Genomic DNA, 137656 nt, shown 5'->3' on the forward strand with positions numbered 1-137656 from the left:
GCTTTCTCTGCAAAGTGGTTTGGTTGACTGCTGGCTACTCTACAAATGCTGTAATTCATAAAAAGTGATTTCAGTACTGGGCCCACTTATGTGGGAAAGGTAGGATAGTTTATGTCAAAACAAGTTTACATATTGTCTTTTCTAAGGTTATGATGAGTGACTAAGGTTGAATGTAGCAGGCTGTTAAACATAGCACCTTATAAAACTATTCAACAGCTGCTTGAGTATGTGCTTTAATGTGCAAGAAGTTCAAAAGACCTTATTTCAAATGTTTACAGAAGCAGAATATTAAGTAGGGTCTTCTTAATTTTAAGTTTTTTCTTAATTGAACTTGCTCTTGGAAATCCACAGGTCAAAGTGTCACTGTATTTTTATTATCACAGATTTTTAAGAAACTGTTCTGATAGTGCGAGTGGAAATGAGAAAGGATCCCCATGCAAAATGGATGATCTTCATAATGAGAATGGTTGCCCATTCTGAAATCACATGCAGAAAGCTACTTAAAAACATAAACAGTATTTGCATCCAGTATTTGCATCTTCAGCTTAATCTTTCTGTATTATAGCAGTAATGAGAACATGTCTTCAGAAGGCTGGACCCTCTGTCTCAGGAAAAGCAGAAAAGCCTATACCTCAGAGAGAGCTTTTTATGAAGTCTCAGAAGCTTGATATGGATCTGTAATAAATGGAAAAAATCAGTATCAGGTTCTGCTGTGGTGGAGAAGAGAAGTGGCAGGGCTCAGCAAGTGTATTTGAGGGGGTTGTTCACTTGAACTGGTTGAAAGCAGGGAAAGAGGAATGGGGAGTGAGTTTAGGGGGTTTCAGTGGGAAGGGGATCTGTGGAAAGGAGCAGGATTATAGAAAAAGGAAGAAGAAGGATGAGGGAAGTTCTGGGGCTTTGGGGAGTCTCTCTGCACACTCACTAGCCCTCATGCCTTCAGGTGACAGGATCCAGGACACATCCTTCTGCCTTTCCTACCTCCCAGTAGCCTCTCCCCCCCCCCCCCCCCCAGTCCACTCCCATCTTAAAACCTAGAGGCCACTTCTTCCTTCCTTTTCCTCCCCTGAATCACAGTCAGCTCCCACCCTCCCTAGACGAAGCATTCACCTGACTCGGCACGGATGGAGCAGGGAAGGGACAGCCAAAAATAAGTAGACAGGTTGTTGCCAGATTTCACACTAGCAGACCACACTTCACACACTCCAGCTTCAACCCCAGCTAGGTCTTGCAAAACAGGTAACAAGGTCACATACTGTTTACTTGGGCTGTGCCTGCAAGTTAAACTTGCCTATTGCCACTGGCATTGGTGAGAAAAACTTCCACAGATTTCAGCTGATTTCCATGAGTAAAAATTGAATGGTTTGTTAGACCCAATGGTTTCCCTTGGGTCTTTGGAGGAAGGTTGAGGGAGCCTTTATTGCCATCGCTACTTTTTGCAGAGCTATTTGGGTGCTGGTGGTATTTGCAGAGCAGTTTTAAGATGCCTCCATCAGCTGCTAGAACATATAACAGTATATATACATTGTTTATGTTCTTCTTTATTGCTCCCCACAGAATAAAATTTCTGAGACATTTTTCCTTCCCTACCAAACAAGGTAAAATAATAGTTAGGGTAAAACACGTATAATCCTTTGGGGAGAAATATGGTATAGCAAGAGTTAAGGACATTATTGACTGAACCAGCTGTACGGCATTACGCTATTTAAACAATTTAATTCTGCTTATGTGCACTGTGTAAAATTAGGTGTAGAAAACAGCTAGAGGCAAAGCCTGTTGTAAGTCCCTAGTATGTTAGCTATGACATTTAGACTTTTTAAGGGTGTGAAACATACATAACAATTTGTTCATACAAAAGCATGGACAAAGGCTTATTGCCATTTAACAAAGAAACAACTGCTTTGCCCTGGAGAACAGAAGATGGTCACTGGCAGGGAAGGATTCAGTCTCGAATGAACAGAGTGGGCTGTGCTGTCATTGGCTTGTTTTTACTGGGAAAATGTACTAATAGAGATGTTAATTGACAATTACATTAAATGTGAACTTGCCCTTACTACGGCCAAGGGCAGATCCATGTTAACTGCTTTTGTCTGAGATAATTACAATTAGTCACTGTATTTAAAAACAGAGTGTATTACTACATTAAAAAGTTCCTTTAGTATTTTCTAACCAAAGGGATTCAAAGGCACAATGGACGTGCCAAATAGCTGATTTTAAATATCAGCAAGGAACTCTAAAAAAGCTGTTCTGTTTGCAGGCACAAGCAAGTTGTCTTGAATTAGGACATCTCTTAGCATTCCTTACCACTCCCTCTCACTTTTCAGGCTGTATTAACCTGCTTAATACAGGTACTCTGGATGGGGAAACGTGTGACCAGATTTCTGTCAGGATAAGGCTCCCCTCTTGACAGACTTTCTGCAGTAGGTCTGCACCATTAAATATGCATTAAGACTTGCAGAGACTCAGGAATGAGACCAATTCCATACACTTTATAGTAAAATGTACTTGCAAACTAAGAATAGGCAAAATGCTCATTTCTTTTATAGTCCTCTTATTTTATACAAACTATAAATGACTAGCTACTATTCCACATTATTATTTACAGGAAACTGCAAGTATATAGTTAAGAGAGAAAATCATGGGATTTAAACCAGATACTACTTAAATTGTTGTACTTAATTATACACACTCAGCTGTCCTGTTTTTCAATTAAAGACTGAAATGAAGAACGCCTTTTGCTAACACTTGTTCTCAATGCTATTTTACTGTATCAAGACTCACCCTTAAATATAAATATGTAAAGTTTTCATGAAGATAACTAAAATAATAAATCTAGATTTTTAATAAAATTTTGTTATCTTTGCCATGTCTAGTATCATATAATACAAATTTCTTTAGGTTATGGTGGGAATGTGAAAATCTCTGTCTAGGGAGTTAATGCTACAAAAAGCACCCCCGTTGCCTGCTGAAGTGCACTGTATAAGTTTTGACTTCAATGTGTGTGAAAATTGTTTATTCCTAGTCAGCTTTTCTTATTCCCTTGCATGTCATCCAGAAAAACATCAGGACAACCCGAAAAGTTACAAGAAGGAAGGAAGGAACCTGGTTTATATGCAGACTCTTTGGAGAGATTATGATCTGAAAAGGGAGTAAATTTTTTACCATTTGACACCTATTGACTTTAACTTTGAATTAAGTCCTGCACTCCTGTAACTTCTTATTGACTAATGAGCTGGAGTTAGGGATTTTCTAGTACCTACAGTCTGCTTTATGAATAGGAGCCTGAGTAAACCAAGAGAGAATCTATGCTTCAAACCCCAGTTTTCAGGAACTCATAAATGAATGAGCTTTTAAAGATCTTTTTATTTCCAGATTCGATTTTAAAAAAACAACAACAAACAAAACAAAAAAACTCACAAACAACAACAACAACAACAAAACCCCCCAAAACAACCCAAAACACCACACCAGCAAGGGAATTCTTACAGTCATCAAGGATGTTTTGGGAGATAAACAAGGCTTCTAAACATCTCCCACTTTCAGTACAATGGAAACAACTAGAGTAGAACAGGAAAAGCTTTGTGTCTCCTGTGACAGAAAACCAGCCAACAAAGCACAGACTTAAAAAAAAGACAAAAAATGGGACATAACAAAAAAGTGATGTAAGGTCTGGTTGGTGAAGTACTTGCTAACATGGGGGTTTGGTTAGGTTTGCTTATCTGAAATCCAACTTATATGGGTTTTTGTCAGAAACTACAACCAAAGTTCCTTTTTTATTACTTGAGCAGTAATCCTCACATTCATAGTAATATCTGGGCACACTTCATACAAATAACTTTGAATTTTCTTTCAGTCTGTACTCAGAGATTCTCATGTCTGGGATTTACTTTTAAAATCTTGTCCATCTTACTAGCATTTACCGTGGAAGTGTGAGTTATAGTATCTATAGAGTGAGCACAACGTATATAATACACACTGTAAGAGATTTTGTTACTTCTGACACTATTGTATCTCAGCCACACAGGGAAGCAGAGGACTACACCTAACATCTGACATTCTAAAGCAGTTTAAAGAAAGTTTAACTCTATCAATAAATTCACTGCTGTGCTTTTGTGCTTCCAATTATACACAAATATTCTCAACATTTTTCACATATGCAGTTTAGCACATTAGCACATATAACCACTTATCTCACTTATTACCACTGCAACATTTTTTTCATATTAATGTCCAACAAGTCTCTGAAGCTTATCTTTTTTGCTTTTTCTACAGTACAGGTATTATAAAAATAAATATTTAATCCTTTTGTCCTTTTGCTCCTTTTCACTCTTTATGCAGGGAAAATTCAGTGTTGTCCTGGTTTCAGCTGGGATAGAATTAACTGTCTTCCTAGTAGCTGGTACAGTGCTGTGTTTTGAGTTCAGTATGAGAAGAATGTTGATAACACACTGATGTTTTCAGTTGTTGCTCAGTAGTGTTTAGACTATAGTCAAGGATTTTTTCAGCTTCTCATGCCCAGCCAGGGCACCTGACCCAAACTGGCCAACAGTGTATTCCATACCATGTGACGTCCCATCTAGTTTAGGAACTGGGAAGGGGGGGGGCAGTGATTTGGCCGCTAGGGGACTGGCTGGGTGTCGGTCGGCGGGTGGTGAGCAATTGCCCTGCGCATCATTTGTACATTTCAATCCTTTCATTACTACTGCTGTCATTTTATTAGTGCTGTCATTATCATTATTAGTTTCTTCTTTTCTGTTCTATTAAACCGTTCTTATCTCAACCCAGGAGTTTTACTTCTTTTCCTGATTTTCTCCCCCATCCCACTGGGTTGGGGGGGGGGTGAGTGAGCGGCTGCGTGGTGCTTAGTTGCTGGCTGGGGTTAAACCACAACAAGTGTCAATATGAACTTTGCCCAAGACAGGTCTGAAACATGAGCCTACAATTGTTAATTTTAAATTGAACTCAAGCAACTTCATTCTGTGAAAGCTCTTTGTAGGCAAAATCCATTAATAGTACTATAGTGTGATAAGCCTAGAACAGGCACTCTTTCCTGTGTTCTTTGCAAACTAATATTCTACTGGTGAATAAAACAAAAGCAAGATCATCAGCCATCCAAACAGGACAGCAATACAATTACCTTTACTTTACCAAGAGCAGCAAAAGGTAAATCTGCTGAAAACATCTTTGTTTCTATTGCATATGCATCCATTTGACAAACTTTGATTACTACATGCTTTCTTATTTTCCGTATACTTACCCTCCACTTGCTGTACCCAGTATTTTCAGTTGCATTATAATGACGCCCCAGCCTGTAGCATTGGATGCAGTCATCCACTGCTAAGCTATCACATCCTGTGAAGCAAGTGACATACTTGGTGCCATAATAGAGGAGGGGGGAGGCCTTATCCCTCCCAGTAAATCCACCTCTGATACCTGAGCCAGCAAGCTGTTCTTTGGTTTCATCAGGAATACTAAAGGTGTATTCATATTAAACTCAATTTCAACTTTTTCACTAGTGATACACCTTACAATTCTTACATTCCTTGTTTGCTCTGTCTTTTTCCTCTGAAGGCCTCATATGTTATCTTGTCTCTGTATAAGACTTTTTGCATACATGCATTAGAAGATAATCTAAAGCTCGATAATCTAAATAGGGCTAAGATCCTGATATCTCTTTCCCCACTCTTTGAAAGTGGAACAGAAAGACTGTTTGCCAGAAGTCACAGAGAAAAGCCTGCAGGAGAGCCAAGAAACAAGATTGGATTTTTTACCTCCCAAGTCAGTACTCTAACCACAAGCCCAGCCATCCTTTCTTGCTGATGTCTTGGCAGCTGGAATATAAACCTATCTTGTGAGTAATAAAACCAGTTAGTGATGATTGTCTGAACAGCACAAACCCAGTAACGCTATAGATGTGCTAGGGAGCGGACTTACACAGCCAAGAAGCTCAGCTGCATTACAGTCAAAGGTATAGGAATAAATGTGACAGAGGACATGCACACTTGGAAATGCATTTCCACTCAGGCAATTTACTGTGTGGGTGGGAACTTCCCAGTAGCACTTTCCCTCTTTTCCCACTGTTCCTACGTGGGTTTGGGATGAGGGTGTAAAGACAGCATGTGAATTCAGCCACTTCAGTGCATTTCTTTCATCTATCTTACAAGCAATTACACCTCCAAAGGTGGGAGAAAGCAAGACCAGGGTGTGAATATTCTGAGTCCATCTTGAAGAATTAGGAATTTGTCCTTTGAGCATCCTCCACATAGTCGTGAGGATGGCAAAACTCACAAGTAGCTGGCCCATGAAGAAACGAAGGGAATCACAATTTAAAAGACGTTGACAGATCTCTCGGCCAAACTGAATCTCAGATCAGGAAAATAGGTCACAATAGTCAGGTTTTTTAAAACCTCATTAAGGGTTAGGTATTCTATGCAGTAACTGTATAGATTTCAGCTATGGAAGCAAGTCCAAAGCATGCTTTACAGGGTCCTTTGACTCTCACTAACATGTTTTTCTTTTTTCCCTTGAAGGAGAGGCCAGCAGCCAAAGTATAAAGTTCTTGTCTTTAACCCATTTGAAGAATGGGTGAGGACAAATACCTGTTCTATTTTTTTCTGTTTTATTACAGCAAGAAGGATAGATAGATTTGCATCATATCTGATTTTTGTAGTCCTGGCTAGATAATAAACTAAAGCTTTCTATATAACTAGCATGAAATTTAATCAGTTGCTTCTATGTGGAGGGTTTAAGAAGACAGGAAAGGTGAACCTGTTAATTCATCAACATGTAACTGTTAATACTTACTGAGGGAATTAAGGCTAAAGATTAATGTTACTCTGAATAAATGAAAAATTGTAACTAGTGGTACTAAAATAACCAGAGATTGGGAGAATATTTCAAGTAAAGCTGTATATATTGTAAGCAAAAAGCACAGTACAGTTTAGAGCAAATGATCCTAATTAGTATTGATCACTAATTCATTTTCACCCTGTTCAGCAGTTCAGCATACATATTAATGCACTGTCTCAGAACTGAATGAGCCTTGGGCAAAAGTAATGTTTTTCACATGTTCCCTGTTTGATATCCAGCTTTCAGAGTTCTTAGACATATTACAGCATATAGACGGATATTGGTAAAATTCTCAGTAATTTCGGTGGGATATAGATATAAAGTTCTAATAGAAGCATTTTAACCTAGATCCTACCAGGCGCTGCCTACCTTTCCTGATACCATTCTTGCTGCAGTTTGGAAGTTCTGATTTATCTCTGCTGGGACAGTGGGGAGAACATATCTGATGGATTTGGTCTCCAGACAGGGAACTGCCAAGAAGTTTCAATTTACTACATTAGCTGACTCGTAATTCTCATGGAGGAGGAGTAGATGGGAGTCACAGTGCACTCAGATCTAACTTCATTTCAGAAAACTTTACATTACTATCTGAATTATTTTCCAAATGTGATTCTGTCTTTCTACATATCCCACATACTCACAGCTAATTATGTACCATGCTGAGAAACAAGGAGAGGAATAGAAACCTAACAATTGTGGCTATAGTACAGTAAATGTTCAAAACACAACATTAAAACCACTGTTGAAATCAGGTACTTAGGAAGAATATGCTAGATTTCAGATTTCCTGTGCAGCTTTAATCCGGTCTGCATCTGCCTGTCTATGATGACGTGCTGTCCAATTATATAACTCTAATGTCTATTTTCCACTTGACTACTCTCTTAGTCAGTATTCAATTTTCCTTTTTCTTTACTGTTATTACTGCTCTGTGTGGCCCTATGTATTATTTACTCACTACTCGTCAAATCCTGTCTGAGGACAGAATTATTCATTGCTTTGGCACACATTGTGATACTATCTAAGTGCTTCACAGATATTAATTAGTTCACTTTCACAACAGTCCTTTAAGATGAGAGAATATTATTACTGCTTTCTTTCAGAAGCAGGAATGAGGCACAGAAAGTTAAAGCTCAAAGTATCTATTGATTTGGGGTACCTAGTATAAGACAGACAGGATTCTGCAATATTTAGCATCAAGTAGCATCCCAGCCAGATCATTTTTGGTATGATCTGGAAGTACAGCTCTGAGTGCCTAACACTGCTGCAGACCAGGTCCAGACCTGCTGTAGTCGAACAAAGCGTGGGCTAGTGGAGCCAGGTACTTCTGCTAGACCTTCTCCCCACATCTGCAGGTGGTATCTGCAGGGGGTTGTATCTGGTATCACAAGGGAGCAGTCCAGTCATTCTGTAAACGCAGGCAATTAGCTCCATATTAGTTTGTACAAAAGGCTTAGGTGACATGCACCCATCTCCTATGGCAGCAAATTTATAGGCAGAAAGATAACCATCAATGAACTCACCCACACCTATGAGATGTGGACGTTAAGGCTAACAAGCTCTTGAAGACAAGTGACTGTAGCAACTGCATTTTGGAAACCCCTATGGGGTTTTGGAACCTATGGGTTTTTGGAAGCCCATGTTCAAATGGGGCTGAATTTTGCACGTGGTCATGCTTTTGATATGTAATTGGTATGTAGCAAGCATCTTTTGTTACCACATTATCTAGCTATCTAAATTCTTACTTCACACTTGGATATGGATGAAAGTAAGCGTAAAATATGTGACAATAGTGCTGGACATTTTACCTCAGGAAATTAAATTATTATCAGAGCATGCAAAGTGACTTCAAAGATTAAAGACATTGAACAGCTACTGAGAAGAAATATTAATTTCGAGTTTTTACATTATCGGAGTGTAGAACTGCAGCAGTAGAATAACTAAAAAACACTTTTCCAGCTTGCAGAATAGTCCAGTGTCTTTTTATAGTATTGTCAGAATGCTTTGTTGACTCTGGGAACAAGTGAAATAAGAACAGGAAACTGAGTTTGATCTCTCAAATTAGCAGAGTCCTCTTGCACTATTTAAGTACCAAACCTCAGAGGATGCTGCTTTTCTACGGTGCTAGACTAAACCCAGGATTACAGAATTACCACTTGTTTGTACGTTGGTCCCAAATCTCTATTGCTGTGCAGTCTATGCACATTAGCCCTCCCAGAATTACGGTTCATAGAAGAGTTCATTACCGTTGTTTGCTCACTGATGGCTAACTGCTCTCTATGGCTCCCTGTACCCAGGAAGAATGAAATATGTTTTGGCAACTGAGGCCCTAATTCTTGTTCCTGAGCAGAAAAGGGATATCTCTCCAAAATACACAGATTCAGGTGGGAGAACTAAATCCAAAACAACATACAAACTGTATCAAAGTAGAAAGGAACTAGAAAGCATCGCCTCCTCAGTTGGGTCATGTGCTTAAACCTAAAATGTTGTACATAAAAAAAGCAAAACCATTGCCCCAAAAAATCTAACATTGCACCAGTGGAAAAAAATGTCATAGGCTGTAAACCACTGGTATGTGACTTAATAGTCTGTCCTTGTTCTTAATCCTGTTATTGTTTCCTTTCTATTTGTTTCCACAGCAAAATTCCAGCAGTGATAGAAAATGAATAGCAGTGAGACAGCGTGGAGTCCATCTGAAACTGTCTGGTGGTTCTTTCTCTCTGAGATTGTTGCTAGAATAAGGTTTAATCCTGCAGCCTTTACTTCTCTGATATCCTCACTGAATGCTATGGGAATAGCAGTGTGAGTGGGGAGTTGGCGAACTGGACAGACAGTCACTCGTTCTCCAACATCCAGCTGCCTTTGGCTACTATCGCTCAGTATATTTTGCTGAATGAGAACGATTACACTAGTAATCAAATCTCCTTGGTTTTAGAACATTTCTCTCTATCCATTTTGTCTTTCACTCTCATTCTCTGCTTCTAAATTCTTTATCCATCCATCAGTCATTTTCTATATAACTGAATATATTTTGAATTGATACAAAATGCCAACAGCACTAACTCCTTTGACTACATGTCAAAGCCCCCTCTGTGGTTTGTGGTTCTACTTATGGTTAACTTTTCTGAATGATCTTCCTGTGGCTTTGTTCAGCCTTAGCAAAAAGAAGCCCCACCTCTCTTTATAAATAACAGAGTAAGTGCTCTTTGGCCATCTGTAAGTAGCTTTGACTGGCCCCAAAGAACACTACAATCTATAGGGAATAGCTAACACACTTAAAATGCCCAGTAAAGATCTGAATCATTTTTTAGAACTTCTCTCCAAGAATAAGTAATCACTTTAAAAAGTCCAGTATTACAAATATGACTACAGAACTATCCTATTAGCCTGCACAGACCTAATTTACCTTCTTGGTACAGCAAAGATTAATATGGAAAAAAGAGCTTTTACTGTGAAAATAAAACAGTTTCTATAACATGGGAAATAAATCTGCCTCTATAAACATCATTGCTTTCTCATGATCTCACTACAAATATTTTATTTCTTGCACAACATGCTATCTAAACATAAACCTTAGCACATGAAGTTTAATTAAGGATCTTCTGACCTTCAGTAGAACAACAGACAAGCAATAGATTTCACACAGCAATTCTGCTCTACTTTATTATAAAAATAGCTGTATTGATAAATATTTGTTGGGAGGAAATTATTGTAGTAATGGAAAGAAAGTGTTACCTTACATACTAACCCAGTATCTGGTCCTATGTTATAAATGTTTACATGTACAGAGATCATTGCTTAGAAGATATGGTGAAGACTGAGTGAGATTTTGCCAGTATGTTATATGATACAATGACTTTTTTAAGAAGAAAAGCAAGTCTCCCATTATTTTTTTCCTATGTGGCATGGATTCTTTGCCTATAGGCAAGCACACAAAGCAGGCCAGAAAACATGTTTTCAGATTCTTCAAATACAACATGTATGAACAGAAGCTCAAATAAGAGAAAAGAGAAAAAAGTTTTAAATTTCAGGCCTAACACTTCATTAAACCACGCATTACTCATGTCTGTGGGTTATCATAACTGTCTAAGCCTTGTAAATCCAGATTCACAGTAAACTTAATCTGTAATCTTAAAGAAAAGTCTGGCCAAGTGCTGTCTTCTGAGCTGAACCCGTACTATGAAATAACATGTCATTTCAGAACTAGTATGGATGATAATGTTAAAATTAAGGATGTAAATTCTGCACTGATAGACACTACGTGCAACTCCAAAGAAGATAAAAGGATTATGTGGTTTATATATAAGATTACGGTCCTCAGATTTAACTGAAAACTCTGTCTCAAAAAAAAAAAGGTTTCTAACATCAGATTTTACAACCTCTGCAGCCTTTCTGGCATCGCCAAAGTCAGGAAATTAAGACAGTATGAGATTATTGTTCTAATTCCAACACTGAAGGAAAAAAAAAATTCTGATGTAGGAGCCAGATTTTGGTTGGCTTTCACCATGTGGACAGGCAAGGGCAGGCTGTATATTTGCCAATGAATTATTGTCTTTCCTTCTAAGACTGGAAACCTGGGTGAGACACTGGCTTTGTGGTACAAATAGGTGGCCCATAGAATGGAGACATGGCTACCAGCAAATTTCTCATTATCCACTAAGTCAGCATATGAGGACAGTAGCACTAGGTCACTATCAATCCCCTATCAGTCACTGTAAACTTGAGATATTGGGGCAAGCCTTCCACTCTCATTACTTGACCCACTCAGTCTCCAGCTGCTCCTTGTCAGTTAAAGATGTTCATTGTAAAAGTTAATTCCCAAGGTACTTTGACATTGAACAGCACATTTATGCCACTCCAGAAAGGAATTGTTCACGAACCATAGCAAACTTCCTGTAAATCCTTCACAAATCACAGCAGCTGCTCTTTAAGAACTTTCCAGATGAGGTGCTTCTATCCTGGAATCAGTAGCTGACCACCTTCTAGACCAATGTGTTGACTCTCAGTCTTAACGAGGTTTGGACTGAGTGATTAGGGATTCTTTGCTTGACTCTAGGGAACTTTCCCACCTTGGTGATGCATGGTGGTGGGTGACTGTCCTGGTTTCAGCTGGGATAGAGTTAATTGTCTTCCTAGTAGCTGGTATGGTGCGATGCTTTGAGTTCAGTATGCAAAGAATGTTGATAACACTGATGTTTTCAGTTGTTGCTAAGTAGTGTTTACTCTAAAGTCAAGGATTTTTCAGCTTCTCATGCCCAGCCAGCGAGAAAGCTGGAGGGGCACAAGAAGTTGGCACAGGACAGAGCCAGGGCAGCTGACCCAAACTGCTCAACAGGGTATTCCATACTGTGTGACACCACATCTAGTGTATAAACTGGGGGGTGGGGGATCACCACTCAGGGACTAGCTGGATGTCGATCGGCAGGTGGTGAGCAATTGCACTGCGCATCATCTGTACATTCCAATCCTTTTATTATTGCTATTGTCATTTTATTAGTGGTATCATTATCATTCTTAGTTTCTTCTTTTCTGTTCTATTAAATCGTTCTTATCTCAACCCACGAGTTTCACTTCTTTTCCCAATTTTCTCCCCCATCCTACTTGGGGGGGGGTGGTGGTGAGCAGCTGAGTGGTGCTTAGTTGCTGGCTGGGGTTAAACCATGACAGTGACTTTCATGTTATTTGGAGAAATGTTCATGGATTCTTGACGTTAAAGAAGAATCTCACTGATTCCAGTTCTGCCTACTAGACACAGTCACAAAGGATGCAGGATGCAGCAATGCAGGATGCCTTAAATCAGTGGCTTCATTTAGCATTCAGTGGCGAAGTCGCAAACTTCAGCTAAAGCCACAAGCCACCTTCATATCAAGGGCCATTCAAGTGATATCTCATTGCTAGCAAATACTCAGAAAGTATTGCCTGCAGCTCTAAAATTTCCTAAGTACACGGAAATATGTGTTCTATAATGTAGTTTTGACTCTAGCACTCATGTCATAATACAATATTTTCATGGTATATGAGCAACAAAGTCTGTTCAGTTATACCTTTAGTCCCTTCCAACACTTCAACACAGTGAAAATTTTAAATCTCAGAATTAATTTAGTAAGTTCAGTTATTTTCTGGCAAGTAATTATTTTGACAAACATATCCAGAGCATCAGTACACCATAGGTCTTCAATTCATTCTAGCTATTTAACTTCAGTCTTAACTTTGTTCTTAGGAAAAACTAAACAAAATGAGATCATGGGGGTTTTGTGCTAATTACAGGTTAGCATGTTTTATGTGTAATTTACATGCTAGATTTTCCAGCAGTTACCCCTAGAAGCCTTAGGGAGTACCTAATTTTAAACAGCAGAAATATTCCTGCTCCCAGAACTTCATAGGCGAGATTTTCAGTACTTCTATTATTTTTACTAAAGTGGTCAACCTCAAAACATGCAAACCTGAAGATCTGATCCATGGAATAGGAGTTTCACATCCTACATAAGCAAGTAAGCACTTGCTATGAAGTTTAAACACATCCAGAATAAAAACACCAGTCCTACTGCACTCAACTGCCTTGAGTTATTCCTATCAAGTCTCAAGTCAAGACTTCAGTGAGGCAGAGGAGGAGGAAACCTGAGAACTGGCATTCTTCTTGGAACACTAGTTAATTTTTTACTGGTGAAAAATAAGACTGTTTCTACAGCAAGAGTGCATTAGATCCTGCCTTTCAGTGGCAAAACAGAGCTTCCAAGCCCTTAGGCACATTATTCTCTTTTAATTGTTCATTTCCTCTCCACTGTTCTGTGTGCAAGAAGTGAACAGATTATTATCACTCTAAATAATATACTACAGTTTGCCTTCTATAGGAGTTCCTCAAGAATTTGTGAGGCATAGATGCATTTGCCAGTAACTGACATGAAAATTTTTAGAAAACAAGCCATGTGAATAACAAAGCAAATACTTGTAAAGAGTTCCATGACATCACTTTAAAGTAACTTTCATAGTAACTTGCAGTTTTAAAATCATTATTATACAAGCTGCATTTTTATTCCTTCACTGTTCTGTAAAGATGTTGCTCCAACAGCAGCTGCTGTGGTCCTGTCATCCCTCATCCTCATCCTCATCCTTCATCTGCCCTTCTATCATCTCAACATGTCAAAAAAACCTCTTGTAATAGTGGATGTAACATGCCCAAATGATAGTCCTTTCCATGGTTACTTATATTTCTTACATGGTTTCCTAACAAGTGAGCAAATAGTCAGCAAAAGCTGAGATTAGTTTTCCGCTTCTTAAGAGGCCCCTAAAATCAGGAGATCGAGTTTGCAGTTACAAGCAAGCATCAGTACCCTGGAGAGATTTTCCAAGAGGTTGGGCAGATCCAGCCTTTTCCAGGTTTTGAAGGACGCGACCCATGGACTGAAGCTTTCCTTCAGTTAAGCTGGCTGTGTAACAGCAAAGCCTTTACAACTTGCAAGAAATTTTGTAACACAGCATGAAGTCTTGCTGCAGAAAGGGTTATGTTGTCATTCACTGACCAATATAAATATCATGTGATTGGAATGAGACATTGATAAAAACGAATCCTTTGATATTTCTTGAAAACAGAACACCTGGTATCTGCTGATTAGACACTTGCGGTAGCTGTGATTACATTTTTTACTCTTTCAGAGCTTACATATATCCATATCTAACAATCCACCTAAAAGGACAACTTATAGCTCTAAGTAGCAATGGACTCAAAAGCGACACAAGTAGGAGACAATAATTTTCTCACTCAACAAAAATATGCTAAATACCATGTGGAAAATAGCTCTTTACCATCCAGCTTCCCTAAGTGTCACCCCATGTTCCATTCTCACATACATTTTATTTTACTATCTAGCTCTTCCGTATAACCACTGATGCAAAGATGTTTTTCTGAATACAATGGCCTTGCTATTTCTTTCCCAATTATTTGCTAACAGGTGGTAGATAAAAGTTCTGTATGTTGCAAAATGTAGGAGAAATTGCTTTTGGATGGCCTTGCAGTTTCTGAAGAAGATTAGGACTTTAGCTCTCTCCGATAATTTACCTTTAAAGCATCCATCTGGATTATGTCAAACTGTAAGCATAGATAATAGAAGCACTAATGAGCACTCTTTAGGATAAGATGTATCAAACATGCAGAAGATCGCACTGCGCAGAATCATCCGGGAAGGGTCAAACAGTGGACAAGTGAGGAAGACTACTGAAGACCACCAGAGACCTCGAGTATGCCCGCGCGAAGGACATTTACATATGATAATGAGTTCCCGGAAATCAGATTAATATGTATAGAACTGTATATAAACTATGCAATTAGCCTGACCAGGTGCACACAATAGGAGGAGAAATGCCCTGTGTGCCCAGCACTGCCATAAAGGATACCTGCTTAATAGTCTTCTGACTATTGAGTCCTGATTTCGGCTTTTCACGGCATCACCACAAAGCTTAAACTCCCATAGTGGGTATAACAGAGCCAGTACCAGTAAAATCCATGAAGTCCTACTCTTCCTTACATTTTTCACATATTGCCAAGTCTGAAGTGACAGCATCTCTTTTGAATGACATGTGAAGTAGATCATGAGTGGCATCCTTGGGTGCTTTGGTAAAAGTAATTGCAGTGCTCTGCCTAAATTCATTTGGATAATTACAACGCTCTCATTTGAATTCAGCCTATTAGCTTTTGCTAGAAGTGTTCTTGTTCGCTTCATCCTGCCAGCCGTCTCACTTTTTTGCCCTTTCAGCAGTTACTGAATTTCAATGGTAGTTGAAACACTTCTCCTTGGGGAATCAAGCAGGCAGAGAATTGCAACAAGGCAATCTATTATTTTAAAGTTGTGTCAAGCAGGATGCACCTGTACTTCTTTAAGATATGCATCAAAAAATGTGTTATTCTCATGAGTTTGTGCACCTTACATTTTTGCAATTTACAATACAGCTTTACCAGGATGCCTGCTTTCTGTATTTTCCACAAGTTCAACATGAATCAAATACTTAATCCTGCCTCGCCCCCCCCCCAAAAAAAATACCGAAAAATAAGCTTATATTAGCTTGAAAATAGCCCGTTGTATGTTGAAATCCTGGGGGTTTCTTCCTTTGATTTGCCTTCCCGCACAAGTATTTCGCAGGCTGATGGTGATGCCTGGCACCAGCAGGCAGCAGGCCCCGCGCGGTTCCCTTCTCGCAGCTGTTTTCCCGTCTCACCACAAGATGGCGGTGTGACCACAAGATGGCGGGGTGACCCCTTTGCGCGGGCACCCGGTTTCTCCCCGCCAGCTGTTCCAAGCTGCCAATGGATCCCATCCCTGTCCTTCGGGAATCCGCGGGAGATACGGAGACCGTAAATATGTGCGGTCAGCCAAAGAGAGCGTGGGCTGAGGACTGCAAGGCCACCATAACTAATTGCCTGGCTTCAGTTTTGCAAAGAACCGCTCTGCAATACTTCCCACGGCAACTGGTGGTTTCCTGCCCACCATGCAGCGTGGGGCGAGGCCTTCACACACACACGCACAGAAAAAAAGCAGGAAAGAAAACCCGAGGCACTGAGCTGGCAATTAAGGACATCGATCCTGCTCCTGCCGGATCTGCTCAGAACGTTTAAAATTGCCTCAGTAATCAATTGTTGCTAAAATGCATTTCTCGACTGAAGTGTGCTATAGATATTTGAAGAGTGTAGCACCATAAGCATCAAAAGTTCCTCAGCATTGCAGCACCACATCCATATTTAAATTTGAAAGCCCAAAAATATATTTGAAGTTGCTGGGATGTTTGCATTTCAAAGGTGGTTTCTTTTTCCAATTGACATATTCTCCGTGTCAGCAACGAAGACATATGCAGGAAAGATGGTGCTAATTCCTGATCCTTTAGGTGGCAGAGAGAAGAGGGGACTGGGTCCAAGGAGAGAGCAGGATGGGAGAGCAGAAAGAGGCTACACGGCTTCCTTACCAAAATCTTCCCGATTCCTTGTCCTGCAGAGTAGAAAGGGATCCTATAAACTTCTGTAGAGCTTTGCTTATGACATGAATTTAAAGGGTATTCAAAGCATCTTTTGTGCTAATTAGACCGGACAGACAGTTCCAAGTATGCTTAACATAGACATTTGAAAGACTAACACAACTGTTTCTGGGAATAGATGCAGCTGTCCCACAGTGAGCTGCACTGACGTGGTGACTTCTGTTTTCATTTAAAGTGTAAGTATAGGGAAGTTTACCTTTTCCCAGAGAAGATGGGAATAATTAAAATAAAATAAAAAATAAAAGAATGCGGTATTCCTGCACAGTGCATTTATTAACGAAGTGCAAAATTGAAGTAAAGTAAGTCAGGCTATCATCACAGAATTCAGTAGGGACAGTAATAACTTTCAGCAATCTCTAAAAGCATACTATCACAACCAACCAGGCATACTGCTTCACTTCAGGGTTAAAGTTTCCTCATCAGATGAATCATTGGCTAGCAAAACAGAAAACAGCTGCTGAACAGATAACAGGCAACGCTCCAGGTTATTTTTATCACTATTTTAGCAAGCCATACATTTGGAATTGCATTTTTAAATGATTTCTGGAGGACAGTTTGACAGGAGATGAGCCAATAGTTAAATAAAGTAGCATAACTCTCCTTTCCCACAATATTCAATTAAATGGTTGGCCATTAGTGTAAGTTATCTTGAACCCTTCAGCTACCTTTGAAAGTCTCCTTACCTTGTGATGCAGCCTTCATGACTCTAAAATCAAATAGCAACCTTAGAACTTTAATTATAGATGTGTCCAGTAATTGTGCTCTGCTATCGACTCAATACAGAAGTTCATTTCTGATAGCTATCAAAATTCAGCTGCCTCTTTCTTTGTGACTCCATTAACAACCAAAGATCCCATATAAACTGACTTGCCATTTTCATGCTAATGGAAGATCTAAGGGCAAGAGAGAGTCAGAGCTCTGAACAACAATAACCAAATAAGAAGGGATAAAAGTCTCTTGTTTGATTATTTCTAGCATTAGTGGAATGGAGGGAAAGAAACAGTTTTCACCTTCAGTTGCCATAGTGCATTCTGCTTTACGTTACCAAGCCCAGCTAGAGGGATTTTCTGGCAAACATACTAAAATTTGGAAGTGCTTTTCCCTTTTCACTGCACTTTCCTCATAGATGTTGTTAACCAAACTATTAGCACTTGTAGGCATTATTTGCCCTGAGATCACAGAGTAGCAAGATTACACCAGAGAGCCTTTGAGGTCATCAGTCCTGCTCCCCAGACATATGCAGTAGATGGTATCATAGATTAAAGCTGTTAAGCTCCAGAAGATGAAGGTTACTGGGACAATGTGATAGCATTAAGGATTTGGAGCTGTCTTTACTGCTTTGCTGGGGAAAAGTAACTGCCCTCTCCTGGAAGCTGTGAAACATGAGCTTTCACTGCAATTCTCCCTGCACACTTGAGTCTTGACTCCCTGACACGCTGCTGCTTGTAGGTCACTAAGACTGCAGACTAAGCCCTTCAGGCACCCCCTCTTTGGGCAGGCAAGTTCCCTCCTCCCGCCAATGACATGGTTAACCATGCCCGTATTTCACCCATGCACAACTTCTGCAACAACATCCAATGCACTTGATAATTTTACAGTTTACCTAATCTGAAATCTGCTTCATTTCTTCTGTCAAGCTAATTAAATCCCTTCCCTCAGTAACTTTGAATTTCAGTTAGAAGTACAGAGTTTGCATCTATTGCCCTGTATCCCTTGGAAAAACAGAATTATTAAGCTTCCATTCAAATCAAAGAAACATTCTCAATGTCAAACAGCACAATATTGCAATAATCGGAGGTGCATTAAAATTTTGCTTTTACTACTTATACATGAAAACTGTGCATGTGTTGAAGCCACTCAAGACCCCAGAACTATAAATAGTGCTCTATTGTTAGTGGATAAAAGATGAAACAAGTCTCCTGGCACTGGAGCACAGCATGCCCTATTAAATGTTAAGGTCTGCCTGTGCTAAAAGTGAAAGGCGACATCAACCACTAAACTAGCCTGAGGGTAAAGCATATGATTGGGAAGAGTTTGCTCTGACTGCAGCTTCCCCAAAGCGACCTGAGCAGCAACTTATCTTTCTGCTTCAGCAATGGCAGAAGCTGTTATAAGACACTGGGTGGAAACTCCCGTACGCTATCAAGAGCTGTTTGCTGTCCAAGAGCTGGAAGCACACAAACTGGACCACTCTTTATACGCTTTGCCAGGCCCTTCTATGGCTGCACTGAGCAACAGAAGGTGTATCACAGAAAGTATGTCTGGGGCCGGGAAGAGTGGCCAGGAGGAGGAAAACACACGCTTTCAGGTCTTGCTGGACGTCGTGCAGTTCCGCCCCGAAGATATCATTATTCAGACTTTTGAAGGCTGGCTCCTGATCAAAGCTCAGCACGGACCCAGGATGGATGAACACGGTTTCGTATCCAGAAGCTTTACCAGGCAGTACAAATTACCTCATGGAGTGGAGAACAAAGACTTGTCTGCGCTTTTCTGCCATGATGGCATTTTGGTTGTTGAAATGAAGAAAGCACCGGGAAAGAACTAGAACCTTATCCATAGTTTATTGGTGAGATAAAATCATTCTCAATATAACAATACCATTCAAGCAATGCTGTGGAGTGTAGTAAGCATGTGGCTGTATTTATATTATAGTAAAGGAAAATCTTTGTATATATTTTTCAGTATGCTGAGTTTATTGTGAAATGTTAGAGTGCTTGCCTCCAGCTACATATGTGTTGGAAAGCCAGGATTTTTGAATAGTAGAAAGTTTAGGCTAGTCAGAGCAAGAGAAAAAAAATCCATTTGATAACATATCAAAAATAAAGCACATTTATAAGTTCAGTAGGAGGTGTTGTATTTCTAAGGAATAAGCATTTGTCATACATAGTCATAATCATTAGAGAAGCATTTTTCATACATAGTCATAATTAATACATTTTTCATATGTAGTCATAAGCAATAGATAGATTGTGAGTCTTACAGAAATTTAATTTATGTACCAAAAAATCTGTTTGCTAATTTTTGAGATTAAATTCTTCTTCCTTAGGCTTTGGAAAAGCACACAAACTGAAGGATACTATGAAGGAAAAAAACCCTATTTCCACAGTCCAAGCTTGTATACAAAAAAAACCCAAACCTGAGACCTTACTTTTTAGAAGTATGTTGCATGTTTGAATCTGTAAGAAAAAATAATAAACACTGACTATATTTGCTTGAAAGTACAGTAAGTAGAAATAATACTTTCTGTCAAAGACAAATCAATTTGAAAGAAAACTTTCAAAGACATTTAGAAAATTGGTTTTAACATATTTTTCTATCTACTAGCAACTGAAGAAAAAATATATTGCTCACAAATAGTCAAAAGGATCAAATTCTTCCTTGTGAAGCCCCAGTAATAAAAAGGCATTGCTCTAGCACAGATACCTTCATTCTTACACATTTTAGGTAGTCTTCCTGTTCAATCAGATGAATATTTTATTCTTTATGTTGCTTGACAGTTTAGGCTGAGATCCCACAACTGTGTCTTCAAGAGCAAATTCTTCTGCCTATGTATAGACCTACTCTTCCTGTATGAACATGGGCTCTACATGAATCTAATTTTAAGTACAGGGGTACCTTACTACAGACACAGGTTTAATTTCTGTCCCACTGCCTCTCATTTCATGAGAGTTGTAGAGACAAAAAAAAATTCACCCACTATATCTAGTATCTGGTCTTCTCAACATAAAAAAACCCCAATGCTGTAAGTGAGTTTGTAAATACTCAAACATTTGAGGCGATCTGCAGCTGCAAGTTGAACTGCCTCCTTTTATGTGTACTGAAGATGAGTATGACTGCTGTGCTATGAATAGTAAAGGAATGTGGAATGGAAAGTGCCAAGTTAAATACAGACTCTTCATGATACTCATCTGCTGTTTGGACAAACCAAAAACATATTCAGATGAAACTGAATACAAATACAATTTTAAGAATATGAGAAAAATCTGACGAACAAAACCCAGGCTCTCACTAGCTGAAGCCAGAGAGTTCCTTTTGTTTAAAATGAAAGCCCCAAGCTTTTGTGTCTGCACATGTCCATTCATTAGAAAGATTTATGTCATGGTTGTTTAGACTTGAAGATATTTGAAGCAACTGATTTTACAAAAGTGTGTAGTTCAATTCTTACATTTTATTTATTATTTGTACTAAAACTCACAAGGAATTTGTACAAGAAATGCAGAATAAGGTTTGGATTGTGAATTTCCATCATGTGCCATTATTTTATTTTTTTAATAGAGCAGAAGTCAAGAACCTAATGTTTTCTAACAAACCAAACCAAATATAAAACATGTGTCTCTACATTTCCACTCAACCCACACTTTTCCCTCATATTGCCTGTGTTTAATTTGTGGATTGGTTTAAGATAACAAAAGATCACACTAGAAAATCAGATCGAGATTTTCAACACTTTTAGGTTAAGATGCTTCATCAGCCAGGAATCTGATGGAAGGTGTAACACAGATTTAAAAAAATGAATTCTAGGTACAGATCTGGATTTAAACTTTGCACGCCAGCTTTATAAAAGCTCACAAGTTTAGACCCATGGTTTCTACATCACCTTATGGCACAACTGTTGGGATAGAGTTCAGGATCACCAGTTACTAATCTGCTTTGGTGATTTTTGTTTACAGAGGATTTTGTAAATTTGATCACTTAAAATTATAGGTTATTATAAAAATTATTCTAGCTATGATTGTAGTCATGGTATGCATAGCCCTAGAGATGAAAAAGCAGTTCTAAAAAAACAGAACTGATTTAATTATTTCAAATTAGATCATGATTAAACTACTGGAAACTTGGCAAGGAATTAGACCAGACAGCCAAAATCTTATCATCTGTTCTATATATGTTAATACCATGGTTACACACAGCCCTGCTTATGTACACAGGCCTGCCTCACAAAACTGGATGGAGAATTTGGCATTTGGCTGTTCTGTATCTCAGGTCTCTTCACATCACTTTGTGCCCAGGTCTATACTTACACACAATGTCGTCAGTCAGTAACCACTGGAACATACTGACCCAAACATGGCAGGGACATACCCAGGCGGATTTTACCTTCTTTTGTACACAGAGCTTTACAAAAGCCTATGTCCATGCTCCTTGGTGAATGCGAACTCGCCCTGGCCCAGCACCTGAGTGCTTGTGTAAAGGGGACCACGCTGGAGTAGGGACCTGCCACTGCCTTTCTGCATTTTAGCACCAAGAGTGATGCAGAGGAAAGTGCTTCTCTCCTTTTTTAGTGGCAGTTTGTTGAAAGTTCTTGGATGAATGATTTTTATGTGTTTACCAGAACAGCATCAAAGTACTTGGCAGAGCATTTCCAAATTGTCTGGGAAGAGCTGTTTTCACATATTGTATGTGATGTTTTACTTTTATAATCTGATTAGAACTGAATGTGAATGTCAAGGAGAAAGCTGCTCATGGACAACAGAATGAGAAATTTATCAACAGCAAAGGATTTCAGAAGAGCTACAGCTTAAGGCAGATTTAAGACATGCTGATGTGGTTAAATTAAGAACCCTGATATTGGCTGCCTACAAAATCCTGGCCCAGAATAAGCAATAAATACTTCTGCAAGCCCTGCAGAGCAAGTGTTATGGACACTTCTCAGTTTCCATCAGTGAAGGATTACCTTTGTAATTGATCAGACTGCTCCTCCAAATAAAGATGATCTCATGCATGAATCTAAGCACTGTGAAAAACGCTTTCATAGAAGAAGAAAATCTCTCAATATTAGCACTAGTCTCCAAAAGCAAGGTAACAAACATACATTTCCATGTGATCCCTGTGGGTAGACAGCCCACAAATGCCTTGGACTTGTTGCCTTTTTATAGTTTCTGCTGCATCCAGGGCATTTGAGATCTCTCTACACAATCTGATACTTGTGGTGCAGTGAAAAGAGGTTAACACCCATCAGTCACTCAGTAACCAGTCAGCTACAGCCCTGAGCATTGGAAAAGAGGAAAGGAAACCCCTGAAGCATCATGGTGACAACATTCCCTCTAGGAGAGGTAGGTCTAGTGTTCCTTACTTAGTTCATAGCCAGGAATCAAAATGTGCTTTTTCATCTGACTAATGCTACAAGATTTGGCTTTTCATGGGAGTAAGAGTATTTCTGAAAATATTGGGTGCGCCTTCTCTTATTTGAAAGAGATGCTGACCTCTGTCTTGCTGACTACCGGAGACAATGGCTGGACCCTGTCATCCAGAGGACAACATCTCAGTAGCCCTGCGCTGTGAATGCAGGGGGTAAGTCTAAGGTCTTATACCTGTATGTTACATCGGAGACACCTGAGCTGGCCCCACTCATGCTAACTCTAGAGCCAGAAGTACTGTCCCTGTGTGCCAGCTCAGGTCCAGAAAGCCCAGGCTGTCCATTTAGCTCAGGTTAAAAAATCATCCCTTATTAAAAATACTTTCACAGACAAAGAGACAGGAGAAACATGGCACTACAGCTCAGGACTCCCTGTCCAGGTTAGTGCTAGCATGGGGGTGTCAGCTGTCCACATCATGTGGGCTATAGCCTCACCACAAATCCCATCAATCTCCTTAAAAACTAACACTCTTTAGCCACATGGTAATACCGCTGATGACAGCATTTTCAGGGGGAAGTATGTCTAGCAACCATTGCACAAGTAGAACTGATGCAAGTAGAGAATCATTTACAGTTCCTTTCATGCTCCTCGGTGTGTCTACTGTGCTTTGGGCTGAGCCCGACCCCTCTTCTGCTGACAAAGCGTGCTGCTCCTGAGCCCTGCAAGCTAACACAGAAGCAGCAGCAGGCAGGTCTGTGCACAGAGAGGAGACAGACGGAAAACTGTAGGACCAGGGTGGGCCTTGGCATATAGCCAGACATGTCTCAGGTAAGGATGGGGAGCAGGAAAAACACTCCAACTCATTCAGAATATATACATATATGTATATTGTCATGGCTTAACCCCAGCTGGCAATTGAACACCACACAGCCGCTTGCTCACTCCCCTGCAGTGGGATAGGGGAGAGAATCAGAAGAGTGAGAAACTGAGAAAACTCATGGGTTGAGATGAAGACAGTTTAATAGGTAAAGCAAAAGCCACGCACACAAACAAAGCAAAACAAGGAATTCATTCCCCACTTCCCATGGGCAGGCAGGTGTTCAGCCATCTCCAGGAGAGCAGGGCTCCATCACCTCTAACAGTTACTTGGGAAGACAAACACCATCACTCTGAATGTCCCCCCTTCCTTCTTCTTCCCCCAGCTCTATATGCTGAGAATGATGTCCTATGGTCTGGAATATCCTTTGGGTCAGTTGGGGTCAGCTGTCCCGGCTGTGTCCCCCCCCAACTCCTTGTGCCCCCCCAGCCTCCTCGCTGGTGGGGTGGGGTGAGGAGCAGAAAAGGCCTTGGCTCTGTGTAAGCACTGCTCAGCAGTAACAAAAACATCTCTGCATTACCAACAGTTTCTGGCACAAATCCAAAACATAGCTCCATACTAGCTACTACGGAAAAAATTAACTCTATCCCAGTCAAAACCAGCACATATATATAAAGATTTTAAGGCATAATATTTAAACCTCCTACAAGAAATATTTGACTTTTGGAAAAAAAGAGCATTTTTAAGGGCTGAGAAAGACACTTCAAAATTACTTTAAAAAATTTATGTTGTTAAAAGAAAAGGAATACTATACATGCACTAAACCCTTGGTGTGCTAGGATGAAAGAATAAGTCACCTACTATCTTCAGCTGTATTTCTTTCCAGTTGCACATCCCTTCAATTTTCCCATACATTAATTGTACATTCCCATCATGTAAGCAGAGATACCACGGCAGAATCTCCAAAAGCTTCACTTACTTTTAGCAGAGTTGGATGATATGGGGGTTAAAATTGTGAGTGCCCTATCTGAACTAGCCACCCCAAAATTTCTACAGTCAAGTCCTCATCACCTCAACCTGGTTTACTGATTCACTGGAAACTAGTGAACATGTGCAGTGGTCCCTCTCATTGGCTTTGCATGGAGTTGGTTTGATCCAGCACGACCTCCTCACTCAGGTCCCACTGTGCAGCCTCCAGGGCCGATTGGCATCTCACTCTCCCCCACCACAGTACTTGTGCAGCACTGAGCTCAGCTGGCTGCTCCTGCAGCTGATTCAGATGTCCAAATGAGACCACATGAGTGGCTCCCTGTGTGTGTGTGATTCCACACAAGAGGTAAGATGGGATCAGAAGACGTTTTGGGTTCCAGTGGTAATAATTCCTTTATTATTAGTCCTACTCCTCATTTTCCAGCATATCCTGCTCTCCTCTTAGCCTGAACGCTGGAGTTAGCTGTCCCACAGACACCACAGCAGCACAGTGGTGTAGGCACTAAGAGCAGGTGTAGCTTTTGTCTGTGAATGAGCTGGTTTTGAGTTTGGATGTTGGGTTTAAGTCCAAGTCTTAACTAAAAGCAATAGCATTACACCACAGCTATAATGAAAAATTAATGAAGGGACATAATTTTCAGAGCATGGTTTGACAAATAAAAATGTAACTCTTGTACTCTGTCTTAAAAGGCAGACAGAAACTCATGAGCTACATGCAGTGGTGACAGCTGTATGCATTTTAATAGTATTTCAAGTACATTTTTTGTAACTTTACCACAATTATCCAAGTCCTAGTGTCATGATCTGTATGTATGGTACAAGATGCACCATAAATACAGTCTCTGCGTTAATGTATATATGAAGCCTTAAGGCTTGATCCTGGAATGAAACTGATAGGGACTCAAGGCAGATTAAGAGACTGAGGCAAATACATGCAGAAATATGAATTCTAGACCCATTCTATCACACTACACATAGCAATACTTATCTGAGACCTTCTAGAAACTTCAGCCTGAAATGGTTACAGTGTGGAGACAGTTAAGGTTTCCAGATTTATAGGTTTAAAGGTCGGAAGGATCAGTGATGATCCCCAGTGTGATCCCCTGAACAGAGCCCACATCACCTCACTTGCTAATTTCGTCATGAAGCCCATAATATGTTTGAAAAAGAACACATACTTAAGTAAGACATCATATCTTATTTAAAGACTTCAACTGATGGAAAACTCATCACACCCCTCCAAGTGTTAGTAATGACCATGGCCAAGAAAAAGCAGGTTTTTCCTAGCCCACTGAGATTTGCTCAGTGATATAAATTTTACCCTAAAACTAAAAGTAATAGTCTGGACAGCTCTTGGGACAGTCTTTTTACTATCCCAATGTTGTGAGTTACAAAGATAGAAAAGTTTAACATCTGCTGCTAAACACCCTCCTTAGTTACTACTAGAACACAAAGGAATGCATCAACATGAAAAACCGTGAATATAATTTTTCCACATACAGAGCTGAAATATTTATTAAATAACCTTGGATATATTTAAAATCTCTCCTGTATCACCATTGGCAGTTTTGTCATCTTCATGCCATACTCATCTAAACTGTTGTTAGGATTTTGTTTCTTGCTGAGTAAGTCCTGGCTGTTGTCCCACTGGCCACATAATTTTTAATATACCTTTAGCTTTTTCTCCTAACTATCAATTGGTATTGCTTGCTATCAACTTCTTAATTTTTCCATTTCTACATTCATTTCCCTTTTATAACAATATTTTTAATTTCAGATAATTCTGCTTATATGAATACAGTTCTGTATTTATGGGTAGCTAATAAAACACTCTTCTAAATGCATACAGAACAACCACAGGCAGGTTCTGACACTGTTTCTGTTAGGAAATTATCACTTCTTAACATTTCACTAATGGTATGGGATGCCCAGTATGTCTCCAGCACTGAAATCCCTTCTAAACCAAGGATTTAATAATGAAGCGACAGGCTGTACCACCTGTGATAAGGAATTCATACCATTCACCTTCTCAGCAATACACAGCCCAAACCAAGTACAGCAGGAACCTTGTCCATGACCTCATCCTTTGCAGGCCTCTATGTTTGCCAAAAGACCAGCAAAACCCAGAAGCTAAAACATTTACCTTAGAGTAACTTAATGCTGTTTTCAGCCACTGAGCTTCTCAGAACTCCTCATCTCTTCAGCTGACACAGACAACATGAGCACCACCTTGCCCATCCTTGCTGTACTCCATGTCCTCAAGAAAGAACACAAGCTAAATTTTTCCTCTTGAAGATAAGACAGCAATCTCACTTAGAATTTAATGTCACTGCCTCCTGCTAGCAGAATGCCCTGTCTCAGCTTAAACACAAGTACTGAGAAAATGGAAGATACTTTGATGGCCAAGCTGCCATCGAAACCAGTCTGTTGCCTAGGTTAGTGAGAAGTTGTTCTGGTTTCCAGGGTGAGGCTGAGAAGTTGCTCTCATAAGGTTCAACAATGGGCAGTAAAAGCTCATAGACACATAAAGTCGAGTCAAGGCTCATCCATCCTGATCAATTGACAGGTATAATTGAGGAGCTGCCAGTGACTAGTCCTTCAGTCTGAGGCTAGACTCTGCCAGTCACGTCTCTGCACAGGGCCAGAGCAATTCATGGTTGATGTAAACCTCTTCAGCCCAAAGAACCCAAGTCTCATGGATTTCTAGAGCCCAGCAGCATTTATTTTCCCATTATAAACCCCAGGGTTAACACAGGCACAGAGCCCACTAAGGAGGTCGTCTCATCAATTTCTTATCCTTGGTGAGGATAGGGATACCTGCATGTGTGAAATGAATGAATGCTCAATCCTTCATTCTTGCTACACCATATTTATTCATCCTATACAATGGGTTTAGTGCTGAGATAACTTTATTTTCATGCCACATTTATATGGCACATGGACATAATGTTGGCCTCACCTGGACTTCCTTACAAGTTACACACTTAGCTCACAGTCTTGCTTTTTATAAAATGTTAGTTATCATGAAAGGTATTGGATTGCAATATATAAGACGGATTACTCCTCAAGGACTTGTGCAGCTTGGGCTAAAGCACAGCAGGGTCATGCATCCTCTTTTGCTATGTCTCAGTTTTTACGTTTAGGAGGTTGATACAGGCCCCTTTGTCTGTAGTGACGAAAGACTCTCAGCCCCATCAGAATGTCTGTCCAGCACATACCCCCACTGCCACAGCATGGAAGAACTGCATACATAACGGACATTACCTTGACAGCATCCTGGGATGGTTATGAAACATTAACTCTTCAGGCAGGGAACGGAGACAGACATGCATTCCAAGCAATATTACATGGAGGGTTGAGAATTTCTGAGTAACAGCCACCTATTACACAGACTGGGGCTGAGACAGCTAATACATATCGCAAAGGTCAAACAAGAACCTCAGCATTTCAGCTCAATTGTCACTAATTTTACACAACCTACTTTGAAAAAAGCTATGCAGTTTCTGCTTAATTTATGTTCCTGTTTGAGAAATATTTTGTTTTCTCCTAAATTCCACTGCATCTTTTCCTAAATTCCATAGCGCACTATAAAGCATCTCCATTTCTGATACCTGTTTTATGTTTTCCAGTATGATTATACAAAACAATTAAAAGCTAATCATATTCTACCTTTTAGAAACTAAAAAAAAAAAAAAAAAAAAAAAAAGCGCTAGAATAACATATTTGTCGCACTTACTGCATTTTCTTCACTGCTTTGCTAGTTCAGTCTTTACTAGCTTTTAGTACGGTAACTTCAGTGTTTAAAATCATTTCGTGCCCTCTAGTGGCAACCCTGCCAGGAACCCTGCACTGCGACGTTCCAGTTACAGGTGATACAGAAATGGAAGAAAAACAGTTTATTCCCCTTTTAAGTGAAACTTATTATCCATCTCTATAGTTTTTTTAAAAAATAGAGTAATTTCTAGTTATGAGATAGTACCACCAGCAAAACAAAATAATCTAGAGATATAACACAAATAGCAACAACAACAACAACAAAAAAAATCACATCCTGAGTAAGCATTTGATTGAGTTTGCTTTTAGAAATGACATTGATGAAAACTGGCCTATTTGTAGCCATTTCCTTGCACAAAGCACTATTCAGTGTGTTTCCTACTAGGGCATTGTTCAATATCCAGACACACAGTTTTTCCAGGGCCCACAAAGGGGTATCATCACAATGAAAAGGCTACGTACCACCAGAGCTTCTTCTTCTCTCACGGAAGATTGCTTTGCTTTTCTTACTAAAGCAGCAAAGTGATAGCATAGAGGAAAATTTAAAAAATAAAGAAGGAAATATTTGGGGGCTTCAAGGAAAAGTTACACAGGAGTGATACACACTTTAACTATTTTTTGTTTCAGAGCCTCTACTCATTCACTTTTTCCTAATTAAAGGTAGCCTAATAACCTTACCTTTTCCCCAAAATGTTCCCAAATTTTTTATTTTAAGCTTCTGCACCTGAGCAGAAAAATAAATCATGCTGCTTTCAAACACCTCTCTTTCAGCATATATTCTCAGGGGTCTTGAGATGCCTAACTCCAAATTAAAACAATGAGATATCCCATACAGAGTGGTGGACATTTGGCTTTAGTTTGGCTTTCAGTTTCACCCCCCAAATTACAGATCCCTAGGAACACATTTAATAATAGATGTTTTCCCTGAATTACAGTTTATCAGTCTCAGTAGGGTCAGAATAACATTCACTTTGACTCTGAAAATTCGATTCCCAATGAAGATCGTAGAAATTCCCAATGAAGCAAAGCATTCAGATATATGCTTCATGCAGCTAAAATGCTGTAAGTCACTATGGGCTATTCTTATTTTGAAATCCTTGCCCCTGCTAGTCTGAACAACAACAAACAAAGCTCAATCAATCCAGCTATTCTGCTTGGCACTGCAGATGGCTACCAAGGGCCTAAGAAGCTGGCTTCTTCAAATACTTTAAAAATCTTTTCTAGGGTGGCTTCTAATTTTGCAGGTTGGTTTCCTTGAAAATAATTGTTGCGTTTTTAAAAACGTTAATTTTAACATTCACAACAGAGTGCCTGTACACAGTGGTAATCAGAGTTGGCTCACTGGTGGGAGAAAGATGGAAAATGTCATTTACAACCTTGTTATCATTCCAAATTCTCTTCGTAGTTTTGTCCACTAGGGAAACAATATAGCACATTTTTTCCTTTCATAATTTTGCCATTAGTGCCTGAAAAACCACGACCGAATTTCACATAACTTTTGTTAAAATCTCAAGATAAAACTGGAAGATTTTAGAGCATAACTGCTTTGATAGTTTACACTTATTCATATAAGAAATACTATTCTCATTAGCTTTACAGATCTTATGCCTTCAAATTCTCCTAGTAGCAGTTTTTGCACCTGGTGAACTTGACTCCTTTGCTTGTGTCTTTTTGAGATACAAATACTGAGCCAGTACTCACTAAGAAAAACTCAGATCCAACGCACTAAGGGGAGCAGGGAGAAGCAGGACAGCCACCACCTTCACCACTGGACCCAAGGAAGTAAGGCAGGCACCCAGCTCATTGTTGTCACTTTGTCCTGCCCTGGCCGCAGCCTGACTGGCATTGGCACAACCACCTGCAGCAGCCAAATCCCATTCCCAAACTGGCTTTGCAGCTGTGCAAGGCATCTTGTTTGTCACTCCAGGTTGTTCAACGAAAGCAAATCTTAAATGTGTCTATTTACACAGATCAGGTAAGTCAGCGTCATTTCCAGTACTGATCACCTTGTGGAAAAAAAGACTATTTCAGACAAAACAACACTAATGATTAAGGACATTGAAATTAAGGTGAATAGTGACTGAAAAGTTTGGGAAAGGAATTGAATCAGGTGCAGTAAAATATATGTAAAACAGCAAGTGGTACGGAAAGGCAGATCAGGAGCTAATTTTTCTGTAGTTTAACCTGTGAGGATTCACGTGAATGCACAAGACTGCCCAGATTAATGTTAGGAGTAACTTTGGAAGGAATACAAAACCCCATTTACCTTGATTTGCAGTAGTCAGAATCTGGGATGAAATCTAAGACCAAGGTTAAACCAATCTACATCTACTTCCCGTTGGGGTTTTAGTCCTTACTGTGATTTGGCCACATGGGTGGAGGGCAGCACGCTGGACCATGGATCAGGTGTCACTGCAATCTCTGCATTTGGCAGAAGAGAACCACGACTGTGTCGAAGACAGATGCTGACAGCACACCAGCTGCAGCAGCAGAACACCTACAATCACTAGCCTTGATGGAAAAAAAAGCTTTGGCAGTTCTAAGAACACTGACAGATGCTGATTGCAAGGCTTGAGGAGCACCTCAGAGCCTGCTCGGTAGAGGATGGTAAACATGACCAGGCCAGGTCAGGGTTTTTCCACCAGTACCAAGTGAGCTGGCAGGGAAACCCAGAAGCCTTGATACAGAGTTGTCTGAAGTCAAGGTCTTCAGCTGGGGCAGCTGCCAGCTCTCTCTTGGGAGAAGATTGATGCTTCTTGCTTTAGCAGTGATGTTGATACTCAGAATTGCTGCTGCAAATTTAGTGCTGGGGTTTGGAGATGGTGGCACAGGTGATGCAACAGGAACGTGTTCCACTGTGCCGGCCACTGAGGAGCTGGCTGTGTGGTGAACTATGCGGTTCTTTGGGCACTCTTGGTATAGGCTAATTGAAACAGACTTCCAGAGTTAAGCGATAAAGGAATTTGGAGTTAAAATGCTAGGCTGGGGTGAGCTGATACATTAAAAAGATATCACGTACACAAGCCAAGCAACAGTAACAGCAAAGTGCTGTGATAATATGTGCACTAACATTGGAAAAATGAAAGTCATAAGAAAAAAGTGAACAAAAGCAAGACCCAGGTATCAAGCACTAAAACCAGCGATAAAAGGAAGCAATGGGTCTTGTAGCATTCCAGTGAACCGCTCCCAGATGAAGACGAAGTATTTGACACGAAGACCTTTGAGAAGTCACATACACTCTGAACCATGTCAGAGAAACAAGGAAGAACTGCGTATCTGGTGGGATGCTGATGGGAAAGCATGAAGAACCGGGGAGCACAGGCAGAGAACCTCCAGAGAACTTCTAATTGTTCGTGAACAGGTAGAAATCTTGAGAGAAACTTGTATCCAGGGTTCCAAAGAGAGCTCCAAGATGATTAATGGGATGGGATCCATGCAATTAGACAACACAGGACCAGGTGCCACAGGAGTTATGAGGGGAGATGACCAGGGCAGGAAAAAAAAGCACCGGGATGGGATCGAGGCTGTTCCACAGAAACCTGACATCAGCAGCATGACCACATTGTTCGAGAGGGCTAAAACACACATTATGTGCAAGCGAAACTCACGCTTTCCTAACTCCAACCGTACTTTCCTTCGTAGGCAACAGGCGCTGGAGGAGGACCTCCAGGAATAGGGCAACCCCCACCACCGCATCCGCGTCCCGCACCTCCTGCGGAGACGCCGGAGCAGCCAGGGCAGCGGTTCGTCCCGCGCGCCACGCGGGAGCCCTGGGAGGAAAACCAAGCACCCGAGAAGGCGCCCAACCTTCTCGGCCAAGCCTGGAGACGTGCTGGAACCCCTCTCAGGGGGGTCGGGAGGAACCGTGAGGTGCCCGAGTGGCGGAAATCTGGCAGTCTCATGAGAGATCGGTCAAGGCGTTTAAAGAGGCTGAAGGTGCAGGCGTTACGCCCTGTAAAACCTGGTAGGACACGCTCCAAAGGGGGCAGTTTGGGAGCGCCACCGGGCCGCGACCCTGCCCGGGGCCCCGGCGGCAGCCCCGCGGGCGGCCGGACGCCAGGGGGCGAGCGGGGAAGGGGAAGGGGCGGGCCGGGCCCATCGATGGGGGCGGCCGCTCTGCGCTCGGCTCCTCCGCCCTGCCTCTCGGCTCTGGATTAGCGAAACTGGCGACGTGGGACGGTCGCCGGCCCGGCCCCCGCGCTCTGCCTCGCCCGCCGGGGTGAAGCCGGGACTCGGAGCTCTGCCGCGCCGCAGCGGAGCGGAGCCCGGGGAGCCAGCCGCCGCAGCGTGCCCGCCGGCTGGGACGCGGAGGCGGAGGGCGGCCGCGGCGCTCTCCTGCCGCAGCCCCGCCGGCGCGGCGCGGCGCGGCGCGGTTCGGTGAGGGGGCGGCGGCGGGGACCCCCCCCCTCCCCCCAGCCTCTACCGCTACCCCCACCCCCCGCCCCGGGGGGGCGGCCGGGCGACGGGGCCATGGCGCTGCGGGCCCGGGCGCTGTACGACTTCAGGTCGGAGAACCCGGGGGAGATCTCGCTGCGGGAGCACGAGGTGCTGAGCCTCTGCAGCGAGCAGGACATCGAGGGCTGGCTGGAGGGCGTCAACAGCCGCGGCGACCGCGGCCTCTTCCCGGCCTCCTACGTGCAGGTGATCCGCGCCGCCGAGCCGCCGCCGCCCGCCCGCTACGCCAACCTCCCCGCCGGCGGCTTCGAGCCGCTGCCGCCCCCCGCCGCCTTCAAGCCGGCGGCGCAGCAGCCCCCGCCGGCGGCGGCGCCCGAGCCCTTCCCGCTGCCCCCCGCCGCCGCCGGCGCCGGGTACCCCTTCCCGCCGGCGCCCTACGGCGGTTCCTACCAGCCCAGCCAGGGCAGCGATGACGACTGGGACGACGACTGGGACGACAGCTCCACGGTGGCCGACGAGCCGGGCGCCCTGGGCAGCTCCTACCCCGACTACGAGGCGGCGGGCGGCGCGGCCTCCGGCCGCTATCGCCTGTCCACCCGGTCCGAGCTTTCCCTGGGCTCCCGCGGCGGCGGTGGCGGCGGCCACCCGGCGGGCCACCCACACCCGCCCGGCGGCGGCGGCGGTGCCAAGAGCTCGGCCACGGTGAGCCGCAACCTCAACCGCTTCTCCACCTTCGTCAAGTCTGGCGGGGAGGCCTTTGTGCTGGGCGAGGCGTCGGGCTTCGTGAAGGATGGGGACAAGCTGTGTGTGGTGCTGGGCCCCCGGGGCCCCGAGTGGCAGGAGAACCCCTACCCCTTCCAGTGCTCCATCGAGGACCCCACCAAGCAGACCAAGTTCAAGGGCATGAAGAGCTACATCGCCTACAAGCTGGTGCCCAGCCACACCGGGCAGCAGGTACACCGCCGCTACAAGCACTTTGACTGGCTCTACGGTCGCCTGGCCGAGAAGTTCCCTGTCATCTCCGTGCCCCACTTGCCGGAGAAGCAGGCCACCGGCCGCTTCGAGGAGGACTTCATCTCCAAACGACGCAAAGGCCTGGCCTGGTGGATGGACCACATGTGCAGCCACCCCGTGCTGGCTCAGTGCGATGCCTTCCAGCACTTCCTCACCTGTCCCAGCACGGATGAGAAGGCCTGGAAACAAGGCAAGCGCAAGGCTGAGAAGGACGAGATGGTGGGTGCCAACTTTTTCCTGACCATCAGTGTCCCCGCAGGCCCTGGGGCCAGCCTGGACTTGCAGGAGGTGGAAAGCCAGGTGGATGGCTTCAAAGCCTTCACGAAGAAGATGGACGAGAGCGCCCTGCAGCTTAATCACACTGCCAACGAGTTTGCCCGCAAACAAGTCACTGGTTTCAAGAAGGAATACCAGAAGGTGGGGCACTCCTTTAAGTGCCTCAGTCAGGCTTTTGAGCTGGACCAGCAGGCCTTTTCGTCTGGCCTCAACCAAGCCATAGCCTTCACTGCAGAAGCCTACGACGCCATCGGGGACCTCTTTGCAGATCAGCCCCGGCAGGACCTAGATCCTGTGATGGATTTGTTAGCGCTGTATCAGGGGCATTTGGCTAACTTTCCAGACATCATCCACGTCCAGAAAGGTAACACCCGTACGTGTTTTCTGAAATGATGGAATTTTTGTGTATCAGTGGTATGCACACAGATGTAGGGACTAGGGGCTAAATTTGCACTGTGTCTGGCTTGCTGGCCTTGCGTTAAATCTTTCTGTGGTTACTCAGGTAAACTGATGCTAAAAATACAAAAAACACATCACTGACAATTTTCATTCTGTGCCAAAGGTCTAGACATAGTTGAGAATTTTACTGGTCAGAGGTTGCTGCATTTGGCCGTGTGTCTGAAAGAAACCACATCTGCCTATACTGCTGACACCTTAAAGATTAGTGGATTTGTTTACAAACCTTGGAAATGAAGTGGTATGAAAACATCTATTACTCTTTGATGTACGTTAGGTGTCTTAAATCTCTGATCTAGTAGATAATAAATATGAAATAGTATGAAAATGCAGGTACTCCTCCAACTGACCACCTTGTTTGAGGTGGGCATGGTGGTGTGTGCATTTTGCAGTGTCAGACGGTCAGATGAGATGTTTGAAGTTGCTGGGGTTTCTCAGTTTGGCCACACATTAAAATCTCTTGGGGCCTTTGAAAGAGTAATGGTCTGCCACAGTGTTCTTAGTTGGAGTTGTTCATCCTTTGCCCTTGTTATCGTAAAAAGATGTTGCTTACCTGTTACCCTTTCAGCATCTTTAGAGCTGAAACACACTTCTGAGGTTTAGATTGCTGTTTGTATAGTGCTTTGTGATCCAACAGAGAAAGAAACTCCAAAAATGGAAGAATCATCTGCTATATAACTGGTGACACTTGTTGAGAGAAATACAAGTTTGTAGCATTATGTGTGTGTAGATGATCTCCCTGCTGTGAAATTAATGATATTCGTATATTCCTCACCATTGTGAGAAGACTAGGCCATCATTCATTCTTTTTGCTGTTATATTCCTTACCTGTAGTTTTCAACTCAAAGATCGAGGGGGGGGGGGGGGGGATTGGAGCTGTAAAAGAGACCGACAAAACATCACATATACTTTGCGGAAATGGGTGTGTGTAAGAGTTACCCGAGAAAATGCATGAGCTTTATTGAAAATTATTTTGGAGATGAATCAGCAGTGTTCTGTATCCCAAGAGGCAGACCTTGAATTGTCACCCACGGTCGATCAGTCTTTTGTGCCGTTACGTGACATTTGCAGGGTTTTTCCATCTGGAACATTACCTTGAGTTTGACAGTAAAAGAGTTGGAAGAGTTTTTTTCAACAGATCAGAAAGGCAGGCTTCCAGGAGGTGTGCATTATTGCTGGGAAAATCTGAGGAAACAGAGTTGGTACAAAGTGCACAATTTGTTGTTATTTAAGAAAGTAAGCTTTTCATAAAAATTGCATGCATCAAAGTCAGATTTCCATTCTCCTGTCGAATCTTGACAATTGTGAGTGGAAACTTAAACAATCTTAATATTGAAGAGAAAAAGGAAGTGTGCAGTCTTGCCTTTGAGCAGTTGTTCTGCTAACTGCTGTGGCATTGTGTTCTGATAACAACTTTCAGGATTTTTAGATTTGGAGACAAGGGTGGCCTTGGCAATACCTTGTGTTTGGGAGTAGAGCATTTTAAAGTGAGTTGTCAACTAATAATGAGATTATCTGTAAGCTTCTGGAAAAAAGTAAAGGGAGGGATTTTTTAATTAGGTGGAAAAAATCAGCAGATTATATATAGTATTTAAATAATATATGCTCAAGCTTTAAGGCTATATAGAGTTCTTCACTGCAGTATAAAAGAAGATTGGGAATAATAAGATATGTGCTTGACTCAGCACTGTTTCTTTTATAGTTTTGCTTGAATTTGTGCTTACTGGTTAGGTTACCTTGCTGAACCAGGGAAAGTTCATCTAAATGAACTACCACCAGAGCAGTGCATGAGCATGACGTACGTAGAGTTGATTTTGTGCCAGAGCACTGTCCTGGAACTGGTTGGAGAAACGTACAGCCAGCCTGCGTGCAGGTGTTAATGCTCCAGCACCTCTGGGCTAATACTGCCTTCAATGCAATATTAATCCAGGTACCTACTTGCTATCAGAAAATGGCATGGGCTTGAGAGGCTGGTCTCTTGAGTGTCCACATTCATGATAGGAGCAGAGTTAGAACCAGGTTATGTGTTTGTTTCTGTCACTCCTGTTACAAAACAGGCAAACTGGAGGAAAACTGAGAAGATGATGTTTTTTACACCCAGTATATTGCTGTTTTATTACTCTTAAGAGTTACTTGTAACGCGGTATAACTTTTCAATTCCAAATTGTAAACTTCAGATGAAAATATGAACTGCTTGGTGTTTTTACAACACAAGAGCTTTCTTTTAAATTTACTGTCTGGAATAGTTGACAGTTTTGAGAATTATGTTTGGGTGTATAGACTAAACAAATATCTGTTGGTGATAATAGATCATCTGAAAAATAGAGTCAACGTGTCTTTCTTCAAGTGTTTCATTTTCTAGTGTACAATTTCTTTGTGCAGTAAAATGACCCCAAAGTGCTCTTAGAAGTGGCAGAAACAGCAGCCTGATTGATGCATTGCTTACATAGCCGTCCCTTTAAAAAGATGAACTCTGAAGTTAGGAGTAGTTCTCCTTTGTTTTCTACATAGTGCAACTATATTGTCCACATGCAATAAAAACCAAGGCCTTTTCTAGACTCCATTTCTGTATTCCCCTAGACCTGAGAAGGACCAAACAATGAAGGCAGCTGTGCCCAAAACATGCCCATGTCTGTGGGTAGAATATTCAACTGCATTGTCCTGCTGCGGGTTTGCTCTACTGCAGATAGCTGAACAGCTGCTGAATGTGATTCGGAAGTGTGTTTTGTGGTATGGACTGAGAAGTCTGCATGTCTGGGTTTTTTTAATAATTTCTGCAACTTCTGCAAAAGCAAGGACAGAGAATCTCTAAGTCAGAGACAAAAATTTCCCTGCATTTTGGGCATTGTCTTTTCTCCTAGAATTATGAACCAAAGCCATGTAAGACAAAGCTGTTGCTTTGTCTGTGTATCAGCAGGAAAATGTGTTAACTGTTGTGCTTTTAATTGCTCTGGGGTCCAGGTCTTTCTTTCTGCCTCCTGTGCTAGGGACATCATCCATGATCTGAAGTGTGGAGAAAGGGGTTGTTATTTTGGTCACTTGCGTAAAACATGTGAACCAATGGACTGTGGGAATGTTTTCAAACTGCTTATTTTCTTATTAATATTGTAAGTATTTTATTAAATGGCAATAGCTTTAACAGGAGATTTTAAAAGATTCCTTTCCCTCTGCCTACTTCTTCTTGAGCACCCAGTGTTTAAGGAATTTTCTGTGAGGGAAGGAAGAGTTAAATTTCCTGCTCCAGGAGAGACAGAGGAAGGATTCGAACTTTTCTGTCCCACATGCCAATTGAGGATCAACTTGTCAACGCTTTGTGAGAGACCTTACCCGGTTTCATGTGCACTCCAGACCAGGTCTAAAGATTCGTTGGACTGAGCCCTACAGTGAGGAACGCACTGAGTTGGAAACCCCATGTTTTTATCTGGAAACGCTTGGTTTGAGAGTCCCAGTGAGGCTGGCACAGAGCATATCAGCACCAAGGCATACATCCCTTACAAATGACTTGTTGTTTTATTGGTTTTGTTTGGAAAACTAAGCGATTATGGGAAAATTGGCACCTATAGGGGTAGATAATGGCAGAGTGGTGTCTTGAGCATCTAAGCACCCAAATACACGTACGAATATAGCCCTCACCCCCCCATAGGTGAATGCTTCTAAAGTGCTTGTATGAAAGTATTCCTGTGCGTGCTTGTGTTTTTTGGAGTGGAAGATCCAAATATGTTAGACAAATATACTTGTATTCAGGTTTTTTTTAGTCTGGCAAAACATTTATAGAAGAGGAATATTAAGTTCAGTAGGCTCAAAAACTAAGCTGCACTTTTGTAATTTTCTTTTGCAGAACTGGTGTATCTTTCAAGAACTACTAGATTCAGTTGCTTTAATTTTGAGAAGAAGAGCAGCCTCCTGACTTAATTTGTAATGGATAATGCCTTCTCTTCTGTGTTTTTAAGGTCTACTTGTGGAAATTCCCTAGGCATTCTTGGCAAAATAATTCCTAAATACTACTTGCTAGAGCTTCACTCAAGTGATGAAATCTTCTGACTTCAATAATTGTCAACATAAATGCTTACTGCAGGCCCATGCAAGTTCAGGTTCAGAAAATTTATGCACATCTGAGAATTTGAGATAGTGTACACTAGTACTCTAGCTCATGCTTGTCTGGCTATCTTGTCTTTGTATTTGAGTAGTGAAAGTAGAGAAGTTATGGGTTTTCGGATTTCTTTCAATTTTTTTTTGAGGAATTACTCTAATTGGCCTCTTGTAATTCTTGAAAGTGGAAGAAATACGGACTAACTTGCTGTTTCATCTCTGCTTTCCAGATTTCTCCTTTCTCTTAACGTTATGATGTTAACAGTAGACAGACAAACTTTTGGCTATGATTTTTGCAAAACAGAGTTGAGAAAGTGGTCTAAATGTTTTCTAAGATGTAGACACCAATTCCATTTCCTCTGCATACCAAGATTTAAGAGACTTATTTTTAAAAATATCTGAATGACCTTTTTGCTTCTTGATCACTGTTTGTGTTCATAGCTGATAAAACCCCAGTGATTTTTTTTTCAAAAACAGCAGGTAGCAGAGGAAGAGTGTAACTGTTCCTCCTGTGGAAGAGACAGCACATGTCACAGCACACCATAAAGTCTATCCACAGTGCCCGCTTAGTCCCAATGGGCTGGAGAGGTTTTGATCAGAGCTCACACCTATAGTAGGTTTGACCACAGGCAGTGCATTGTCACCTCCTGTGCTCTTACAGATACTTGGTCATTGCAGGTGGTAAGGCCTTGTCTACTGGGAAAACCTTGTGGGCAGCTGGAGAGTAGCAGGATGGTGTAGATATTGAAGAATTGAAAACTATTTTGTAGAAAGAGGAAGTAATTTTATTTCAAAGGCTATGTAATGCCTTTTCCGCTCAAAGCTTATGAAGAATCTAGATGGTGAGAAAAGGTTCATTGCCCTTCTCTTGCAGCTGAGAGAGCTCCAGGTCTTGCTAAGAAGACTTCCATCCAAACAGGGAAGACAAGAACTTGTAGACTGAAAATGGAAAGTAGCTCACAGACCTCTTGCAAGTCTTTGTAAGCACATTATCAAAAACAAACAAGCTGGCCGATCTTTTTTGCAAGTCAATTTTGAAACAAGGACATGTTTCAGCCTTTCCAGCATCTTTCCATGACTTCATTGTTAGACTTTGTTTGAACAGTTAAAATGCCAAGTTAATGTGTGCAGACTGCATAAACTCATCCAGCTGGTACCTTGCTTATTTTAAATTGCTTCGTTCAAATAGCACAGAATTTGAAAATTCTAATTAAAAAAATGAAATCACATTTGGCTTAGCCCCCAAAACATGAGTCTTGTCAGCAGACTAGAGCAAACAAATGGCAAATGCTTTCTACACAGTCTTGCTTATATCTTTCATGAAGGCCATGAGGATTTAAATAAAATTAAAAAAAAAAAACTAGTGAAAAGTGTGCTTTAAATTTTGGAGTGGAATCTCATGAAATCAGTGATGGAATATATACATTTAAACAATCTGTTCAGTTCTTGTCAGTGACTTCGGGTTGTTATTGTAGCAGAGCAGGAAGAAGTGTGATGGTGGTGTGGTTTAACCCCAGCCAGCAACTGCACCATGCAGCTGCTCACTCACTTCCCCCTGACCCAGTGGGATGGGGGAGAGAATCAGGAAGAAAAAAAGTAAAGCTCATGGGTTGAGATAAGAACAGTTTAGTAGAACAGAAAGGAAGAAACTAATAATGATACTAATAACAATAATAAAATGACAATAATAAAAGGATTGGAATATACGAAACAAGTGATGCACAATGCAATTGCTCACCACTCACCAACCGATGCCCAGTTAGTTCCCGAGTGGCAATTCCCCCCACCCCCACTCCCCCCAGCTTATATACTGGACATGACACCACATGGTATGGAATATCCCTTTGGCCACTTTGGGTCAGCTGCCCTGGCTGTGTGCCCTCACAGCTTCTTCTGCCCCTCCAGCTTTCTTGCTGGCCGGGCATGAGAAGCTGAAAAATCCTTGACTTGATATAAACACTACTTAGCAACAGCTGAAAACATCAGTGTGTTATCAACATTCTTCTCATACTGAACTCAAAACATAGCACTGTACCAGCTACTAGAAAGAAAATCAACTCTGTCCCAGCCAAAACCCAGACAATGAATTAAATCAATGTATATGTTAAAACCACCAGATGGGCTTAGAGTTAATTAAGTTTCTATAATCTCTAGCAAAGACTGTTTTATTTGTGAATGGTCTCTGAATTGTGTAGATTAGAAGGTGATTTCATTTTGAACTGAAGAATGCATCTCTGGGTGACAGCTTTCGATGAGCTTTGCAACAGGGCAACTGGAAGAACAAATAATTCTGTCTGACATTAATAACCCTGCAGTCAGTCAATGTTAACCTAGATGTTAGCACAGTACTGTAGTTTACGAGCTTAGATTTATAGGACAGTATTATTTTATTCTGGGGTTGTTTTGAGCAATGGGCAACAAAATAATAAAAAATAAACCTCACTTTTTTAACTTTTGTTAGGCTGCAGATTCTAAAAGCATTACAGCGATTGTCATGTATCTGTACAAAAATCCCTGTAATAGTAAAGTAATTGCAATTTGATATATTTTATTTTTATATTTCTAACTTTCACTCTGGAAAAGAGTATGTTGTTAAAGTAGTTTTGCACCCTTAAGGAGAAAACTATAATTTTTGAATTAGAAAGACTGGTTTTGAAAACTCTGTTGTGTTGGCACTTTCCTAAAGAACAAGTGACTTCATCATTTTGCCTTTGATGTTGGAGATCACTTGCTTTTTTCTGTTTAAAACTGTAAAACCAGATTTTAAAGTAACGAGTCATTCCTACATTAATTGCTGTAATGGTACTTTTTCCCTGTGACGTTTCTTTTATAGAGTTCACTCTCTCCTGGAGAAGTCTTCTGGTTTTAATTTCAGGCAAATTCCCATTATGCTGCTTTCCATTCTAAATCTTGGCCAGAAAATGTAAAGAATTTGCAGAATCTTAATGTGGGCTTCTTTTGTTAATCTGTGCTCAGAGCATTCTTAAGCAAATAATCTGTCAATGTAGTTAAAATCTCTATTCTGCCACAGACAATTTCATCATTGCACTTTGAATTGAGAGGGGGAAATTGGGGGGGGGGGTGTGAGAGTAGGATTTCATGTTTTGTGTAATTTCATGTGGTGCTTCTGCAACTTCCCTTGTATTGGAGCTAATGACTCTGTAGCCCTGGGCTGAGCTGGATCACATAACTAAGCCATTGATAAAACTAAGCCACTGTCTCCCTCCCCTCCAGGCCAAATGCAGTTTTTTATTGGATTAGTCATTTGAGTCATCCTGTAACAACACCTTTGCTAGATCTGGTGTAAGTGGGACAGCCATGTAGATAGGCTTGTTCTGGTAGCAGTCTGCTGGATTAGAGATAATGTTGTTTCCTCCACCGTTGTTTCTTTCGGAAGGAACTGTGCTACATGCACATGGGCTACCCAGGGTTTGCCTTTTCAAATCTTTAAGCAGAGAGCTGTATTTAAATGATCTCACCATTAGGTAAGGAACAAGGAAACTTATTTCTAGTTACATTTTCTCTTTTGCATCCTTTGATGAAAGCAACATCATAAATATATTGGGGTTTTCCTTCTTTTTAGAGATGGTGTCTCATCTGAGAACAGTGCCTTGTAATAATAGTAAAGCAAAGGGAGTTGTTGGACTAGTTCAAAGCTCTTTCTTCAATAGCATGCTTTGAAGGACACATCACGCCTGCTGTTAGACCATTTAATATGATGGGCAGCTGAATGGTGTGGAAATATCAGTTGTTCTACTTTCTAGTAAGTAATGCACCAAATCTTGTTTTGTAGCTTGCTGATAATGGAAAGATGAAAAATTGTTTATTGCACAGGTCATTTTATTTGCACAAGATTTCTGAGGTACAAGTGCTGGGAGATTTTCTTTGTCAAACTTGGATGTTTCTTTGAAGATTACAGTGTTCTCTAACCCTACCTGTCCTTCCCTGTGAGGGAGCCATCTCTCAGCGGAGCCTTCAGACTTCGACACAAGGTCTTGCTGTCGCACCAAAGCCTGATGGCTCGGAGACTTCTCAAAGGTGGTGGTCAAGAATATGGCACTCTTTGGTTTTGCCACAGTTACCACTGATGACAAGGCCAGAAATACCACCCTCCTTGGACTTTTTCCCAATCTGCCATATTTACCGCTGTTGTCCTTTTCCATATCATTTAGGAATAGGGTCTACAAATAGACTAAGTACAGGTTTGTGGTGGAGGAGTTGGTGGCCAGGTGCCCCATTTCTGTCCCCTGAACAGTTACTGCTTCTCACCTGCAGCACAGCCAGTGTCCCCAGCGGTGTGCCGCCCCGTGCTCACCTCCCTCCTGGCAGTGCCGGAGCCAGCTGGGAAAAGGCAAAGAGCTGTAATGTGAGGAGCAGCGCATACTGTTGGGCAGGCGCCCAGCTCACTGCTTCAGTCTCCCACCCTCGTGCAGCTCCATTAAAAATGTATTTCAGAAAATACCGTTCTTTGTAAGATATCAAGGGGAAGGACATTCCTGAGAGTGACTGTGAATTGCAGACATCCCTGACTTCATCAGATAGTTAACTGCTGCTTCAAGTGCTGTGTTCTAGCAGTGTTGAGCCAGTGCTTCTTTGTGTTTCATCCCATATGCAGTAGTACTGTATGCAGTTAAGTCATTGCTGCCACAGCAATGATTTTTCAGAAACATTGATACCATTATGAACAGTATCAGTAATTACTGCTTGTGTTTTTTAAGAATCGAGCAAGCCCAGCTGTGAAACAGGTGTGCACTGTAGTAAGCACTGTGCAAATACACAGCAAAAAGGGCTCCTGTCCCAAAGAATTCCCTTTCTCTTGGCTTGTCTTTATTTGGATTAGTAGCTTCAGACACAGCTGACGTTTCACTCCTGACTGCTGTATGCAACACTCCAAAGCTGGTGTTCAGGTGCTTTGAGAAGAGGTGGAAAGGGGGCAGTGGGGCGATGGTACACCCTTAGCAGTTACTGTTCTTCATCAGCTTCTGGTTGCATGTGCTGGCAGGTGCAGGGCAGACTTGGTGTCGAGTGAGACAAAGGAGTTGAGTGAAGAGCAGTCTTGATTGCAGTCTTCATGAGGTGAGCCCCAAAACTTTTATGTTCTTGACACATTGCAGGCTGCAACTTGGACTTGTGTCATGTACACTAAGCGTGAAGAACCAGTGTAGGGCCAGCTGCTGGTAGGTTGACCATGCCATGCAGTTGGAGAGCTTGGAGACACATACACATCAGCATGGGTTTACAGGTATATATGCATATTTACAGTATGGAGGGAGAGCGAGTATAATTTCAAGTACCGATTCAAACCCACCCTTAGTTGACTCTTTACACAATCTCAAAGCATTTATTAGTGTAATAAAACTGCAGGTGAAGTGAAAATACATCAGCTGACCCAAACCTGAGTGCTCTCAGGTTCAAGAATTCTTTTTTTTATTTAATTTTCCTGAATGTGTATGACTTCCTGCCTCATTGCAACCTCACGTTTGCATGGCCAGCTTACTGACTCAATACACTGCTTTTTTTCCTGGTAACTCCTCAGCACCCATTTAAATTGCTGTTTGCATTGTGTGTTTTACAGCTTGGAAGTATTTATTTCTAGCAAGAATTTTACATTGTCCCTGTTGTCTTGGCTGCTAGTACATTACTACATATGTCCCTTGTTAAATGTGTTTATATCGTCTTGTGTTGTCTAATCTCATACTTCAGAACAACTATTGAAACCTGCGAGTTTCTCTTATGCCCTTAGCAGCATGCAGTGAGCACCACTGTCTGTTTAACACCAGGCTTTGGGCAATGAAAAACAGCATTCACATCTGCTTTTCCCCACCTTTAAGAACAGAAATAGATGTAGCACAACTTTTTGCAGCATCTTTGATCCAGGCCCTCTTTGCCATTTGAAAGCTAGTCCTGATCACTGGAACGTGATGTCTTGACAGAAGGTCTTTTCATCAGATGAGAAACTTTAAATGCGTGGGCAAGATTTTACAGAATCTGTAGAGCTGGAGCTAAAAAACCCCCAAGAATTTATTTTTATGTATTCCATCCCTCTGGGAACAGTGCATTGGTGGGTATTTATCCCAGACATGTATTCAGCAGGAGGTTTCCTTGAGCTAATATGCATTAGGAGGTGGCTTCTTTAATTTCTTTTCCCTAAAATGTGTGTTAGCGTTTTCTAGGGCTGCCATAATTCTGCTTTTGTTTTTAAATACATCTTGCTTTTGGGGGTTGTCCAAACCAATGGTGATGTTCACATCATTAGATTCAGAAACCAGGAGGTGTTTCTGCAGGTGTACTTAGACTGGAGGGGCTTGCTCAGCCTCAACAGCCTGCGAGGGTGGCAGTGGGTGCTGGGAGGTGCTGGATTAGGTGCTCAGGGCAATGGATAGATTAGTGAGGATGGAGGTGGGTGAGTTCACAGTGTACAGCCTGAGGTGAAATGGGTTAGAAGTTGCGGGCTGGGAGGCGTTAGAGATTACCATGGGACCCATCCCATACTTGGGCATCTCTGAGCAAGACCCTTGTTTTCAAGCAGGGGTGCACATAAGGGGCTGCTCTCTGCTCCCCAGTTCCCTCACCTTGTCCTCCTCCCCCCTTTCACCATTAGAAACCTGCATGGATCATTGCACCCTTGACATCAATGAATCTCTCCTCTGGCTCAGAGTTTTGCTCATGTAGATTAAAATACGAGTGCTGTAGGCTATGGAGAAGTATTTGGAGAAAATTTGGGCTGAAATGTGGTATGTTATTGCAAAGACATGCAAAGTAACAACACTTTTTCCTAAGATTTACTAAACTAAGTCTTGCAGACTTCAGTAGATTCTGAACAAATTAAAAATGACACTTTACAACACATGTTCATTTGCTTCTTAAAATAAAGCACATGGGCTTTTTTTCTGTGTGTTTGGGGAAGGTCCTTTGTCCTAAAATAAGCTAAAATTTTCCTCTATTAAGTTATTTTAAGATTAATTGTTTTACTAATAATTCAACACTGCATTTAAAGGCACTTCAGAAAAACAAGCAAGTTTGTACTCAAGCATATGTGTAAGCTTTTGTCCTATATTGCTGATGTCCAGCTGTGGTCTGTCTAGGTTTTAACAGAAATTCCACTATAGGACCAGTGTGAATCCATATGCATTAAGAGAGCAGTGTTAACGGTTGCAAGTTTTCCCCTTGGATCCCTTTCCCTAATTGTATATCTTCCTGGTTTTTTTTCAGTGGCAAAAAAAATGCATAATGCATGATATGTCTAGTCTGGAGGGCTTTAGTGTTTGGTAATGTATGTTTTTTATTGATGTAAAATAATTTTAAGATTATTCATGCTCCAGAGCTTAGTTATGCTTTCAGCTGCTGATGCTGTAAATTTCAGTATTTTTCTTCCAGTTTGGTCATTCTAGAAATAACATCTAAAGCTGTTTCCCACATCACAACTGAAGAGTTGTCATGTTTATTTAACCAGCTCCATCTGGCTTCCAGTAAGTCCCAAATTTCAGTTTTTCACAGCCGTCCATGGATTCCTGCCATGCCCACAGAATGCAGAGAAAATTTTTGCTAAGCCTGGTTTTGTTTGTTGAAAGAAGCGTCCTTTTTGCAGAAGAAGGGATTAAATATTTTTCAGATCATGCCCTACCTCACAGATTCCTCACTCCTTAGAGGAGAAAATACAGATCTTCTGGAACAGTCCCACTGCTGGCACCACTGCCTGTGGAAAAAGCTTTTCGGTGGTGTTTTTTTGGGCCAGGCTAGAGAGGATGAGGTCTATCAGTTGAAGCAGTCAATGCCAAGCGCTTAGCCACCACGCCAGCATGCCATGGGGGCCAGGAAGGTGTGGAGCCCTGCCACCACCTCTCAGCCCCCCAGGAGAGCCACTGCCCTTGGCCTTCAGGCAGCTCTTCGGAGCACTGGGTTCAGAGCATGGCTTCTGCCACTCAAATAACAGTGTCCTCAGCCACGCAGCCTGCAGGCTATGCTTACCTTCTTAAAAACGTCCCTGCCACAGTTCAAAAAAGAAAGGGAAAATCTTTCTTATGGTCTTTCTGCAAGTATGCCACACCAGAGGGGAATATCTTATGCTTGTGACTGAGAGCTCATACCAGGGCTGCAGACAGGAGATAACCACATACAGCACAGCTTAAATGCAAATTAAGCAGAAAAAGTACTGATAACAGAGGAGGTATTTTCTGACTGACTGCAATTAAAAACATCCCCTGCAACACCTAAGAAGGTGTTGTTAGAAGTTGAACGGAGGAAAGTCACGTATGCTTCTCTGATCTTAGGAATTCCAGATTTTATGTATAATGCAAGACACAACTCCCGTTTCATGTAAAAAATGCAACAAAGTCTTTTTCCCCAAGCCTGCCAAATCCTGATATTTTGACTTGGTTCTAGTAAGAGTGTACCTTGACACTACGTTCTACCTGACTGCCTGGTGAGGGGTTGGAGGTGGGCAGGGGATGAGCCACAGCAGGCAGGGGAACATGAGAAGTGCCTGAACGAAATGCAGCGAGCAGCATCCCAACCCGCTGTGCATGCAGCAAAGACAGATGCGTCCAGGCACAAGGTCATGCTCCAGATCTGAATTGCAGAGATGGGTCAGGGCACTGCGGGGAGGCACGTTTGAAATGGCTTGTTAAAACAGGCATAAGGAGGAGAGGACACAAGATAGCATTACTGCTGATGAACTGCGTTTTTACTGTTTAATGGTGTTTACTACATGTGTGGATTCAGGCTAATGAGAAGACAAACCTGCTCCCCCAGCAGATGGATTGGAGGTTGTCCCCCTGGAATATATAGGCAGAGAGGTTTCTCTGTTAGCTTGTTGCCTAGCGTCACTGTAGGGAGTCCAGAAAAGCATTTCTTAAGGGCAATGTAAAGGGAGTCCCGTCACTGAACTGTAGCCATGTGTATGGTAAGAAGGGTAATCTGAAAGGAAAGAGTTAAGACATTACAAATAGTTGAAGGAACAAGTAATTTAAGTGTGATTGTAAAGGATGTGAAAAATGTCCTATCACTAACATCTTGTGAGAAGATAAAAGCTGTATTGGTCTGATTGGTTTTAGTTATAAGAATAAAGTATGTATGTAATATTTAAGGCAAAGAAGGGGCTCTATGGGTAATTGAGTCCAAGAAAATGAATGTCTTAAGATGTATCTTGGTATTCTGTCATTATATGAATCTGCTTTGGGTAGGTCTGTTCTGGGTGATACTTCATTTTTGTAGGATGTGAGTGGTTTAATTAGCTATTTGGAGAAGGAGGACTGTCAATTCTTTCGCTGTGTTTTTCTTCTAGCTCTTACAAGACTGCGTTAGGTCTACCTGGACATGTGCTACTTTGAAATAAGCTTTTAGATTCTCTAGTACTCAATAATTAATTTGGGGATATCTGTAGTGTAAAAGCAGAATGGTATGGCAAGATTTTACATATTCAGTTCTTTTGACGTTTCACAAAGATTGGGAAAAGTGATGTTTCACTAAGTCCAATTTCTTAATGAGGTTATTTTTCTGATGTTTATATAGGCTTAAATTGATCTGACTAGTTTTCTAGTGCTTTCATTTTTTCCCACTACTGGTATATATTTATCAGTTATTCTCTGAAGAACACTATCTGATTTTTAAGATTGTGAAATAGGCATGTTTTACTAACCTTTGCAAGCTACAGCCTTTAAAAAGTGGTTTTTTTTTTAAACAAGAATCACTGTTCTATAATTTTTTTAATATGAAAAAGCTTTTATTTTATTCCTTTTCATTAGTATATATATATGCACACATATAAATATGTTTACAATGAGCCTTATACAAATCCTTGTTATTATTAAATCACTTGTTAAAGTACAGTAGTCGAGACTACATTGTCCTCACAGTTCAACTGTTTTGTTTTGTTCTTTACACAGGAGCCCTTACCAAAGTAAAGGAGAGTAAGCGGCATGTGGAAGAGGGGAAGATGGAGCTCCAAAAAGCTGAGGGCATTCAAGAACGCTGTAACATTATTTCTTTTGCGACCCTAGCAGAAATTAATCATTTCCACAAAATTCGTGTGAGGGACTTCAAATCACAGATGCAGCATTTCTTGCAACAGCAAATACTCTTTTTTCAAAAAGTGACACAAAAACTAGAAGAAGCTCTTCACAAGTATGACAGTGTTTAATCTCTGATCTTTGATTTGTGGACTTCCCTTAGCATGAACATGACCCAGGCGGCAAAGCAAATGCTGCTGCTGCTGAAGAACTCTTGCCAGTGGTAGACAGTGGTACAAGGATGATTTTGTTCACCTGGAACCCCAGTTTAATCTCCAATTATGTAGAAAGGAAACAGTTATAGGGCTATGTAGTAGAAACAGTACCACGCATTGTAACTAAGTTATACTGTGTATGCCTACACTACCATTGTAACTTTTTTGGAATAATGAGTATACTATTTGCCTTATTGCTTTTTGAAATATGGTATTTTAGTGCATACTTTGTAGACCTCAAAACCCTTTGGGTCTTTAAGGAAGTTGGCTAGGTAAAAGCCTGCTTCAGATGCCTTTTTACTTTCCTAGATTTGGGTTTCCTGAATTCAAATGATTCTCTGTTTACAGACTCCTACTAGAGCAGCTATGTGATTCTGTGCCTTTAGACTCTATTTTTCCTTTTCTAGTAAGTCACATTTTTATGATTGAATGAATGAAGGGTTGATGCCTATGACAGGAACTGATTATGAAACCTCACATTGATTGGAAAAAAATCAGCTGCCATCCAGTTTGCACAGCAAGTACTGTCTTACGACAAATGTTGGCTCAAAAAGGAGAACTTAAATCTATTCACACTTTCCCTGAAAGTGGAGACTACTTGTTACATGTACTTGGATGTTAAGCACATATACAAAAATATGGCACTTAATTCCCTTTCCGAAATGAGTAATACAGTGAGGTTTGGTTTTTTGTGGTTTTTTTTAGTATATAGCATTACTGTGAGTGGAAATTTGAAGAGCTAGCCTAATAAAAATTATATGTATCAAGGGGATATTAATGCAAGCTATGCGGCTGCAACATTTTTTTTAAGTTTGAAATTATCTGCTTATTTTTCAGTTGCTGATTCAGTTTAACTTCAGACTTGCATCTACATTGCCAGTTGTCTGAGTTGAAACTCCACTGTGATTCATTAGTTTACTAAGTTACAAGTTTTCAGGGATGTTCAGTAATATATATGATCTGAAATAAGTCTTGGCTGAACTGACTTGGAAAACAGGTGGCATTTTTATGTTTGTAACACTCAAGAATTAACAATTGTCTTAATTTTTGTATATATATTTTTGACAAGCAGGGTGCATTTATATATATGTAAACACTATCTTTTAAAGAGTTTTCTGGCTTATTTCTCTTGAATTAAGTCTGAAGTCTGTGTTTCTTACCTGTTGGTTTCCTTCTTATAGGTCAGTATGAAAGAGGGGGATTATTGATCCTATCTTTTTTCTCCTAAACTAAAATAACAAAACCTTCCAAGGAAGCAAAATGTTTACTTTTTTGTTTTGAATTAAATTAATCAAAGATAGCTTAAACAAATGAAAGCCTGGAGAAGGAAGTTAAGCAACAGTTACATTTAAGTACAAATCATTCCTCACCTCTGCAGCAGAAATGTGCAGTTCTTTCGCTCGATCATGTGTGCTTCTGTAGCTTAGCCCCACACCTGTTTTAGAGGAATAAATGTGAGAATGTAGTTTTAGTTTTAAGATTCATCCGCAAATGCTTGGAGATTGCTATTATGCGCAGGTTGTGTTTGGCAGTGCTTCTTGTACATACCCAAAGAAGTAAAATACAGAATAACAAGAAAAAAACAGTATTTGTAAAAGAAAGGACAATCAGTGAGGAAAGACTATTTCCAGGCTATTAAAGAATGCTGCAGACAACAGGGTTGACCATAAAATAAGGACCATAGTCATAGGGCTGAGTTGCTCTTTATCTTCCTCATGGTGTCTTGTTCTACATTCAAAACTCACCACTTCCACTAACAGCTCTTCACAGCAGTACTCCAGCTTCCCATATGTCATCTAATTAAGTGAGATAGTGATGAGCTAGGTTTGAGCTGAGTTCCATGGATTATGTTTGCTTAAGCCAGATACTGTTTTATTAAATGTCTTTGCAGTAATTAGATCAGACTACAGTCAAACTAATTCTACGTGGAGGTATTAAGACCTGTTCAGAAATTGATCTTGGTCCACCTGATGTATTCTAGGAGGTTAGTGTTAACAACATGTACACATCCAGGAGGAAGATAAGCTGTGATATGCATACATACAACATTATCAGACAGGTACAGTCTTCCCAAATAAACTGTCATGGCCTTCACCTTACTTTCTCATTTGTGAATTTTTGGGGTGGAAGAAAAGTTGGAGTGCTATTTAGTTAAACTTGATGTACCGAAAAATCTTGACTGGAATCCTGGATCTGAATTGTTGCAGAGTTCAGGAAGGTTCAACTCTGCATTCATATTATTAGCATCTTCCTTTTTTCCTCATTTATTATAGAGTTGGAGTTAAACTGATGTAGGGAGCCTGAACTCCATTAATGCTTACTGCACTATGCGAGAACTACGGTTTTAATTTTATTTGGAACAAGTATGACATTGACCACTCATGACTGATGGACTACTGGATGGTGTGGTCTGGGATCCGAATGTACTCTACAATAAAGTGAATGTATATTGTGTGGGACTTTGGAAGTATCAAAGGAAATCTAACAGAATCCTTTTAAATAAATAAATGTGGAGGAGAGCAAATTAGCTCTATAGTATAATGTTAATGCCTTTGTTTTATTCCATTCCTGTAATTTGGTTTTGGTGCATTACAATTTTTGCATTGAAAAGTGGTTAAGTATCTGGTGTGCTTGTTGGGTGTTAGAGGTTGAACTGAAAGCTGCAGGAAGACCCACTGAGGTATTGATTTCTGTTAAAGTGATGAATCCAATGAAAACTGTGGAATTAACCCATCAGGGGAATAGATCTACTCAGAATCACCAGCAAGTGGAGTGTGAATAATGTTTTTATTCAAATTGTGGGGTTTCATTTAGAAATTAAGAACCTGCTAAAATGATGAGATCAGTTTGTTTTCTAGCCTTTTTGTTGTCTCATACCTGCAGAGAGGAATTGCCTCTATTTATGACTTATGCATGTTTTCTAGATTCTCTGACAGTTTCAGGGTCCAATTACATGGTATGCTTGATTTAAAAGTGTTGTAAGACCCATCTTAGAGTGATCAGTAGGAAAATTATGTGGTTATGAAGCTTTCAAGACAAGTGCCAACAAAATCTGAAAAAACCCTCAAAATGGAAGAATATGTTGCATGTAAAATTGGTGTGTTTTTAGAAAATGTTAATTGACTGCCTACACTGAAAATACCTACAGTATTTGGTGAGGCACAGGTATCTTTTTGGTGAATTACAAGACCCTGTTTGCAGTACCTTATTATTTTGCCAGAACTTCACTATTCCAGCTAACATCTTCCATGCTCCAGCCTGAATTCTTCTGGGAAACTTAAATGAAAGTTGTTCAGCTGTTTCTCAGAAGGAGATCATAAAAATAAAAAAGGTTTTTTCCTCTTAAATTCTCTACACAGTTTGCCTGGAAAGCTCTAGTTCTTTCATACCTTGGAACAAGGACTTGAAATTTGGCAGACTCATTACCTTTTGCATACTTAGATATGCCTGCTCACTGCCTGTGAAAATTTGTCCAAATATTTCCAAGTTAAACTAAGGTTTCTCCAGGCCCTACTGTGCTCAAGTTTGACAGATAAATTTTCTGTAGCTCCCCTTTGCTCCAAGCAGTCTTGGTTCTAACCTCAGTCAGCAGTGGCTAAGTGAGACTTTTTGTGTAATTGTTTTTCACTTCATCCAGAAAGTGCTGAACCTCCCAGACCAGAAGCTGAGTAAAGAAGCTGTCGGTCGATCCTAGCGTGGCTGCTCTTTGAGCCTGGCCACAGGAGGAGAGAAGCAGCAGCCTGGAACACAAGTTTGAAGTTGGGCCTAGCAGCTACAGCAAGGTGGAGGTCGGAGATGGTCAGGGAGGAACACAAGGGAACAAAGATCAGAAAAGGGCGAGGACAGAAAGCCCTGTGACTACAAAAGCCTGTTCCTCAAGTCCCTGATTATACCTTGGGCTTCCAAAGCATCCTGTCCTTTTGCTGTTACTAAATAGCCACAATGAGCAGGCACAAAATGGGTAGCAAGTTCTTCTGGTGGTGAGGATGGCAATGTTTTGCTTCTCTCATTAGATGTTACTTTGTTTGCTCATGGTCAAAGGTCTGATATGGCAGTTGAAAAGTTTAACTCTTTCGATGAACTGTAGATTTGAGGGTTGAAAGAACTGCTGTAATGCAAACTCTGTGAGGCAGCACTGTGAGTGTCAGTATGGCTCTATATGTTCTATTACCTGTTTTTTTCTTGGGCTGGGGAGAAGAGGGAATCATTTTAGGAAGTTGCACACAACAAAAAAACTATATTAAAGAATGCTAAGACTTATCATTCAATGAAAAAAAAGGTTAGGAAATTTCAGAATTAAAGTTGCCTGGGTAACTAATATATCAAGGCACATCATGATACATGGTCACATAAGTGTTTTTCCACAACTTCCCTGCCTTATTCAGTGCACAGGATATACAGCAGTCTGTTGTCTATATAATCCTTACTTCTTGTGCAGCATCAGTTGTACTCTGCACAGTGAGAAAGAAGTAAGGGTCTCCCTCAGCCTGCAGAGTGGTGCTCAGAGAACTCAACTCTGTTCCTGCCTGTACCCAAGTTCTTCTACGCAATATAAGCCACAAAATAAATAATTTGTGTGAAGGCTGTGCTCTCCATTTTATGTAGGCTTGAGTTTAAACCCAGGACTTACTCTGAAAAAAGTGCTGGGCATTCACAGTTTTTGCTGAAGGTTATGGACATTCTGCTTTGAATAGAGAAAATTCTGCAAATGCAAAGTGCTCTGGAAAAAATAATCAGGAATTCATTTCTTTAAGTAGATGAGCACAAATTGGAGAACACTTGTAATCTGTCAGCTGTAAAAGGGAATAATAAACCCAGCTCATTTTGCTGGAATGTTGTGAATATAAACTCCTTGAAATAGAGTTTTCAGATGCTGCTTTATTAAAGTTTAAACATAAACCTCAAACCCTCCTAAGGAAATCAGTACTTGGTCTTCAGAATGAGGTGTGAATATTATTTGGGAAGTAAGGGATGGGGCAATGTGTAGAGCAGTGAGGTAAAATAAGCCTCTAGAGGAATCTCATTCAGGTGCTGTTCATTCAGTGAACAGAAAAAGAAAGACCTTCCCAGAAAAATCATGTGTGATCATGATGATGGAGTCCATTTGTGATGCGTATGCAGAGGGAAGCTGAATTAGTCACATGGGTTACCTTGCTTCTGGCATTTCCTAAGTTTTGAGATTCTGCTTTTGTAACTTCAGTAATTTCTCAATGTAACGCAGTGCAGTATATCATGTGCTATACATAGAAAATAAATTGTGTAATATATGCAAGTAATGTAACTTCAGTATACTTCAGACTTATGCAGTTAGCAGCAGAGCTTAGGCATGCACTGAGTTAATTTCAATACATATGACTTAGATACAGTAAAACTCTTAATTTTCTAAAGTTAAAAGGCATCTCCCATACCAACTGGCTGATAGACTTGGAGCTTGGCAACTCCATTTAAAACTAAGCACTTAATTTGGTTCCACTTTGAAATCAAGGAGAATTTTTTTTGCTTGACTCCACTGGGAAGAATATCAGGCTCTGCGAGTTGAAGTTACGTCCTTCCATCAATCCAGTAGCATTCAGTCCAGAGTATTCCCTTCTGCTGATTTACAATTGAATCTAACCTACAGAATTTTGAAGTTGCCTGTCAAAAAGCTCTTTCCTGTAATTTTAATAAAAATCCACTCCTGCTGTTTTAGGGAATATGACATTATAATTGAAATAAAGAATCAGAAGGGACCTGTGGGTTTTTACTGGTTTTAGTTTTAAAAGGCATTTCTAAGGAGCATGAAAATATTCTGTGAGAAGATAAAATCAGGAATTTTTAATTCCATCTTTTTTCTCTTTTGATCCCTATAATTGACAGTAACAGCTAAGTTTTTATTGACAAAATAATGCTGCACATGAGGCATATAACATAAATACACAAAAAATTAAATAGCTGGGTGAGGCAGTACAGAGTTTTATTTGTAGTGAGTTCAGGTGGCATTTTTTCTCACAGTTGGTAGGGATTGAGCCCATGCTATTTTTTAAGATTTTCCTTTTGGGGAAAAAAAGCAAGAGTCAGTTCTTTCATTAAAAATAAAGGTAGTGAAATAATATTGTAAGAGTATCCCCCCTCCCTTCCATTTTTAATGACTAGCTCTCAGGTACAAGTAGTAGGAGACATTCAGTTCCTTCTCTGACCTTGAGGGGTACTCAGCTGGCACTCTCTCAGGAGGGTACCATTCTCATCACCTCTGCCCCAATGCTTCTTAAGGTGAGTAGAGGGAAGAGCCACAAGTGCCAGTTTCAGTTTCTCAGCTACTTTCTGGTCTAGTTGCATAGACATAAGCAATGTTGCAAAACATCACTTGCAAAATAAGAAGTGTCAGACTCCTCCAGTGCCATCCTGGCAGGGTTCTGCCACATTTGGTGGCTTTCCGTTTTGCCTCCCTCAGAGAAATGTTGCAGACAGGATGAGTACCCTAACTGTTAAATTGAAGAAATTGAGGACCATGCTGCTGATTCAGTTGCCATGTTGAGTCTGTGCCAGTTTTTATCTATCATGGGTAGATTTCACTTCATACAATTTTAAGGAAAATAGGAAGGGTTTTTCAGAGCTTAGTAAGTGTTGGGAATGCAAGCAAACATCTTGTTTGCGTGCATCCTTGTTCAGGATCTGTGAAGCAAGCTGTGTCAAAGGGAAAGTCCCTGCTGTCAGAGTGTTGTACCAGTTCAGTGTGCCCATGTGTAGCTACAGTGTAGAAATCCAGGCTCTCCACTAGATTCATGCAAACAAGACTGAATGTGCTAATGAGGGATTGCTAGACAGTAAGGAAAGTCTGTCTACTCAAGCTCAATTACCTTCTTCATCACAGCCTTTAATTTCAAAAATTCAGTGTATGCATTTTCTTTTTTTTCTTTTCCCCTTCCCACTGTCTCCCTAGGCCTTACTTGTGAATAAGCACAGGCAGTTGCTCTCACGCAGCTTGGGCTGTTCCATAGGCAGCATCCATTCACAAGCTGTGTGCCAAAATGCAGCTGGATCTCTGCCTTGATTAACGCAAACAATGTGTCAGGGCTGCCTTTAAGTTGAATTTTGAGTGGCATGAAAGTCAGATGGAAAATTGAAGTTATGATGATACATGTTAAACCCTGAATAAAAATGTGGCTGATGCATCACTGTACAGAGGTGAGCAGCTGGACAGTTCTGCTTGTCTTTTGCTCCAGATGACTGTGAGCAATGACACTTCAGTCTCGCAGTGTCTCGAATAGGTAATTTTCCAGGCTTAGCTGTCCATACCCCTGCAGCACATGCAGTGGTGAAGAAGCGTGCCATAGTTCAATAACTGATGGGTCACGCTTTGAACTATAGTTAAGGAATGTGTTTGGCCAAAGAAGTTGAGCAATATGCATCCCCATGCCTGGGGGTGGGGAGGAAAGAAATTTAACTGCTCACAGTAGTAGCCAGATAAAGGGCAGACTGCACGTTGGAGCATTCCTCAGTGTACCAATGTGGTGAGAAAAGCCTGTGTGGAATTTGTTAGGGCAGGAGGACAGGAAGGAAGGAGGAAGCAATTGCCCTTCCTCGCAGTCTGAGCACAGACTGGGGAGCTGTGTGTTGACAGCCAGACAGGGAAGCTGGAGGATGCTGCAGGTTTCCCTTTGGACCACTCTGAGATCACGAGCAGCCATCCAAAGGATGAAGTATCCCACAGAAGGCAGCTGTGGCCACTTTCTCTTTAAAATCCATTATTGTTTGCTGTAAAATACAGGAGCAGCCCCGGGAGGAGGAACGTCTGGCAGTAAATGCTCAAAGCAATGGGCTTCAGGGTCATCTCACAACCTCCCTTGGCATTCTTCTGCACTTGGAGACAATGAGGGAAGGAGCCCTAGCTCACACTGATCACAGATGCTTGCTCCTGGGATATACGTGCCTGAACCTCTGAGGCCAAAGGAGCTGGGATTCCCCTCCATGTGGGTGAAGCTGCTTTGCTGCTAGCCAGGGCAGTGTGCAAGAGACAGTGGCAGTCCCACCAGCGTCTGTCAGGGCTGAGCTTTACCCTGTTCTTCAGGAGGACACACTGAAGGTGCCCACCCGCCAAAGAGGACTCTGGGCTGTAGTTCCCAGGTTATATAAATGTTCATCCGAGGCTGTGTAGGAAAGACGTAGGCTCTCAAGGGGGCCGTGCTGCCTGTGACCCCAGTGCTCATTCCTTCACTGGCTGCTTCTAGATGTCCTTTTGCTTGTCTCTCTGGGAACTGTGTATGCAAACTGTGCAGGGACCCAAGTCACCCGATGCAGAGGTCCCCTCTGCGAGCCAGGCGCCTTAAGCTAGGCTTTCAGGATCTGCATTCCTTGTAGGCTCTAGCCTTAAATAGTTGTCTACTTGGAGAGTCAGGAAAATTTGTCCAAATTAGATCTAAAGTAGATTAGCTAAACCATGTTAAAGCCTTGTGTTCATGTACTCATTCAGCATTCATGTTTTTTCCATTTAGCTTAATTTACCCAGCTAATGAATTAAAGCAAATCAAATAAAGTTTACTTTAATTCTGAAAAGGAATGCCAAGTGTTCGCATAGGGAGTTATGCAGCTCTAATAACCTAAATTCCCATACCTAGCTGACACATAAAAACTAGTCTGAAAACTCCTGCACAGTAAAGCCCCCAAATAGTTTGCTATACATTCTGGGATTTATACAAAATCTGAACACCTCTTCTCACTCTTAACATCTTTTCTAAACTGGGATTAGAGGCTAACAGTGCTCCAATAGGAGGCATAGCTGCATATCTAAGGGAATCCCAAAACCAGAAAAGGCAGGAAGGGAGAAAAAAATGTAGCTATCACTCAGTACATGCTCTTCAAGCCTTCATAGTCCTCAGCATTGCTGCAAATAAACTACCTCGTGTATGAGGCATGACATGCCTTCTGCCCTTCCCACTGTACCATGCTATACTTCTGCTAACAACCCTCCACTGAACCGCATTCCCACAGATCAGTCACCATCCCTGCTGCCTAGAGGAGGAACAAGCCTGACAAAGAAAAAAAGGCAAAAATGGGCTGGCAGTATTAAACTGGCATGTAGGGCCTGTGATTTGTAGCAATTGGCAAAGTTAACTGTGTGTAGGTAGCGTGGTTCATCTTTTTCCTTGTTATTGGTGCATCAGGCATGTTCTGTCTGAAGTAACTCTATTTTTGTATAAATTTACTATACATATTTCTTTTCTACATTTACTTTTTACTCTGGTTTGGCAGGCTGTATTCTTAAAACTTGCATTAAACATTCATGAAACTTTTTTTCAAGATTTTACCTGTCGGATACTTTTTGTCTCTCGTGAATAACTGTCACTGAGATATTGTTTCAGTGGTGAATTTGAACTCGTTCTTGGCTCATTTTTAATTCCTGCTCAAAGATTTGCAATTTGTAAGTAGTCTGACAATGAGCAGAACAGTAAGAAGGGGGATAACCTGGTTGTTTTTTTATTCTCTATCTCAGGGTCCTGATGAACATCAAGCAGCCCAGAGTGGAGGTGTGTCCCAAATTGCAGTGAAGCCAATATACAGGCTGCTGCAGTGAGCTGCAGAACAAGAATGTTTGGGACTACATTCAAGGAGGCACTTAGGCACCTAATTCCCAAATTATGTGCTTAAAATACCTTCATCAGTCACCACTCAATCCTGGAAGTGCCTACTTCCTTAACCACCTACCCTTTCAGGTTTACATTCTTGGGGCTGCTTCAGGTGCACTTTGCACCTCCCTCAAGGTTGCTTAGGTCTTTGTAGGGTCAAGCAGCTCAATGCTTAACATGCATCTAAAACTCATCAGCATGGATTAACTTGGCATTTCTCTGCCTGAGTTTCTTAGAGTTGTGATGGTTGTGCTAGAGGCCATCTAAAGGAAAACAAGAGCACTTAAGTGCCTGAAAGTGAACTCTGACACACCTTTCACTAAGCATCTGGTCCCTGAGTGCAGTGCCCAGAAACTGAAACCCTAAACTGGATTCAGTTTCCTATGATTGACCCTGCAGGCTTTTGTCTGGGAGGAGAGTTCATGGTTCCAGAGGGATGAGTCCCAGGACCAACATGCCAAGGGTGAGACCCAAGACCTACTAGCTAAGCCTAGAGCCTCTCTCTAGGAAATTCAAAATACAAGGTGCATTTGAACTCACATGCAGCTGGAAGTGCTGGTTATTTGGTTTGCTTTAAACTGTCTTTGAATTGAAGGTGGAAATAACCTGAAAAAACATGGTCTACCCAAGACTTCTTTCTTCTCAGGAAGCAACCTGATCAACAGAGAGAATGTGAACGATGACATGTTGGGGTGTGCGAGCTCTGCAGAGTTGGGGGAGCCCGTTCTGCTTCATGGATCCCAGGTGGATTTAAAGAGGGTCTGGGAAGTTGCAGGCTGAGGGGAGGCTGGTTTTATGTGATGTTGACCTTGAGTAGCCACTGACCATAGAGGGGTTTCAATCACATTTTCAGACTACCCACCTTGCCTGCCCAAGTTGTGTTCTGTTTCTAGCAATGGGCATCACAGGGAGTTACTGAGGGAAGAAATAACCCATTGTTTTTTAGGTCCCTGCTTTGAGCCACTTTTTGGTCTTGAGTAATTCTGTGTGACGGCCGAAGTGAACCTCGCACATCACCGGTGGGGTGCCTGCGGCCGCTGACTGAGCACACAGAGATGGACAGGGCATGTCCGGCACACTGCGGCATGATATAGACCTCTGCAATGTCTGAAGTACCTCATTTCTTTGGAGATTGGTTCTCCACAGGTGCTTGTATTCAGCAAACAGAAAAAAAAGACTTTTTTTTCTGCATTTGGCATTTATAATAAATAAAATCTCCTGTTGTATGAACTTTAACAGTATCAGGTTAGCTCCCACTCTTTCAGTCCTTGAGAGACCAAACACTTGTATCAATTTTTCACTCCCTTCCCAATTCACCTTCTTCAAGATAAGCCTTGGGCTAAAACTTTTTTAAATCACCTCTTAGGCTCCAGAGAAAAGACCTATAAAATGAAGTCAGTAGTATCAAACTTGTTATCAAGTAATTATTAGAACTGCCAAGTACAGTATGATAGCAACAAAACACCCAGTATTTCACATGTGAAATGTGGTGATCTTGCATTGTGCTAGCTCAGACAGTAAGTACTTCTGACACCAGTGACCAAAGTAACAAGTGTTTACAACACAGAATTTCCTCTAGAGCAACAAATTCAGATGCATTATTTGTCTGCTTGGTTACTGATGTTAGGCAGAACAAGTGATGGTCATGTAGCAGAACGTGAGGAGCTGTTCTCCATAGAGTTTTCCTTCTGCTGCTACCACTCATTGGGGTAGAAATGAAATTCATAGACTGAACAAATCTATAGATCATTAGATGGTTTATTGGCCAGCAGATCACAACCATTAGGAAATGAGGCTGGATTGGGGTAAAACATAGACTGCAACAAGTCTGCTTTCTCACTTTAAGATGTGTATTTTTAAGTTAGTGGAGGGTTAATTATCAGCACGTTTTGAATTGAATTCTATGCCTGTGTCCGTGCTTGCTGATCTGGGTGTCACTGAGCAACTTGCTAAGCCTGCTTTGCGAAAAAGGTTTGTTTACCTCTCAGCAGCAACTAACATCTCTTTTTAATGTTGGAAGAGAACAAATGATAGGGACATGCTTGCTTAGCTCTTGAGCACATTTATTTAGCAACATGTGTTAAGAAAGTGGCATCCTTTGCTAAAATGAAAATATTCAATTCATATTGACAGCAGGATCTGTCATCTATGATTTGTTGGATATTTATCACCCACACTGCCAGTAGGCAGCAGATACCTACGTTTCTATTACTGAAAACTCCCCGGGGAAAAAAAAAAAAAAAAAGGCTTAAATGGGACAATAATGTGCTGAAGCATCTCTTCACTCAGGTGGTAATTTCTTGTCTTAACTAGAATTTTAAACATCAGGCAACATGTCAGTATACCTATACACCCAGTTCAGTGCTGAATTTTTAGGTCATTTTATTATTCTTTTCTGCTAATTGGTTTGTGACTGGCAGACTTTGAAGTAGTGTATTTCTTCTCTTATCATACAATCTGGAGAAGTGCCCAAAGCATATTAGCTCATCAGCCAGCCATTTGTACCTGCTGCTCACTGTCTGCTACTGCTAAATATATGCTAATGATGCTATCTGAATCTTGGGAGGACCAAGATGAATTTGTAAATTGTGCTTATGCCAGGAAAATGAATGCTACTTACAAAGATGACAAAGAAAGCAGCTGCTTTTAGATGAGATGAATCATCACATTACATATTACTCTGGGGTACTAGATTATATTTTCTCTCTTTAATTCATTTTTTGGAAGCATGTGGTTATATGGCAACTATAGCATGTGAGAAACCTTTCAAAGCCTTCTGAGATGGAATAAAGAGACAGTATCACATTTATTATTTTTTAATACACTTATGTTTAAGTACATACAATTCTGTTATAATGTGGGTTTTTTAGAGGTCTTCTCACATGTTGTGTCCTAATTAGAAAACTGCAGCCTTTAGATATTTTATAAGGGTTTTTTCCTTTCTTTTAGCAATTAATTACAAGGGTCTTTTCAGCAACAGTGAGCAATGTTCAGCATGTCTGAAATGCTTATGTATAAAATATATCCAAAGCAACGGAATAACAGGAGAGCAAATCAAGCCAGTTTGAAATTCCAGTGTGGTGTGAAATAATGCAGCCTCTGTTGAATATGTTTGGTATGAAAGAACACTTTAAGCTAATTGTAAGTACAGCTGGAGTTTGAATTTAACATTTTTGAAAGATGATTAAGACACAGAAACAACTGGCTGAAAACTTAGGTACTGCATTGGACGAAGATGCAGATAGGAGTTGGACTGAGAAGTAGAGGTAGGGATTATTTCAGAAAGCACTGCAGTTCCCCTTTCTTTGGTATTTCTGTGGTGCCCTACCAAAGTGTTTTTTCTATCTGTCCTATCCCCCCATACTAAGACAGGAACAGAAGAGGTGAAGGGAATCAGTCAGAGACACAGAGCAGGTATTTTGGCCATCCCTCCGTGAAGTCGGCCATCGGCATCCCTGGGCACGGACACCGCTCTCCCCTTGCCTGGCCGTCGGGCTCAGCAGCTCCCAGTGCCTGGCAGTGCCACAGGCTGGGCTGGGAGGCAGAGTCTGGGCTAAGGGGGGACTCCTGGGGGGGTCTGCAAATGAACCGTTCTTTCGTCCAGGTCCGGAGCTGGTGGATTGCCAGGATCTGGGCTGGCGCCAGGGACAGAGCTGCCGTCTCACAGGAAGGCTGGTGAAGACAGCTCTAGTTTTCAAACCCTGTTTTCATGACGTATCCAAAACATGCTGGACCAGGCAAACTGATCAGATGATCTTGCAAAATCCTGTTCTCCAAAGTCTTAATACTTTCTGATTAAGTCATAGAATTTTCTTTCATATTATAAACCACTGGAATGAGAAACGTTTTTATTTGTCCTTGCTAGGGATGAAACAACATGAAAGGACCTTATATTTAGCCACAAAAAAAATACTTATCCAAAATAAATGGCCTAAAATATGTGCAGGAGGTGTGACTGAGAAATGCAAAGAACATCTAAAGGAGTAAACTTAGGACACCAGGTTCTGCAGGGGGTATTGTAGCCCCCTGAACATCCCAGACCACGAGAGCACCACGACGGCTTGCAGTCATCAGCCCACAGTCATTCTGGCCATAGGAACTGTGCTTAACCTCTTGGACACAGCACTGACATCCACTGCATGGGTTTTAGTACAACCCAGCAGCTTAAAAAGAAAAACTGAGAGCTTTCCTAGTCCCTGCATGCACATCACCACTGGAAGATGACACTGTGAAATGTTTCAAGTGCTGGGTGAATGTATTGCTATTAGAGAGCGATTATGAGGACACAACCATCTCCAGAGACAACAGGATTTTGCTGTGTAACCCTGCAGCTCTGCAATGTAGTATTGCCTTCTAGCAAGAGGCCATGAGCTCTGCAGGGAATTTGCAAGGCCTCAGGACTAAGGCTTGTCAGGTGTGCTCTTTCTGAAAGTCTCTTGACCTGCCCACAGCTCTGTTTTTCTTTGTTTAACCATGACAGTCATTTCTCTATTTGACCAGGTGTCTACAGCTAGTTTGTTCTACTTTTGTTTAACCTTGCGTGGTACAACCATTGTTTTATATAGCTGGCAGTAGCAAGTGGTGATGCTATGTCGAATGAGATATTTAAGACTCTGACACAATGATGTAGGGCAGAGAAATAGATGCCTGGTACAATGGCAGAGAGTTTGAGAAGCGGAGACACAGGGTGCATCACAGAGGCGTACAGGGGTGGAGTGATAAGAGGAGGGGCACAGGCTTGGCACCGGAGACAGCACATCAGGGGTCAGTTCTAGAAATACGGACCCAGAGCTGGATGAAACTGATTTTAGGCATAACAAAGAGAACAAAGAAATAATATCTAACATACATAAATGGTACCATACATAGTAAATACATTTGTAACATGGAGCTGTAGAACAGCGAAGAAAAAGAAAGGTGTAAAACTGTGTTGGCAAACATAATAAAATGTTCCCAAGTGCATCTCAGGGGAGGAAGAAGCATCCAGCACCATGAACATCACATTCCTCACAGTGCGGGACTCCAGGGGCTGATGGTCAACACTGTTTTCCTCTCCAGCAGTCCAAATCTCCTGAAGGTCCAGAGGAGCAGTGGCAGGGTGAACATAACTCCAAGGAAAGGGATAGAAATTAATAAATATATGCATTACAATTTTATTATTGCTATTATTGAGACTTTCACTGTACAGAAATGGTCTAACTGTATTATTAGTCTCCCTTTCCCTGCAATAACAACATCTAGACTAATAATGATTCTTGAATTAGACTAAGATTTACATTATAGTAACAATAAATTCTTAGCTTTGTTTATATATATAGCATGCTTCCTCTTTGCCCACAAAGAAGATTTTGAGTGTAATGGTGTGTTATTTCCCACAGAGAAGGAAAGGAAATGTTTATTGGCATCTCGGGAGTGCCTAAGCCGAGGCAGACAAGCCCTCCCAGCTCATTGCCCCAGTACTGACACTAACTGCATGGTTACAGTGGAGCTAACACCCTTTAAAAGTTATTTGCCAGGTCACATTTTTCTTTCATAAATTCATTTGCAGACACTGTTTCCTGAAGAAACAAGATGTTTCCAGCCATGAGCCACCCTGGAAAACCACGTCTATTGCTCAGCTTGGGGGCTGTGGGGTAAGCCCCTGCCTCTTGCTGAGTTCTGGTGGTCACACCTGGCCCAGGTCTGTGTCTCTGATCATTCTGGGTCATCCAACCACTGGCCCTTCACCCTGGCCCATACCAGAATAAGAGTCATAGGGGGAAAAAAGACATTTAACGTATGTGGGCTGGGGAGTGGGAGGTAAGCAGGGATGATAATAACCACGTTGATCCCTGTCTATAGGAATGGGAAGACAGGGATTTAACAGTCATGGGAGTCACCTGGCCTTGACCTCAGAAGACAACATGTTTTGTCTCTTCCCTGGTTCTGCCTCGAGAGGTGTTATCCACATCAGTATCTGAAGGTAAAAATATGACTTTCTTACCAGTAAAGAAATGATGCTGAGGTCGTGTTGGGGTCACTGAAAGGAAATTTTGGCTGTGTCTGAAAGACTTGCACTACCATTTGGGAAATGATGTGTTTATATATGAAACTGAGTTCAACTGTGAAAAATACTACTGTGCAGCTGTAAACATCAGAGGACCAGAGTGCTGCTTGAAATGTTGGGGAACAGTGGAAAAATCCTTACAGCTTTGGCAGAAGGAGATGGATGTGGGAAGAGAGGTTTTCATTACAGATACCATCTTATGGTAGTTTTACCAGGAAATAACTGTATATTTTTATTTTTGAAGGCAGGTTTCCAGTCTAATAATACTACTACTGCAGTCCGCTGAGAATTGCTGTGCCTGTGAGAGTCCCACATGCTGAAAGACTTGCCATAAAGGAAGAACTGTGCTACCATGCAAAGTGAGGGCTTTGCTCAAATGGATTAGATCGGCTTGCTGTAGCTACATGGATACAAGCCTGCACATTTGTAGCGGGTACAGAACAAGCTTGCAGAGAAATGAGCCCTTATTTTTTATTGCCTTTTCTGTTGCCTGAAATATCAGGACCATGACTGCAAGTTACAAGTGCCTGTATAGTTACATACACACCCATACGTTCACATCCATTCTCTGTACTTTGAAACTTGCTGCTTATGCAAAATAAACTCTTGTGCATAATAATCATCACCACCAGATGTGCACCATTCTGACTACTAAATCCTCCCAATGAAATATCCTGCTGCATACCCACTGCACAAGTCAAGATTTCTTTTTGTTTTCCTCCAAATACACACATAGTTTAAATTTTGTACTGATTTGCAGTTTCCTAGACTCAGAAGTTAATTACACCAACCTATACATTTGCCATATGTTCTATACACAGTGCTTTGAGAAAGTACCAGAATTAACTGTAATGTTTCAGAATCTGCATTGAGTGAGGTGGGTTTTGATGTATTTTTCAGAAAAAAACCCACTTGCATTAGGATTTGATGCAAAGGACTAGAATACATGCCATCTAGCCTGAAATGTGTAACTTGCATCTACATTAACTTTAGAAAGGTTTGCTCTCTGAATTATTTTTCTGTGGGAAAAGGAAAATTCAAGTCTATCCTGCTGAATTAGCAATAATTGCATTAAAAAATGCAATATTAAATGTAGTATTGGGATTTAAATGGGGAGGTTAAGAACAAAATAAGATATATTTCCCAGAATTATTCCTAGTATAACAGATCTTTTCTGTTAGGGCTGATATGAATGTATTTTTTATTCCTTACCCAAACAGCCCTCCAAATCTGCTTTTATTTAGGTCCTGTCAGTGATTTCCTAATCTAGATAGGTAGGTAAAATTATCACTGAGCTGAAATTTATGTTTCACCTAGGAGATACATAACCAAGATAAAAATGCTATCCTCTGTCCTTCTTGTGAATCTAATTCACAGCAACTGGTGTGAACGGCTTCCATATATTTCCATCAGATTTGGAAGAGTCCATCCCACACCCTAAGTTTTAAAGCCCTAGTGCAGTTATTGTCATGATGGTTTAAGGCTGTAAGAGAAGCAATATTCATAAATGTAGCAACTAATGCTTAAAGAAAAGAAACTTAACAACAATTCATAAGGTTTGGGATATACAAAAATCTTTCTCAGCTACCTCTTCAGGACATAGTGGGCAGAGTTGCATACCCAAAAGTGCACGTTTTTCTCCAGTTGCATTACTTACCCTGATAAAAGATTTCACCTCTTCCTTCCTTGTATTTCAAAGGTGGTTGCACACCTGGTGAATTTTTCAAAGACGATTACTTAAAAGGTTTCTATCAGTAAGAAAATTCTGTGTTCCTGTTAGGTGAAAATATAAGTATTTGAATCTCAGCTAAAACAGAACAGAATTTGTTCTGAACCGAAGACAGGCTGGGGACTTGACACCACATGGTAACACCAAGTAAATCTTATGTGGAATAGGATGCTAGATTGAGATGTTGATGTCCCAATCCATAAAGACACAACTGAGATGTATGGAGGTATGAAGAATGGTGTGAGGAAAACAGATTATGCCTTACCATTCCATTTCATTGCACTGCTGAGTTAGCCTGACTTCCAATTTATAAAAGTCTGCACTAGCCAGGTATGGATATGAAGGAGATGAGGCTTCAATAGTGACCTATTGCACATCTGCATAAGCACAGCTTCTTTAAAAACAGCAGCTTTCCATGGCCAAATGCAGACCTGAAGTGTATTTTCTTGGGTCAGAGGCAGTCCAAACAAATTGTGATGCTCTTTCAACAATGCAGAAATCTCAGGCTCTGCTCAGTGAGCCTGATTTTGCTCTGAGTGTGAGTCTCTGTAAGAAGGGAGCCAGTCGGCTCCTGGGAAGGGAATCAAGTTTGGGGTCATATGAGCCGACTCCAGCTCCAGCAGAGTAGCTGTGGATGAAGCACAGTGTTGTAACTAATGGAGAAAAACCCTAACAATTTGTAATTTATAATGAATAATTCCACCTACTTCGCATTGCACAGACCCCATTCCTCACATCATTGTTAAAATTATTAATAGGCATCTTAACAGACAAAGCGGAGGTTGGCATTGGGAGCAAGAGAGGGAGGTCCCATTGGAGGCTGATCTGACCGTTCTGTGCTGCCTTGCTCTCCACCTCCTTACTAAAGCTAGTGTAAGAAAGCTGCCAGATATGTTTAATTGCTAATTTACTAAGTTAAATGTTTTATTATTGATACTTTCATCAAGAATGTACACTTCCAATATATGTTCCTCTCGAAATAACTGTTTCTTAACATTTGTGGCTGCTATAGGTAGACCAAATGCACCAAGACAACCAGATAGAGCAGGCTAAAGCAGAGCCTAAGGTATGTGATCCTTTTTGTGTAAACTGTGCTGACAACTAAAATGCATTCATTTTCATGACTAAATAAAAAAGAAAAATGTGAGGCCTTCTCTATTATTGCAATTAAGGTACCGGGAACATTTTAGTGGAGCTCGAATCTTGCAGGGACTAGCAAATATTCTGTACAAGCTGACCAGTTTCCTGCATTAATAGACTGGCTGCTGTCCAAACTGAGCCTCCTTTATGAAAATAGACACAGTTTTAAAGAGATAACTCAGCAAATTCTTCATTTTTAACAATGATATAAGCAGTATAGTCAAGAAACACCTTCCCAAATCTTTTCAGTGTTCACCTTATAATAGCAGACAAGAGTGTATGAGAGAAAATGATATACACAGACACTGGAAATAACTAAGCTGGGTTCCTGAACAAATGTCCAGTTATTTCAGGGGACTTTATATTTTGTGTTGGATATTAACAGTGCTCTAACTTTTAGCCCCAAATAAAGGGAAAAGCCTGAATAGTTGTGTTGTTTATGGAACATGGATTTGACTTTATATCCTAGACTGAGAATCTATGCACAATTTGGAAAGGGACTGCAGGGGCGGAGGAGGAAAGCGAGGAAAGAAACAAGATAAAAAAAGATTCAGAGGCAGACGTTATTCAAAACCACATTCAAGGACACAGCCATAGTACATGGCTAGATATGAACTGGCTGATGAATAAGTTCATTGCTCTACATTGCCTGTTAAGAAATCACATTTTATTCCTGCCAGAAGTTACTTACTTCCCACAAAGATATTTTTCCTTGAAGCTTTTCCTCTCTTTATAATCACTGAAATAAGAAGAGATGAAAATAAAGAAGTAGGAACCTTCCGTTGTTGAGGTGGCTGGCAATATCTCTGAAACAAAAAAAGTTAAACGCTCAGAAACCTCGGGTGAACTGAAAATCTGAAACTGAATTTTTCAGATGGAAGTTCCCTAACCAAAACCCAATCTGAATGCTTCATGCATTTTGCACACTCGAAAACCTACTTTGAATCTTTAATAATGTGTTTGAGGATCACTTCAAGTTAGATGTGCAGAAATATCATAGTGCTCAGCTGTGTTGTACATTAAACAAGTTGCTAGAGGGAATAATTTTCTATAAAGGCCGGTAAATTTCTGTATGTCTTACATTAGGCAATTTTTTGTTTTCTCCCTCATTAGCAAAGACCAATTTCATTCTACAGAGCAAATTAATGCCTCTCCAACACAGAGCTGTATCATTTTAGGTAACTCCTGCCCTTAAATTTGAAAGATAAAAATGACAAAAGTGACCTAATATTTGCAGCTAATTGAAAACACATTCATTATAGATTTTAAAACCTGATATTTTCTTTATAAAGTCATAGTGCCAGTGCTGAAGTTATTACTGGAAAACTAGATACTTTGGCCTGTATTTGTAAGAGACATTACCAAATCAAAACAGCTCCGGCCAAACTTGGACTCTGCATTAAACGGCATTTTGATGTGCTCAAGCTGGCATAAGAAGAAATTCTTTTGGCTGCTTCCAGTGTTAGCTGGGGAAGATGAAATCTGTATACTAAATGCAAAAATGTCCGCTTTGCAGGCAGAGATGCTGTCTCAACTCTTCTTGCCCTGCTCCTTTCCCCTTGTAAAGCAGCCAGATGTCAGGGGGAGCACAAGATGCTCGCCCATTGTGTGACAGTGATCTTTCCACAAAGGGAATGAGCTGATAACTTTATTATGAGCTGAAATGTGTTACATCGCAGGGTAAGGTGCGTTACTGTGCAGGTGGAAGGTCACTGGGGGCAGCCGTGGAGTGCCAGAACATGCAGCAGGGAAGGAGAGAGGCCGTTCCTCTGGGCTGGGCCATGGGCAGAAAAGAAGTAGGTCAGTCTGACCCACCAGTAACGATGTGGTTTCAAATCAGGCAAGCTGGAGTCGAGCAGGTTTGCAGGTCAGAATGGAGTTTGCCCGGCTTACGGGAACCACCGCTCAGAACGGTGCCAGACAGGCAATTTTTCCCTGCTGACAGCAGCATTCCTCTCCCCACGGGGAGCGGCGGCTGGAAGGGGGATGCTGGACGGGGCAGCCAGGGCTCGGAGGCAGCGTGGTCCTGCAGAGGCGGCTGGCGGGTGTCTTTGGCATATGTGCTCGCAGAACCCAACTGCCAGGTGTCAAAGTGTTTCTGAGCTGTTTACGGAGTTCGTCCAAGCCGTTTGAAGAGAAGCAGGGTGAGGTTGCACTGCCTGCACAAACAAGAGCTAGCACAGTTGCCTGTTTCTTTAGCATAGAATTAATAATACAAAGAATAAATCATTTCTTTTCTTAGGAACAGTTTGTTAGTTTTAACAATCGATAAGGGAAATGGACCTGCAGTATAAGAGAGGTCACAGTTTTCTAGCTCCAAAACGCTCACGCTCCAGCAAGCCACAAAAGCCTGGTACACAGGATGAATTTGTATCCCAGATTATGTCCCACAGAAATAAAAGCTAAAGGTGTTTTTTAAATTTTCCATCAAAGATAAAATAGACTTTCATTGCCTCTAAGTGCAATTGAAGTGAAATAAATTAATATGCAGTAACTACAAGTCCTTTGATTTGGACCCTTCAGGGATGTAGAGCCACAGGGAAGAGTTAGTATCTGTACTCTGTTGGTTTGGCTATAGTTTAATCGTGACTCCAAATGACAGGAATTTGAATATATTTCCATATATCTTATTTACATTTTAGAATGTGAAGGGTGAAATTGAGTATCTGGAAAATTATATTGCACATAACTTGAGAGATAGGTACAGTTCAATTTCTGAGTGTAGATGAGAGCAATTTCAAACTTAAGGTTAAATAAATGAACAGAAAAAAGCAAATGCCAAGTCAACCAATTGCACATTAAATTCAAACAGGGACTTTTCTGGGAGCACAAGAGTAGGGGGTCACCTCTAATGCAGACCTGGGCAGGTAGATGAGTAGAAACATCTGCAAGACAATTAGTCTGACTTAAGAGCCAGAGCAATCCTGCTGAGGCTTGTGCTGTAGAGGCAATCTTGCCCCTTGCATGTAAGTACTTGTTTGATGTCAATTAACAAATGCCTCACAACTTGAGCTGTGCCTGGTTAATAAGTGTAGAGAATGCAGATTTATACAGTAGGGCGCTGCAAAATGAACATGTGTGCTTTGGGCCTTATTCTCACCACTACTTTTTGTGATTTCCTTTTGGCCATGTAGCTGCTGCAGTATCCACAGTGAGAATGGTGCTCTGCTCGGAGCAGCACTCCTCCAGCACCGGAGAAGGAAGCAAACAACAGAATTTCGCCTCTGTCTCTTCTTTGCCATGTCCCCATGAGCACGTCAAGCAACCTCAACCTTTAAGGACGCAATTCTCTATCCAGAACACCTGGTTTGGCAGAAGCATAGTGAACAGTTGCAGGCTGGGTTACTGAGCTGAGTCAGCTCTCTGATGGGTCAGAGGAACCCCCTCACTGGCCTGAGGAGGATGGCATACAGGTAGAAACACCTCTCCTTAGTAAAGTACAGCTTCTTTGCAGCCCCAAGCAGCCAGCAAGTTTTCTTTCTTGCTCTCTGAATTGCTTTTTCCATCAAGTTTGGCTCACTGCTGCATGAGAACATTGCCAGGCACCTGAAATTTCTGCCATAACTAGTTCTCTTTGAGATTACCATTATTTTCAAAATTATGGTTTCTATGTCTAGATCTTATCCCCAGAGCCCTGCGCAGGACCTGTAGAAAACTATGACACACTAAGTGCTAAACTTGGCCAAGAGGTAAGTTTACTCCAAGTGATATCAATATAGATCAGGCATAGTCAGGACTTACCTAAGTCCATCCTACCTGAATGCCAAAACCAAAATACCCTTGCCTAGATAAGGAATATGCAGAACTCTTTTAAAAGATTAGAAGATCCCAGCCATTCAGAAGCACTTGATTCCCTGAAAATATGAATGCAGAACAAAGAGTACACTGGAAATGAATACTTTCAGAAATGTATATGGCAAGGACAGAACTAAAAACTTAGGGGCACGGTTTAGGAGTGGACTTGGCAATGTTAGGTTAACAGTTGGACTCGATGATCTTAAAGATCCTTTCCAAACTAAATGATTCTATTTTATTCTATTCTACTCTACTCTATTGTAATTCTGTTCTATTCTGTTGTGTTCTATTCTAAATACATTCACAACAACTATATCAAAACAACTTTAATGTGCTGGGGACATCTGGGGCCAGAGACATGAAAAAAGTCAAGAAAGTCTTGACACTAGCACTTCTGCCAGAGATGAGTGATGGAAGAAATGAGGAAGCCCAGTATATTGAAGGGAGTTAATTTATTTCCAGGCTTGGAATAAACTAGAGCTTAACATCTTTCTGAGTAGCTGGCTGTTGGCAACCAGTATAAAGCTGATATATTAAATCTGCCCCTAGAATCAATCTCACATACAAATGCTCTCGTATTAAAGCAGCTCAGCAGACCCAATGCATATTGGATTGCATCTATAGAGCAAGAATGCAGGTAGTATTTCCTTGGCTCTTCTTTAGTGTCTTCGACACTGATTAAATCCTGCCTATAGTAGACAAACAGACTCAGCTGAGCAAAGAGCTATCACAGTCCCTCTGAAACCACTAAAATTTTTCTGGCTGGCCAGCCTAGCTATCATAACATCTGGCATGAGAAAGCACCCATCATATAAGCAAAGATCAAGCATGTCACTGCTCAGAGACAGATGGGATCCATCCCCCTGCAGACTGAGAAAGTCCTTTTTCGACAGTTGGTCAAGATGAGATCACTTAGCTGACGGTGCATCGGACCAGATGAATGGTGACCTAACAGCAGTCTCCTGCACCTCCTCTGGTGCCAGCTCAGCAGGTGCAGATGCAGCGGGAGCACTCTAAGGAGGGTTGGCACATCTGGAGCCCATGGGTCCAGCTACAGGGCTGTGGGGCAACACAACAGCAGGCTGCAGGGCTGCTCACCCCCCCTACACCCACGCGGGAAGCAGGACGCTGCTGACTCAGGGATCCACGGGCAGCTCTGGATGGCTTAGCTGGGGTTTGTAATCTAAATCTTGCTGCATTTGTTTCGCCCACACAGCAAGGCGGCAATAAATAGCCATAGTAAAAATGATGAGCCATGAATCCATCTGTTTCTGTATCCTGTCTCACAAGGTGGGGCAGGAGAAAGGATGAGATGGGAGGGCATGGTCACAGGTGTGCAACCGGCTTGGCAAGGGCACAGAGAGCAAACACACTCACCAGTATGCACCAAGGCTGTCCCAGTGATGGGGAGGGTCAGCTGGTAACAATACCTCTGCCAGAGTATACCAAGTTAGTAAAGGATCAAACAAAACCCTGATGTTCCATCTAATTCGTACTCATTTAAAGAATGTTTCAGTGTGGTTTTGGCAATGAATGCAATAAGCTTGAGGAAGGACGCTGCAAAAAGGACTTTATTGGTCAGGTTTTTATAATAGCACCCAGAAGAGATATTAAATACAGATTATTCAAAAGAAGTTTGGCCAGTAATCAATAAAGACTATCAGTTAACGTTAAACAAAGGCTGATTTCTGTAATTGTTAGCATGGCTTGTGCAATGCTCCAAACAAATGAATAGAAGTCAGAGTACAGCTGCCTTTTAAATCCATGCCCTAGATAGAAGACAGACACAGGGGATTTTGTGATTTGATCATGCAGAAGAATAGTCAGCTTTTGGCAATTGGATGATATGTTGTTGATTATGTGCACAATTTGTTGAATGTTTGAGGTGTCTGGGGAGGGGAGAGTTTCCAAGTTTCATTTAGAATATATATTGAACTTGTATTAGAGAAAATACACAGGAGAAGCAAGACCAGCAAAAAGAGCACAAACAAGAAGACACCCTGATGAGGAATCTGGACTTTCAGCTTCAGAGCAGATTAAAAGTACTTGTGCCCTATCAAATAAGAGTCTATAGAGAGAGATTTTAAAAGATGTGGGACACAGATTCATTTCAATGGAGCCACCTCTAGCGTACTAAAGATCTGCAAGCATATTTAGGATGTAACTTCACTCTTACACAATCAGACACAGTACCCCATCACATAAACCCACAAGTGCAGTGTAGTGGTACCCTTCCCCTTCCCAAGGCAGCCCTGTTTGCCTTGGATAATCCATCTCCGCACACCTGACTATCTCTGAAGATTTAACCGTTTTTTGGGGCTACTATAAGCTACAGCAACTGCCAAAAGCACCCAGGAAGGTTGTTGCAACAGAGGCCCCTACAGCATCTATACAGCCAGCCATCCTCCCCTGTGCAGGGGGTGGTGTGTGAGGATGGGGAGTGGGAAAGGGGAGGGCTCTTGTGTGAGTTACAGCCCTGCCACTGCAGCAGCTCTGTAGCAGCAGTGGGGTGGTGCATGGCTGCCCGAAAGAAAAGTGGGAAACCTGGGCAGAAAAAGACAAGAAAATGCTCAAGCACTGAATGAAAGACACAAGGAGTTGTGGCTTCCCCAAAGAGTTTGCGATGATTACTGTAAGGAATTAGGACCTTGCACATCTTCACTTTGCATTTTGTGTTGATTGCAATGGCCAATGTACACAGCAATAGGCTGACAGGCGAGATCAGTAAAACAGATGCAAAAATAGGTGTGCTTTGAATCATACTTTATCATGCAGTGGTAAAAGAGCCAGAGAAATCTTTGTTTCCAGTGACTTCAGTTACAAAGGATTTGAGCAGAGGTCCTCCACAAGAAATATTTCAGAAAGGGAGAAAATTAGGGTGGGGCTCTGTGACATTTCTCTGCCTATCAAAATGTAACTGAGTTTGTATCACAAGGCTGGGACCATACAATGGACAAATCCAAAGGTTTTCAAGCAGAAGAAAGATTAGTCAAACTTGTATTGTCCTTCATAATCCCACATGGAAACTCTCATAACTTTGGAATAATAGAGCTTGACACAGTGTCTCTGCTAGAGCTGCTGCTTATAAAGAATTGTGTTCCTTCCCTGCCACATGTGTAATACTGACAAGACACTTCTTTAATCTGGCATTGGCTTCCCATTCTGACGTTCCTCCTTTCCACATTTAAGTGGAATTTCCCTCCCAATAGGAAATCAGTAGAAAATCTCTCAGCAGCTGGAAAAAGTAATAAAAGAAGAGGATTAGAAAATTTGAATGTATGGAAGAATAAACTCTCCTTGAATCTGACCTCTAACAAAAACTTAGCTTGCAACTGCCTTCACATCCTGTTCTCGCAAAGTAAGTAGGGCATGGATGATAAAATGATGGCCATACGAAGAATGGAAATTCTAGTTTGGAAAAGTGTTTCACATTTTGAAGTTTGACTTTATTTTAAGCTGGATAAAAGCCCAAAAATTCATATTTCTTCCTAGTAAAATTCCAAAGCATTTTCCAGGCTGTTTGGTTTCAATATAATATACTTTTTTAAATGCTGTTCCAAAAGACAATGAAAACATTACATTTTTTCCATTTTTAAACAGTTCCTGTGTACTCTGTTCCCTTTATAAACCATTTTGTTGCAATTGCACATTTCAGAGCAATGTTATTCCATGAAGTTCCCCTAGTGAGCTATAAGCAGATCTTCTACCTCTCTTCTCATCATTGCTCTGGACTACCCCAAACTGTAGCTCTCTGCAGTTGGGGGGGTGGGGGTTGGGGAGAAGAGAGATTAATTCTTACAATGATTTTAATATGCACTTAAGAAGTGTCTTTTCTTAGTAAAACTCAGTATGGTATTTTGAAAAATCAGGCTGGCTGAAACATAAACACATTAATTCACATTTCTGCCACAAAAAGAAGCTGCTGCCTTGGCAGCCTCAGAGGCAGGAAAATAAGAATCAGAGCTGCCACCGAACGCTCCCAGTTGGGCTGCAGCGCATCCATCTCTCAGCCAGAAACAAAGGAGCAAATCCCTGCTGTGAGAGCCCTGGGTGGTGCAGAGGCTTTCAGACCCTCTCCACGCCACAGCAGACAGCAGCTCCATAGATACAGAGGTGTGGTGCTGAGCAATGTGCAGCTGGTAGGAATTATTTATGGGCAATTTAGCAAATTAGGCTAACGATTCACATGAATTCGCTCACAGCGGTTGGTGCAGCGGAAGAGCCAGGATGGGGCTTTCCCCGCTGGAGTGGGGAGCCCAGGCCCGCAGCCAGCGAAGCAGGATGGTGCCTTGCGAGGGGCTCCACTGACCTCGGAGGGCTCACAGGGGCAAGCACAGATACCTGAACAGCCAGGTTTGAGAAGACTAGCACCCGGGTTGATAATACTCTGCTAATACAATGTTGATGGCTTTCCACTTGCCAGTGGGGTTGGATTCGCAGGTGCTTGGTCATGCACACCTTTGAGATTTGGCTTGTGTCAATGGAAGAATAGGAAACAGATTCATTCCTTAAAGTATTTAAAAATAATAATATATATGTCCATAGAACTGAAATAGCAATATCCCATTTCTATTTTGGATGTGCCTTGCCTTTAGACTGGGAGTGCTCTAAGTGACTAAAGGATGCAGGGTCCAGTGCCACATCCCAGTGCCTGGGCAGGAGCAGGGATGCCTGCCTGCTCCCGGCAGCACAGCTGCCTGAGGCAAGAGGAGCCAACTGGTGGGTGCAAACCTTTTGTTCCCAACACATTTCCCCACGTTACAATTGTAAGCATGTAATCTACTTAGAGATATCAGTGATCTCATACAGGATTTTAAATGGGCGGGGCTGTAGGAAAACTATGACCCAACAAAGTGTTTACTTTAGCCCGTCTGATGGATTGCACGTCCCTATGAGGTAATCCAGTTTGAGTAAAATCCAGCTGGCTCAAATCTCTGCTCCACTGATGAATTCAGTTAATATGTAAAATGAGTAAGGTGAGATGGAGTAATGCTAGAAAAAAAAATGAAAAATGGGTTCAACACCAGTGGTAACAGAGTTAGCTAAGTAACACTGGCCTAGTAACAGGTTTTATAATGTTTGTAGAACTCATTAAATAAAGCATTTGCTTTCATCACTTGCTTTTACAAAATTGCCTAAGTAGTTAATATTTTTCCCCAGGATTTGGGCTTTGGTAGGAAAGGACCTTGTCTTGTCGCTGGTCACAGCCTCCTCCGCACAGCTTATAAAATGGATCAAAATTAGGCAGTCTTCAGCATTCATTCTCCAGAGAGAAGCTGAGCAGTGCTAGCTGGAGGTACTGAGGGTGCACAGAAGGAAGCCCAGGTGCCAGTCCCAGCTTTGCTCTGCACGGTCATGTTTGTCCACCCGTCCTAGCGAGTCGCATGGGAGCATTATGCTGTATCCCATACCATCATGCTGTATCCCATACCATCATGCTGCTGTTTGACCCTGAATGATTTGGTATTTCTCACATTAGTCTCCAAATCAAATGTAAGAAGCATTTCGTATCATTACTTGTCCTGAAGAAAGAGCTATACTGGGAATAAAGTAATTTTCAAAAATATAAGGTCTGGAGCTTTGGTTTGCAAGCCCATCCCTTTTCAGACCTAGGTTCGCTGCCTCAGACAAATAATTCCACAATATAGCACGCTGAGCTGGGAGCTGCCTGAATCTACTGCAATGAAATCACTGACAATAACAACATACCCAAACTTCCATCCCCACTCCAGGGCTGAGGTGTTTGCTCCAGGATTCATTTTTAATGCTGCTATCCCTAGAGAAACGAGAACTCTTCTGAGGTAAGTTATCTAATGCAGAACTAATTTTTTAAGCAGGGAGATTTGCTCGTAAGTGGCCTATGGGATGAAATCTAGTCCTTATCTAGGAAAGTCTGCCTTTCCAACAAAGAATCCAGTAGGAGATAAGAAAAAATCTTTTGGTATTCTTATTCTTGAGATTATTGAGTATTTTCCCCTTTGAAAATAAGCAATTTACAAAAAGCATATTAAATGTATACCAATATGTACACACGTTATACTGAATGAGAAACAACACTATGGTCAGCTGTTACACTTGGTTGACAACTGATGCTTATCTACAGCCACAGTTGCCACAGTCCTTATTCTGTTGGTTCTCCTACCAACTTCCAAAAAGGAAATCCTACAGTTCCTCCCCTCCTGATACTGCAAGCACTGTGGTCAGAAGTGAAGAATAAGCATGTGAGTCAGGTCGCTGATGCCATTATGCAGATATCCAGACGGGCCTGCTGACAGTTCATGGACCCATCAGCAGGAGACTTGACTGAATCAGGCTGGCCAGAAGCAGAGGCAGATGGCCACCTGGGACTGGCACATCCTTACACACAGCTTGTGGGATCCACAGGGAAGTGGAGACTTCCAGGAAAAAGGAGCTTTATCATCAAGTAGAAGTTACAAGATCTGGCCAATGTGTAAGTGAGAAAGGGTACAGACAGTAATTGTTTTTTGAGAGGTGTACTTTCAAAATTTCCATCTTAGTTACACCAGTTAGTTGGCGGATCATGATTTTTCTTATTAGTTCAGCTAGCAGAAATGGTGGAAACATCTAAGATTAGTCTGACTGCCAAGAAAGATTGTCTGTTTGGGTTATGGATCACAAAATGATGCAGCAGAACCACATGATGAGGGGTTAACACATGGTTTGATTAGCATGAATCTGTTATATGCTTTCAGGGTAATAATTACCAAGATATAGCATTTGCTGAAGGCAAGGTAACCCAGGCCACATGGTTTCTTTCTTACAGAATCCACACTTATTGTCATTTCCACAAAAATCCACAAACAAGCAAAACCTTATTCTATTTCAGAAAAATATTTGTCTTCAAATAAGAAGAGCTGGCCCTAAGTTATGCCTTGCAAAGCACCTTTTGCAACCCAACCAATCCCAAATCTTCTCAGATTTACAAAAAACATTATTCAAAAACATATTCAATAAAACATGAGGTTTACCACAGAAGAACATATTTAAAAAAGAATGCTTCTGTAGTCTGATTACTTTAATTAAGGAAGAATCACTAACAATTTTCTTTCTATTAATCTATTAAAAACCAATATGTTCTTTTTTAAGCATTTTGTAAGTTACTAGAAATGGTAGAAAGCATCTTTCAACACCAAAGCAGCACATAAATCAAACTCTCACCCTAAATAAAGTAATTGCAGGAGGACATCCGTATGGGATTTTGGGTACACATCCCTTCCTGGCAAAGGGTGTATCCCCCCGGCAAAGCAGGGACTTGTTCCCAGGGTCTAGCAACACAGGTCAGAGGTCTGATCCAATTAATACATCTAATAGTCCTTGAATAACTTCTTTAGCCCTTGTAAATGAAGATCTGCTGCTTTCTGCAGCACAGATTCACTGAGGATTGAGATTACTGCATCCTGCTGGTTAGCCTACCTACCTCTGCTGTTACTGGTCTTGCTCCTCACTGAATCCACCTTCCTTCCATCACAGCTCCTGGCACAGTCCTGCTGCTCTCTGCTGAACAAACCAGACAGTATGTAACAGCATCACTAGCTTAACACCCCAGCTTTAGCCTGACAAACCCACCTGACAGTGGAAGGTGTGATTAAAATAAAGTCATCACTCTCCTCTTCCTGCTTCACTTTCCTCCTTAAACTGTCTCTGTACTAAAGCTGATAAAATATTGACAGACATTAGACAGCTGGCATGCCGAGTCCTGCCAGTTTATTGTGCAGTCTTATACAATTCTGTATGTCTACAGGACAAAAATGAAGATACAACTGTGATATATGGTAAACCTGTGCTGTCTCCATCAAGTCACAGTAAAGTCACAGTGATGAGTGCTTTAGCTGCTGATAGCAGCGTGTGCACCTGGGGCTGAAGGGCTATTTCTACTTTGGGCACTAGTATATGTTGAAATGTGTCACCACATCTCCACTGCCTTGGTTACCCACAAGAATGGGCTCAAACTTGAACAGGCCACAATCACATCTATTGTCTACTATGCCTTGTACCTCTTCCAAATGTTGGAGCAACTTATTTCATATAATTTGAGAGGAGGAAAAAGATCTCCAGCCCTTTATTATAGGTCTGTTCAGTGCCATGGAGAAGGCTGGAGCACCCTGGCACTGCTGCAATAGGAGCAAAGAGGGATTAGTTAAGAGGCTCAGAACATGGTCATGAACAGAACAGCAGCATGGGTTTGGAAACACTGTCAATAAGCAAGACACAAACAACCAAAAAACCCCTTTTCCTTCTGTGAGGCATCTATTTTGTTTTATTTACATCTCAAACATACCAGGGTCTTGGATTTGCTATATAGGATGCTTCCCCTTGGCAGGTGAGCTGAGAAGGCTGTGTTTTCAACTTAATGGTCATGGGAGTGAAGGTAGTAGAGGTCTTCAGTTGTCTACTCCCTCTCCTTTATGGTTTGTGTTTTAAGGAGAAACAGATGGAGATCAAAATACAACTGAGGCGATTCTCCCAAGCTCTACTAGTCTACAGAGACGAGGTGAGAAAGACTAAACAGGACAGCCACCATGCATACCATGAGAGTCTACGTATCACCACATTTTTTTTCCGCTTTCAGCATTCACATGTTGTACTACAAGTTCCACACTAAGAATTTTAGCAAGGTGATATAGGATGTCGTAGTGGTAGAAAATAAATATGTAAGATGTATGTGAATGCAACCCAAAATACAGATCATATTTTTACTACAATACAGATAAAACAGGTTTGAAGTTCAAATTTTACAGCCCTCAAGCCTAGTTTTTTGTACTAGGAGCACAGAAATAAATACCTGTGAAGACTCTGATTTGGAAACAGTCCTCATAACAATTCCTGTTAATTGGACATCGGGTTGCTAGTAATAGTATGAAATGCCAAAAAAAATTATGAGCAGGGACCCAAGAAGCCTGAAATGAATAAATCTCTGCTACATAGTAACTAAATCCTTGAGGTATCTTTGCCAAGATATAGTCTATTGTAAAATTTTACTGCTTTGCCCACTAATAAGTTTTTAATGCCTTAAGAGTGAGAATCATGCTACTTACCTATGAAGTTATTTATTATACTGCATAATAATTCTTAGCGTTATAGAAAATGTTTATGTGCATCTGGTAAGACTTTCATTTATTGCAATACTTGATAAAATTTTTCAAGATACAATGTAACTCAGCTACTTCAATATGAATATGAGAAAAAGTTCTTTATAGTGCTTTACAGATTTGAAAGACTTCAGAAGAAAACTTGGAGTTTGAAGAAGTTAACATAAAGAAGAGAAAAAAATCAGAAGTAGTGTATATCATTAACTATAAGAATTCTATCATTTAACAAATGAACATTACAAAAATATTAAAAGATTGATCTGAAATCCAATAAAACTAATACCAAAGCCATATCACTGGTTCATTATGATGAAAATGACTGGCATCCTCAGTAGATTCACATTCAGCCAGGTGTTACCACCATGCTGGGTCACTTCCCTTTAGTAAAAGCCTTGCTACTCTCTTCACCAGTTAATTATGCAGACAGGTCCTCAGCCTCACCAAAAAAATGCCTCACATCTTCCATAATGTTTCTGCAGAAGCAGCCAAGTCTTTCATATCTAAAGGTAGGCATTTTGTTTGTAAAAGCACTGTTTATTTTCTGTCCTAGTTCTGGGTAACTTTTGAACTACGACACCAAATACACCATCATTTTTTGTATAGAAAGAAGTGTTAAGTCCTTTTTTACCTCCTCAACCCTATTTACTAAACCTTAATGAATAATGGTCTGTTTAGTAAAAAATTTGTGTTCATGTGTGTGACTAACTTGGCTGAAAGCATCTATATAGTACTCTTACTAAAAATACTAGAAGATTTAGCTAATTGTAGAGTTGGCTTGAGATCCAGAACTCAAAAATTAGTCATAGATTTATGAAAACACTTCACCACCCTTGGGGAAAACACAGAAAAAGCACATGATCATCATTAAAAAGATTTTCTATCCCTGCCCTTTTCCTACACAAGACTACATTGTTTTAAGTGTCAGGACTAGTCTTCCTAGTTCCTACACCTTGTATTTTTTCCTGAATTTCATTCATTATTTACCTTGTGACTATCTCTCTGGGACTGACAGCTCCTGTTCTTGTTTTGTCCATCATTCCTGTGCACATTATATCCACAGCAGTTCTTCAGTTTATGACCTTCAGTTATGACCTTACAGGCAGCCTCAAGTCAGCTTCAGTCCCCAAGCTATTAACTTTTTAAAATATGTGCTTACATGTTAAATCCCTCAAAACCTTCTGGATACTTGACTGCAGAAAATTCAGAGAACAGTAGTAGCAGTACAGCTAGCTGCTGCTTCCAGCTGCAAGGGCTGCCCCTTACAAAAGTTGCCCCTTTTACTTGTGACACGACTTTTTGCTGCTGGTCACAGAACTACAGCCCAAGCTGGGGCGAGGAAGCCCTGGCAGAGCTGTTTGCACCACCTATCACATCAGGGGAGATGTGGCTTCTCTTCATTCCCCCTTAAAGGACCTCATGTTTACAACAATGACTTCCTCAACACTGTGAGGCTGAAAATGGTGGCTGCAGTGAGCCATTCTGTCACAAGGAGAAAGAGGGAGGAAAAAATCCACAGATCTTATAGCTAACGCCGATAAAAAAAAAAAAATACATAGAGTATTTGGATGTACCTAGTTTTTCATAAATGCAACAAAATTGGGTGTTTCCCCACTTAAGCATCTAACAGGCTTATGCATAAGGCAGCAGTACCTCTATATGTGTCAAACAGGTTAAAAAAGTTGTAGACTTATTTTCTTGAGAATGTTTTCTGTAGGGAATAACAATAAGTACGTCTTTTCACATCCTTCTCTATTCACAGCATCACAGAGCAGCTAAGACTAAAAGGCACCTCTGGCAATTGTCTACCCCAACCCCTTGCTCAAAGCAGGCTTACGCAGAGCAGGCTGCCCAGGGTCCCACAACGTCTCTGGGCAACTTGTTACAGTGTTTGACCACCTTCAGATTAAAACAGCTATTTTTCTGTGTTTAAATGGAACTTTCTGTATTTCAGTTCCAGCCCGTTGCCTCTCATCCTTTCACTGGGCACTACTGAGAAGAGCTTGGCTCCATCTTCTCTACTCCCCCATCAAGCTTTTATACACATTGATAAAATCCCTCTTGAGCCTTCTCTTCTCCAGACTGAAGAGCTCCAGCTCTGTCAGCCTTGCCTTGTACCTCAGATGCTCTAATTCCTTAATCATCTTCATGGCCCTTCGCTGGACTTGCTCTTGTATGTCCATGCCTTTCTTGTGCTCAGGAGCCCTAGGCTGGACACAGCACTCCAGATGTGACCTCCTACCATACTCTGGCCTACAGCAACTTTTCATATACAATTCCAGGTCTCATGAAGAAGTAGGTCTGAATGGAAGGATACAGATTTTATGTTATTAAACTGATTTTAAGTATCAGAGCTGCAGAAACAAACCACATAAGCCCTAGGGCATCATTAGAAGATGAGTCAAAGGCTATGCCTATCTGCCAAATACAAGAGGACTAGGAGTGAGTCTGAGCACTGGCGGCATGATTGTCTGCGCTGATTAACTGCTGGCTCACATGCTGGCTCTGCTCAGGACTCCTCCAGCCAGCTCCCTCCAAAGCAGTACTTGGACACAAGTAGGGGCATAACTGACTGCAAGGACAAGTCCCAAAAGACAAGTCAAGTAAAATGGTACTTGAGAGATACCAAACAATTGTCTTAGCTCTTCAGCAGAGGACTCTCAGGTTCAAGTACCATTGGCCGCACAACTGGGATATTTGTTCACCTCCAGTCTTTGCCAGTTTCAACTTGGAAGCAGAGGGGGAAACTCAAAACCAACCAAAACAATGCTACTAAATCTGATAGGGGCTGTCATCACACCTGACAGGGAAGGAGTAAAGAAGCTCGTTCTGAGTTTAGCCCAGACATGATTTGCATGACTCACACCTAATTTCTTACCACTTACTGAAGGAGATTAAATTTTAATTATTTACTGATTACTAATTACTGTTTTATAACTGAATATGTTTGTTCTCAAAGGAAATTAGAAATGGCCAAAGTCATCATTGTTCATTTTTATATGCCTGTGCATTTACCCAGCTGTCAAGGGTAAGAAGATCTAGACACAAACCACTAGCTATTTTTAGAACAATGTGTCTTAAGAATGTGACAGTGGCCTGGCATATAGCTTTTAAAAGATCCTTCACCCAGCTCTTGATTTTTTCAAGATATTGTTTAATACTGAGGGGCTGGAATCAAAATAATGCTACTGTAACTCCAGCCGCAAGAGACAATATTTGCAAATTCCATTTTCTAAATATGTTTTCAGATAGTAGATCAGTTCTAGTTATCACATCCCACACCCCAAAGAAAACCATTGCTTTCTACCATTTAGAAGGACTGGAAGAAATGTTAACAGCATCAAGACTCTGCAAAAGCAGCAGGTGTGAACTACATTAAACAGGAAGCACTCTGGTGAGCATGAATTTTGGTGGAGAAGGGAAGAGAGAAAGGGAGAGAAAACCTTCTCCTGATCCCTGCAGGGAAGGAGGTGATATTTTCATAACTAGAAAACACACGTTCACAGAACTGCTGTTTCTTTTAAGCCAACTGCTGATGAGTTAGCAATTGAAGGCTCAAGTTTCAAACACTACCAGTGTCAGCAAGCTCCTCATCCAAAGAAGCAGTGCTTTTGAATCCTCAAAGAATCAGAATACAGATAATACACAGAGATACTTTTTGGTGGCATTTCAAAAAACGTTTGGGATCTCACTGTGGTGTAAATGCATCTTCCATGTAGTGAAAACAGGAGGAGCAGTGATGCAGATTCACAACATGATGGTTCTCAAGATAACAAGTATGTTCTGAGTAGACATCTTCATTAATAAACAGCATTTCTACACCTATAGAAGCAACTATTTACCACCCCAGCATCCAGTGGATTGACTGAATTCATTTTCTTTCTGTATTGCACCTCCTCCCTTTCACAGGAGACAGCAGGACACCATTCAGGCTTGCAGTATTTCTCTTTCCTTTTTCCTTGTTTGCATTCTTGAACATAACTGCAAGCTCCTGCTTTAAGTATGTGCAATCCAAGGAGCAGTCACTAAGGACACATTATTATCATGCTGTGGACTGGCAGTCAAAAAAATTCGCACATCAAATAACCCTCTCAAAACCATGGCACTTCAATCATCTCCAGTGAAAGAGCCATGAAGAGGAGGAGGCTTGGGCATCCTTCCAGCGAAGTGAAAGGTCACTCTTTGAGACTGTGCCCATTGCATCACTTGGGCATCAAGGACTAAAAATGTGCGTGGGTCAGGATATCAGAAGTTCAGTTTGCATTCAGGAGGCAAATGCCTGAATTGTTTGCATTCATAAGCAACAGTATTTTAGAAATGGCCTAAAACCCAAGAAAACAGTCAGGCCAGGATATGAAGATGGGTGCTGCATGATGTTACAAATGAGCAGTCATGTAGCTCTGGGAGCTGAGCAAACATTCACTTTTGCAGTGAAACTTCGCACTAAACGTACCCAGCCAGTAGAAGGGCTCTGATGATTTTATTTGAAACAGGACACAGACAGCCCCAACCAGCACATTTACAAAACTTAAGAAAACAAGTGGAGACTCTGAAGAGCAGCAAATGCCAAGGAAATGGAGAATTTGAGGCAAATTTCTATGAACCAGCAATGAAGAACAAGGTTTAGGAAACAGCAATAGGAAATGAAAATTAAAAACAAAGGGGTACAGTGAAGGTGAAGAAAGTTTGCAAGAATGAGAGCTGAAATCCTGCCTTTCCTGCAGGCCAGAGGACTTAGGTCATTGGCTTCAGCTGAGCCAAGGAGTTCACCGAAGGAACACTGGAGCTGTTAGGAGTCCAGGCAAGATTACTTGGTGGAAGATTTGAGGTAAAACTGAAAGACTTAGTGTGTAAAAAGCCCTGAGGAAAGCAAAAGCATTTTGAGCTGGAGCAAAGTTCAGCTGTGCTGAGGTTTTTTAGGACTAAGAATACAAAAAACTATTACTGGCTTCGTCTCTATATAATCTGCTGTCCTGCTAACACACTACAGGGAGCTGAGGAAGAAGGTCCCTGGAGCCTTTTGTTTTGCTGAGAGCTACATGCAACCAGTGTACACTAACATATTTCTACCTAGAATAAATACTTGGGAAAGGCTGTGATTTCAGAATATTTCTGAAGAGCAGGTTAGTGGTTGTGTCAGTGAGAAACAGCTTGGGAAACACCATAACTCTGGGAAGCGGAGCAGTTGTGCCTGAGTGGCTGGCTATGCACTGCTTTGGCACATTTAGGCAAGCAGTTATGCAGAGGTGAACCAGGGAATTAGACTAAGGGGAAGACTGATGTACGCCATCACGAGTATCACCACTGACACTACTGAAGGACCTGAGCATTGCAAACAGGAGTGGCTAATGCACTTGATTCCTCGATCATGAAGAGCACTGGCACATTTTTGAATAGTCACCAACCTGCAGAGGAAGGAGAGAAATTTCAGAAGAATTTTATACCAAGTTATAAATGTGCTTCATAGATTTATGAACAACAACAAAAAATGAAACAAAACCACTGCAAAGCCTGGGTGACTTGGCAGCCTTGAAAAGTTTCTCATGTGAGAATTTTAGACCTTTTCTTTCAGTATGAAACATGAGTTCTGCTGAATCTTTGGCCATTTATTTGCTAAACCACTTTCCCCAGAAAAGAGTAGGGAATTTAGCTATACTGTGCAAATCAGTCGTTATGGTTTTTGAAAATATTTTTTTTTCCTTTTCCTTTTCTTCCCTGTTAGGAAGGAGGAAATGCTAATATAACAATCTACTTGGGTGTATATGGAGTGAGTAGGATAATATCAGAAGAAAGAACTTGATCATTCATCGTGTTTCTACACTCCTAAAAAAACTCAAAACAAGCAAAAAGGTCAATAACTTATAACAAGATGCCAGTGACAAATGTAAGCTTGGGCTAAGCAATAGGAAGAACTGACCAGAAAAAGAGGGATGTCCAAAGCATTACATTGACATAATAAGAACAAAATAATAATAACGACAACAACAGAAAAAACTCCCTGTGATAACATAGATTTACCAGATATGCATTATGGGTTTTGTTAGATTCACCCACCATTTGTGATACAGATGATCTCAGTTTCTGCTTCATAGATTTTATGACATAGTGTAAGTATGTACTAACTCTTGTGCTACTTATCAGACATAAATTACATCCATTCTTAGTCATTCTTAGTAATTCTCATGTCAGAAATTTACAACAGATTATTTTCCACTCTACTTTATTGATCACAGTATCTCTGCTGCATTACGGAAAATTAATTCATTTTATGAAGTTACTGTGGTTTGGCTAAGAGAGAGAAAGTGCGTTTATGGCATCTATAAAACATTTTCTTCTCTATTTAATGAAAAGATTTACTGGAATTTGCACTGAAGGAAAAATGTGCCAAGCTAGAAGATAGATAGTTGGCATAGTGCTCTATATATACATTGATGCAGGAAGGCTGATCCTTTTGTGAAGGGTGTAGCTCGAATAACAGAAAAAAAGAAAGAAAAAAAGTATACTTTGAAGATATCTCAGAGATTTAATGTAAAAGAGTCTGCTATAAACCTTTCCATGTTTGACAGGACTAAAAATAGCATTTCGCTTTTTTTATCTGCCTGTACTCCACTTTTTGTTCCCAGACCCTCCTCTGGACAGACTGTTGTCAGAGCAGCCAGCACAGCAGTACCCACAAGTGGTACCTTGCTGGGCAGCAGTGGTGGAGGCCAAGAGCTGCAGCCAGGCTGGGAGTCGGGACAGACTTAACTGGGACAGGGGCTGGAAGACAGCTTGGGGGGAGAAGGGAGCTGGACGGTGGAGCTTTACCTCTGGGGTGGGAGAGATTGCAAAATGGGAGTCTGTAGGATCTGGGGACTAAGGGTCTGGGTCAAGTGAGAGAGTTAACCAAATGCCCTGAACAACGCACGCTGAACCCGGGTTGGGGATAGGGATAGGCATGTTGGAGCACTGCTCTTCTGTCTCTCTTCACTGTCTTCTTTCTAGCTCTTGGAAGCATACCAACCTCAAAAAAGAGAATTTCTGTTTTCTCTCTGACTTGCAAGTGTTACTAGTTAATATTAATATAAAACCACTGGAAGACTCAGAGTGTTATATGAAGTTATTGCAGACCCAATGCCTAAATATAATTACAGTAACACCACCGATGTAGAGACAACTTGGCTCCAAAAGCACTCAAAACTGCGTATTAAAATAAGACAGGTTTTTAAAACCAGGATGAGTAGCCAAAAACAAGTATCCTCACCCCCCACCCTCCTTCTTCCCACCCATGGTGACCTTGCAATGTCTATCCTTTTTTCTTCTGGCTCTTGCTCTAATAACTTCCAGCAGCGTGCTGGCTTTCTAATAAACTGTACAGAGTCTCTCCTAGGTCTTTGAGGAGGTCTGCATGTTCCGTAGGCATCTCGGAGGCTTGGTTCTCGCTTGCTCTTTGACACAAACAGGCCTCTGCAACTGCTGCGATGCATCCTGGCCTCCCCCAGTTCTCCTTCCCCCCAGCTGAGCATGCTCAGGTCTCAGAGCAGACACCGCTTCCTCCCCATGATTTTATCTGACTTCGTGGAGCCAAAGCAAGGCAAATGCAACAGCCAGATGCCAAGCTGCTCAGCCGCACTCTTTTAATGAAAGCTACCACACATTACACACACAGTAAGCTGTGAACACACAAAACCAGTTACGATGTTTAAATTTATTGTGTTTACCCTGAAGTGTGGTGTATTTCCAGTACACTAAAGACTCAAGGGAATGATATGGCTGAAACTAAGCAACCACTACAGCAAACTCAAACCAAGCCAAAAAAACAGGCACCCACGTACACTCAGAGAATTTTTCTTCAAAAAATGGCCATGCCATATCTGATTTCTTGGTCAAAAACCCTCAAAGAAAGATGCTTGTACAAGCATCCAGGGAACTAAAATCCTTACTGAAAACTAAGGACTCAAGAGAGACATTAGACCTGTTATGACCTCCCTGATCTTCCCTCCCTGCTGTACAGGGGTTAACAGCTCTTCACTCCCTGTATTGCCCGGGATGAAACTGCACATTTATCTACGCAGTTAATGTAATTAAATGTAAGTACAAGCAGTCCTGTAGAGTATGCATTTAGCCTGGATTTATATATAACTCAAAAGCCTTTCCTCGTCCTTCCTGGCCATTTGAGGCTACGGGTCTGCGAGCAGCAGAGGTGATCCAACAGGTTGCCACTGTAAGGGAAGAGCTTGCTTCACCCTTCCTGCTCCTAGCCTGGGGCTCTGGCACTCCTCAGACCCTTCCGTAAACTGATTAAACCAAGCTGAGGGTTTGGGTTTTTTAATTGTTGAATTTAATTTCGTGGGGAGAAGTTGGCACAAAGTAATAGGAGAGAAAGAGCGGTGCTTTTTGGACCAGTGAGCTGTTGGGTTGCCTTATCCCACTTCACAGTAGGTTACTGTTACCCTCTTGACCAGATGAAGGGTAGTGTCTCTCTACACAGACTTCAGAGGAGAGGTGAGGGTGATCAATGTGCTGTATAAGGCACCATCAAGGCAAGTGGTGAAATCCTCAGATCAAGAGCAAAGTACTCAGAAGATGCTCCTCGGACAGACATGTTGGAAACACACAAAAATTCTGTGGTATGTGAGAGGTCAAACCACACGAGCTCATGGTCCCTTCTGGCCCTTTAATGGTCCCTTCCAGCCTTCTAAAAATGTAAGAAAACAGAATAAATAAGTAAATAACTTGAAAACAGCCCATTGCTAGGCTTCAGGATTTCGGTTTGGACTTAAATCTAATTTTAAAGTATCCCTCCTCTCCTTGCCAAGTCTTTTAGACCTGAAAACACAGAAAAATTGATCCAGAAGTATGGGCTTCTAGAAAAAAGAAAAAGAAGCCTTTACTCACAGATTTAAACGAGACAAACTGGCAAGTACCTTAAAGTATGTTTCAGTCAGAAGTTGCTGTACTAGCACTGCTTTTTTCTTCCCCTCCATCCTAAACAGCTATCGGAAACCTTTTGAGTTTAGATATTGCATCAACAGTGGGTAAATAGAGAAGCTCTTTGGTCTTGGCATGGGACCAGGATGAGGTCAGATTTGCTACAATAACAAAAACTGACAGAATTTAGAAAATTATTTAACAGTGGCACTGTATAGCTGCTGACACTGGCTGACTGCATGCAAAGGCAGCTGTACTGTAAGAGTCAGGGCATTTATTTTCTTGCTCTTTGGCATTCTCTTTCTTCAAGTCTTTATGCACCACCATTTCTATGGGAGATTATTTCAGAACAAACGCTCTGGGCTGGAACTAACCACATGACTGAAGTTGCTTCATTCAGGACTTAACTGAAAAATACTTTCTACTGTAAGGAATGATGTGAAATTAGACTTGAAATTGTCTTCTACCCAGATACACTCTGTGAAAAGAATTCTTCAGTGCTGAGCTCTTGCCTTCATTTTTCTCTGGGTGGTACTGCTTTAGCTACTTTCCAAGGTCCAGATCTAAATACATTGTTCACAGTTTCAGCAGAAACTCCCACTGTGGCTAGGAAAGAAGTCACTCGCACCCCCCTACCTCTGCTGGCCTAACAGGCAAGCACAGTGCTGACACTGCACTTTGCACTTCCTAGCAGTCTTGTGATTTCAGCTTTATTTTTTTCCTTTCTCTTTTTTTAATTGTTTGGGATGCTTCAATCCCTCCCAACTCCCCATTTCTTAGGAGCCAAGATGAACATACTGTCAGTAGGTATGTATGGGCCTCCAGATGTTTTCAATCGATGTCCTAGCACAGAATTGAGCCTTGAAGCTGAGAGCAGGCAGAACAGCGTGAGTCACTGTAAAAGGACAGGAGCACGAGGGCAGTTTAAAATAGTTTCTTTCTCCCAAGAGTGGTTCTTTCCTGAGGCCAGCTGCTGCTTCAACCTGAAAAAGGCTGCAAGCAGCTCTATTTTGGTTTGGGCTCTGTGTCTTCATACTCCACATTTATTTGCTGCTCCTCTCTCTCCCCAGCTCTACATTTCACAGCCCTTTTCCTGGATTTTCCCTTTTCCTCCATTCTTTCTTTCCTTATAGACCTATGCTGTGGCAGTGAGAGTGCTTGTGTGCCTGGAGATCTGTCCCAGCTGCATCCAAAGCCTGTACCTGGGTGAGGTGCAGGTGTGCTTTCCCTCTTCCCCCAGAAGGGACCTATGCCATGGTCTCTCAGGTGAACCCACGTAGACTCCAGCACGACGAGGACTGTGAGGCATGCTCTATGGACCTAAGGTCCTTGCTGGCCAGAATGTTTGCTGATTGCAGAAGGAAGAGGCTTTCGTATGAATTATTGTGACTCTTTGTTCTGAAGTCATTTTCTGTAGAAGCAATGGTTGGTAGTCTGGCTGTGCTCAAGTTAAATGTTACGTTTACTTCTTTACTTAATTGGACATAACTGAAAAAAAAATCTGCTGTAAACAAGGTTGAGAAACAGCACCTTCAAGTTTGTTACTGTGTTTATGGAAGTCAGTGAAGCATACAGTGGCAAAATAATAACTGAGTTTGCTCTGTACATGATTTCCTTATTCTGGATTACATCAACTCTTGCCCACATACAATTAACGAACCTGACACGGCACAGCTAATGTGCTGCCAAATGCTGAACGCACCCAGACTCAGATATGTATGCTCTACCCAGGCCACTCCCAATTTTGTGTACATGGCTTTTCACGCTGGTTTAGCTTCAAAAGGTTCAAACTGCAGTGCTATCAGTATGACTGCTTCCCATGCTGGCTGGGGTAAAACCAGCTTAGTCTGCAATACACTTGGCTCAAACCCAGAAAGGTTTTTTAGGAATCACACTGTAAACCGTGGCATACGGGCTAGCTTTCAGCAAAAAGCAGGGCTACAACAAAGTGAAGGTCTTTGGAGAAGCAGAGGCTGTCAATCCAGGCTGCTGAAACAGGTAGCTCCTTACCGCTCTGCCTGGTAACTAGCGAAAACCTAGGCAGAGCAAAGACTTGAGACAGAGAGAGGAGAGAGTGCCTGGAGTCTTTAATCACAGAGGCACCAAGCACAAAGCCGTGCTCTGTCTGTGGGGCTGGCGAGGTGAAACGTCTGCCCGCATGTGCTGCTGTCTTTTGGCCGAGCGAGCGAAGGCTGGACACGCTCCCTTTCCGCCTGCCTGCCCCACTGCCTGGAGCGTGGTCCTGCCAGCCTCCCGGGAACGGCTCAGGCAGCAGGGCCTCGGACACCCCGACTTTCCTGAAAAATCAAGAATGCTAACAGGGAAAATGGAAGACACGTGTTTTCCCATGTGGCATCTGTTTCACAGCATTGAGCACCCCTGCAACTGTCTGTAGATCAAGCAAACTGGTTCATGACTCCTGATGATGCATTGCAGTGTAGCAGTGCTCTGCTCATTCTTCCCAGGGTTTGGCCTTAATGTCCGACACCCTAAAAACTTCTTGCTCCCCTCACACACACCCCCTGCCACAGGAAGGTGAATGCACATAACCCTGGGCATGGGAGAGCCGAGGGACCCCTAGGGGCAACTGTGGTCTGTGACACAGACTGTGTGGGACCCCAGTATGGGGAATGAATGGATGGGGTGTAGACTGAGCCCTGATTTGGGGAAAATGTGCTGTGGAGGATCTGGGGAGACTTCTGCCAGCAGGGAGAGAGGAAGCGAGAGGAAAGTGTAGGGCTGCACACGGGAGAGGGGAGAGCCAAAGCAGCAGTAATATGCTCTGCCTCTTCCTAATTTAATCTCAGATGCCGATGTGAGACTTCTCCCTGTGCCAGCTTAAATCTGTTGTTCAGTTGCTCTGTGCTTATTCAGCCAAATATTCAAGCATGCAGTTAACTTTCAGGCACATGATTCAGTCCCCAGGACTCCGGTGGGACTAAATCATGTGCTTAATTTTTAATTTGTTCTGAAGAGCTTTGTTGAACAGGAAGGGGACCTCCTGTGTACTTGAAGTTAAGCGTTGGAGGGCTTGGCTGACTCAGGGCTAACTCCGGACTTAGTCCAGCAAAATCAGTACCTCCAGAGTCACTAAAACAGAGAGAAGGGAGAGAAGAACCAGGCCCACTCTTTTTATGGATCTTTTCCTCTTGGCTGATTCTGTTAATGCCAGCAAAAGTTGGGATATTTCAAAAAAACAAAGCCATACTTCAAACATTATTTATGGGATAACAAAAACCAGGACAGGAGACTACCATTAAGCAACTTCTGATCTTAAAAGACACTGCATAAAAAGGCAGACTATGATATTGACCCTGGATTTCTTCTCCCATCACTTCAAAATTGTTATAAATGCTGACATGAGAGGTGCTGCTCCTTGATGGCAGGGAAACCAGAATTAGGACTGATCTTTACGATCATCTACTTTGAGCAATTCATGTTGTTGATCACATGAGCATCCAAACATTTATGTTTTATTTATAAATAAGCCAAGCCTTTTCCAATTCACTTCCTGGTAAAAAGGCAGCATTCAAGCCACAGAAATCCTTTGTGTCATGTGCAGTGCTCATTATTCTGGGAAATCTTGACTGATGCCTATTGTATACTGAACGCTTTGTTTCAAGCTTGCAGAGGTCGTCCTGGGATGCTTCCTCACAACGTTACTGTGGCTGTGTTTAACAAGCACTTAAAACCCAGAGCATGTATTTGTAGCAAAAATGAGAAAAAGTGGCTGTATGTCAAGTGCTATTGAAAATCACAGCCTGCCCCAATGCTGGGGCAAGGGAATTTCTGCAATTATCAGCAGGAAACTTCTGGAAGCCTGAAATAATAAGAGGAATAATAGAAATCTAAGTATGCTTTAGGAATGTAAATACTTTTCCATTCCAGTGTTGGGTATCTGTAAATAGTTTAATTTCAGAGATTTTTTTACAAGTTCCAGAAATATGACTATATGTATTTCAGAGTTGCTGGCAAGCTGTAGTCAAATACCTCTTGCTCTGGTGTGATGCAAAATTCTGCCTGTTTACATAAATTGCAAGGTTATTACTGTGAAAGCCAAGCCAGCCAGCCTGAGAAAATCCCAGCTAGCAGCCCCTGTGACATTAATTTTATGCTTCTTAAGAACAGGAAATACGGTGGTGTTTTCTAGAGGCTGAGTTTTATACAGACCCACTGTGTGCATCACCCACAGAAGTACAGTCCATGAAAATTTCTGATCCTCATTCTAGCATTCACCCGCCAGTCAGCTTGGAAATCATTCAGCCTTGGGTACATACTTTTGCTGTCTTCAGACAATATGCTCACTGTGATGCACTCTAAGCAAAAGTTTCAGTATCCTTTCCTCTTTCATGGGTGTCTAGGAATCTCACTGTATAATTTGCTGGCATACCCCCTTATCAGGTTCAGAAGTAAACATCAGATGACTATGTGTGATAATTACTGTGCCTGCTGCCTTTTATTGACTTATTTTAACAGCAGGAATTGCATCATTTGTAAAAACAAGTCACTTTTCCCCCCTCTCAGGACTCCTATTAAAAGTTCAATGATTTAGAGTCCACCACCTCTACTTTCACAATTTCTACAAATGCATTAACACTAAATTTTATAATGTGTTGCACAGGAAAATTATAGGACTATTTCTAGACTGAACAATGGAAACATTCAGTTGTCACAGAATAGTAGTGTGATGCTGACATTAATTTCAAATAGCCAAGGTTGCACCCTTCTTGAGATGAAATGGAGGGATGCTTGCAGCTGTAACCCCTGAAGCTTCAGCTTTTAGAGATGCAGCATTAGACTGTCTTCATTCTGGCCTCAATTACTTGAATAGCATGTCTGGTGTAAATAATTTTGGATCATCTGGTTCCTAGAGATGTCACATCATGGAAAAACTGCCAGCAGACTAATCTCTGCAAATACTTCCCCCCCCCCCCCGCCCCCCCCAATCAAGTGGCCTTACATACAGTACTGCAAAGGTAACATGCAATGAAGAGTGCTCGTTGCCTACTAGATAAATCCAACCTTATCAATAACTGGATTCAGACTCTACCATCCCTGCCTCCCATTCCTGTCGCACAGTAGACCCAGAGGTAGGCAGGACCATTTGGGGCAAAACAACCTGCAGGAAGAAGAGTCAAACAAAGCAAACTTTACCAAATCCCCTCAGGTAGCATAAGGGTACGTAGAAGATGAGAGCATCTGCTTCATTAAGGTCATCCAGGTATGGACCTTTTCAATGTAAGCTTGATAATATGTAAAGCAGGGAGTGCTAAACAGAGATACAAACCCAATAGATGAGGGATGGCAGAGATAATGCCAAAGACCAAAGGTCTCCAGTCACTGACTGATGGGCCATTGAGAAACTCTGGCACAGCTTTGAGGAGGGACAACCTGGAGTTTGTAATGGATAAGAGGGGGAAAACAGGAGGAACAGGAGGATTTGGGATATTTGAGACGGTCCTGTGGGACTGCAAAATTTATTAAGGAATGTTTATGGGAAGGGAATGGGGGAAGAAGGCAATGGGGACTGGACAAAAAGGGGTACTGAGGGGCTGGTCACGTGTAAAAGGGGGCTGCCAGTGTGCTTGTCTGAGCCCTGCCTCCAACCCCGCAGCCTCTCCTGCCTTCCGATGTAGTCCTTTCCTACCTCTCTCTCTCCGTAATCTCACCCTCTATCCCCTGTGCGTGAGGGCTGCAAGGACGAGGTGCCAGCAACCAGGGGGACTAGCAGGAGGGGGTTTGGTGCCAGCCACTGGAGCCACGGCAGGGGTGGAGGTGTCCCAGGTGGTGACAGACACAGAGCAGAGCGAGTCCTGCTGCCAGCCGGAGAGCGTGCACGCCCTTGTGAATCCAGAGTGTCACGTCTGTGTGTCTGTGTGCCTGTGTCTGTGTGTGCAGTTGAATTTTCACTGCCGATGCTTGGCCCTGCACTGGAGCCCACAGCTGGGGTGTCACTGTTATGTGTAAGGCCTGACTGAGGTCCTCATCCTCTCCATCTGGGGACCACTCTGGAACTTCCAGTCATGTCAGCTTTAGCAAACCATCCACCTCAACATCTTGCCAACATACCCAAGCTCCTCCAGCCTGGTTTCATTCCGTCTTGCCCCTCTTCATTGCTGTGGTTTTTGCTTTTCCAGTGAGATGTATGCACTGATCATACCATTCTGCAGTGCAGCAAGCAGATGCTCACATTTCTTCTTCTCTTGGTGTCGTGGCTACGTGAAGCAAAAAGCACTGAGTGTTTTCCAAAACATTTCTTTGGGATTTAAATTCCACCACTGAAGAAATTAATATAAGCCATTACTACAAAGTCTTGTGCTTTCCAAAAAGCATTCTGCAAGGATAGAGTATTGGGTAACAAGCAGCAGTAAACTTATGTGGAGGGAGTTTAGTTTCCTTCTGGACGAACTTTACAGTTGCTGTGTATTTTGGAGAATTACTAAAACATACATTACAAGGGAGACTGATGGAATGTAGTTTGATTTATTGTATTTAGCTGTATATATTTTTGTCTCTAGAACAGAGTTGTCTGTCTCTAAACAGTTGTCTGTTACGTAAAAAACATCTTTTGCTCTGCAAGATCTATGCTCACACTTCATATGACACTTCATATTGACCATCTTTCTACTAAAATTTTATATTTTTACTGACTGAATTTTTACACTGACAGTGTAAGAATGAGGTAATGAGTTGGTTTAACTGTGACAGCTATTATCAGAGCAAAATCAATGGTGCAGAAATAATGGTTACTAACGTAATGCATAGCTGGTGCTTGCATCCTAACTTTCTTTTTAATGGCATACCAGAACACAGCTTCAAATTTGGATGCACTTCAGTTACAGAATTAATATTCTTATTCTCTCTGAAGAACTACAGGCCTGCCCCTCCAAGAAAATGCTTAAGATCTCAGAGGAAAAGCTTTAAGATGATAATAGAGAGAAGGATTGACTTCAAAAGGTTTTTGTACAGAGGTAGGAAATTACTATTATCCGTCCACACCAAAATTCTATGTATATTTAGAGCTAACTGTAAAATTGTTTTCCTACAGTTTAAAGCTGAATAAAATTCCCAGTGATGTCAGTCAATAAGTACCAGATTGTCAAATCCAAAGAAGTAAAAGTAAATATTATTTCTTCCTGTCCAGGTCAGAGTATTTTACTTTTAAGAAAAGCTGCTTAGGACCTTCATTTTTATTCACAAAATTCCCAAAGGAAAACCCTTCTAAGCACACTTTCAGCTATTTAATTCAGAGGGAAACGTCATGCATAGCTTAGAGCTGATGCACATTTCCCTTGCTGGTTTCCTGCAAGCCTCTCAGTTCCTTCAGAGATCATTCATGTTACAGCATATTCTATCCCTGGTTCGTTAATCACACAACTAATAAGGAAGAATATTCTATCTGAATATATCTATATCTATCTGAATGTGAATCTATCTGAAATGTGAATATTTTATCACAAATGCCAAGCACTTGTTGAAGCGTTTGCTACCCAGCAAGGCACTCAAGTATACACTCAGTGGAAAGATCTTGCTAAACTGTGCTTGACTGCTCAACTAAGGCCTGACAGTCTTTCCCTGAAAATGTTGTGGTACCAGTGAGTTTGGGTGTCAAATCTGGCTGCCTCTAAACAGGTGCCTGTCATCGCTCCCAGATTTTCTGGCTTTTAACCCAAATTCTTAAAGTGCTGCCAGTGCACTGCAGCATGTCGCGGTTGGAAGGAGTCCAGCAGCAACTTAGCTTTAAGCATAACAAAGGCAGGAAGCAGGGAACATAGGCACCATCTATTCCTAAGCCTGCTGAAACATGCTTCCATAGATGTGCTGGTGAACAGCAGGGGAGTATTGCCAAAAACATTGATAACTGACCTTTAAGGGGGAAGTTAGTGTTACTTGTAACAGGAGCTAAACCCCTTCCTTTTAAAATATAAATCATTACCATGAATTTCACCAGTTATTTTTGTAGATGTGTTTTGAGGCTGCATTTGTGTTTTGCATCCCCTCACTGAATTATTCCCCCTTTGCATTCCTGCTATGTAAATGGAGTCTGCTTCACTGCTTTTGCTGATTAGATAACAAAACAGACTGTAATGAAAATTATAAAGCTAAAGGCTATTTGTAAGAGCTGGTTGAAACCTTTCCAATTAATATTTCAACAGGATTTCATCTAAGATCTGCTTTCATAAAATATTCACAAGCAATGTAATTCTTCAAAAGGATCTATCATGTAAATATCCTAGAAAAAAAATCATTAAAGATTAGGAAAAAAAGTCTAATCTCCTTTCTTTTTCCAACTCAATTTCCTTCCTATTCCTGCTAGAAAATGTGTTTAAAATGTGCAGCAAAGTAACTGTTTATTATTAAAGGTAGAAAAGCACACAAAGCAGTCTCTGAATTGACGTTGACAAAAAAGAGTGAAAATTGTTCTGCCATAGTTTGCCTTCTTTTCTCACTTCTTCATCTCTCAAAGGAAAGAAATTATTTAAACTCAAAGTTGCCTCTTCTCAAAACAGCAGCACTAAGATAGTGTAAAAATAATTAATTTTCTCATCAAGGATTACAATATTCACAGGGTTTTGAATAAAAATCCCATCTTCCTGTTTAACAAGAAATTCACACACAGAAAAAGACATCCCTGGTGTTGGCCACCTCTGCTGTTCACTGCAACTCACAAGCTCTCTACAGCACAGGGGAAGGCTTTGCATGTGGGCAACCCATACTTTTCAAAGACATGGATCCATTAACCACAGTGTTATACCCAAGCCTCTGCCTGGATCCTTGCCTCAACCTATTGGCTTATATTGAGCAAAGAAAGAAGTCACAATTAGGTCTAAATAAGCTAAAATGTACTACCTAGACCTAATGCAGGTGCAAGGAATTCTCTGAAAGTGTATACTCTTGATTACTCCCAGTGAGTTTTCTCCATTTGCAGAGATATTTTAGGCAAGATTTTGCAGTTTATACTTTAAGGATAGAATGCACTACGCTCAGCTGCATTTGAAATCATGGCACCCATCAGCAACTGTGCTTCATTACACCAGTGCCCTCAAAGGAATGAAAAACTGGAGAGAGAGACCACTTTTTCCTGTTTGTACAGCACCTGTCAGGGAAGTCTGAGCCCTGCTCATTAGACGTAGATGGCTGCAATAATGTATGCTAGACCCCTCAGTTTCTTCAGTATTTATATACCGTATAGAAGATATTACATACATAACCTGCAATTAAATGAGGGACAATTTAGAGATTAGTGAAACAACTGACTTTTAGCTTACACTGCCTTCAAGGATACTTAACAGAAAATATTCTCCAAAATATGAGTGTATCATCACTATTAGATCATGGATCCATGATCCTCCCTGTCACCACTCTTTCCTGGAATAACGGGTGTCACTGTGAGATCATGGTGCAGGGTTGGTGTGTAACAGGCTGCTTTTGGCCAAATAAAGTGTGTAATCCCACACTAGTGCGTAGCTGAGGTGTCTAGAAACTTTCCAGAGTAAAATCACTTGTGTGTGTAATTAATGGCTTCTCTAATTTCACCAAGTTGTCCTCTAAGTTGCTGACAAATTACATTATAGGAATTGCAGAAGACTCACAAGCATCATTACCTTTTGTGTGATCAACCACCGCCAACTTCTCTTTCTGGGAGCATGCTTCCTGCCTGTCAAAACCACTGTGGGAAACTTCTCTGTAGAGGCTGAAAGAGCCTCAAAGTATAAATGTTTGAAATGCTATCAGCAAACCCTTGCAGCATCAAGGACACCTCACCTCCGTAAAGGCTGGGACAGTTTGCGGGAGGCGCCCAGTGGTGCCAGGCTGGCAGCATCCATCCCACAGGCTGCTGCTGAGCACTGACCTGCTGTGGCAGGGTCACCGAGAGAGCGCTTGGTCGCTGCTATGGGTAACACTGGACGGGGGGACTCCTCTTTTAACACATTTGTGTTACTTGGCACAGATTTTAGGAAGAAACAAGTCTTGCGACGCAGCAGGTTGGAAGGGAGCTCTGGAGCTCATTAGTCCATCCCCCAACTCAGTGCAGGGCCAACTTTGAAGTTAGGGCACGTTTCTCAGGGTTTTATCAGTTAAGCTTTAGCGGTCTCCAAGGAAAGAAATTCCATGGCCTTTCTGGGAAAGTGTGCCAGTGCTTAATCACTCTCATCCTAAGTTTTTTTTCTTTAAATCCAATTCCAATTTGGATATGTGCCTTTTGCCTCTTGTCCTCTGGCTGTGCACTTCTGAGGAAGGCGTTGCTCTGCCTTTTCTATAACTTCCCTTTTTGTAGGATTATAATACAGCTTTGTTTTCTTCAGGATGAGTATTGAAGAAAATTCTCTTCAATATTTACATTTTGATATGCTAATATTCTTAAAACATTTAAGAATACAGTTTTATCTGTTTCATAAGTAACGCCATTTTTTAATTCTGTGAAAAGTTTCTTCTATAGTTTATAGTTTTCTTGAGTCTTCTCAAGAAAAATACTTTGTGAGGACTGTTTTTAATTCAACTGCCCTTTTTCTTGCCATCTGCATTTACCTGAAAAGCATAGGGTGAACTGAAATTTATTTGTAATAGTGAAGATTGCTCTGCTTTAGTTAAAACTTTTAAAACCCTTGCTCTTTCATTTTAACTAGCTACAGACTGTTCTTCTGTTTTGTCATCTTGGCTCATATTTTTTTGCTGAGGAACCTGGGGTTTTTTTCAGGGCCTGTTCTACATTCAATACTTGCAGTAGGGAAAAAGTGGCATGGCTTAAGCACTAAACAGAGACTGCTGTCCACAGTCTTTCTGTGCTTTTGCAATCAGTTAAGAAGCCAGGGTTACTGAAGAATGATAAGTCTGTCCTGGGCTGCTATTATAAAAGTTATATGAAAAAAGCTATACATTATCATAAGTTATTCCTGGAGACAAGGTTTAAGTTCCAAACTCCCAAACAAACTTTCTGTCTATCATGCTGGCTGTTTCACTGAAACTCCATGCCTTAGCCTCCACCTATAAAATGAAAACTGTCACACTTCCCTGCTTCACACGGTTATAGCATGGAAGCATTCATAATACTTCTGGGAACCTCAGGTATTGCAATAATGTTTGAAAAGAACAACAAGAGGAAGGAAAAGATATGACTCTTCCCTTTCTATGCCAGAAACAGCAGAAGTAATTCTACATTATTTTAAGGCAGCCGAGCTTCTGAATTTCTGGTGTTTATTAGTTTCACCATTGTATTTTGATGGCTACCTGATTATGTACTAGAACTAGGAAATAGCCAGTGATGCCTGTATGCTATCTTTGCTTGGTCAAGGGTTGATTTTATCTGAGGATATTGTTGAACAATGAGACTTGTCTGAGCATTCTGAGCTGTACACAAATTCAGATCCATTGTCAGTCTTCAAATTCAAGACTAAACCCGACCTTTAAGAATTGAAAAACCTAAGCTAATGTTTCAACCATTATAGATACACAACATGGCGGGGGTGGGGGGCAAATTCTTTCTAATGCTCAGGATTGAGAACAGAATAGTTGAAACAGACCTGAAGTGCTGTGGTTGAGAATTTCTAAGGTATTAAGGTGAATTGATACATTGTATGTGTTATTGAAAAGGTGATTTCACATCTCAAATGTAAATGCATTTTTCTGAAGTTCTGTTGGCTCTGAATGCTCCTGAAACTTCTTCTGCTAATGACTCATCAGGATACACACTCAGGAAAGGGTGATGTTGTGGCTGGAAAGGTAAAGGCAAGTTACTCAGAAAGATGTAGGCAATGGGGAGGGCACATCCATCAGTTGGTGACAGGGTGCTCTTTACGTAGGATGCAGACAGTGTACAGGAAAGGATGTGGTGCCTCTTCTCCACCATGGTATCTTAGAAGTGCACTGGGCAATATGGGCGACCAACCAAGGAGTGCAATATTTCCCCTCCTTGTCAGGGTGATCTTTTATGTAAGTAAATCTGTAATTCTGGTGATGCATCTGCAGACCTACAGTTTTTGGCTGGCACTAGAGAAGACTCAGCTCTGACTGCTGAGCTACAGCTCACTGTTGTCTCACTTGTCCTATCTGTGAGACCTGAAATGCCCCACAGGGAGATCAGGTGAGTGCCAGAACTAGGACAAGGCAAGGGACAGAAGCACCCATGAGCCATGCCAGAGACAGAGGAGGGGAGCGGGATTTCCCCTTTGACAGATCTGCTCACCCCATTTCGTGAAACCGCACCCTCCATCTGCTCTTCAGCAAAGTGTCTAAGTGTGCTTCAGTGCTTGACCTAAACCTGTGACACCCTGAGTGTGAGGGTACAGATCTGGTGACCTCGGTTACTGTTTTTGACATGGCACATTTCTAAAAGAGCTATCCTTTTTGTCACAAAACGCTGACAAGATTTTGTCACTTTTTGTAAAGATGTGGCTCCCATATAGGAACTTTGACTGTGAACATATGTTGGAGTCAAGCAGCTGAACTTAGTCAGCCTGCTTACAGGAATGCTTTGACATTTAAAAGGGCTGGATCTCAGTCATTACTCAAGAGAAAGAATGTGTGGAATTTAGGCATAGTAGTACCAGTTAGCTTAGCTCTGTGCTCACCACTGGCCATACGTTGTCTGCTCACCAGTGTCATCAACAATGCCATGGATATTGCAGGACCAGACAACAAACATTGGGGTTTTTTAAGCCTGATGTCCCTGATCCTAAACTTAAGCTAACCCTTGTGCTGAACACACCTTAGGAATGAGAACCTGTCCCAGAATTAGGTGCCCTTGTTGGTACTAAATCTCCTGGCTTCCTGGACATTGCAGCAGAGTCTAGAAAGAACTTGGTGCCTTGCTGTCCTGAAACATAACCCTTGTTCCCAAACTAATGCTAGCTGTGAACAGTCCCAGTCCATCAGATGGCAAAACACTGAACAGAGCTGTCACTCTGTTGTGGCAAATGCAGCCATACACTCAAGTTAGTGTGTTCTTTTGCTAGTTATAACCAATAAACATGTCAAAGAACATTTCAAGTCAAACATCTTCCATTTGTTTTTTATTGAATTCTGAAGCTGACAGCAAAACTTGGGTCATTTGAAAGACCATTAGAGAATTTTAAGTACATGTTTGGTTAAAAAAGAAACAAACAACAAAAAAGTAACAAAGGACAATGTATTCTAGTAAAGTATTTTTTGTATGCAGTCTTTGCTGTCCCTCTCTGAGCAATGGCTTATTTCTTGCGATTCCCCAGCTTTCCACAGGGTGAACTGAGTGCATGAACATGGTGTTAGCTGAGTGACCAGGAGCTGTATGGTAGCTCTCCCTGTGTCTTCACTGATATAATACATTCAGAAGATCTAAACACCAGATCTAAGTAATGATCTTTAGAAATCAACACTGCACTTAATTCATCCCTTGTGTAATTCTATGGGCTTCAGTGGAGTTAAAATAAAGAGGAATCCAGACCATCACCTTCTAGAAGAGATTATATCATCTGCCTTTGTATAGCTTTAAAGAGGTTTCCATTCCTTACAGGTAGTGTTATAACATGGCTTGGGTTCTGTAAGTTACCAGAATACACTGCAAACATCATTCAAAGCATGTTATTTATATTATTTAATTTACCAAAGTTAATGGGTAGCGATTAAATGCCAGGCATGTAAATGCATGCTGGAGTGCTGTGGGAGCCCTTGCTGACCTGGAAGCCTCTCCTTCTTGTACTTTCTTGGTGACCAACTTGCAGGCAAGGCTCACGTATAGGTGTGGAACCAAACAATGCCAGTGGAGTGGAGTGTCTGATTGTTTCCTTTGAAGGAAATCTGATGAACACATAAAGTACTTGGAGAACAAAACCAGCACATGGTAAACAGAGAAACAAAATCTCCTCAAATGAAATTGCTAATACAGATACTGCCTGGAAGACATGTAAAAACTTTGGGTACCACTGTCCCTTTTTTTCTGCTGAGTTTTATGAGCAAATGCTTTCCTTGGAAATTGCTACAGTTACATTTCTAAAAGGAAAACTGCAGCTTTCAAAACTCCAGTCAGAAATACACCTCTACCATGAAACAGATGTGTAGGAGAGTGCCATGCTTTAGTTAAAGACTTGCAGAAGCTTGAATGTAAGAGGTCTTGGAGCAATATAGCTCCAGCCCTGCCATCCTTGGCCACAGCGACCAGTGCTGTGGCATTCTTGTGAACATAAGGCATGGAATAACCAACCCTCTAGTATGTGAGGCTTAGGTCAGATTTCATTAAAACCTGCTTAAGTCACAAGCCTATTGTACTACCTTCTAAGCAGTGGCTCAGGTGATGTAGAAGGAAATAAAGAGAGGTTCTCTGGGAACAATTCTACTGTTATTGTGTATATTTTGGGCAACACTCAACTAATTGCTATTACTGAAGATAATTCCTTACAAACACATACGAAAAAACATAACCTTCCTCTTACGAGCAGAAACAAACCACCATCTCTCATGGAAGCTTTGCAGACACACCTAGCCATGTCTGCTCCATGTATCCGAGACATAAAATTTAAATTTACCCCAGCACTTTGCAGACACTTTTGGAAGATGACAAGAGATTAATGCATTCAGATGCAGGTGCAAACTAATTGTAAAGAGTGGTTGCTAGTTGTTGCCAGCTGGTGAACTGCCAAGTTTGACGCATCTCACACTTGGTAGATATCTACCTCAAATGTGGTACTACAGGCTGCTCTGTTAACTGTGTGAAACACTCAAATACCTAACTGCATCACAAGACAGGAGCTTTCAAAGAGCATTGGATCATATCCATTCCTCTCTCTAGGATTATCTTTGTTATTACATTGTGAATATATTCTGGCTATGATTAGCATGAACCTCTCTTGATGTGGCCCCTTGTTATGAACAAAATGTTTCTCTGTGCATCATCTAAAGCACAGAATATAGGCCAAGTGTTTCAGAAGCATATTCATTACTTCACACTGGGAATTGCCATAGTAAAATATTAAATACAGTCAGAGCGAAATAATAGCTACTTTAAGGGCTCTATTGTGTCATCAATCAAATGCAGATGGCCCAATTAATATTATGCAAACTCAATATTTTGCCTGGAGAATTTCTAGCAGCTAGGGTCACAACAGAAAATGTCTCCCAGGAAATAAAGGATAATCAGTCTAAAAAGGCTCAAAATCTCCTGAGGAAAAATTATAAACATCAATTTAAAATATAGTGTCATAGCAATCTCTGAAAGACTCTTTTACTAAAAAATATTAGGGACTCCAAAAGAGCATGGCAAAGGCAGCTCAGTTTGTATGATATGCAAAATAAAAAGGACGTCCAACACATTCATACAACTACACAGTTTAAAAACTGTGTAACACACAAATCAGAATGGATACATTTTTTCCAGAGTCTAAGAAAAACATAAAATGTGACTTCAGTTATGATATCTTCCTTGGCTATTAGCAAATTCTGTACATGCTACCTAATAAGCTTAACTAAAAGCACAGTAAGAAAAACAAACTTCTTCCTCCAGGACAAGTTGAAGAATAAAGGATCATCTTGCCTAACTTTTGATGCCTACAATGGATATGTCTTCAGGTGAACAAATAATCCCGGGGTTCCTTTCTAGCGCTAGTGAAGAGAAACACATTTTAGATGTAATTCACCTTGGCCACCTTAGGAAATAGGTAAATTAAATGCTAAACTTACCTCTTTCTACTCTGTCATCTGTTGCTATAGTGACAGATAGAGTCATTAGCTCAAACCATGCATAAGGTGAGATAACTTCCATCAACTATGAATAAACTGTTGTCACCAGATCTTCAAAATAATTATATCAAGCCTTGAAAAATCAGGTCTTAAAATACAAAGCATTAAGAATTCAGTAATGGATTTGCCTTCTCTTCCTTTTACCTAGAAAATATTCCTTAGGCCTCTTGACCTGATTTCAGCAGGTGCTTATTTGCTCTGCTAGCTCTGAGATGTAGGAATAGTAGCCACTGGATGACCAGGAGAAACTTAGCCCTCAAATCCAACTTCCTTTGGGAACAGGAAGAACCCACTAAACCATCCACCTGGACCTTCTGTTAGGGCTAATGGTACCAGTAACTTCAATATCATACTTTAGACAACTCTGCATTTTCTATATCTTCTATAAAAAGAGACAAGTTCCCAATATCTTTTGCATATCTCTTTTCTTAAAGGCCATGAAATCAGATGCTTTGCTTCATGTTGGAATGGTGTATTAATTCATAGAATCATAGAATAATAGAATGGTTTGGGTTGGAAGGGACCTTAAAGATCACCTAGTTCCAACACCCCTGCCATGGTCAGGGACACCTTCCACTAGACCAGGTTGCTCAAAGTCCCATCCAACCTGGCCTTGAACACTTCCAGGGATGGGGCAGCCACAGCCTCTCTGGGCAACCTCTTCCAGTGCCTCACCACCCTCACAGTAAATAATTTCTTCCTAATATCTAATCTAAATCTACCCTCTTTCAGTTTAAAACTGTTACCCCTCTTCCTACTAATTGCCTTCTAACAGTATATATTAATAATCTCTCCTTGAAGCAAAAATTAGAAATAAGCCAGTTTCTTTAGTACAGCATTATAAATATGAACCAGATCTGGTAAGATCAACTGAAAGCCTTAGCATATGCTCCAGTAACTAGAAGGATAAACTTGTCCCAGAGTGGCTCCCAGGCCACTTGACCTCCTCACCAGCGAGTCCTGCTTGATATGTGCTAGTGATCCCACACTTGCTTGCATATGCTCACTTGCCCCAGTTGCTGGCCTCATGGACACACCCGCCCAATACAAGTGGTCTGATTCCAATTGCTGGCCCTCAGACCCCCTGTACACACAGATGCACAAAGTAGATTGAAATGAGACCACGTGACTTTGATGGTGTCAAAAGAAATCATAAATAGCAAAATTTTGCATAGACTACTCAAAACTAGACAGTAAAATGTCTACACACACTATATTAGTGAAACAACTGCAAGTGAGGAACAGGAAACTGAAATCACGTTTTGTATGTGTTTAATTCCCAGGCAGATGAACTGTTAGATGCATAATAAGGTGAATTACTTAAAATGAATAATTATTTTACTATCTCTAATCACAGCCTCGTGCATTTAATGCAGCTTATTATTATCTTTACAACTGGGCGATACTGTGTGCTACTCTACCAAATTAATTAGCTACTCAAGCCTGCCACAAGAGATGTAAGAAATGGGGCCCTACTATCAGTCAGCGGTGACACCACTGGGCTGGCTGACTGCCCATTCCCTGCCTTCACTGTAAATCCACATTCCTCTTCTGCTGCTCAGCATAACAATAAAGCCAATCTATTTACAGACAGTAACAACCTCTTTTGAGATTTGCATGCACAGAGGTGATAAAATTACTTCAGAAAGAAGAGTAAGACTAGCTCAGAAATCTCCTGCTTGCCTTATTTTTTTAAGCAGAGCCAATTTCTCTAGTGTGCATAGAGGAAATAGAAATCTTATCCCCTAAGTAAGTATCTCAGTAAAACAGCCTATTTGTTGTTGCCTACATCTCACCCTGCAGCACTGGAAAGGAAAAATTTACGGATTTGTAGACCTCAGTATCTCAAACAGACAAGCAAAGAGCCCCTTGAATTGTGATGGCCTTGCCCTTCACTTCCCTTTTCTGCAGCAAACATTCCTATAACAGCATGATACAACTGTTGTAAGGTGTGCTCAACTGCAAGACCAAATGGCCCTCTGGTAACAACGATGAAAATGCCCAGCAATACATACTGGAAAAACTAAACCCAAGAAGGTTACAACCGTAAGGTCATGCCGACACCTATGTATTGGACTGGGCTGTGTTTTTCCTTTGGGGATCCACCAGTTAGGCTCCACAGTCCAGCAGAAGAGTTTCTAATAAAACACTTTAGTCTCTTTTTCATTAGTTTTATAAACTGCATCTTTAAAGGATTTTGAGGTTTATACACTCATCTTGGCTACGTGCTACAATGTGTGGATTCCCAGCTAAACTCTTCAGGGCTGTATTGATTCAAGCTATTCCCAATAACCATAATGCTGCTCTTGAATTTTCATCTGTTGTCACAGACTTGCTCTTGCTTTGTCAAGGCTTATAGTGCCCTAATACCATGGTCAACATCCCTCTTAATGCTTTGTTCTTCTAATAAGTATAATCCTCTTCCATGTCCCTTCTAATACTTTCTTCTGGCATTAGTAATATGCAAATACTGAGCTGAAGATTATTATACTCTATTTTTGCTGGCTGTTTTCCTGAGAAATGTATTCTATTTATGGCACATGTTGACACAGCTGGTTCCAATTTTCCTTCTCATGCATAGCAATCTGGGGAAGCCTGCCACACTGCTGTATGTAAAAGCTATCATGCCAGGCTTTTGTTTCAGGGAGCACCCCAGCCTATGGGTCCTTTCTACTTCCTGGGAAGGCGATCCTTGTGTTCACTTGCCAGATTGTCCTCAGCTTCCTCAGCAGATGTGTAGACCCATCACTGGGGTCATGGCCAAGGATAACACTGAGAGGGAGACAATGCTTCTCCAGCCTAAGGCCTTGTTCTCCACCCACTATTCTGGAATAGGAGTGTCCACAGATGGAATTAATCAGGGGTAAGTCCCTTTGCAGACAAGCCCTCACACTAAACATACCACTCTGAAGGATGCTGAGGCCTCTAACCACATCCTGGGTACTAGATGTTCACCACAGATTCCCTCAGCACTGTGTCTTTATGCTGCAATCTAAACCTGAGCCTTCAATCTTCGCAAAGATCAAAAAGCGCGTACCCAGAGCTCTGCTGTTAGCTTAAAGACCTTTTATGACAATTATTAATGTGCTAGCTGTCACGCTTCACCTGCACATTTAAAAAGCCTTTGAAAATAACTAATTCATCTTCACGGTGCTACTGTAAAGAAGGTTATCAAATGTCTCACACGTAAGTTTAATCTCTGTATGTGTATGCCAGGCAAACCATGCTTTATTTTTCTCTTTCTAGCTGAGCTGACAAAACACTGAGGGTTTCTTGAGTTGCATTTTTTTTGTGGGAAGGCATGGGGAGTGATTGGGAAAATGATTCCATGTGATGACCCTCTGAATTCCTGTGGGACTCCATGTCGAAAGCATACTTTTTTCTGCTTTCTCATTTTTGGACAAAATTAAAGGCAAAGTTCCAAGTTCAATTCCCAGTTACTGCTGTGTAAAACTGGAGTAGCTCCACCAAAACCATGGGTATTACACTAGATTTATGCTGCTCTGAGATCAGAATTTGGACAGCAGGCTTTGTGGTCAGTGTTTGACTATAAAGCTTTTCGAATTGAGGGTTTTGTAATCACGTCTCCCAGAATTCTTTTCAGATGAACTTCAGAAGGCACTTCAGACAATGCTGCATTTTTCTTTTAAAAATCTGTTTTTTGGTTAGTAAGCAATTGTAAGTGTAATCTTACAAGTAAAAAGTAGAATAAAACTAGGGAAAGGAACCAGCAAGTCTGAGTGACTTTCATTTGCTTTTTCACCAATACCCATATTTGGATCTGCTCAGGAAATGCTAGAAATGGAATTACCCCCCAAAATTTTAATGAACCAATCAAATGAAGTTTAGTTAAAAAATGGACAAAGTGACTTTTTATGCTTGCATGGCAGGGTTTGCACTGCAGAAGCATTGGGGAGGACCCAAAATTTGTGGGCCCTTGGGTTGCATCATCCCTCAGGGCTTGATGTGGGCTTGCACCCCCCAGGTCTCTTTGGCCTCGTCCTCCTCCTCCCAGCTGCAATGTCACCTCTTGTGGTGTCCACAAACTGGCTGTGCAGGTGATAGCCCCGCCATGGGGATCTGTTCCAGGCCCTCTTTCCAGCACCAACATGGCCTCTGTCTCTAGCCCAGTCAGAGGCATTCCTCCCATGGCGGGTGAAGAGCTGATTCAGTACTAATAGCAGCAATTTTTACTTCATTTAATCTACTGCCTATTAACACCAACTTCTGAGTATTGATTTGGGTACTGAGAAAAGAAAAAAATTGAGATCATAAACAAACACTCAAAGGAACACCTTTCCTCACCCCTTCATAGTCTCAGCTTCCCTTGTGTTTGCCTAGGTTTGCAGTCAGAAAGGCCCAATTTCTTCGGTGACGCGAAAGGTGGCACAAAAGGTTGAGTGTAAGAGGGGGTATAATGGCTTCCCCTGGACAGCCAGAGGCCTGGCACCTGTTTAAAGCGACCAGAATCAAGAACACCATGTACATCATCATTAACTCCATTTACAGTCCTGGTACCACGTGTCAGGGATAATAAAACATCCAACCATGCCAGTGTGCATTAATCATCCATCCACTAGTCAGAGGGATGTGGAAGCAATGTCTGTTTGCATGTTCTTAAGCATTTGTACCAGTAAGAGTTGTAATCAGTACCATCCTGCTCCTCTCCCAGGTGCTGGGAGAGGCAATATCATGAGGCCTAAGGACAAAAGCATCCCAAGGACTGCAGCCCAGGTGCTGATGCTCTCTGCACAGAGTCATCGCAAAGTGCTCCCTGGATGTAGTGTTTGCAGCAGGAGGAGCATTTTATGACTGACAGTCAGTGCAAGGAGCTGGATGTGTTGTTATTGTTTCGTTCTTCATGGTGTTCAAATAGGATACGATAATTATGAATCCCATTTATTTTTTTAAACCTTACAAATAGGAAGTTGCCTGTAGCTTAACTTCTGCTGCTGTGAGAAAGTCAGCCTTTTGTTCTTCTAGATTTTTGAGCCTTCAACAGCAGTCTGGAGTTTATTTATACATTTCTCTCACTCTTGCCCTTTCTCTCACACAGATGCACTCCACCCAGATCCTATGAGGCTATCTTTAGGCTTCCAGGCAGTTTGGATAGTTACTGGAAATCACCAGCTACTTCCATTTTAATTTCAAGTCTTAAAAAAAAAAAAACCAAACCAAAAAAAAACCCAAAACACCGTAAACTGAACTTTAGCTTATCATAAGTTATTAAAAATCTGCAGATGTCAGTGCAGCCTGGAGGCTTGTGAATTTTCATAAAAGCTTGAGCTGTTTAACATCTAAGCTTTTTCTGGAAGTTTCACTGCTATGCTAGTCAGTCCCCTTTAGTATCCTGCTATGCAATAACACTGCCAATGGATATGACAGAAGTTGAATGAATCATGGGAAAGACATTAGACATGCACCACCAGGTCCACACCAACTCCAGTATTTAGGAATGGAGGAGTGCAGGGAGAGGAGCAGAGGTGTAACGCCTATTGGGAAATGTCCTGTCTCCATTCAGCCATCAATTCTACTGTTGAGTAATAAACATGTTATCAAAGGCTCAGAGCAAACAAGACATTGAGATTTGCAACTAGCCAGAGCTTGAGTTAACTTTTCCATGTTCATATGATTTAAGTTAATTTAAATTAGTCTTTTATTCTTCACATTTTCTAGCACAGATGCTGAGTTTGAGCCCTGACATAGGCCCTTCTATCCATAAAAGTGTTAACATACACAGGATGTATTTTCAGGGTGACGTGACTAAGCAGTTACATTTTAGTTGGATGTACTGAAAATTTACCTTTTAAAGACCACAGAGCATCTTGTCATGTCATGCAAGCTAAGCTTCACTAGTGTCTTTTCTAAATTATGGATGTCATCTTAGATTCTTGCTGCACTACCAGGCTCCATCCAGCTCTCGTGTCCCCTATGGCAATAGCTGGTTCCCTTGTGCATTTTAATCTGAGGTGTTGCTGTAAACCCCCATAGTTTTAATTACTTTGCTGTGACCTCTGTTTCCTTCACCATTTCTTTTTTCTCCCTTGGGAAATCTACATTCATATCCAAAATCTGTCACCTATCTCATTCTTGGGAACAAAGTTGATGTCATTGCAGTTTCCAGCCATGTGTCAAGCTGCCAGTCGACCTGTGTGTGTCTCTTCCCCACACCTTATTTTTCTTTCTCTGAGAGTGATCTGTTTTGTACCTCACCACAGGCAGTGGGGTAAAGCCTTTGCCTACACCTAACATGGCTATTCATGCACTTCTTTCCCAGGGCTGTGCTGTCAGAGCCACTCCACAGAGAAGGCCATGGCCCCAACAAGTATGAAGCAGTCTGTACCTCCAGGAAAAGTGAATGTGAATCATCCTACCTCGGCTGGTTTATGCTTATTGCTGACAGCAGACCTGGAAGAAACTGGGTGGATGGTAAAACTTGAATGAAATAAAAAAAAAAGATAGCTAAGTCCATTAGCCACTTCAGTTTTGCTTGCAAAGGGAAAGGAGCACTTCAGACGCTCATTAAGATACAGTTTTAAGTGTTTGTGCTTGTTACAGAAGCAGATCTGTGTGCTGCAAGGCATGCCCATTCAACTGAGCCAGCTCACTGCCACAAACTTCCTTTCACAAACTCTTGGATTTCCTTCATGCTTTCTTATTCCTCTCAGGGGAAATACAGCTGCCTCTTAGATATCAGCATTTAGAAATAATGATGATAAATGCTATATAAAAGATGAAGGCATCAAGAGTATATATGATGGAAAAAAAAATTAGTCTCTTGCCACCTATGGTGATTAAAAGTTTCATAGTACTTTTTGAAATCATAGGTGTGTTCACTCTCCTTTCCTGGCCAAATTTCAAGTTAGACAGCATGCTGTCAGGTTTGTGTTATATAAAGCCTTCTATAGGCTGGAAATGTCTCCCTTCACTTCCTCTTGTCCCTAGTTGAGCACCTCCAGTACTTACTCAGTCCCATCCTGGAGGTGGTTGGATGAAGGTGTACACTCACATAGGGGTGTAACTTGCAACTGAATTATTATTCCTGCAAAGGCTAACACAACTTCAATACAAATCATACCTTCTGCCATATGAGCCCCTTATGTACCTTCATACATCTTGTTCACCTCTTCTTACAAAACTTTCTGCCCCAGTGGTTATTAGAACATTTTATTGTGGTTGCTCTTGCCATGTCCCAAATTCAAAGGCAGGGTAGTACAGTCACAAATAAAGGAAAAGGTGATGTTTGACAGGTCAGTAGAGGGTGAGATGAATGAGTGTAAGATGCTGCAAAGCTGCTTGCCAGGGCTGAGCTGGAAATGCCCCTGCTGAGGCAGAGTAAGATGGTCTGGGAGAAAAGAAGCACATTCTCTCTCACACTCCTGGGATCTGATTTTCCTGTGGCCCTCTCCCATGTGGTTTCCTCAGTACATAGATGTTTGGATGTGAAGTTTATAGTACTGAGAGCCCATCCTACCCTTTAATTACCCCGAGATAGTAGCTTAACCTTCTCCTAGCACTTCATAAATGGGGCTCACATTCCCAGGAATGTCCCAAGGTCTCATCCTCAAGGCCTGAAGCTTGCAGACTTCATGACTATTTTGAATACACATTGAGGTGGGGATCGTGAAGTGGTTTTGTTGCTCAAATAATATTGCAGTCTGAGGGGTGCTGACCCTCTCAAAAGCTAATTCTAGTTCTCTGAAGTAGGCAAAGGAAATAGAGTTAGAAGGAAAAAAAATGGTATGTAGATGCTGCTGGTGGAACAGTATTCATTTCCCTCTATTGTGATAACATGGATACAAAAAAAATCACAGTTTGACAGACATGAGCCATAACATGCTTCCACCACTATCTCCAGTTTTCATGTTCGTGTGCTTTTGCTTACAGACACTCAGAAATTTTTTAAGAGTGGCCTTTTTCCATTGCTTTTTGGCATTTGCCATTTTTCCTGCTATTTTTCTTCTGGAATTATTCTTCTTGTTTTCTCTTGAGGCATTCTGTTATCTACTCACAGCTTCATATTATTTCCTGTCTGTTCACCCCATGCTTATTTTAGCTGCTTTTTCCTTCCTCTGCCTTACTTTTTCTATCAATTTCCTATGTAATCCTATGTCTTCCTTGCTTTCCTCCACACTTTAGCCAGTTGTTGACTCAGAAACCTCTAATATTTGGACATTGGGATATGAATGTGATTCTTCAAAAACATCAGAAACCAGAACAGTTTCAGCCTCCTAAACAATGTCCCCATCTGATTATGACAACCACATTTGCTACTACTTTCCACCATATTTTTTCCCTAAAATAGAAAATCAGTTCACTGACTGGGTGCAGCACATGGGAGGAAGTGGGGCATGAGGATGGAAAAGCCACCAGGAGGGGTGGCAGTGCCTCTCTGACCAGCCCTGAGCATGCAGGGAAGACTTATTCCAGTCTAAACTGATGAAACCAAGGCCCTGCTCAAGGTGACCTCTTTGTGCCTTGTCATCCTCAGTAGATACATGAGGAAACTGAGCTCAGGCCCAGGACTGTAATTTCTCAACTAAAAGCGATGAGTATTCAATACATTACTTCCACTTTTGTCCAAGTTCCAGTCAAGGCTTTCTCCTGCCTGGAGTTAGAGAAATGAGCTTCTCCTCCCCTAGTAACAAACCACATCAAACTTACAGTGACTTTGCTGTAGGTAGGCTAATAGTACAATGCATGCATTACTCTCTCCATGGTTTCTGCTTTTCTTTCTCCTCTACCCCTCTGCATTATCTTCTGCCTATTTTCTATATTTACCTATTTCCTGGCTGTGAATATCAAAAATGTAGAGGGATCAGAATGAAATAAATGGAAGAATATAAAGTGCAAATAAAGCAAACCAGAACATTAGTAACTACTCTAGCAAGCTCTCTTGCACTCTATATGGTTACTACAAGTTAAATGACACCCACATGAAAAAGGTCCACCTGAATTTAAGATAAACTGTTCTCTTTTCTGTAGTTTCATTTCATATTGCAGAATTTCAGTGTTTTATCCCTGCTGCCCCATTTCTTTGGGACTGCAAAAAGACAAACTTCCATTACATTCCACAGATTTTACAAAAAAATTCTATATGGCCTTGCTCTTTGCCTTTGAAATAGAGTGTGCAAAACTTTTTTACAGTGTATGGCTAATAATATTGCTCCTGGATACCCTGGTACTGTAACAGAGGAAACATATGTAGTTCATTTTGCAAAGCAAGCAACAGCATACTTTTTTATCTCAGCTATGTCCAATAGGATTCAGCACTTGTCAGCAGTCTGTGGAGCTTCCTGTAAAATCCTATGGAATTTTGTAGAAGGAATATAAAGTTTTATCAAGATTTTAAAATAGCCTAGTCAAAAGGATATTACTGTCTATAAAAATTGATGAGAAACTGCAGATGTCCCTTCTAATGTGTTTTTTAATCCCTTGCAGCTCTGCACCTTTTAACCACACGGAAGTAGCTGAAACAGAGGAAAAGAATGGGGAAGTAAGCATAAAATATATTCTTATGGGCCAAAATGGTAACATTCTGCATCCATCTCAGATATTCATAATCCAAATTTAACAAGCTTTATAATTTTTTGTATTTTTTATTTTCTTTTTTGATTGTTTTATTGAAAATCAAGGGTCTGATACAATCCTGTTCTGCCATCAGCCAGATTCCCAGTGAGTTCAGTAAGGTTTAGAGTCCTTACTAAGGACAAATGCCCAAAATGGCCAGCTGCAAGCAACTAAGAATTCACTCAGTAGATCTACTGAGAGTGCCTATAAGAAGATACAAACCATCCCAAAGTGTCAGTAGCCTGAAGCCTGAAAATGTTGTATTATTACATCCACAGCCTCATCTCAAAGGTGTCTTTGCAGCTACTATATGCTGTACAGTGACTTGTGTACAGATAATAATAAAATAATAAATATAACTAATAAATAAATGAATAAATAAGAAACAATTATAGCTAAACTGCAGCTACAGCTCATGGTATGACATGACACCCAAAGGAGCTTTAGACCACCCAAGATGCCAGCAGGATTGATTGCTCCTTTTAGAAAGGAAAGCAAACTAGAATTATGCTCACATATCCTCAGCATTCAGCAATCAACAATCCAAAGCACGGCAAGCCTGAAAAGGCAGCTCATCCTTAATCCGCTGCTTTGTGAATGCATGTTGCTAGAGACACAGAAGAGTTTTTCTACCTTAGAAAAAAGGACACAATTTTCAACCAGTGATCTGTGGAGTGTGCATGTGTGTGGGAATGTATGTGTGCTTCTCAGGGGTCCTGAAATGATGACCAAGATAGCAAACCCATATATGTTATCTATCTCTTTACATATACATGAAATTTCTAAGTGGTCTGTACCCATTCAGAAAAAAGAATGTAAAGGTCTGTGCATTGAAACAGACTGAAATAAAGGGACTGGCTGTTTTCCCATTAGGGGAAGGGTCATGAGCTGGACAAGATTTCAAGTGCCTTCTAGTATTCATGGTTTTGCAGTGATGTAGAATTGATGGTCTGTAATTGGGACTGCAACTGGAAAACTTCAGTTGCTGATGGTTTAACTCTATCCCAGAAAAGTTCTGAGTGCAGGAAAGTGCCATTGAGTGAAAGTGGATGTCTTTTTGCTTTCCTGTGTTTTGTGGCTTGAACCCAAATCCCCATTGGGAATTAATTTATCCTCCTATGACCACTATAAAGTCACCTTTCAACTCAGCTCAATACTGAACAGGTACAAAGAACAGCCTGTGAAACGATTGCACCAGATTAGGGCTCAACTATGTTGTTTAAAATATTCAAAACACCTCCGTCCCAAGGACCATTCTTTATTTCTTCTTTTGGTTTGTGTAAAACATCAAACTCCAGAGGTGGCCTGTCACATGCACTACCTCTAATGGAGAAGGCATGGTTAGTGTGTATAGTTTCAATGAATGGCTTAAAGGCAGAGTTCAAGTGTTTAATTTTCTGGTCTTTATTTGTTTAAGCTGAACCTTCTGTAGTATTTTAATCTATATGGCATGTCTTCATACCATGCAGGTAGATTGAAAAAGTATTGGCATGTTTTCGGATACAGTACTATGAAATAATCCCTTCTTAGGTGTTATCCAGTGCTTTTAAAAAGTCAGTCATTCATTCCTTTTCTGCAAAGCTTTGATCTGAAGACACATCTAAACAATTGGATGAATCGTTAGAGAATGTGTTTGATGTATATGCCAAGTTTCTTCTTTACAGAAACCTTGCTTCACAGATCGTGGGAGTGATATGAACAAGTCTGAAGATTTTTAAATGTTGACATGATATTTAGCTAATATTTAAGAAGCTCACAATGAGTTCAGCATAACCAAGAGAAATGTATTTTTTGGAGGAAAATAGCCTATGTAGAGTATTGCATTGCAATGTGTCCACTTTCAGCTCGCACCTGCATGCAACACCAGTGTTTTTTAATGTATAGTATTTCATTTCTTTGAAACAAGAGTCATTCAAAACCACAGCACTCTGAAATATTTTTTAAAAATGAGAAAAAGGACTTTGTACCTTTTCCTACCATTCTGGAAAAAAATGGGAGATTATATCAACTTCCAGAATCTAAAGACTTTTTGAGTAACCAGCTAGAAGTCATGTTGACTTTTGTAGGTCAGTATTTCTCTTTTCCACTTCAGACCTTCTGCTGGCCTACTTTACAGTGACCAATTATAAACCAAGGAGAATCCTCCTTCCCCTATCTGACTGCTGTCTGATACATTTTTTGAGTTGCATGGGTTTTTTTCAACATGAGTATTTCTAATGTTCAACATCACACTGTTAGAAATGTGACTTATATTATTTTATATTTATAAGGGTTACTATTTTCATGCTTGTTATTGATGTCATTGGAAGTGAATGATACATACATGAGAAGTAATATTAATCAAAACAATTATGCAGAAAGTTTAGATAATGTTATTACATAAGCAAATTGAAACAGCAAACATTTCTATGGCAGGAAGCTGGAGCTAAACAAATGTGCATGATAGATGAGGAACCTTTTTTTTTTTTAGCATTCTGGATGGTAAATGTCTGGAGGAAATTCTCAGGAATGGTGATCTAATCAAATGAAATTACATGCCCTGTCAGTCCCCTGACTCAGTTTCCTCACAGTAAGACAGGAATACTCATTGTCTACTTTCACATCCTACAGGATCTACTAGATCTTCCTAGTCCCTGAGCGTGATGGCAGCAGGCAGCCCTTATGGCAAGATTCGGCCATAAGGGTCAGCCAGCATTGATTTCTTTGTAGGACAGGGCCACAACATTTGCAAAGCATTTAGCCAACCACCCTGACCCTACAAAATTTCTCATGTAGGCAAGAGCCACAGAATTAGAGGTACAAGATGACAAGAGACCATGCCAGAGGAGAGGGATATCCTGGAAGAGTTCTCAAGCAGAAACCACAAGCAAGGTCCACAGCTTCTCAGGTGCCTGGGCTGCAGCCTGGGACAGAGCTAGGCTGTGCTGCGCTGTGTTTCACTGCGCAGAGTGTGCCACTGGAACAAGCAGTGCTGGCCTCACCGCATCCCCAGCCTCACCGCATCCCCAGCCTCACCGCATCCCCAGCATCACCGCATCCCCAGCCTCACCGCATCCCCAGCCTCACCGCATCCCCAGCATCACCGCATCCCCAGCATCACCACATCCCCGGGCTTGCTTCCTCCCATTGCTGAGGAGGACAGCAGCAGAGCCTCCTAGCTGGACATTCAACTGAGCCCTGGGTGGGAATCCCACCTGAACTGCTTGAGAGCTGCCAATGGCTTAGGAGACAGCTGTAGGCCTTCCTTGTTCCAGCAGAAGGGCTTCCTATATTCGCGGCTCAGCAGCAGAAATAAAAATAAATGTTTATCTTAGACACTAAAAAGAGCAGATCCTGGGTTCATTGGGTCATAAATAGAGCAAAACCCAGGAAGATGCACAGGTTAATGTGCAATGTGAACCAGATTTCCTTTCAGATTACATCTTCTTTGCATGGTCTCAGCTTTGAAGGTCATCTCCATCTGAGACACTGGATAATTCCATTAGAAGATTCACTTTGACTCAAGACCTCATTTATCTTTCAGAAGTAGTAGTTTGTGAGCCGCAGCACAAGACAGCTTCTCTGCCCTCCACCTTGCTCACTGATCGGACTGACAAGAGAACATCTGTCTCCAAGATCTAGAGTTGGTCTTTGTTCCCCTAGCAGTCTGGCTCCAAGAGTGTGAGCAAGAGTGAAGCAACTGAAACAGAAATAACACCAAGTAGGAAACAAGTAATTTCCATGCTATTGGAAATGCATGTGCAGAGAGCGACCATGTGTAGCATGAAATTAAGTTGGTGAATAAATATTCCAATTACCGTTCTTAGTCTGAGTTTACTGCTGGCAGTGGTCCTGTGCTGAACAGTGGTGTTATTGAAGCTGAGCTTAGTATTCAAGATCAGTCGAAAAATGACAGCAATGCACGTTTTCTGCCAATTTTAATACGAGCTTAGCAGTTGAGTGTGGCACTCTCTACACACATTACATTTTGGGGGTGGAAGGATTGTTTTGCATAGCAGGTCAGGCAAGTAGGATTAGCCAGCAAGGCACCTTTATCATAGAATCATTGAATCATAGCATGGTTTGGGTTGGAAGGGACCTTAAAGATCACCTAGTTCCAACCCCCCCTGCCATGGTCAGGGACACCTTCCACTAGACCAGGTTGCTCAAAGCCCCATCCAGCCTGGCCTCGAACACTTCCAGGGATGGGGCATCCACAGCTTCTCTGGGCAACCTGTTCCAGTGTCCCACCACCCTCACAGTAAATAATTTCTTCCTAATATCTAAACCAAATCTACCCTCTTTCAGTTTAAAGCCACTACTCCTTGTACTATCACTACATGCCCTTGTAAAAAAAGTCCCTCTCCAGCTTTCTTGTAGGCCCCCTTAAGGCACCAGAAGGCTGCTGTAAGGTCTGCCTGAAGCCTTCTCCTCTCCAGGCTGAACAACCCCAACTCTCTCAGCCTGTCCTCATAGGAGAGGTACTCCAGCCCCCTGATCATGTTCATGGCCCTTGTCCTGGTTTCAGCTGGGATAGAGTTAACTGTCTTCCTAGTAGCTGGTACAGTGCTATGTTTTGAGTTCAGTATGAGAAGAATGTTGATAACACTGATGTTTTCAGTTGTTGCTCAGTACTGTTTAGACTATAGTCAAGGATTTTTCAGCTTCTCATGTCCAGCCAGGGCACCTGACCCAAACTGGCCAACAGTGTATTCCATACCATGGGACGTCCCATCTAGTTTAGGAACTGGGAAGTGGGGGCAGGGAATTGCTGCTCAGGGACTAGCTGGGTGTCAGTAGATGGGTGGTGAGCAATTGCCCTGCGCATCATTGTACATTCCAATCCTTTTATTACTACTGTTGTCATTTTATTAGTGTTATTATCATTATTAGTTTCTTCTTTTCTGTTCTATTAAACCGTTCTTATCTCTACCCACAAGTTTTACTTCTTTTTCCCGATTTTCTCCCCCATCCCACTGGATGGGGGGGGAGTGAGTGAGCAGCTGCATGGTGCTTAGTTGCTGGCTGGGGTTAAACCACGACACCCTTCTCACAGCAAACACATTTTCTCTTACAGGGACTCCCCAAGGGACAACCCACCTGAATTTACGGGTTTGTGAACTTCTGTGTCTGCATTGTCTTGCCATGTCCAGGACTACCTGCTATGAGGGTGGCAAAGAATTCAACATGCATTTAGACAAATATACCACTATCCAATAAATGAGATCCTGAAGGGACTCAGATGACTGAAAATATAGAAGAGCTATATAGACTGGGACTGGAAAGAGCAAAATGAGAAGACATATTATAGACATTGATAAGCTTATGAATACCATGAAGAGATTCAGGATTAGACTGTTTTCTTTTCCAATATCTGAACAAATTATTTTTAAGTTGCAGATTCTCACACCACAGGAACTTATGTATGCAAAAAATTTACATATGTTTAAGAACAAATAAACAAAATCATAGTAGAGAAAGCCACCATGGGCCGCTGAATAAAAAAGCACTCCTTTGCTTCTGAAAATCTGTAGATTGATGGATATTAGGAGCATATGAACAAATATTATGTATGCATCCTGTCTTGATTTATGTTTTGGGTACGTACCCAATATTGGCACTGGTGGACACAGGATGATGGGGTAGATGGACCTTTGCACCAGTATGGTGCTTGTTACATATCTATCTTCTGAAATTGCTACTGGAATTATCCCATTCTTCATAGGTATGTATGCACCTGGTGTGGAACAGGACATCTTAATAAATTGGTGCTAACATGGAAGAAATGGCAGTATTTTTTATGCTACCAGTGTGTCGTGGTTTAACCCCAGCCAGCAAATAAGCACCATGCAGCCACTCACTCCCCCCCACCCAGTGGGATGGGGGAGAAAATCGGGAAAAGAGGTAAAACTCGTGGGTTGAGGTAAGAACGGTTTAATAGAACAGAAAAGGAGAAACTAATAATGATAATGATAACACTAATAAAATGACAACAGCAATAATAAAAGGATTGGAATGTACAAATGATGTGCAGTGCAATTGCTTACCACCCACCAACCGACATCCAGCTAGTCCCCGAGTGGTGATCCCCGGCCCCTACTCCCCCCAGTTCCTATACTAGATGTGACGTCCCATTGTATGGAATACCCCGTTGGCCACTTTGGGTCGGCTGCCCTGGCTGTGTCCTGTGCCAACTTCTTGTGCCCCTCCAGCTTTCTTGCTGGCTGGGGATGAGAAGCTGAAAAATCCTTGACTTTAGTCTAAACACTACTGAGCAACAACTGAAAACATCAGTGTATTATGAACATTCTTCTCATACTGAACTCAAAACATAGCACCATACCAGCTACTAGGAAGACAATTAACTCTATCCCAGCTGAAACCAGGACACAGTGGGAACTACACACCCAAATGTCTTAAAACTGTCACCCAAGTGAGAATTTTTTAAAACATGCTACATCTTTGCCATGTACAACACATTTTTGTATAAATGAGTCTGTCTACTCAGAAGGAAACAGGTCTAGACTAAGAAAGGCCTTGTGGATCTTAGAAATAACGTGACTTCAGGGAAGTACTTACATTCAAATGGCACATTCTGCTTTGTCAATCCTGTAATGCTTCAAAATTGATATGTCACTTTGTCTTGATAAAGGCTAAGTGCAGATAATGGATTAATTGGATTATTGGGCTGTAATGAAAATGGTCCCAGGAGAGCACAGATGCACAAAGATGCATGCAAGATTTGGGACTACCAAGCAACAACTGAAAATACTTTTACTTTTGACATGCAGATCATGATCTGACTTTTTAATGTTTACGGTTTGCATACAGTTTACAGTGGAGTTTTGAAGGGATAATCATTATTGGTTTGTTATTTTCTTGAATGCCAAGGAAGATACATAACTTCTCCCAGTATCATTCACTGTATTAATATTCCAGCCTTCCTGGATTAGCATCTTAGCTTTACTGGTGGCAGGTCTGTCACAGTAAGCACTCTTTTCCTCATTTTAAGTAATTCAGACATTGTATCCTGCAGAAGAAATGAAAGCAGTCATTTAAAAGCATTTTCCAATGCTGTTTCCTGGTTTACTGTTTTTAATTTATGATCTGTGGACTATTTCTATGAAATTCACAAGCAGCAACAGAAAAGCATGCAAACTGTCAGCAGGCTTAAATTCCCTCTAAATGAACTGCATGTTCATGAACTGCACTGGAAAGGACCAGGGAAATCTGCAAATCAAAAAATCATATAGGATCAATTTGTGCCATCTCAGATAGAACTTTTTAAACACTTAATTTTCTCAAAAAACAGCCCCTGTTTTATAAAAGGGGCCAAGGAAGTGATTTACCAATTAATTCATATTACTGTAACTGCAGAGAAGCAGGAAAGGGTGCACTGTGCTTTTGTTAAATATTGCTCAATATAGGCAACTGCATACGGAAATTGATGCCTTCCCTATATTTTAGCTGTTAATGCATAAAACAGCACAAATGTTCATGACCTAACATCTGGAGGAGGAACTTCCATGCTCTCTTACTTCTTTCTTTCAGTTTGGAACTCATGGGGTTTTTTTGTTCATACTACCTCAAAATATCATAACAAAGAGAAGAAGGAAGAAAAATTAATTTAGGCAGCTAGTAATATAAAAGATCTTTTTTCACGCCTTTTGACATACCAAAAGTATGCAGGGCCAAATTTTAAGCCTTGTTAAATGTGAAGGCAGGTTGAATAATAATTTTAATTTAAAAAAAAAAAATATTTACATGCAGAGAAATTTCCACATTGGTCAGATGAATTACTCATAATGAACAACTCATCCAGCTTCATTAAATAACTTTAAATCATTGAAACCTCTATGCCAGGCTGCCCAGATATCTCTTCTAAGATTCTGATCACTCTAAAATGATGTGATCATCTGCAATACTAGTTCTGAATACTTAAAACATACTTTTAAAATTCTGTCCTTATTTAAGGACAGAATAGGCCAGTATGGAATCAGAAACTGCATACATATAAACCAGGCTCTTTCTGCTGAGGTGAAATCATCTGAATTCTCCAAGAAGTGAAGAACTGTCTTAGATTCTTCATTTTTAAATATGGGTCCTCATTTGTATCACCAGCACTGTTAGATCATAGTACAGATGTATTTGGTCATTCAGTTCAGTTGTGTGCAGCTGAAAGATCAACCTTTCCTTGTTTCTTCAGGATGTCACCTTATGTAATCTCTTCTACCTGAGCAAAATTACCCTGGGAAAAGTATTTAATACTCTGTCTTTCATGTTAAGGGGCACTTTGCCTACAAGATGAATTTAGTGTAGGCTGCCTCAGCAGCACTTTTGATGTGTGGCAACTGGTAGGATCAGGCCTTTTTTTTGGTCAGGAGACCAACTAACCCCAAGAATTACGACATTTCATTTAAAAATATATCAGAGCTAAGCCATTAGAATAGTAAACAATTCCCGTTTGCTGGCAAAGAAGTCTTTTCAATCTTACTCAGCATTTTGTGTCAGATGCTGAATGTCTGTGGTCATAATCTCAAATTCCTGTTTATTTTCAGTGAGTCAACTGTTTTTTCTCTTTTTTTTTTGCCAAAAAACCAAGTAGTTTCACAGGACTTGGTTTCCCTAGACGTCATGCTTCTCACGAGCAACAGGGCATAAGTCACTTCTTGCCTTCCTCAGTGCTGAGGTCATGAAAACCACTCTGATCACTCATTTCTCTCCTGTTTCCTTCACGCTGAATGTCCTTTAGAGCATACCTGACTATTAATGGCTTACTTCACAAATGTAAAAAGTGCAAAAGCCATTCCATTCTTGTGCAGAAGAATTCAGTGTGAAGGAAATCAGGAAGCCAAACAGTACATGGGAACACAGGTATTTTTGAAAGGTTGGCTAGCATAACTCATTGAAGTAAGCTCTGTATGACTGTGAAGCCACCGATATTATATATTCTATCATCCTCTATCAGTTTTAGCATTTTGTCTCTGTATTTTGCTGGTGTGAACAATCTTTTCTCTTTTATGACAATGAACAGAGTCCCAGCTTGATTTTATATGAGCAAATCTCCCTGGGGACTTTGCAGACTCACAGAACATGGAGCTATTGTTGACTGGGACATGACAATACCAGACCAGTGGAATATACAGCTGCGAGCCACAGGGCACTGCTGTTCTGTGTTGTAATTTCCTCCAGTGGACTCTTCCAGTGCGCAGGGGAAAAATCTCTCTTTTCAAAGAGGCTTAAGTCTTAGGAGCTTATGTACTTACTTAAACATCGGGTCCAAGAACTCAAACAATGCCAAAAAAGTTATGTGACTTGGTCCTGTCTTATGCTGTACCAGCTGTGTACTGAGGGTTAGCCTGGCACTGAAGTGTGAGTCTTACAGATTGTGCGAGATACACCAGCACCAATGAATTAAATAGTGTTGTGGGATGTGCCTAGGCAGTGGCACTCCATGATCTTAGGTCATTAGAATCATCCTCAGCAAGGTTTTGATCCCACACAACAAATAGACTCCCAAAATTTCCTAGACAAGAGCATTTCCAGTTGTGGCCATCATGTTTGTGAAGGCAAGTGGGGTTAATAGGCTGTGGGCTCTCCCAAGAGGATTGGCGTCTGTGCTGGAAAAAGATCTCTGTTATGCTTAATTTTCCAGCATAGATGTATTCCCCAAGCTGAACTCTTATCTCAATGATTTCTGTAATTGTGATCTTCACATTTTACGTTTACAATAGCTGGTATCTACAAATGATGCTGTTGCTTCTAAATCTGCTCCAGGGGATGCACAGCACAGCAGGTTAGAACCAATTACTGTAATGCCTTGCTGTCTGCAAGTCTTTTGGCTTAACACTGGGTTAAATCCAATTTTTCCATCTTCCTTCTGAGATTGACGCAAATGATGTGAGACCTTCTCTCTCCATCAGCACCTTCCAGTGGAACACCAGAACTGATAACTGCACAGGCAGGACTTGGGAGCCCCAGCACACGGATTTCTGGACAGCTAACATAGGAAAATGGAACTTCCCTTTGGAAAAAAATAAAAGCACTGACAAGTTCTTGTGCTTTTGGAATGAAATTTAAAACTCTTTTTTCCTGGATGGGAAGAGAGAACAAATACAGTCAACAGCATCTCAATCCCAAGAAGCCAAAAGGAGTTTTGTTGTTGATATTTTTATTAGCAGACTGCATATATGAAATGAACCACTGTTATAAAAATTGGTTGGATGGTTGCTTTTTTCAAATTTTACTCTTCAGATACAAATGAGGCAAACACTCTTCTAACAACCTGTCTTATGTCAGAATACAGCAAACAGGTGCAAGTTTCAGAAAAAGAGAATAGCATGTAGGCAGTCATCTTTAGTCATTGCATCATTCATACCTAAATCTACAAATTTCCTATACAATAAATAAATTTAAGGGAAAAAAAAATAGAAAAGGTCTACCTTATTCTTTGTGCACTTTGAGAGTGCCTTGTTATTTAAGCACTTTGGCAATGATGTTTTCCTGATGTTTTCCAAGCTCGATTTTTTTCCCCTGTGTTTCCCTTCCATTCTTTAACCCTATATCAGACCATGGAAAAATAAAATTGAAAAGACGAGGTGCCTGTGGAACAAAAGGGAAAACAAAACAACATGGGTGTGGAGAACGTAGGGAATCTGCAACAGTGGATTCAGCTGTAATTTAGTGCAGTTTGTAGCCTCATTTTTCCAGACTGCCCAGCGAGAGGCCACATTGCCCAACTCGTCATGTTTCAATGAAAGACAAACCCATGACTATTGCAGCCAGGAAATGTTGACATAAAGGAGTTACTAAGAAAACCTGAATGTTAGTCATTCTGCATGTTAGACACATTGCAGGCAAGGTCACACAAGCTGTATTCACATTAATACCACTGCTTTTTTGTCTTGACAGTGTCTATGACAATCAGGCAAAATGGTTTTTTTTTTGTCAGTGCAAAAAATGAAACAGCATTTTCCTCAAACACTTTGAAAAGAAACATGTTGAGCCTGTAGCATGGTTGTATCCTGTGAATAGAGAATGGGTTTATTGCAAGGAAGGGGGCATTGCAGAGAATTGCCAGAAGGACAGATTCAGACACGTGTGGGCATCTTCCTCCCCCAGTTACTATAATTATTATGCTTCTAATGCCCACATTAATCCTGTATTCAAGAATTCTCTCTTAGCATTGAAAAATCTGCACAATGAACTGTCTATGAGACTCCATCAAGACTACACCACACTTTGAAAAAATCATTACTGGAAGTAGGAGTAGCTGGATATATGGAAGATTGAACCAGTTAAATTCAATTAAAGGGAGTTACTATTGTAGGCGAGGGCTCTGCGGCATGAACCAAGGAGGAGAAAGGCAGAGTTAGCTGTATAATTTGAGCAGGATCAACAAGGCAAGGAGAGGGATGGAAAAAGGCATGAGCAGCTGTGGGACCCCGTACGGTTGGAGTGGTATGGGTGGGTTCCTCCCCCTGAGGTGGGAAAGGAGGGGGTGGGTGCCACTGCAGGCCACAGGACCATCTGCCTGCTGCACACCCGGGCGGTTTGCATGAGAGGCAGTGAGAATGTGAGTTCCAAAGGCAGTAAAGCTGAGCCTGTGCACCTGCCTTTGCAACCCAGTCTGCTATAAGTCCCTTGCAGGGACCTTTGGTTTCAGACCAGTTTCTATTCTCACTCTTATGTTCCTCTATTAGCAGCAATTCACTTTCCATGATCTCCCACTATCTGAAGACTGGAATATGGCTGTATTCCATTGCTTTATTCAAAATAAAGGACTCCAAAATCCTTTTAAAAACATGAATATACAAATCTTTGCGTCAGTTCAGTGAAGATGAAGATTATTGCTCACAGTCAAGAAATTTGGGGCAAACAGAAGATAAGGCGTAGGTGTTTATTTAGCCATTGGTTTTTGATACCTTCATTTTTAGGCCCTTAATAAGTGTGCAAATGGTCCCCCCTCTAAAGCACTTCACCTAAAGATGTTGACTAAATCAATGCCAGTTAGGATCAGAAGCCAGGATTTCTAAAATCTTGATCTCCATATTTAGCTACCTCTTATTATCTATTTCCTCCTTTTCAGAGCAAGTGATCACAGAGGAACCATATATCTACGCATTTTCCAAATGATGTTAAAAATCATGAAAATACTTGGGGTTGAACTGATATGTGAGGATTGTATGGACAAAATTTTAGTTCCTTCCCTTATCATTCCTGCACACTGCTAAGGTTGAATCCTTGAATCCTCTGCTCTCTTAATTGATACTGGAATACGAAATGTCCCTTTTGTTTAAAAAGTGATTACTGCACCAACTTCAACTGAAGTAAGCATGAATGAACCACAAGCTTATATTCTACTGTGAAAGCAAGTGACCATCTGTAGTTTCTGGCTAATGAAAGGGGTAGGTTTCATGATGGAGATATTAGGCAGAACTAACCGTGAGTATGTGTCATTCATTATTCACTCTGAAGTTGAGAAAGGAAAGCTAGTCTGCCTTTCAAATTTGAAAGCTAGAGGCCACATTCAAAACATTTTCAAGTTATCAGTAAAATTAAGGTTCTTACATCTGCTATAACCCCCTAAATATATAAATGCTGTGCTTTGAATATGTACAGTTCTTGCCATTAGCAATGTAATCCGAGTATTTCAGGGTGTTGAAAAACACCCCATTTGGAGTTGCTTATCTTTCTAATTGAACTGCAGATAGGTTTCTGCTGGGATGGTATTATCATCTAATGACTCTGAAAAGTATAAAACTACTGAATTACTGAATCTAAGTTAAACTCCACTCAGAGAAAAGTAGAAAACCCACTGCAAATCTGGTCTTTGTTAAAATAATTTTTTATTGTCAATTTGTGATTTAAAATAATTTTCTCAAACCTGATTTTATTTTGCTGACATTTCATGCTTATTAAGATACTGCATATTTTTATCCTGGGAAAGGCTCATCTTTTTTATTTCTTAGGCTGCAGCCTAACAGTGTTCTTCCCCTGTTATTTTCCCTATTGCAATAATTTGCATTGTTTTCATCCTAATGGTTTAGCTATCACAATTCAAAATAGCAGTGTTGAAAGATACGTGAGCTTTTTTAAAAGGAATCAGCTTGGTTTTATTTGTATTTTACCTCATGTAATTTGACAAGCACATTTATTTCCAGACTAGGAATCTCAGGACAGGCTTACAGCACCGATCATGTGGATCTTAATATTAGAAATACAGCAATAAAGGAAACTTGACATTAGGGAGTCTCACAACACTTTTGTCTGAAAAAAAGAAAACAAACACCAACCAGAAACCCTCCACTGTTTAATGGTTTAAAAAATTAAGTCCATTCATTATGGAAAGGTTACTTAGACTGCATATGCCCCAGAGATTCTGGCTTCTTTACCAATTACTCTGATAATTTCCAATGATATGGACACCCGTTCTCTGGATACACAGTTCAGACTATTTCTTTATTTAATTGAGGATACTAAATAGCAGCCAGATGGCTGTTTATTACAAGCCTTTTAGGAATTTGAGCCCAAAGTAAGAAACAGAGTATGCTTTTCTCCATTTTCCAAGAGCATGAGCTGCATACATACTATGAAAATGCAGGACAAAACAGCTATAACATTTTCCTCCAGTGTCATAGACATTTCTTTGCTTTACTCTTTAAGGTGAGGAAATGTATTTTGAAAAGCAATATTAATTTCTTCTGTTTAGAAATGGGCAAACACCTAAAGTGCCTCCACATCAGGCCATAGGAGAACTGTGCTCTTGGAGCATGGCACTGTGAGGACCACCCTTGCTGGGCTTTGCGCAGGCAACCGGCTGCAGCCAGACGGTTATTTGGCTCTTCCAATAAAAGTATTCGTTAACAAAAGCCTGAGGAAGTATAAGGCAACCCTTCCTGCTCTGCTTTTTTCTTCCAACTCTTCAGCTCCCATCCCAAACCAAAGCCTTACTAGACTTCAAGAAAAACATCTGCGGTTTGGGTGCACTGGGGCCAACATCTAAAATCTAAGGTATTTTCCATTAGACCCCAAAATGCCTAGCAGAATACTTATATAATAGCCTAATTCAATGAGGTAAAGAGCATACTGCAGCTGTTTTGTTATTTTAGGAGAGCTTTAGGCACCAGCCTGCCTGTCAGGTGCGAGACAGGCAAGAGCCTAATGATCATCCCACCACCTCAGAAGTCCATGTATTCATGCAGGCAGTACCCGCCACTCCTGGAGCCAGAGACTGGAGATTGTTGGGATGGGAAAAAGTAGAGGCCAGGAAGGAAAGGCTCCATGTGCTGTGCCCAGAAGGATGTGCTTGGGCATCAAGATAGGCCAGCCCATTCATTTTCTTTTCTCTGAGAAAATGAGGTGGGTAGGATCTCTTTGCTTGGCTGCTGGTGTTTCTTTTCTACCTCATACTTTCACCAGGGCACTTCTGCTTAACAAGGCTTGACTCAATCCTTGAGTTCATAAATTTTCAGCTTTAAGTCTGTTTAGGCCTATTAATGCATTTGTGTTGCAATACGTATTTAAGAAAGACTTTCAGGCTTAGTTTGAAGTTTCCAAATAGACAAAACATGATGATGTTCCCAAGTATGTTTTTTGCATTAGTTGAGCTGGGCACTCAGAAATGTTTCCTGTTATTTCTAAATTTCTTCACAGTCAGCATCAAACTTCACTCTGCCTTTTTTTGTTACCTATGTTACCTGTTAAACTTCCATAGGCCATCATTAAGCCAGATCTTGGTCATTCTTTTGTAAAGGAAAATAATTGCAGTTTATTAGTCTTCTCATAAGATGGAAAGGTTTAATTTCCTCAAATATTCCCCCTCACTAAATCACTATGGTTTAGGTTCCTTTCCTGCTTCAACTACTTTTCCAAACATGGACATCAGCACTGAAAAATCTGCTCCTTTTTGCTCCCATCAACGCAGTACCAAGATAATACTTCTTCCTTAAGCCACTAGAGCCAAGGATTATCCTCTTTGATGTAAAACACTGGACTGCAGATCAGAGTGAATTGGTTTTCTACAGTCATCTGTAGTCATTTGTAGTTCCTGTTCAGTGTCACTGCTTTCTAGGAGGAGGCAAACTCCACTTTGACTTACAGTCCTTTCCTTCAGATATAGTTGTTTGTGAACGTGGTTGGAGGTTTTTCAGAAGCCCAGTCTCCCTTTACAACTGAAGCATAGCAAAGAAAAAAGGGGGTCAAAGGAAAAAATTAAAAAAAAAAAAAAAACAACAAAAGAATGACTAAGAGGACCACAGGGAAGATGAGAGGGAGGAGAAACTGTAGCAGGGTGGTAATAGCATCTTTGACAATCACAGAACATGTTTTAAAACCTAATTCCTCATTCTTCAGTTATCTACAAAACATCATTTTACCTAATTGCTTCCTTGTAGCTGGTTTGGCCATTTCAGTCTTTCAATATATGCAACTCTGAAAACTTCCTTGAACTCTGAATTGTTCTTCTTCCTTTCTAGCCTGGTTTTATAAGGGAACAACCCCTATGCAACTATGCCATCTGCCTGTCTGCCTCCCAACTCCAGTTTCAGAGCAACAGCCAACTTGAGTCAACTTTGAAATAGGTCCAAAGTTCTCAAAGATGCTAAGTTCTTACAAGTTCATCAAAAATTGGCAGCGAAAAAGAGGAAAGAAGCCCAATTAAATATCTTATGGCGAGTGAAAGACAGACCCAACTTAGCATCTTCTCTATTTGAAGAGGCAGCAGCAATCTGGCCAGTGTATAGTCACAGTTTGGCTGGTTTGTCAGGACACACATAGTTCTGAATCAGCCACAGGATGCACTGGAGCTTTTCTGTGTAAGATATGTGGGAAGGAGCTGAAGGTGAACCTGAGGTAGGGCAGGACAAGGGCCTAGAAAACACACATCCAAGGGAAGCTAGATTTCTTTCATCTTGCTGCTCCGCATCTTCCAGTGATTCCTTTTAAAGAAATGACCACCTTGTTAATGAGGACAAGGAAAGGAGAACCACTGATAACTTTTGGGCTCAGTGCCAGATCATCAGAGGTTTTAGTTAGATATTTTACCAAAAAAAAGGAGTATCAGCACAGCTGAGACACTAGGAAATTCCATGAGATTCCACAAAATTCAATGAAGAGATTACAGCATCATGCTAATACACCTTCTGTGCCATCTTGTCCCAATTCATAGTCATCACCTCACACCATCTTTACCATATGTAAAAGGTGACGATGCAGACTGCATGAAATATTTGAGCTGGTTAAATTTTATACCAGCTTCCTATTAAATATCGTTCTCATTTATACATGATGAGGGGCCTTTCTTTGTGCTTAGCAATATTGTCCCTAACTTATTTGTAGCTTAGATACGTGCAGCTGTTTGTGTCACTTTCAGATGAACACAGAACCAGGTTTTGAAATGCCCTGACCTGAGAAACCTGATGGCAAATCACAAGGGATTTTGAAGTTGAACCCTGCACCCTTATATTATTACTCCTACACTCTTAAAAGCAGCATTTAATAAAAGTAAGTTCTGCAGCAAGTTTGGGCAGTGTTCTTTGAAGACTGTCTCCTGCATTTTTATAAACAAGCCAAAATACCTTCTTGTAAAGTTGTTCCAGAACAGCATGGGTTATAAGAAAGAGTGTGATTTTGTGTTGTACACATCTGAGAAAGAGACTCTACCGTGGTAGATTCACATCTGCTGCCAGTTGGGCTCTTTTATTGAATGTTAGAATAACAGTAGAAGCTGGAGCGTCAACAGGGAAACAACTTGTCAAGACAGAGCAGACAGAGATGAATATAACTCATCAAAACTTGAAAACTAAGTAAGTGTTGTTGCAAAAGCAATGGGAAAATGTGTCTGTTGGGTAACTGCTGTGTGACAGTAAAATGTCAGAAAATTTGTTTTGCCTGAGACTGCAGAGAAAGGCATGATATGATTTCTGTGGGACTGTTCATCTGAGAACTGAAAACAAAAAAATAAAAAGTTGTAAAACAATAGGAAAAAAACCCTTGTCATTAACATCTAAGGGCAGTTTTCTGGAGAAGAAAATTTATGCAATGCCTTTGTCCTAGAGGATTTGAATGCTTAGACAACACCACGCTGGGAGTCAGTGCCTTTGTATAAAAAAAAGATTAAAAATAAAAATTGCAAGCTAATGAGTGGGACACACAAACTCATCCACACAGTATGAAGGAATGTTAGATATCTGAAAAAGTTTTCATGGTAGCTAGTGAAATGTGCCTGGAGCTGCCTGAGCCAGCCAGAAGGAAGGAACAAGGTCTGAATCATGAAAACGAGGTTGGTTCCCAGCTGCAGGACAGGGCCAGTCTCCACTCAGCGTGGTCTCCCAGCACTCCTCAGTCAGTGACTCAGGTAACAGCTAAACCAGCTCAGCTGTTTTCCCCAGAAAGCCTGGAAGGTTTCCCTGTAGGGGAACATACTTTTTCTTTGCTTTATGCACACAGTAGTGGAAAGGGCAGAGCACTTGCCTGACTTACCGTAGTGTTGAGGCTAGTTCTCTGGAGAGCACCCTAAATGATGGTTTAGTCTCTGTCCCCTTGTTCATTTGATAGTTTCACAAAGAGCACCTATGGCTCACAGCTTTGGGCTCTCTCCTGGGAGTGGAGGAGGACACCTCTCTCAGTCACAGAGGAAGAAAGTTTAAACCTGGATTTCCCCAGTATTACATGAATGCCCCAGTCACCATCCCTACCTGCCACCACCAACTCTCCCAGAGTGTGGGGGGTTGCAAACACAGTGGTAAGGAAACATGTAGTTTAGTTTATTAACCTAGCCAAGGTGCCAACAGTGTTTGCTCCTGTGAGAGATCCCTCTGAGCTAGGTTTGAAGGAGCAAATTGGCACAGGGAAGTCACTTCCAACCAGCCAGGCTACAGTTCCACTGTGCAAACATGTGTGTTTCCAACACTTGTGTTGTTTTCAAAGGATGTAGGATTACTGTGTGTCTCCCCCCAAAGCAAGAGAGGCCATGCCATTTCCTGAGCCTGGGGAATCTTCAAAGGCAGATTGCAGAGACTTCAAGTCAGGCATCTCCTTCTCTCGGAGTCACATGTTTATGTGGAAGCTATCAGTCACTTGTGTCATCCATTCTAGCACGGGACAAAAAGTTGAGCTCAGTAGAGTGCTTTATACCTTCTTGAGATACTTGCTAGATACACCTTTGGTATTTATTCAGCACGTGCTGTGAGTGTAACCAGTTGGATGATTTCCCCATACAGCATCCAAAACACATTTCCAGCTACAGCTGCTCTTCACTTGCAAGAGAAAGGCAGTCAAAGTCTCAGTGGACTCTCTACTGGCCACACAAACAAGCAGCCTCATCATTTTTGCTGTCTTTTATTTATGATATCAATAGCTAAGAAAGAAACAGATCCATGCCTCACATCATCAGAAAAGAGTGTGAAGAAGGTAGGGCAAAATATATTTTGCTATTTATTTTAAACTATTCTACAGAGTTGCCCTTATGTGGCAGGGTTGGTTCGGTTTTTCCCAAAGCAATAAAAGTTGAAGAAATTGCCAACAGCAGCCATTCTATTACTTGAAATACACTTACCAACTCCAAGAGCTCTGGGGTTACAAAGACTTTCAACCATTTGAAGTAAAACAAAGTTTCTGTTCCAAAACCTGTGTACTGGAACAGCTTCTCATTGAACTTTCACATAAACTAAAGAATTGGTGACTTCTGACCAGTGAGCATTAAACCATGTAACAGGTCCATAACAGAGACAAGTAAATCTCCTAGGCAGTCAGACTTGTTTGAAGAAAATGACATCCACAACTGACACCACCATAAGCTGTCACTGAGGTAATGGTCAAAGCTGGGTTCAGGTATGTACATCCAGCCGATAAAGATTGTAGCTCTAACACCTGGGAGGTGATGTACTGTTTATAGCTAAACTTCTACAATTGCTCCTGGCAGAGGCTCTGATTTGTGTACATGCTTATATATTCTTGTTCTGGATTTATATTTCTCAAAGAATAAAGATTTTGGGGTTTGTTTGTTGTTGTTGTTTTTTAAAAAAAAAGGAAGTTAAAGCAGAATGTGGGTATGTCTAGGTTTCTTAGGAAAGTACTGCCCTCTGCTCACAGCTGCCAGCCTGAGAATTTCCCAGCAGGGTGGAAGTGGGGAAACTGTGAAACCAGAGGAGAGTTCCGCTACCCAACAGCCCCTGAGAGCAACTCCTTCTTCTGCAGCTGCACTCCTCAGGACGCAAGAGAGGACCTCTCCCTGACAGCTGAAGCAGTGCAGAGCCTGGGCAGAGTGAAGGCTCTTGCCCTCTGCCTGTGAAACAGCCTGGTATGACATGAAATAGGCTGCCAAATGGCCAAGGTCTGCCAGGCACAGTGCCTGCTGTAGCTGAGCTGGGTGTTGGGGGAAGAAGCAGCTGCTTCCCAAGCTGTGCCATCACTGAGGGGCATCATGAATCCACCAGTTTAGAAACTTTCAGGCTTTCTGGGGAATCAGTAAATGGAAGTGGGTATAGTGTGTCTTTCAGTGTAGCATGCAGGTGCAGATTAGAGTAGGCCACAACACAGATCAGTGGTGACCAACTGTTACCACCCCATCAGCTCTTGAGCAGCACACACAGAAGTACTGGCCTTCTGAGGGCAGATCCCATACTAGGAACCAAGGAGTGCCCAAGAGACATCTCAGAATCCCAGAAATTAGCAGAACAGGGAAGGCTAAATGAACCCAAGTCCTACAACCAGGAGCAAGGTGATTTAGGGAAGGAAAATGGGCACCTTGTCTCACTGATGGTTATAATGCAGCATTCCTAGCAGTGTATAGGACCTGGGACGGACAATACAGATTGACTAAGAGATGCTATGAAGTATGCAGTTGTTTGTTCTTCTAGCAGATTCATCCCACTTCTGCTTACTTCTACACCTGGTCTAATCTTAGTCATAGAGCTGCTCTTCAACAGTATTTGGTGCAGCCATGTATAAGCGAGATCAGTCCTCAAACTACTTTCATTTCTTTTAAGAACTGAGCTCAGGTCCATCTTTATCTGCATTAGTTACCTCAGTGTTCAAAATCAAGACTTCTGTTGCCTTACTTATAAATACCTTTCAGTGTCTACAGATAACCAGATTTACCATTAATCATTAATTGTGATTACAATCAGTCAAAACTTGGGGCAAGTTCACCTTGTTTCTTTCTGCACTTTGATCAAGACGTTAGGAACATTGCAGCTCTATTTTTAAGGCAATATTCATGCCACCAGGCTTTAACATCTGAGTTACACCCTAGGCAACTCGGCTCAGCCAGACTGGGCAATGGTTATACAAGGAAGGATTTTAGTGATCTGATCTGATGAATCCCCACAACTGGACTTCTTGACAGGCAGCCACCTTTGTAAGTCAACATTCAAAATTTTCATGCCATAGGAGATTTGTTTACTTCTACTAGATCTCCTGCCAGCTGCAGAGGGAAGCAGAAGAAAAAGCAAACTGAGCTTCTAAGTTTTGCCACCCCCCACAAGCACAACTCTCCCCTCGAATGGGAAGAAAACTCCTCATGTTGATTCTTGCTTTTCCCTTTCTCTGGCAGTGAGGTGAGCTCCCCAGGCAGCGTGGTGGATCATAGCCCGCTTCCCAGAGGCACAGCCCAGCACGTCACCCCTGCCTTTCAAACAAGGCCATAGGCCTGCTTCCAAATGACCTTCCCTGTTTAGAAACTCCATCTAACCCCAGAGAACTTGTCTCTCTCCCATCCTCCTACCTTCCCCTGCCTCTCTAACCAACCGCTGCTTCAGCGCCCCTTGATAGCAAAGCAGTTTCCCTGGTGGCTTTGCATGTCCGAAACCAACTTCCTACATGCCTCTCCCTTACGGATTCAATTTCATTTTGTTTTGGGTTTGTGTGGCAAGGTTTTGGTAGTGGGGGGGAGTTACAGGGGTGGCTTCTGTGAGAAGCTGCTAGAAGCTTCCCCCTATGTCCGACAGAGCCAATGCCAGCCGGCTCCAAGACGGACCTGCCACTGGCCAAGGCCGAGACAATCAGTGATAGTGGTAGTGCCTCTGTGATAACATATTTAAGAAGGGAAAAAAGTTGCTGCACAACAGAAACTGCAGCTGGAGAGAGGAGTGAGAACATGTGAGAGAAACAACCCTGCAGACCCCCAGGTCAGTGAAGAAGGAGGGGGAGGAGATGCTCCAGGCGCCGGAGCAGAGATTCCCCCGCAGCCCCTGGTGAAGACCATGGTGAGGCAGGCTGTCCTCCTGCAGCCCAGGGAGGTCCACGGTGGAGCAGATCTCCACCTGCAGCCCGTGGAGGACCCCACGCCGGAGCAGGTGGATGCCCGAAGGAGGCTGTGACCCCGTGGGAACCCCACGCTGGAGCAGGTTTTCTGGCAGGACTTGTGACCCTGCGGGGACCCATGCTGGAGCAGTCTGTGCCTGAAGGACTGCAGCCCATGGAAAGGACCCACGCTGGAGCAGTTTGTGAAGAACTGCAGCCCATGGGAAGGACACATGCTGGAGAAGTTTGCAGAGGACTGTCTCCCATGTGAGGGACCCCACGGTGGAGCAGGGGAAGCATGTGATGAGTCTTGCCCCTGAGGAGGATGAAGCGGCAGAGACGTGTGGTGAAATGACCGTAAACCCCATTCCCTGTCCCCCTGTGCTGCTGGGGGGGTTTAGGCAGAGAATCTGGGAGTGAAGCTGTGCCCGGGAAGAAGGGAGGGGTGGAGGGCAGGTGTTTTGAGATTTGGTTTTATTTCTCATTACCCTACTCTGGATAACTGGCGATAAATTAATTTTCCCCAAGTTGAGTCTGGTTTTCCCATGACAGTAATTGGTTGAGTGATCTCTCCCTGTCCTTATCTCAACCCACGAGCCCTTTGTTATATTTTCTCTCCCCTGTCCAGCTGAGGGGGGGGGGGGGGGGGGATGATAGAACACCTTTGGCGGGCACCTGGCGTCAGCCAGGGTTAACCCCCCTCACATTTATATGTACCTGTATATGAAATACAAACTTTTGAGTCCTCCAATTATTTTTTATTCTCTCAAGACTTTCCTCATCAATGTGCTTTCATGCACCATACATAAAAGTTGCTATGCAAGATGAAGTTGTACAGTGAATTAGCTGGAGCAAATCACAGTGATCAGTCACACAACTTATATATTGCATGTATTTATTCTTACCTATTGTCTGTGTTCTTGCAGGAAGTTCTGATGCTCGGTACCATCCAACAAATTTATGAGACCTGATGCCCCTCTCACTGTGATGCCATGCAAAGGTTTTGCAGCTAAAACCTCAGTCTGTGAACAACTTCATGTCTAAGTAGTGCTTAACAACATGTATAAAGCATTACGACAAAAATAACCAAGCAGCAAGACTGGAAATAAGGAAATGATCACGTAAAGCAAGCATTTCACCATACAGGGTCTCCCTACGAACAGATGTGAAACTACAAATTTCACCAGTTGCAATGAGAGAACATTTTGTTCTGAGACTGCATTTCGGATATGCAAGCTCTGGCAGGAATTATTAGCTTGAAACAAGTGAAGATAAATTAATAGTTTCCATTAAATATGCCAAGACAATTATTTTCAGCCCATTTAAAAATATTCACAGAATGTACTTCAACATACATCACAAGGACTGACTTGAAAAAAATGGTGCAAGCAGGACTGAGGCCTGTAGCTCAGGGCACATAAGTAGATTCACTGCTGAGTTTGGCCTTGCAGGTGGTAACAAGCTACTAAAGCGAAAGTTGTAGCTGGCCCTTACTAATACTTTAATAAAAACATAAAAGGTTTATGACCATTTCTGTCCTATTTTCTTCCCAAACCAACGTTTTCTGAGTTGTGGGAGGGCTGGGGGAGCAGGACATGACCCTGAGCCCAAGCACCACTAGTGCTGACACAGATTTCTGCGCTCAGGTCACCGAGTCACAGCATGGTGAAAGCTGCTCCCCCGGGAAGCAGTATTTCTGATGTTTCAAGAAAAAAGTTCCTTTTCTCAAGTTACGGGAACAACTACAAACCAGCTAGGTTCTGATTAACAAAAAATCAAAATCAGGTCAAATAATGCATTTGGTGGGAGGCTGGGGTGAGTGTGTATTTTTGATCGAGATGAAAATCAAAGACA

The 137656-nt window shown here is 41.5% G+C and overlaps 2 protein-coding genes and 1 long non-coding RNA gene across 5 annotated transcripts; all 3 read left to right on the forward strand.

Moving 5' to 3' along the window:
* Positions 1-18771: 18771 nt before the first annotated feature.
* HSPB3 (heat shock protein family B (small) member 3) lies at positions 18772-20086 on the forward strand. The gene has a single exon (XM_075020234.1). The coding sequence runs from the start codon at positions 18959-18961 to the stop codon at positions 19406-19408; it is 450 nt and encodes a 149-aa protein (XP_074876335.1). The 5' UTR covers positions 18772-18958; the 3' UTR covers positions 19409-20086.
* Positions 20087-32615: 12529 nt separating this feature from the next.
* Positions 32616-58256, forward strand: SNX18 (sorting nexin 18). Of its 2 annotated transcripts, none has more exons than XM_075019918.1 (2): positions 32616-34570; positions 38501-38629. In XM_075019918.1, exons 1-2 carry the CDS (start codon positions 32992-32994, stop codon positions 38572-38574), a joined length of 1653 nt encoding a protein of 550 aa, XP_074876019.1. In that variant the 5' UTR covers positions 32616-32991; the 3' UTR covers positions 38575-38629. The 2 variants fall into 2 exon arrangements, with proteins under 2 accessions (XP_074876019.1, XP_074876018.1); XM_075019917.1 differs by lacking the exon at positions 38501-38629 and adding an exon at positions 48636-58256 and having other exon boundaries at positions 32622-34570.
* A 4011-nt stretch (positions 58257-62267) lies between these two features.
* Positions 62268-67396, forward strand: LOC142026956 (uncharacterized). Of its 2 annotated transcripts, XR_012648958.1 has the most exons (4): positions 62268-62289; positions 64124-64208; positions 64417-64537; positions 64866-65572. It is a non-coding gene; the product is annotated as an uncharacterized LOC142026956 (long non-coding RNA). The 2 variants fall into 2 exon arrangements; XR_012648959.1 differs by lacking the exon at positions 62268-62289 and adding an exon at positions 67363-67396 and having other exon boundaries at positions 63056-64537; positions 64866-64980.
* Positions 67397-137656: the final 70260 nt, after the last annotated feature.

Source organism: Buteo buteo, chromosome Z (genome assembly GCF_964188355.1).
Source record: "Buteo buteo chromosome Z, bButBut1.hap1.1, whole genome shotgun sequence".
NCBI classification, from domain to species: domain Eukaryota; kingdom Metazoa; phylum Chordata; class Aves; order Accipitriformes; family Accipitridae; genus Buteo; species Buteo buteo.

What these genes read in the sequence shown, in the direction of transcription:
- HSPB3 (XM_075020234.1), top strand. Translation starts at nt 18,959, where the DNA reads ATGGCAGAAGCTGTTATAAGACACTGGGTGGAAACTCCCGTACGCTAT.
- SNX18 (XM_075019917.1), top strand. Translation starts at nt 32,992, where the DNA reads ATGGCGCTGCGGGCCCGGGCGCTGTACGACTTCAGGTCGGAGAACCCG. An exon ending in CATCATCCACGTCCAGAAAG is followed by an intron (nt 34,571 to 48,635) that starts GTAACACCCGTA and finishes TTCTTTACACAG; the next exon opens with GAGCCCTTACCAAAGTAAAG.